The 122,998-nt window shown below is 35.8% G+C and overlaps 4 protein-coding genes, 3 long non-coding RNA genes and 1 pseudogene across 9 annotated transcripts; 1 reads left to right on the forward strand and 7 right to left on the reverse strand.

The window, feature by feature from the left end:
• Positions 1-9,627: 9,627 nt before the first annotated feature.
• Positions 9,628-18,162, reverse strand: LOC132634126 (uncharacterized). Its single transcript, XR_009580045.1, has 3 exons — positions 17,911-18,162; positions 17,591-17,806; positions 9,628-9,935 (listed from the first exon to the last, which is right to left on the reverse strand). It is a non-coding gene; the product is annotated as an uncharacterized LOC132634126 (long non-coding RNA).
• Positions 18,163-27,121: 8,959 nt separating this feature from the next.
• LOC132631293 (probable O-methyltransferase 3) lies at positions 27,122-28,877 on the reverse strand. Its single transcript, XM_060346885.1, has 2 exons — positions 28,110-28,877; positions 27,122-27,962 (listed from the first exon to the last, which is right to left on the reverse strand). Exons 1-2 carry the CDS (start codon positions 28,875-28,877, stop codon positions 27,654-27,656), a joined length of 1,077 nt encoding a protein of 358 aa, XP_060202868.1. The 3' UTR covers positions 27,122-27,653.
• A 10,388-nt stretch (positions 28,878-39,265) lies between these two features.
• LOC132632310 (uncharacterized) lies at positions 39,266-43,354 on the reverse strand. 2 transcript variants are annotated; one of them, XR_009579304.1, is made up of 3 exons: positions 41,872-43,354; positions 40,948-40,998; positions 39,266-39,555 (listed from the first exon to the last, which is right to left on the reverse strand). It is a non-coding gene; the product is annotated as an uncharacterized LOC132632310 (long non-coding RNA). The 2 variants fall into 2 exon arrangements; XR_009579303.1 differs by having other exon boundaries at positions 39,266-40,998.
• Positions 43,355-44,457: 1,103 nt separating this feature from the next.
• On the reverse strand, positions 44,458-47,479 carry LOC132632311 (uncharacterized). 2 transcript variants are annotated; one of them, XR_009579306.1, is made up of 3 exons: positions 47,064-47,479; positions 46,140-46,190; positions 44,458-44,747 (listed from the first exon to the last, which is right to left on the reverse strand). It is a non-coding gene; the product is annotated as an uncharacterized LOC132632311 (long non-coding RNA). The 2 variants fall into 2 exon arrangements; XR_009579305.1 differs by having other exon boundaries at positions 44,458-46,190.
• A 17,874-nt stretch (positions 47,480-65,353) lies between these two features.
• Positions 65,354-66,727, reverse strand: LOC132634127 (trans-resveratrol di-O-methyltransferase-like). The gene is made up of 2 exons (XM_060350429.1): positions 65,924-66,727; positions 65,354-65,828 (listed from the first exon to the last, which is right to left on the reverse strand). The coding sequence occupies exons 1-2, from the start codon at positions 66,701-66,703 to the stop codon at positions 65,517-65,519; spliced, it is 1,092 nt and encodes a 363-aa protein (XP_060206412.1). The 5' UTR covers positions 66,704-66,727; the 3' UTR covers positions 65,354-65,516.
• A 7,302-nt stretch (positions 66,728-74,029) lies between these two features.
• LOC132631294 (probable O-methyltransferase 3) lies at positions 74,030-75,580 on the reverse strand (annotated as a pseudogene).
• Positions 75,581-85,165: 9,585 nt separating this feature from the next.
• Positions 85,166-86,581, forward strand: LOC132631295 (uncharacterized). Its single transcript, XM_060346887.1, has 3 exons — positions 85,166-85,332; positions 85,720-86,350; positions 86,435-86,581. Exons 1-3 carry the CDS (start codon positions 85,166-85,168, stop codon positions 86,579-86,581), a joined length of 945 nt encoding a protein of 314 aa, XP_060202870.1.
• Positions 86,582-104,213: 17,632 nt separating this feature from the next.
• Positions 104,214-105,917, reverse strand: LOC132631296 (probable O-methyltransferase 3). Its single transcript, XM_060346888.1, has 2 exons — positions 105,150-105,917; positions 104,214-105,002 (listed from the first exon to the last, which is right to left on the reverse strand). The coding sequence occupies exons 1-2, from the start codon at positions 105,915-105,917 to the stop codon at positions 104,694-104,696; spliced, it is 1,077 nt and encodes a 358-aa protein (XP_060202871.1). The 3' UTR covers positions 104,214-104,693.
• Positions 105,918-122,998: the final 17,081 nt, after the last annotated feature.

Below are 122,998 nucleotides of genomic sequence, written 5' to 3' on the forward strand. Positions count from 1 at the left end.
TGACGTAAGGTCGGTGGCCTCCGATTGTATTGTGGATCAATCATCATCGTTTATCCCACCTTGAAGGAACAAGGGTCATAAGGTGAGATTACCAACAATGAAGGAAATTAAGAAATTGTAAAGTAAGCTCAATCACCTCATAATAATGTAAAGCTCATGTACATGGAAATCTGTATGAATAAAAATCATCTCATAATAACATGAAATCCGTATGCCTTGGAGCTTGGATAAATAAATTCCTCATGATCATCATTATGGTTATCATAAAAAAATTATTCATCTTTACCATCATGAAAAATTTAAGAGTCATGAATCTCTAACATTCTTGGAAATGAAAATTTTTATGGAATTCGTGCATGGTTTGGTAGGAAAAGAATCATGCCTTTAGAAGCTCAATAACATCATAAGGATCACGAAATTCGTGGACTTCTAGCATTTGTGGAACCAATGATATTATGGGTATGACACAAAGGTTTATAACGAAAGGATCATGCCTTTAGAAAGAAAGAGACTAGCCTTAACATACCTGGAAGACAATTTCTCGACTTCCAACTTACTTCCTGTCTTGCAATTCACTTAAGATCATTCATAGCCTCGTAATCTACATATACAACCATTCATACTATTGTTAGGATCATCATCATACGCTCGTCTTAAGCCCTTAATTAAAATCCTTTTAGATTCTGTTGAAATTCGGGCAACATCTCCCCTGTTTATATGCCTAGCCCGAAATTCCAATTCAGCAACCAACAACATCAACAACAATATCTTCAACATTCTACAAGATAAATATATGTATTTTCATCCAAAATTCTCTTCAAACCTCAATCCATAAGCCAACACATCAACACAACAAACTATAACTTTTATTCTTGTAAATATTCCTTAATCAATGTTGACAAAGAAAGAAATTCAATGATTCATACCTTGTATTTACTAAAGTAACAAGACCTTCAATATTTACTTGTTCCCAAGCTACTCCAACACAAAAATGAAATTATAATCGCGTCTACACGTTGTCTGGACTTCGATCAGTATTCCGTAGCTTGAAGTTTGCTCAAGATCCTCACTTCTATGAGAGATTTAAGAGCCCTTTTGTTGCTGAATTTTCTGGAACATTTTGGAGAATTTATGATGAAGAAAAATGGGATTTTAACCCCTTTTATAGTGGCTAATTCGGCAGTACTGTAGCGGTACTGTAGCAGCACTGTTTCTGCTTTGTCAGCTCAGTTTGTAACGCCCATAATTCTCTACTCCGATGTCCTATCAACGAGCGGCTTGTTGCCTTAGAAACTAGACTCGACGAATTTATTTTAGGCTTTTGAAACACCTTAAAACTCCTAATATGTTAGGAGATATGCCCCTCCAAAGTTGACTAAAAAAATCTACCCAACATTTCTCAAATTTTCGTCAAACTTATTTTCTTCAATTTGCTTGATCTCGGAATCTTCCGAAACTCTCCATACATGATATTTATCATTTATTATACACGATAATGGCCATGTTCTTGTGTTTCAAATTAGTCTTTCCCGATTACGACTTACGAGATCCTAATTCATCCTTTACTTCATTGTTACATACTTCCCATGGCTTGTACCTTCCAAAACATCATGGGACGTCTCCGATACTCCATTACTACGATGATGTACGTGGCATGCTCATGCTCTAAAAGTGAGGGGTGTAACAATCTCACTCCTCTAAGGTCTAAGTGTTGGCACTTCACTTTTTGCAATAAACAACAACATGATGATAGGGTATATACTAAAATTGATTAAAATTGATTGGGATTTTGGGAATGCATACCGGATTCAGCATATTGGGCATATTGAAGCTGATTTTTCAAATCCAGGTGTATTAGAACACTCCCCCCTATCTTCATCCAGTACAAACCTCAAGCTAATTTACACCCAAAACCTTTCAAGTTGTACATGACTGTTATGAACCATCCAGATTTCAAAGATATCTTTACATGTTCACGGAGGCAAGCTTATAGGGGCACCTATATGTTTCAGCTTAATCGGAAATTGAAATGCCTCAAGGAGAATCTAAGGGGCCTTCACTCCTGTATGGCTTCCTATACTCAGAGGCTCCAACAGGCTAGGCAAAAACTGGAAATTACTCAAGGCTAACTATTAACCTAGCCCCTAAAATCAAGCTCTTATTGAGGAGGAACAAAAACTGATACTAGAGATACATAAGTGGAGTAGTGTTGAGGAACAAACTTTAAGGCAGAAATCAAAGGCAAGATGGATTTCATGTGAAGATGCCAACTCAAAACATTTTCATGCTCAATGCAAAATCAGAGCTAGCAGGAACAACATTACTTCTATCTATGACTGTGCTGAAAATAAAATTACTAACCCTTTGCTTGTTGAACAGGAATTTATCTCTTTTTTCACCAACTTAATGGGCTCAGCAGCTGCAAAAATGCCTTGTGCTAACTCTGAAGTTATTAAGAAGGGTCCATGCCTATCCTATGAACAGAAATGCAATCTTGTACAGCCTGTCACTGACCAGGAGATACTCAATGCTATAAAGAACATGCCACATGACAAGGCCCCAGGGGTAGATAGGTACCCTATTGGATTTTTCACTCAAAAATTGGGAAACTGTCAAAGAAGATGTGCTCAAAGCAGTTAAAGAATTTTTCCTAACTGGTAAGCTGCTTAGGTCTGTTAGCTGCACTGCTGTCGTACCACGATATATAAAATCATTACCAAAGTCCTTACCAATAGAATTAAGAGTGTCATTAGCACTATTGTTAGTCCATCCCAGTCAGCCTTTATTGAGGGTGGAAGTATTATAGACAACATTCTGTTTAGCCATGTATTGTTCAAATGGTATACAGGGAAAGGCTTATCCCTTAGGTGTGTCATGAAAGTAGACTTGAGAAAGGCCTATGATTCCATTAAATGGTGCTTTCTCAAAAGTATGCTTGTTGATCTTGGTTTTCCTTTTAGATTCATCCAATGGGTCATGGAGTGTATCACCTCAGTCTGTTATTCTTTAGTATTGAATCGGGGTCTTACTAAACCTTTCCAGGGCAGAAGAGAGATCAGGCTGGGTGACCCTATATCCCCCTACTTCTTTGTTATTGCAATGAAGTACTTACAAAGAGAACTCAATATAGCAGCCATAGATAAACAATTCAAATTCCATCCCAGATGTAAAAAGCTAGGAATGATGCACATATGCTTTGCTGATAACCTGTTAATATTATGTAAAGCTGACATTTATTCTATTAAGCTGCTCCAAGAAGCTTTTCACAGGTTCTCACTTGCCTCTGGTTTTCAAGCTAATACTGACAAAAGTTCTATTTATATGTCTGGGGTAAATGATTCTCTTAAACTGGAAATTCTGAATACCTTGGGGTTCTGTGAGGGACATCTGCCCTTCAATTATCTTGGTGTCCCCCTATCCTCAAAGAAATTAACTATTGCTGAATGCTTGCCTCTTGTGGAGAAAATTACTGATAAAATCAAATGTTGGTCAGCAAAATTACTCTCTCATGCTGGTAGACTGCAATTGATTAAGTCTGTGGTGTTTGGCATTCAAATTTAATGGGCACAAATTTTTCTTCTACCTAAAAGTGTAATGAAACCGATCAATAACATTTGGAGATCCTTCTTGTAGACTGGGGATGCAATCATCTCTAAGAGAACTATGGTTTCCTAGGAAAAGAATTGCTCACCAAGAGCAGTGGGTGGACAAAATGTAATGAATCTGGAAAACTGGAATAGAGCTGCCATTGTTAAGCAGCTATGGACAATCTTTGAAAAGAAGGACTGCTTTTTGGTTAAATGTGTCACACCCCAATCCTGATAGGGCATGATGGGCACCCGACCCTGACTTAGAGCCGAGCGAACCCACTGGTTCTCGTTATACTCATAATCTCACAGGACTCTTAAGTCATGAAATGAGATGCATAATGGAAGCTTTTCAAAAACATTCTTTTCTTCTTTCTCAAATCAAGTAAAATATGTAATCATATGAAATCTGTAAAATAATGCATAATGATACATCGGCTTAAATAGCCGCTTATAAGACTGGCATGCTATATACGTGACTCTGTCTGCAAAGTCTCTAACATAAATCATTATACCATAACATAGATACTCCGACTCGGCAACACTCCGGAAAGAAATGGAGCTCGCCAATCCAGCTGGAACATCTTCTAGCCATGACCTCTACTCATCTGTATACACCTGTGTGGCATGAAACGCAGCGTCCACCAGAAGGGACGTCAGTACGAGTAATGTACTGAGTATGTAATGCATGAATAGCAACATAATATAGATATGAAAAGTAACAAGCAGTAAGAGAGATAACTTGTACATCTGAGTGCCTCATAAGGCGGATGTCATGCATGCTTAGCCTTTAAAAAAACATTTCAATACATATACATAGAACCATGCCCGGCCATTAAGGCGCGGTGTCATATATATAATATCATGCCCGGCCATTAAGGCTCGGTGTTATCATTATTAGCCTGTGTCCAGGCCTCCCGCGTCTGGGGCAATATCATAACATGCCCATTGCAGTGGTGTGCACATCTACGTGCCATGCCCGGCCGACTATAGCGTGGCGCGGTGTGAGAAAATACATACATATATATAAAACATGCATGAGAGCCAAATAAAAGCTATGAGTACATCGGAGTGACGTAAGGTCGGTAATCTCCAATTATATTATGGAATAATCATCGTCGCTTTGTCTCACCTTGAAGGAACAATTATTATAAGGTGAGACCAACAACAATGAATAAAATTAAGAATGGTCAAAAGATAGCTCAATATTCTCATATCTTCATTGAAATCATAAACTTGGAACCTTTGAACATAAAATCGTTCTCATCATAGTCATCATAATAATGTAAAGCTCATGTACATGAAAATCTCTATGAATAAAATCATCTCATAAAAGCATTGATCTCATAACTTGAGACTTTTAGCCATAAAATCACCATCATCATAATCATCATAGAAAATATCCTCATCTTTGACATCATCATTATCATCGTAAAAACATGTCCATCGGTGTTATCATAAGAGCTCACAGAATCATAAATCTCTGGTTTGGAAAATACGACATTTTGGGAAAACAGCTATGAATTATTAGGAAAGGAATTATGCCTTGGAGTCGTAAACATTTAACTTTTGAAAACAAGGAAGATATGGAAACATTTATGAAGCCATAGCATCGGAATCATGCCTTTAGATGCTCAATAATATTATAAGGATCACGAAATTCGTGGACTTCTAGCATTTGCGGAACCAATGATATTATGAGTACGACACAAAGGTTTATAGCGAAAAGATCATGCCTTTAGAAAGAAGGGGACTAGCCTTAACATACCTGGAAGATAATTTCTCGACTTCCAACTTACTTCCTGTCTTGCAATTCGCTTAAGATTATTCGTAGCCTCGTAATCTACACATACAACCATTCATACCATTGTTAGGCTCGTCATCATGCTCGTCTCAAAACTTTAATTAAAATCCTTTTAGATTCTGTCGAAATTCGGGCAGCATCTCCCCTGTTTATATGCCTAGCCCGAAATCATAATATCAACAACCAATCAACAACAACAATACCAACATCATCAATACCATTATCCATGCCAATATATCTCCTAAAACATCCCACACGATGTTTTCTAAATTTCTCAACTAACCAACTTGTGATACGACTATTTAATAGCTTTATTTCCGTAAAGAAGCCGAAATTAATACCAACAACATCAATAACAACATCCTCAACATCCTACAAGATAATTATATGTATTTTCACCCAAAATTCTCTTCATACTCAATCCATAAATCAACAACATCAACACAACAACTATAACTTCTATTCTTGTAAATATATCCCTTAATCAATGTTGACAAAGAAAGAAATTCAATGATTCATACCTTATTTTTATGAAGGTAGAAAAATCTTCGATATTTACTTGTTCCCAAGCTACTCCAACACAAAACGAAATTATAATCGCGTCTACGCGTTGCCCGGATCTCGATTGATATTCCGTAGCTTGAAATTCACTCAAAATCCTCACTTTTATGTGATATAAGAGGCCCTTTGGTGTGCTGAATTTTCTGGAAATTTTTGGAGGTTTTGGATGAAGAAAAATGGGATTTTAATCCCTTTTAGAGTGGCCAAAGTCGGCATCACTGTAGCAGTTCTGTAGCGGTACTGTAGCAGTGCTGTTTCTGCGTCGACAGTTCCGTTTGTAACGTCTATAATTCTCTACTCCGATGTCCTATCGACGAGCGGTTTGTTGCATTAGAAACTAGACTCGACGAACTTCATTTTAGGCTTTTGTAACGCCTTAAAACTCCTAATATACTAGGAGATATGCCCCTCCAAAGTTGAATAAAAATTTTGCCCAACATTTCTCAATTTTTCGTCGAACTTATTTTCTTCAATTTGCTTGACCTCGAAACCTTCCGAAACTCTCCATACATGATATTTATCATTTATTATACATGATAATGGCCAGGTTCTTGTGTTTCAAAATAGTCTTTCCCGATAACGACTTACGAGATCATAATCATCCTTTACTTAAACAATATACTTAATAATGCCTCGTTCCTCATACTCCAAAGTTATTTTACCTAGTCGTAACTCGACATACTTACATTCAAATTTAACTAGTGCTTCTCCGAGGTACGGGGTGTAACAAAATGGGTCCACATCTATTATATGAAGGGTTGTACAGTGGAGACTTGCACTATTCCAAGTTCAGCTACTAGGGTTATCAGGAAAATATTATAAGCCAAAAAATTTATATTGCAGACACCAACTCTTCAGGGAGATATCTATGGCAGATTTCATGCAGTAGTGATTCAAGCAAGATTCTCCATCAAGAAGACGTATATCTCAATGATTCCACAGCATATTCATGTCCCATGGAAAAGAATTGTTATGTATCATAGTGTTCATCCAAGACATAGGTTTATACTTTGGTTAGCAGTGTTGAAGAGGCTGCCTATTGTTGAAAGATTGCTGAAGTTTGGCATTCATGTTGATCCAATATGTGTATTCTGTGGCAGTGCTGATGAAACTTTTATCCACCTGTTCTTTGATTGCAGCATTGTCAAAGCTTTATGGGAAAGACTACTTGTTTGGCTTGGTTTTCATCGAACGATAGGGACATGGCAGAAGGTGTTGCATTGGATCTCAAAATGGGCAAAAAGAAAGTCTGGGCAAGGTGCTATACTGTGATGCACCTTTGGCATGTATGTAACCATGATATGGAGAGAAAGAAATTAGCTGAGGTTTCAACATAACCACTTTAATGCTGATAGACTTTGTAGAGAACTTGCTACACACGTTCACATGGAAAAAATGGCAGAAATAGATGCTTCAGCTGAATTCAGTCCCTGAGGTTTACTGTTGCTGCTTAGTTCTTACTAGATAGAACCTGAGTTTTATTATGCTTTCTATTTGCTTTGTAATGTACTAATAATGTGTAGTGACTCCTATGAGTTTGAGTCCTAGGCTGTTTTTTTTCTTATGAAATAGGGAGTCTGGCCCTGTTTGATTCTGTAATGATCAATATTGGTATAAATAAAATTTGTTTATTTACCGAAAAACAAATCCTCCCCAACTTTGATAAGAAAAATCTCTAGCTTTTGCAAATGTTGGATCCATTAATATTATTACTTATTTCTTTTTACTTTATATTTTAGGCTGTCTACATCACACTCATTGGAATGTGGTCCTTCCTAGAACCCTGCTAACGCTAGATGCTTTATACATCGGGCTGCCCTTTTATTTTTTTTGTATTTTCTTTTATATCTATATATAAATATATCTTAGTGAGATAAGTTACAGAGTCAATATTTTTTTTTGACAATAGATGCCCAATAAATTGATAGTAAGTACAGAAACATTAAACATTAAGCAAAGGCAACAGTACTGTTGTTCCAATATTTTTAAATTTAGTCTATAAGACGGTGGACGAGTCAATGGAATTGGTGGTCTAAAACCAAACCTTAATAAAAGATCTCAAGTATAATAAAAAAACTAGCTTCCGTATGCGTTGCACGTGCATCACACATGTATTTCGTGCGTCACATGTGCATCCCGTGCGTCACACGTACATCCCGTGTCAATTAGTAAAAACTTTTTAAAAATCTTATGCATATATATTGTTAAAACATGTGTGTAATGTATACAACAAAATTAAAAGAAAATTCGTGCAAGTTCAAAATGATGTAAGATGTTCCTATTACAACAACTTGATAATTAAAATTAAAGTCATTGGACATCATTTAAACATATAAATATAGAATAATTATAAACAAGAGTAGTTTGGTTTATATATTAGACAGACTCATGCATCAACCCAAAGAGTTTATCATGGCTTTGATCACAAGGATGATGGTAACTATTGTCTTTTTCTTGTCACTTTCTTTGGGGGAGAAAGGGCATGAAATACATGCTAACGTGACAGTAGCAAAAGATGGCAATGGAGACTTCAAAAGAATCATGATGGCTGCCATCTTGGCAGCCCCAAACAACAATATCGGGAGATATTACATTAAAGTAAAGGCAAAAGTCATAGATAACCCTCTAAACTTTGTCACATTTTCTTCTGGGGTACCTAAACCGAGGATTGTACCTATTGGGTACCTAAATCAGTCCAAATTCAATCCCATTGGGTACCTTTTGCCTACGTGGCGCAGCAATTGAGTCCACTTTTTGTTTGGCGCGTGGACAACCCTTTTTTTCCTTAATTTTTTTTTCTTGGTTAAAATTTTACCTCTTTTAAATAAAATTTAATAGATAAATAAATAAAAAACCAACCCACCTGCTGCTCCCCTCCCCCCCGGCCGTCTGTCCCCTGACCTCATCCCACCTCTTCCCTTTCGTCCAAAATGTTCTCCACTGTATGTTCTTCTCTTCTTCTTCTTCTTCCTTTTTTTTCTCTTTTTCTTCTTCATTATAACACTTAATTTCTTTTAATTATTTATATAAAATTAATTTGTGAATTGGATGTTATTTCTTACCACCATTTTCTTTGTCCTTTTTAGATCTGAAAAGTAGCATTACCATCTTATTCACCGAAAAAAATGGGAATTCACCATTACTATGATTCTTTTTTTTATCTCACCTTTCATTGGTCAACTTATATTTAGCAAGAACTTTAAAGGTTGGTAGGTCTTGTAAAGACATTGATTAGACCTAAATAAGAGAAGAAAAGGGGAATAAATAATTGGTGGGGTGGGGGAGCGGCGGCCGGTTTCGTTTGCAGTTGGGGGGGGGGGGGAGGGGGGGGGGGGGGAGGAGATGAAAATTAGCGGGGGGTGGGGCGAAGGAGATGAAAATTGGCGTGGGGGTGGGGGTTGTATAATTTATTTTTTAATTATTATGATGGACCCCCACCGCCACGTGTCATGTTTTCATTTGACAAAGTTGCCATGTCATGGAGAGTGTAATACACTCTCCTAATTTTGCTGATTATTGTGAAAAAGGTACCCAATGGGATCGAATTTGGACTGGTTTAGGTAGCCAATATGTCACGACCCGACTAGGGGCCGTGACGAGTACCCGATACTTGTACCGAGCACCCCTTATCTATCGTTTTACCTTTACTTCTCAGCGGGCCGTAGGAACTGTGCCATATATTTTTTTTTAACATTAACATTAGCAGCATCATTATGAACATAGACTAGTAAACTTCGTTATCACTTTATACAACAACATTAAAATGCCAACACACCATATATCTAACTGTACTTGACTGACTGGGCATATCTGTCTACGAGCCTCTAGACATAGTACACTTATACATAGAAAAGGCCGGGTACTGCCGTGCCCGAATATACATACACAAAATAGTACCGCGGAAGTGAGGCTCCGGAACAACTGGAGCACTGTAGAGTACCGCTGGTAGAGCTCCTAAGGATCAAGTCCACCTGTCTGCTGACCTGCGCGGCATGAAACGCAGCGTCCACAAGAAGGGACGTCAGTACGAATAGTGTACCGAGTATGTAAGGCATGGAAGACAATGCAAGCAATAACATAGAGTGCGATTAATAATATCATGGAGTCACAGGACATATAACGAGGCAAGAAAGTAACCTGTACATAGGAAGGCCCCTTTTTGGGCGGCTGTCATGCATGGCTTGTCTTTCCCTTTTAAAAACGTTTCCCCTCCATGAACGTAGAAAATAGAACTTATATTATGTCGTATCTTGTCGTATCGTGTCCTATCGTGCCCTATCGTATCCTATCGTGGCATATCGGGCCGTATCCTATCGTGGCATATCAGGTCGTATCCTATCGTGTCTTATCATAGCATAGCTTATCATATCATAGCATAGCTTGTCGTAGCGTATCATATCATGGCATAGCGTATCATAGCGTATCATATCATAGCTTAGCTTTCCGGTGAAAATCTTTTCTTGTTCATATATATATAAAAATAGAACATGTCATATTGCCGAGGCGTCGGCAGCCGATCCATTTAGCCATAAATACACATCCCGCGTCCGGGCATCCCGCGTCCGGGACGATATCATGTCATGTAATGCCAACTGATCATGTGGATATGCGTGTATAACGCTCTGCCCTTATTCCCATCTTCCCCGTATACATATGCATACATCATGTACATATATCAGCGTCTATAGCGCTCTGAATCTTTTATCATATACATATACTGGTATCATGTACGTATATCAGCGACTATAGCGCCCTGGATCTTTTATCATATACATATACGTGTATCATGTACATATTTTATAAACATATACGTATTTCCATTAGAATGGTACAGTACTTATCGTTTGATAATCGGAACGAGGATCAAAAGTTTCCTTTGGATTCTACTCCAAAATAAGTCAAACGGAGCAATAGGGAAAATCCGGGAACAATGGGCCCACCTCGGGTCAAATGAGGCGGCGTACCAAATTTACGTACATTATATTTCATGACGTCACTTGTGAGGGTTTTAAGGTAGTCGGGTCATATTTATGCCAGTTCTAGATGTTTAGGAAGTTTCTCCAATATTTTACACAATTTCTAATTCAATTCTACTGAATGAAAAAGGGGAAACTTTAAGTGCGGATTCCGGGAAATAGAGTTGTCCCCGAGGCTCGTACCCAACTTATTACGTTTAAGACATGCCATAGAAGGAAGGGTGAAGCCTTACATACCTTTTCCGCTTCATACACGTCTCCAAAATCAAGTTTCAAGTTCGCCAAAATCTACAATTTGGTCACAATTACCAAATGTTAATTGTAAGGCTTTAAGATTTCAATCTTAACCAATACTTGTCTACAAAAATTTGGGCAGCATGTCCCCTATAAGTACACCATCCCCAAAATTCAACTTAGCCAATTTTTTATCAACAACAATCCGGGAATTCAACCCGGCCAAACTATCAACACAATGACAACAACCATGACTACAAAACACAATATAACACAACTAGCCTTCTTTCCAACATAATGCAATAGTTTTCATTCCAACTTCACATTTCCAAACCAATCTCAATGCTTTTACATTCATTACTAATCAAGATCATTACAATATAATTCGGAAGCATTTCATATCATTTCTACCAAATATTCACAAGATATACAAACTTTCCACCAAAACCATAATCCATCCAAAACTTCAAATCTTCAATCTACATATTCATAACATATTTTCATCTTCCAATTTCATCAACCATAATCATAATTTGCACCTTAATAATTTCATTTTCATAATTACATAAATCTACCATAAAATCACAAAACTTCTCATAACCACTTAACAACCAATCTTTCATGCCAATATGGACTATTATCCTTCCAAATTCACCAACTAACATAATAATTTCCTATAACTATTCCCAATAATTTTCCATGCCAACTTGAACCATTTTCTTCCATTTCCAATATAAATTTCACCATAACCACAACTAGAATACAACATAAAATTCAACTCATATTATTTATACAACAATATACATATATGTCCACTTACATATATGCACACCCACTTTGTAAACTTCCATATTTCCATAAATTCTACTCATTTCTACATACTACAACATAAACCAACCTTCATAACATAATAAAAAGGGATTAATTCTTACCTTTTTCTACAATCTTCTTCAGCTTCTGTTGTGGGCACCTTATAACTGAACTTATCAACAATACGTATATATTCAATCCATTGTTTTTTACTATACTTACAGTAACTTACCTTGATGATAACTAGTTTTCCATTCTGTATATACAAATTCTGATACATAACCTCAATGAAATATTAATCTCTGTAATTTCCAGTAGCATTATTTGTCTTCTCTTGTCGACACCACTCTCTTGCTGAAATAAAATATCAGTATATAAGGGATACCATTTCCTATGTTTTGGCTCTATCGCACGATCTCTTAAGATGAAAGATGGTCATTTTTCCTAAATGCCCGGTAGCCTCCTGTTTATTGGCGTGGCGCGCTACACACCATAAACAAGACTCTACTAGACACGGCTCGTAGACACTTCCTAGGACGAACTGCTCTGATACCACTTTTGTCACGACCCAGCTAGGGACCGTGACGCGTACCCGGGGCTAGCCACCGAGCACCATTCGCTCTAATACTCATCTTACTCATTTAATGCTCTTTTACCAATTTTATACACGAATTGTAGGAAAATTATATTTTATATAGAAACATAAATACTTATACCACTTTTGCCTCTTGGCCACCAAAATAATATATACATAATAATAACATCTTGTGAGACCATCTGACCCACACTGCGTATCTACGAGCCTCTACTGACATACTAAACATATAGATGGAACAAGACTCCGTCGTGCCCAAAATATGCATATATACCAAAAGAAGAATCATAAGCACCTCCGAACAATGGAGTGCTCTCAATCAGCTGACAGCTACTAAGAATCTGGATCAAGCTCACCTCCCTGTCTACCTGTGGGCATGAACACAGCGTCCGAAGAAAACGGACGTCAGTACGAATATTGTACTGAGTATGAGAGGCATAAACAATAACAATATATCAATGAAATAGGAAGGCATCAATGAAATAAGGAAGCATCAAGAAAGAGCAATCTATACTGGCTGTCAAATATAAATGAAATAATGCATGCTGACTTACTCATAATCATTATCATGTCATGTATGTATGTATACATATATAAGCTGCCCGCCCATGTAGGTACGGTGTGATAATGTATAAGCTGCCCGTCCATGTAGGAGCGGTGTAATAATCATAGCCTGCGTCCAGGCCTCCCGCGTCCGGGGTATAAGCTGCCCACTATAGTGGTGTGCACATCTACGTGCCTGCCCGGCCGACTATAGCGTGGCGCGGTGTGAGAAAATACATACATACATATATATATATATATATATATATATATATATATAAAACATGCATAAGAGCCCAATCAAAAGCCATAACTATATCGGAGTGACGTAAGGTCGGTGGCTTCCGACGTCATTATAGAACATTCATTGACATTCTGCCTCACCTTGAAGGAATTAGCATATAAGGTGAGTGTAAGCAATAATTAGCATCATTAACATCATATGATCATCACAACATGATTATTGGGATTTCTATACTTTACTCCTTACTATGTGAGGCTAGTCCTTTCTTTCTATGGCATGAATCTTATAGCTTGACTCTCTTTTTATCCATGAGTTTCCTTAAGTTCCGGAAAATATGAGTCTATGTCCATAATTAGCCACACAAGGTAAGGAGTAAAGTATAGAAATCCCAATAATCATGTTGTGATGATCATATGATGTTAATGATGCTAATTATTGCTTACACTCACCTTATATGCTAATTCCTTCAAGGTGAGGCAGAATGTCAATGAATGTTCTATAATGACGTCGGAAGCCACCGACCTTACGTCACTCCGATATAGTTATGGCTTTTGATTGGGCTCTTATGCATGTTTATATATATATATATATATATATATATATATATATATATATATGTATGTATTTTCTCACACCGCGCCGCGCTATAGTCGGTCGGGCAGGCACGTAGATGTGCACACCACTATAGTGGGCAGCTTATACCCCGGACGCGGGAGGCCTGGACGCAGGCTATGATTATTACACCGCTCCTACATGGACGGGCAGCTTATACATTATCACACCGTACCTACATGGGCGGGCAGCTTATATATGTATACATACATACATGACATGATAATGATTATGAGTAAGTCAGCATGCATTATTTCATTTATATTTGACAGCCAGTATAGATTGCTCTTTCTTGATGCTTCCTTATTTCATTGATGCCTTCCTATTTCATTGATATATTGTTATTGTTTATGCCTCTCATACTCAGTACAATATTCGTACTGACGTCCGTTTTCTTCGGACGCTGTGTTCATGCCCACAGGTAGACAGGGAGGTGAGCTTGATCCAGATTCTTAGTAGCTGTCAGCTGATTGAGAGCACTCCATTGTTCGGAGGTGCTTATGATTCTTCTTTTGGTATATATGCATATTTTGGGCACGACGGAGTCTTGTTCCATCTATATGTTTAGTATGTCAGTAGAGGCTCGTAGATACGCAGTGTGGGTCAGATGGTCTCACAAGATGTTATTATTATGTATATATTATTTTGGTGGCCAAGAGGCAAAAGTGGTATAAGTATTTATGTTTCTATATAAAATATAATTTTCCTACAATTCGTGTATAAAATTGGTAAAAGAGCATTAAATGAGTAAGATGAGTATTAGAGCGAATGGTGCTCGGTGGCTAGCCCCGGGTACGCGTCACGGTCCCTAGCTGGGTCGTGACACAATAGATACAACCCTCGGTTTAGGTACCTCAGAGGAAAATGTGGCAAAATTTAGGGGGCTATCTATAGCAGAATATGATGAGTACGTAGTTATCGAGAATACAAAGTAAATATAACCCTAATTAGTGATGAGTTAGGGAAGACCATCATAGTCAAAAACAAGAATTACGATGACGGATCTGAATCCTAAGATACTGCAATAATATGTAAGTCGTCTACTCTACGCTGAACTACTTATATTACGAATACTATCTTGTCCAAGAATAAACTGTAAAATTCATAGATATAATATAGTATGTATTTTGTTTTAATGTTTAAGCGGTGAATGCCAAAGATTTCATGGCACAAAGGTCTAACCATCAAAAATTTCAGTGATAGCTAGCTAGAGAAGGGAAATAAGGCAGTTGCGCTAAAGGTTAATGAGGATCATTGTAACTTTTATCAATACTGGTTTGAGGGCGGCTATCATGACACGCTAAGCACACACTTTGGTTAACCAGATTTTAAAAAGTCAGTGCCGATCAAGTCAACCAGATTTTAAAAAGTCAATCCTCGTATTTAATTCAAGTCTTAATCCCGTTGGGTTAACTGAGTAACATAAAAAGGGCTGATCAACTCATTCCAACAAAACATTCAGTGTGATAGTTTAGCTTCTTTATTTCTTTTATTCACCTTTTCCTGTGCTTAAAGTTTAAGTACGATATAGATTCTTGTTTACATGTCTTATTATCATTTGAAAAGTGCGAAGAATTTTATTTAATCTGTTTTATCACTTTGAAGAGTGAGCAATTTTACACCAGATTTGTAGCATAAAGCAACTGGAGGGAAGATCTGTTTACAAAACATAGGATCAGATGATAGCTCAAACCTATTGATGACATATCTGAACACAATTCATGCCATTTGGAGCTGGACTGGGAATTAACCCCAACAACAACAGCAAAAACTGACACTATCCTACAATTGATGCTTCTAAATTGTAAGTCGTATATATGTCAATAAAATCTCGCACAATTTTATTATAATAGACATTAAGCTTATATACTGGTGACACAAAATCTTATATCGAGTCAGAGTAAAACTTGGCATGTTTCTCGAATAATTCTCTAGTCTGTCAACACTCTACATTAGCAACCAGAAGTGAGTCAATTGGCAATGAGCAAAATAAATATAAGCAAACAACAACTCGCTCTTATCATTTAACTGGTAAAGGAATGCCCGTGCGTTTCCCAACATAAAAAAATTTGTATGTCTAAATTGCAATTAAATTTTCTAGAATTTGATCCACACAAAAAACTTTTCTTTAAAAAGAAACACTAATTTAGGGTATTTAGCATATAGTAATTGCTAATGAATCACATTATACCCAAAAAAAATTTGGTTACTCTGAAATTATTTTTGGTTAAGTGGTACATTTGCTTACTTTTCTCAGAAAATAATGAAAGCGCAAATAACTTAAAATCCAGTGTTTGATTTAATAAAATAACGATCTCAAAATTCCAGAAATTTTGACATTGTTTTCTGTATATAAGATGCTTTGGTAAAATCTAATTTATAAACAAAATGTTTATCACTTTCATATTTATCATGGCACTACACTTTTTCAACTACTATCTTTTAAATCTAACTTTTTCTCAAATATCACATTTTTATGTCCAAACACTATTATTCTCCTCCAAGAACTTTTTGTTTGTTTGTTTTCTTCGCATGTTTTTCAGCCTGTGTATAAACCAGCTTAAATGAATACCAAAAAAGTAGCCTTTAACTTGTTCTCTTCATCTTTGCATTGTTTGAGATTTTCTTTAATAGAATCAAGGTGTGGCATTTTAACAACTCAACTCTATGTTCTGCCTCAGTTTTTTTTATTTTTTATTTTTTTATTTATCTTTTTGATAAATATTATGCCTCAGGTTTTCTCTCATCTAACAACTTTTTAAAGTGAGGCGCTATCAGCGCAAAGACCTTGATTAGCATGGCATAAGAGGGATGATGGTAGTCATTTTCTTTCTATCGTCACTTTCTTCGGGGGAGAAAGGACGCCATGAAATACAGGCCAATGAACAGTAGCAAAAGATGGAAATGGAGACTTCAAAACTATCATGGCTGACATTTTGGCAGCCCCAACAACGGAGAGATATTACATAAAAGTAAATGAAGGAGAATATGATGGGCACGTAGTTATCGAGAGTAACGAAGTAACTATAACCCTAATTGGTGATGGGACAGAGAAGACCATCATATCCGGAAACAAGAGTTAAGGCGATAGATACCGTACCTGAGATACTGCTACTGTTTGTAAGTCATCTGCTTTACACTAAACTACTCATATTACAAATACAAGCTGGTCCTAAAATAAACCGTAAACTTCCTAGATCTGATATCTGCATTTGTTTTAATGTCAAGAGGTGAATGCCAAAGGTTTCATGGCACAAGGTCTAACCATCAGAAATTCAGCAGTGCCAGATAACGGACAGGCAATTGTGTTATTAGTTAATGAGGATAGATGTAGCTTCTATCAATACCGATTTCAACGGTACCGAGACACGCTAAACACAAACATTAATGGTCGTCAGTTTTATAGGCATTGCGAAATTCTTAGAACGATTGATTTCATATTTGGGGACGCAACAGCTATCTTTCAAAACTGCAACATCACCTTACAAAAGCCGTTTGACACGCAGTACGACACAATACTGGCACAAGGTAGGACAAATTAAAAGAGACAGAAAGAACAGGTATAGTCCTGCAAAATTATACTGTACAAGCTTGAAGCGAGAGAAGAGAAGATCCAAAACTTACCTGGGAAGGCCATGGCGTAATTTCGCGCGGACAGTCGTCATGCAAACCTTCCTTGGTGATCTTATTGATCCTAAAAGCTGGGTCCAATTTGAAGATCATCGAATCATCAGACCATTCTGTCTAGAATTTAGAAACAGTGGGCCAGCCGCCAGGATCTACTACATCAGGGAGAGTTAAGTGGGCAAAGGTGACTGACGACTCCAGAATAGCATCGACCTATATTAGACATTTTATCCAGGGACATAGATGGATTCCTTCATCAATTCCCTACTTTTGTTCCAATACAGTAATGAAATTGTCTATTTAAATAAAGATACTACCAAGATCGCAGTTGCTTTGCCTCTTGTTCCGTTTCCAATTAGCTGTCCAAGTAAAGCGCCACAGTACAACAATATTTGTACGAACAAAGAAAACAGTTTCTATAAGTTTCACCTAAATGGCAGTAATAATTTTTATTGAAAGCAAATAAAGCACAAAAATCAGCAAGAGCCACCAAAAGGCCGCAAACAATCAAATTATTGTTCTAACGTTATTCCAATCTCAATCTAAAATCTCCTTCAAAAAGGAGAAAAAAGAAAAAGAAACAAATGGGACACACACACACCTAATGGTCACGGATAGCCAAGTTAACAAGAAGTTTCCACCAACCTTTTTGATTTTGCCATAACAACATATCAAGTTGTGAAATTGATGTCTATTACCTATATATTTTTTTTTTTTAAAAATGACGTATATTATAAAAATTTGTTATCAATCCTGTTACAAGTATTAAGTACAACCAGGGACGGATCCACACCATTGGGTGTGGGTTCGCGGGAATCCACAACTTTTATCCGAACCTTGTATTTATAATGTGAAACTGTTATATCCCGTATTTTTGAACGTCAGATTATTTGCTGAGATGGGACCCACACATCGAGATTTTTTTTGGGACATCTGAAAATTCATATGAATCACATATGAGAAGTTAAACACAACTCAAGAAGGACCCTTGGGACAAATCAAAGTGGAAGTCCTCCAAACGAATATTTTAAGAAAACGTTTTCGGGTGATCTGACTTCAAGGGGCAAAAACGGTATTATAAGTTTGGAATTTGGAAAAGTACCAAGAACTAGAAGTTGTAGATAATTGAATTAGCTTTCCAACCATAGGTCGTGGGTCCCCAGGTGACGTCGGTACAAGGAGATATGGACGTTTTAAGGTCGAAAGATCAGTGGGCTAGGCCCAACTCGGGACCAACCGGGTTGGCCCAAAAAAATCAAAAAATAATAATAAGGCCCAAATTTGTGAGGGATGGCCGGCCAACATGGCCCAAGCCCATGATTTTATTAATTATCCATGTGATAATTAATATAAAGGATCAATTAATGAGTCATATCTCATTAGAAACTTCAAGAACACTTGAGAAAAAGGAAAGAAGGAGAAATCTCCAAGGCCATTTCGGCCAAGTGCAAAAATTGACAAGAAAATTGACAAAAATTTCTTCAAAAATTATTTTCTACCAATTAAAGGATTCCTAGCAAGGTGGAGTGGTCTTTGGAGCAAGAAAAATTCATATTCTAGCAAGTTGCAAGACTTAGCTAAGTGAAAGATCAAGGAAGAAGGTAAGAACTTATTCTTTACATGTTATGGATATTTTTGCATGTTGTAGTGTGCAAAAGTGAGTGAAATTCATGAATAGCAAGAATATAGTTGTGTGGCGGTGAGTTGTATATCACATGTATAGCCGTGTATATTTGGTGAATCATGAATGCATGGTGAGCAAGTTTTATTTAGTATGTTGGTTGTTGTGTTGTGGATTTTATATTGCAAACAAAAGCCTAATGAGCTTAGTGAAGTATTAGTAGTTGGAGGCTTGTCTTGGAAGATTATGTAAATTGAATATTATGTTCTTACATGTATGGAAGATAATGATATTAGTATGGTGTTGTTGGAATATATATTATAAGGTTGTTATTGTTTTCATTGGAGTTGGAAGGTTTTGAAAGAAGTAGTAAGTTGATTAAGTTGTTATAATGTATCTTGGATTGAATATGGAAATTGTTAGTGTGGTTGAGTTATGTTAATAGTTTGGCCGGGTTTGAATTCCCGGGTTGTTGTTGATTGAAAACTTGCTAGGTAAATGTTGAGGATGGTGTATTTACAGAGGAAATGCTGCCGAAATTTCGGTAGCCAAGTGTTTCCTTAAGATTCTAACTCTAAGTACCCTAATGAAAGTTTGGGTAAATGTGACCAAATCGCAGATTTTGGCGGATTTGCAGCTTGAATTCGGAATAGCAAAAGAAGCGGAAAGAGGTATGTAAGGCATCACCCTTCTTTCTATGGCATGTCTTAGTTGAAATAAGTTGGGTACGAGCCTCGGGGACAACTCGGTTCCCCGGAATCCGCACCTAAAGTTTTCCACTTTTTGTTCAATAGAATTGAACTAGAAAGTGTGCCAATTGTTGGAAAAACCTCCTACACCCTTAGAACTTGTATAAATGGGACCCGATTACCCTAAGACCCTCACAAGTAACGCTATGACACGTAACATATGTAAATCGTATACGCTACCTCATCCGGCCCGAGGTGGGCCCGCTACTCTCGGATTTTTCCTTACAGTCTTGCTTGACTTACTTGAAGTGAATCCAAAGGGAACCTTTGATCCCGATTTCGATACCAAATGATAAATACTATGACTCCTCTAACGAGGGCACTTCCATGACGATAATGATAACAATGATGTTAGATAAGAGAATATGCCTATGATACGTACTACCGGAACGACTCTATGACTAAGATGACTAAGCTAAGTATCTTATGTAAACATGAAAATGATAAACTAATTTTCGAATCTTATTTATATTTCCTAGCTATGACTTTATTTTCTAAAAGATTTCAAAGTCTATGAACTGTCATCTATGATGCCCCGATTTCATTCTACGTTTACTTTAATATTATTCCCCGTTGGTAGTCTCACCTTAAAATACTCGTTCCTTCAAGGTGAGACAAAGCGATCACGAGTATTCTATAATATAATTGGAGGTCACCGACCTTACGTCACTCCGATGACTACATGATTCTTCTTTGGGCTTTCCTGCGTGCCTATGAGACATATGTATATAGGATACGTAAATGCATATAAGACATGTAAATGTATGTAAGACATGTGTATATATTTTTAAAACATGCACATGACGAAAGAGCTAGAGCGCTATAGACGCTGATACATGCACATGATACACGTATATGTATATAATAAAAGCACCAGAGCGCTATAGACGCTGATGTACCTACATGACACACGTATATGTATATGATAAAAGCACCAGAGCGCTATAGACGCTGATGTACCTACATGACACACGTATATGTATATGATAAAAGAGCTAGAGAGCTATAGACGTTGATATATGTACATGATATATGCATATGTATACGGGGGAAATGGAGGTAAGGGCAGAGCGTTATGAACGCATATCCACCTGATCAGTTGGCATTACATGATATGATATCGTCCCGGACGCGGGATGTGTATATTTATGGTTAAATGGATCGGCTGCCGACGCCTCGGCAATATGAGATGTCCTATTTTATATGTATATGTATATGAACAAGGAAAGATTCTTAAAGGAAAGCTAAGTACGCATAGCACCTGCCAAGGGTATATATATATACAGGTTATGTTTTTACCTCAGGACATGTGCTATTATCCTCTTATGTCGTTATTTCCGTTTTATACTTTCCGTACGCTACTATTCATGCCTTACATACTCGGTACACTATTCGTACTGACGTCCCTTCTTGTGGACGCTGCGTTTCATGCCGCGCAGGTCAGCAGACAGGCGGATTTGATCCTTAGAAGCCTTACCAGCAGTGTTGACAGCGCTCCAGTTGTTCCGGAGCCCCACTTTCGTGGTACTATTTTGTGTATGTATTTTCGGGCACGACAGTACTCGACCCTTTCTATGTATAAGTGTACTATGTCTAGAGGCTCGTAGACAGATATGTACAGTCAGTTAAGTATAGTAGGTATATGGTGTTTTGGCATGCTAATGTTGATGTATAAGTGATAACGAAGTTTATTAGTCTATGTTCAGAATGACGCCGCTAATGTTAATGTTCAAAAAAAAAATGGCTCTGTTCACATGGCTTGCTAAGAGGTAAAGGTAAAACGATAGACAAGGGGTGCTCGGTACAAGTATCGGGTACTCGTCACGGCCCCTAGACGGGTCGTGACAGAAACCTTTCAAATATATAAGAAATTTGAGCTGAGAACTCAGAAACAATAGACACCGTTAGCTGGGAACTCACAAGCTTCAAATCCTGGATCTGCCTCTGAGTACAACTTCATTGCTACTATAAATTTCCCGTCCATGCTGTAGCAATTTATCAAGTTAATTAACAACTTGATGACTTGCTACCTCAAACCTATTTGCTGGCCAACTTTGCAACCTACACCACTTGCTCGCGCAGTCTTTATCTATTATATTGCCAGCTTATAATCTCATCTAGAGATAAAATGCTTAAATTTTTAACTAACCGGGGACTTGTATTATTATAGGAGTAATAGCTAGCAAGATGGGTGTAAAAGATGAGGAACAAGAGACTCAACCCGCTCAACCCGTCTAAGGTTTGATGTGTTTGGGCTAAATTGACGTTGAAGATGGGCTGATTTGGGCTAGCCCAAGTTAACCCATCACAAACCATGATCAGCCCAAATCTGACCCATCAACTGCTCTCCATTCAGAAGTGTAATAGCTACAAAATTAAATGTGATTATCTTTTTTTTATTGTTTAATTTTTTCCCCCTGAGAGTCTAAGCTTATTTTCGACTCGCCCATATCCGACTTGACGCGCCTGTTTGTCGCTCCTAGTTATGTACATTTAACGGAAAAGGGCCAAATATACCCCTGTACTATGAGAAAAGGGCCAAATATACCCCTCGTTATACTTTGGGGCCAAATATACCACTATCGTTATGCTTTAAGGCCAAATATACCCCTCATCTGTTAAAGTTTTTCAAGGTGGACATCCGATCCTACGTGGCTGGCACACATTTGATGAGATGGATGCCATGTGGCATGCCGCCTCAAAACCCCTAAATTATTTTACCCTTCCCATCTATTTATTCTTCCGCAACTAAAATTTCCTTCCCCTCCACCACCATTGTCACCATCACCGCCACCACCACCATTTCTACATCTGATGAGGGTTTGCACATGATCAGGGTCTATTTGTCCATTTTTGTTTTCTCTTCTAAAAAAACTCCCATATAATCATTCCATATCTCTCTTCTATTTATGTCATCGGAAAACGATGTCGGCAGTCGGAAAAACTTAATAGGTATTAAACAATTGAACTTGGACCTTCCATTAAACAATTAGTTCTCCCCATGAGCATCTCTCCAATTTAATTCAATTGCTAAAAGCAGCCGCCAAACCCTTCTTCCTTTATTCATTTTGATATGGGTTTCTATTTTAAGAGTAAAATTTGATGCTTTTTTAAATTTCTATGGACATGACTGGTTGAATCTGAAGTCAGTTTTTGATTTTCGTTGAGTTTTTAAAGTTTGAAATTCAATGTTACTTTGTTGCGTGTTGTCTTTCTGTAGGAATATAAATGAAGCCATTGGTAGGAGAGTAGATAACGGGCCAAATGGAGAGTTTGGTTGTGGTGGCGGTAATGGCGGTGGAGGAGAATTTTTTTTTTTTTAGTGGTGAAAGAATAAATAGAGGGAAGGAGTAAAATGTGTTAGGGGTTTTGAGGTGGCATGCCACGTGACATGCCTTCTCATCAAATGTATGGCACCCACGTAGGATCGGATGTCCACTTTGGACAATTTTAACGGATGAGGGGTATATTTGACCTTCATATATAACGAGGGGTATATTTGACCCTTTTCTTATAGTACAGGGGTACATTTAACCCTTTTCCGTACATTTAATTACTTCAGATAACATTTAATTTTTTTAATTTACTTTACTAATAATACGGTTAAAATAATTTCGAATAAAATTTATGTATTGGATAACTTATGAGGAAATATTTAAGCCGAATCCCCTCAGCTTTAAAGTATTTGAATTTGATAAGGCTTTTGCAGAGTGGTTAATCCCCTCGAACTTTCATTTACAATCTTTTACTGCCTATCTTCTAACTATGCAACGATGATCGTTCATACATCTCCTTACATCACTAGAAACATAGGTTTTTCCCAGTTGCAAATTTATACAATAAAATATATTTTTCCATCGCATTTCCATCGAACCAGCTAACTGAAAAAATGCATAGTGTGAAAAACAGGTTCCTATTGAAACGCTTGAAAAACTTCTTAATTTTTCCGTCTGAAAACATTACTACTTAGGTTGTTCCTCCGACATTAAGTGTTAAATAACCCCTGAACATTTTTCAGCGGAAAAATTAGGAATTTTTTAGTTGTGTTATATCTATATGACATAAATCTTCCATAAATTTCCCCTGGTCTGAAAGGCAAAAAAATTTCCCTTCTGGGCATCAACTAGCTTCATCAATTTTGGACTGTTAGGTTTCTCGATTCAGCACTTCAGCAAAGCACTCTATCGAATTTGCTTCAACCGGAATCTCCCTCGTCGCCGCCATCTCGCTTCATCAGACTCTGTCTCAGGTAGGGTTTCGGCATCTTCTCACAGGTTTTATTAATCTCTGAAATTTTGGGTCGAAATGCATTTTGTTCTTTGTATTCAATAAGTTTTGCATTACCGAATAATTCAAGGCACCCTTCTGTGACAGTGTGTGCGCGCATGAGGAACTGTTCTCTGAGTGTATTTCTTCGGAGAATTTAAAAATCGAGTTAAATCTCTGTCTGAATTTTTAACATATTTCGATGGATTTATATCTGAATTGTTAGGTTCCACTCGTTTCTCTTTCTAGTTGTTTCCTACTTGAAATAAAGTGTTTTAATAGATTACTCAAATTCTGTTTTAGCTATGTAATGTTGGCAATGATGGTTGTTGTTTTGCTTTTGTGTTCTGAAGATGAACGGGAAAGCAGGCGAAGAGTACTGCCGCAAAGGTTGAGAATACAAACAAATCTTTTGTAGTATTCTAAGGTAAACTACTTTTTCCTATTTCTTGTAACCTATCAAGCTTTTGACATTCATAACAAAAGCAGTTTTTGAATTTTCATTTTTAGTTAAACCACGTTTTGAGTGTGAGGTGCCATTGCCCATTGCTTTGTACCGGCTTTACCATTTTTTCTTAAGTTCAAGAATTTGAGATATATATTGTGAAATTCCATTCAAAGATAGTGTATTGTTATCTTAACCATTAATCCATATGGATGATAAAATATAAGCAGTGGTTTAAGCTTCTAGTTCCTTTTCGAATAGTGTATTGTTATCTTAACCATTAATCCATATGGATGATAAAATATAAGCAGTGGTTTAAGCTTCTAGTTCCTTTTCGATTTTTTAAGTAAGTTCGTGGATCCTTTTGAATGTTTAAGCTTCAAACTACTGCACCAAAGAGCTGCTATATGTGACTTCCTGGAGGTATTCTTACACCTGGTGAAAGCCTGATTTCCACTGGTATTTAACTTTCCTTACTTCTATTTCAATTTATTTTATATCCTATTTGTTTTGAGTGAAAAAAGCTAGTATTTGTTTTTACATCTTTCATTTGTTTCTACGGAAAAGGTCCAAAAATACCCCTAACGTATGGAAAATGGCTCACAAATACCCTCCATCCATCTATTGGTCCAAAAATACCCCTCCATCCACCTATTTAGTCCAAAAATACCCCCAACCTATTTTTTTGGCTCAAGAATACCCCTCAAACTAACACCCTAATTTTGATGGTATTTTTTCAATTTTAAAATGCCACGTGGCTTGTTTTGATTGGAGACATATATTATTATTATTATTATTATTATTTTGCATTTCGTGAATTAATCAACGAAATATATTTTTTTTTCTTTTTTTTTTTGCATTTCGTGAATAAAAAAACGAAATAGGAAATTATAATTTTTTTTTTTTGCATTTCGTGTATTAAAAAACGAAATAGGATATTTTTTTTTTAATTTCGTTCATATAAAAACGAAATTGGAAAATATATATATATATATATATATATATATATATATATATATATATATATGTATTCCTATTTCGTTTTTATATAAACGAAATGAAAATAAAATTATTTTCCTATTTTTTTATATAAACGAAATACAAAAATACAAAAAAAATTATTTTTATATTTAGTTTTTTAATAAACGAAATACAAAAAAAAATTACTATTTCGTAGATATACCAACGAAATGCAAAATAAAATAAATAAATATATATATATATATATATTTTTTTTTTTTTTCCAATTTCGTTTTTATATGAACGAAATTAAAAAAAAAATTATCCTATTTCGTTTTTTAATACACGAAATGCAAAAAAAAAAAATATATAATTTCCTATTTCGGTTTTTTATTCATGAAATGCAAAAAAAAAAACAAAAAAAAACAAAAAAACATATTTCATTGATTAATTCACGAAAAAAAATAATATATGTCTCCAATCAAAACAAGCCACGTGGCATTTTAAAATTGAAAAAATACCATCAAAATTTTGGTGTTAGTTTGAGGGGTATTCTTGAGCCAAAAAAATAGGTTGGGGGTATTTTTGGACTAAATAGGTGGATAGAGGGGTATTTTTGGACCAATAGATGGATGAAGGGTATTTATGAGTCATTTCTCATACGTTAGGGGTATTTTTGGACCTTTTCCGTTGTTTCTATTATGTATCTGGTTGACAGTAGGGGTGGGCATAAAAAATTGAAAAACTGGACCGAGTCAAATATAGAAACGTAATAAAAAGGATTTGAAATGCCAAAAAAGAAATGAAAAAGAATACATGAAAATAAAAGAATATTAACAATATTTACAAATTCCGTGGTTTCAGTTCTTCGGTTCTTTGATCAGTTTTCAGTTTTTATTCTTAAAGAGAGTTTGGTTTTCGATTTTAAAGTCTCAGTATTTCGGTTATATTAAAGTACCGAAATACCGAACTATTTTAAACAGTCTCAACTAGTGCTTACAGCTGCTAGTTTAGCTATCTGGTTGCCTCTAATTGTAAGCAAACATTTGTATATGTGAATATGAGGAAGTGTTTTAGCTCTTAAACTCACAAGAAGGTATTGTACAGCTTATTACCTCTCCTCTTTTTAGTGTTAGAATACTAGTAGGTCAAACACTTTTAAGAACTATAAGAAGCTGTAGCCGGGGAATTGATCAATCATGACAGCAAAAGTTTGTGGGAAATTACGTTTGAGACTTTAGACCACAATTTAGTCATATCACATTACCCGTCATCAGATTCACATGAAGCTAAGTAAAACATTATCTTCAAGGAATTTTGTTTGCTGGAAATTATCTTTAAAGAATTGAAATACAAAAACCAAGATTACGCTGAATCCTAAAAATTATATTTACTATGAGCAGTTCCACATCCACTTCTGCAGGTTCATATTTGCTTGATATTGTTCATTAGAAAATTGGCCAGCAAATTAGTATGCAAGATCAAACAAGACTTGTTAAAAGTTGTCCTATATTTAGTATTTACTAGCTGGATAAAAATTTGAAAAGGAAAATATATTGCACGATCATCTATAATCGACGGATATTTTCCACTGCTAAATGACAGCCTTGGATCCGTAGCTAAATTCATAGCTATGGCGATATTTTCCACTGATTGAAAGCCATCGCTAATCTCCTTTTGCGTGAGATGTTAAAATAATGATTAAAATTCTAAAGTAAGTATATATCAGAACTTTGAAAATCACTAGGAAATATTGATTAAATAACTGACTTGTTTCGAAGAAGTCATCTTATTTGGAGTAATGAAATATAACACACAAGAGGTTCTTCTATTAACACATATAGCGTAATGAAGAATAATATTTCCAATATAATAACACAAAAAACGGGAACGAGGAACATTCACTAGAGTACTGTCTTTATTATCATTAGCGGCATATGATCTTATTGTTGACTTCCAAATTCCAAAATATATGCATCACTCATTGGCTGTATTATTTAATTTGGCCAATTATGTAGATTAAGGGTAAACCTCAATAATAGATCTTAATCCCAGTATAGGAATAATGTTGTAGTCACTAAAACCAGCACCAGAGAAGAGTTTTGCCCAATCTTGCTGACTTCTTTCCTTCCCGGGAGTGAGAGCCATCATGGCCATGTCATAGAAAAGTTGAGTTTCATATGACTTGTCGTCTCCTTTCTGGTTATCCAATATTACCATGTCAATGATGATGACCTTTCCTCCATTATTCTCCTTATTTGGAATTGCTTCTTTACATTTCTTCAATATTTGGATACACTCTTCGTCGCCCCAGTCATGTAATATCCACTGCTTGTCATTAGTCATGAAACATAAACCATTAAAACATACACCTTTATTTTTATAGTGAAAAACACATAGTACAATGACCATATATATATACATGAGATCAATCTCTGAATAAAAAAAGGGTGTAAGTATTGATTACAAAGTTACCTTTAGTAGAATTGCATCGGCAGAAGGAATGGACTTAAACATGTCTCCTCCCACATAGCTCGGGTTCTTGTTCGCATCACATCCTTGAATTACCTGCGGCAGATCGAAGACAATGCAATTTATTTCAGGAAGTGCATTGGCAATAGCTTTAGCCACGGTTCCAGTGCCGCCTCCGACGTCCACCACTGATCTCAATCCTTTAAAAATTCCCTTACAATTTTCAATCACCACACTCATGATCAATCGGGAATCATTAGCCATGGCTTCATTAAAAAGATGGTTAATTTTTGGTTCCTTCTCGGCATATTCAAAGAGGGGCTTGCCGTGAGCAGTCGCAAATGGAGTATTAGAGTCCCCATTGTGGAGCCACTGGCTGAGATAGTGAAACGGATCCATTGAAATTGGATCTAGTGCTATTTGCACAAAGGGGACTAAGCTCAAAGGCTCGTCGTTAAGGAGGAGACATGAAGTCGGAGTAAGTAAATAACCCTCGTCTTCTTGAGTAAAGAAGCCTGCATGGATTAGAATACGCATGAGACGATAAACACAATCCTGGGTTTTAGCGTTATTGTTGATGGGGAGGGCATCCACCAAGTGAGAGAGGGTCATTGGTTGGCCGTGAGTGTGGATTATATCGGGAATTCCAAGTTGAATTGCACATTTGAGAGATAAGGAGTTGATGAAGTTGTATGTGTGGTTCCATATGTGTGCCTGAGCAGCTAGCACTTCTCTACTTTTTTCTCCAATATCATTATGCAATGCCGCCATATTTAATTTGTGATATTTTGTTTGGGATGCTTTGGATTGAGCCAATGGTTGAGATGTAAATATTAATAAGAAGAATGTGAATAACCCATCGTAAGTGAGTCTATATTTATAAGAAGAATGAGAAGTAGACTGTTTGACATTGAAGAAGTAAACAGGACAACGATGATAGCCACTGCTCCACTATGTTGAGTGTCCCACGTCGGTTCTGGGATGAGAATTTGGTCTTTCTATATAGTTTTAGGTAACTATAAGTCAATTTTTGGGATTAAGTTAGACACTATATCTTTATCATACTATGCTGATGGATGACAATTAGAAAATCGAAAACTGAAAAGCATAACTAAAATTTGATAAAATTGAACCAAACAGATCGGTCAGTACCCATAATTTACATCCGTTTTCTTGCTATCATTCATACGCATTTCTAATAAAATTTTCAGTCAGAAATTTTTATGAATTCTAAATAAGTAATATCTAATCTCCTAATTAACTTTAAATGGATTAAGAAGAACAGTACGGTACATAATAATTTTGCAAGCTACATGTCGGTAATAAATAAAACGACATATCCCCTATATAGAACCCACAATATAATTCATTTGGAATATCGCAGATGGCCCTATACTCACCACAAAAAGATACGGTAGTTGAAACTACTAACAACTTTAGATCTTAGTAAGGCTGTCATCCTTGAAACGGGCATATGAAACATACATTAGGTCTTGAAAAGTTGTCACATGTTTACTGATTTTATTCGTTATTGATGATCTCACCTTACGTTACTTGTTCCTTCGAGGTGAGATATAGCGATGATGATTTGTCCATAACATAAATTGGAGGTTACCGACCTTATGCCACTCCGATAGAGTTGTAGCTTTTAATTGGGCTCTCATACATGCTTAAGTTTATGTATGATTACACCGTGCCTTCATGGCCGGCAGATACCACTACGGTGGGCGGCTTATGGATAATGATGATAACACCGTGCCTTTATGGCCGGGCAGACACCACTAGTGGGAGGCGTGGGATGATTACCTCGGACGCGGGCTAATACATGTGTGTGTGTGTGTGTATATATATATATATATATATATATATATATATATATATATATATATATATCTATGATGTTTTAAGAGTAAAGGTTAGCATGCATGGTTTCCGCCTTAAGAGGCAGTTTGATATACAGGTTATCTCTTTATCTTATGTTTCTTTCTTTTTATTATGTTATTATTCATGCCTTACATACTCAGTACATTGTTCGTACTGACGTCATTTCTTTTGTGGACGTTGCGTTCATGCCCACAGGTAGACAGGGAGACGATCCATACCCTTAGGAGTTTTGTCAGCGGAGGTATAGGAGCACTCCACTACTTCGGAGTTGCAGCCTATTGGTATACTTCTTTTGTGTGTATATTTGGGGCATGGTGGGGTCCTGTCCTGTCTTTATGATTTTCAGTACTCCGGATAGAGGCTCGTAGACATATGTGGATAGTTAGAAGTTTCATGGTCACCCTAATGTATATTTTGTATATAATTTTTGCAGCCTTGTAGGTAGGGGTGTTCATGGTTCGGTTTGGGTCGGTTATTGATTAAAACCATAACCAAACCAATTTAGTCGGTTTTTAAAGGTCTAAAATCATAACCAAACCAAATAAAATAATAACCACCGGTTTGGTTATTGTCGGTTTGATTCGGTTTGGTTGAATTTTTCGGTTTATGACTAGCAGCCATGAGACTTATCAGTAAAACATTAAAAAGTTGAAAAAGACATGTCTTTTTTTTTTGTTCAAACGATAACTTTTATTTATCGTTTAAGGTGGAACATACATCATAGAAATATTTTCACTATTAGTGATAGTGTCATACTCAACTTACCCAAAGTTGCTAAACTATTACATATAGAGCTAAAAACTAAATAAGTAGTGGCTGCACCATTTTTGTTATCTTAATACACATACTTGGAAATAAAGTAGAGCATAGGAGCTTTTAGTTGTTGTTACAAACATACATATTAATTAAACATAAAGACTACCTAAAATTAAAATGAAAATATATGAAATAAAAAAGCTGTGTAATGATCCCAAACTTTGGGGCAATACTTGCATTTTGTCCTCAATTCTCCCATTTTATTAAAAACACCTTGTATAATGATCCCAAACATCAGATGTTTTTCTATCATTATCCCCAGGGCTAGGGTCTCGATTACAAAGAGTTGTTCTTTTCTGCCTTTTAGAAGGATTACCCACGGAAGAAGTATTAGGGCATTACCATGTGCTTGAGTTGCAGCAAATGCTGATGTTACTGAAGTATCTTTTATAGGAACCTCCAAATCTACAACCGCTATCCTTTTCATATGAAAAATATTAAAAGTTTAGGATCCATTCAGACAAGAAAAAAGAAAGGTATAAATTCGGGAAAAAAATAAGAGACAACCTAAAATCAAATGACTGACAAAGAAAGGATAAAAATTTAAGTTAAAGACATTAGACTCTAACGTGAGCTTCTGTTAGTAGGTTTACACTTAACACTTAAAGAGTTAAAAGACTTAAAGACATGGGCTTGGACATATTCTTAAAAACATGGGCCTTAAACAATCATGTGAAATAAGTAGATCAAAAATCAAATTAATGATTAAAAGGTATAAAATATTTATAGTTATTTATGAAAAAATAATATTATACATATAAATAATTATAAAATTTATGTATATAATTTACCGGTTTGATTCGGTTATTTATTCGGTTATTTTTTAATATAACCATAACCAAACCAAATATTATCGGTTTTTAAAATTTAAAACCAAATCAAACCAAACCAAACCAAATGTCGGTTTTTTTATTCGGTTTGGTTAAATTTTCGGTTTGGTTTTGGCTTTAACCAAAACCGTGAACAACCCTACTTGTAGGCTTGTGCGTATATGTAAATGTATATGAGGTAAAGTTTATGGTTATTGCGTAATGGGTTCACTTTGAGAATTTACATTCATTCATGTGGTGTTAGTTGAGAGCTAGACATGTGGTCTATCGAGATAGATGGGAACAAGTATGCTAGGTGGTGCTCGGTAGGCTAGCTTCGGGTACCCGTCATAGCCCTCCGTTGGCTCGTGACATAAAGCCTCCGCCATATTACTGCTACAACAATTGACAGAAATGTAGTATGCCATAATCAGTTCACCCTGACTATTCCTTACAATTCCACCAATGCCTGCCCTACCACTCTCATGTAAGTAACTACCATCTGTATTAATCTTGATGCTTCCAGGTTGAGGAAAGATCCAGGTAATTTGCTTCACCATTTGCACTGGCCTGAGTTTCTCTACTCTAAGACAGAAAGTAGGTCAGTGGTTGATATCTTGCAAATTCTGAAAGTACCTGGTCAAAACAGCTTTGATATGACCAAAAGCTTGATAAAACATCCTGCTGTAAAGGAAGTGTCACTACAAGAAAGTATAGAAATCGCAATAACTTTTTTACATTTGGCAACAACTTAGTTTTATTGTTGGCAAATGATTTTTTTGTTGCCAAAGAATTTAATTTTGTTGCCATAGTATTGAGAGACTGTGTTGAAAACCAAAGTATTTCATGTATTTTTCAATTTTGCTCATATTCAAGAATGGTTCTAGAATAGCAACAAAATCACTTTGTGAATTTTGATAACATTCTTAAGCCTGTGATTGGCTTTTTTGGTCCTTGCTCATCTAATGTTCCAGAAGATTGTATTAATCATGAAAATTAGATAGAATTCTTTTTTGTTTCCTTTGCTTTAACAACATTGGTGTTGTCTTCTTTCTTTTTCTTGCTTCCCTTCTTGTTCCTGCTTTTTTGTTGTTAGCAGGAGAGAATTCAATAGTATCCTCCATATTTTGTTGTTGTTATAGCTGTTCTTCAGGCATAACCACGACTACTCTATTTGGAGATGTAACGTCGAAATGAATGTTGGCATCTTTCTTACTTTTGTTGCTAGTTTCTTGCGTCTGTGCTATAGCACTATTCAGATCAACAAACAGATCCAATCCTGGCATGTTCTTGATCACAGAGCGAAGACTATCAGACTTCTCCATAGTATTGTCCATATGTGTTTGTAAATCCATGCTCTGGTTGATACTGTCCTTTTTATTAACTGGTACCTGATGTTTATCATTAGAAGAACTATATGTATTACTATTGCTGATGTTGATTGAGTCATCGTCCTGCTTATCGTCTTGTTGAACTAAGTCATTTTGATCCACTTCTTTTCTATTACCTTCATTCAGTTCCCTGTCTTTGTCATCATTTGGATTAATGGGAGTACTGGAACTAGCATCATCCTTATCATTATTTGGATTTATGGGATCAGTTGTAGTAGCATCGTGATTTTTTTTTTAAGGAGCAAGTGTCTAAAGGTTTCGGGATCAACTGAATAGAAGAATTAAGTCTGTCGAAACTTTGCGAAAAGTTGGCAGATTTTTGGATAGGATTTTTCGTCCAACTTGAGAGAGGCATATCTCCTAGAATATGAGGAGTTATGGAATCCATGACCTGTGTAAATTCAAGTTCAGTGAGTCTTCTTTCCAATGAATCTAAAAAATCACGAATTCTGAGAAGTATTGGATAGAAGTACGGGCCGTTATTTGAAGTGCGTCCTGCACTTTTTGCCCGTACTGCACCATTTTTTTTTAGAAAGTTGGAATTTGACCCTCCTAAGTACGGGTTGAAAGGACGGCCTGTTCTTTGAAGTACAGTCTGCACTTTTTGCCCGTACTTTGCCCGAAAATTCCAAAACTTTTAAGTCGGTGGACATTTTTGTTTGGGCCTATAAAATGATTTTCCCACGACTTGGGGTCATATTTCTTCATCAAAACAAAACCCTAGTGACCTTCTAATCTCTCTCAAACATCCAAAAACACCCATAAACATCTCAAATCAAATCAAGAAGAGATCAAGTCATAAAATCCTTAACTAATCCCTAGAAAGTGATTGTTCTTGGCTCTACTTGGAGTTGTGGAGAGTTTGGTCTTGAAACAAGTTGTTTAAGTTGAAGTTCTTCAAATATAAGGTATGTTCTTCATCTTGTTTCCTATGTTGAGTTGATTTGAGGGTTTAGCAAGCCTTAAAGATGAAGAGAATCATGGTAGAAAGGTTATCATTATTTGCTATGGATTGAATTTGTAAGGAAGTTTTGGATGGATTTGAGTTTAGTTTGAATATAATCTCTTGGCTATGGAATTGTTGATGTTGTTAATGAAGTCTGGGAGCTGTTTTGGAACTTGATGGAAGTAAGTGATATAGGAGAAATGCTGTCCAAATTCCGTTAGCTCACCAAATAGTTAAGCGTTTCGACGACTTAACCTTAGTGTGAATTATCTTGAATGTAGATTTGCAAGCTCGGGAGAATAGACGTTGAGTGTTTAAGTAAGATAACAAGGTATGTTAAGGCTGTCCCTTTCTTTCTTAAGGCATGATCCCATTGTTGTGAACTTACACATGATATTCATAATGTCCCTATTCCAAAACAAATACTAGAAGCTCATGGTTCTTGAGATTCTTGTGATATTATTGACATTTGTCTCATGATTATTGATTTTTATCATATGGTTATTGATTTTATTCATTGATGTTGATCTCATCTTATGGTTATTGTTCCTTCAAGGTGAGATATGATTATGATGATAGTTCCATAATGATAATCGGAGGTTTACCGCCCTTATGTCACTCCGATAGAGTTATAGCTTTTATTTGGTCTCTCATGCATGCTTTATATATATGTATGTATTTTCTCACACCGAGCCGCGCTATAGTCGGTTGGGTACGACACCTATCGTGCACACCACTGCAGTTGGGTACGGATAACATCGAGCCTATTATGGCCGGGTACGGATGACACCGAGCCTATATGGCCAGGTACGGTATTATGATATATGTACATGTATGAAAATGTTTTTTTTTAAAATGCAAGCATGCATGATATCCGCCTTAAGTGGCAATCATAAGCACAGGTTATCTCTCTTATCTCTTGTCATTTTCATATCTAGGTTATGTTGTTTTCCATGTCTTACATACTCAGTACCTTATTCGTACTGATGTCGTTTTGTTTATGGACGCTGCGTTCATGCCCGCAGGTAGACAGGGAGACAGTACAGATCCTTAGGCAGCCATCTCATTGTTGGTACATGAGCACTCCATTTGTCCGGAGTTGCAGCTCATTTTGGTATGGTTTGTTTGTGTACATATGAGTATGGCGGGGTCCTGTCCCGTCCTCACTATCTTATGCATTCTATGCAGAGGCTCGTAAACAGATGTGTATAGTTAGATGTCTCATGACCTCTTCAGTCTATATCTTGTTATATCCTTGATGGCCTTGTCGGCTTATATGTGGGCACAGTCGATGATGTACATTTATGAGTTAGTTTCATGGCCCACTCATATATGATTATGAGATGTATATTTTGAGGTACTTGATAGGCTAGCTCCGGATGCCCGACATGGCCCTCCGGTTAAGTCGTGACAAAATATACCCGCGCTTCGCGCGGTCTTATAAAGGATAAGTAAATTTGTAGAATAATCATTGAGCTAATAATGGATTCATATACTGTACCCTCTTTTTTATGAGAAAGAAAACACTTAAAGAAGGTATATCAAAGCTTATTTTAAGTTTTATCTGATTAAGGAGGCTTAAGATTAATAGGTAACTAAAATTAATAATTACACAAAAGAATATAATTATTATCAGTTGTAAATTAGGAAGGAAAAAATATATATAAATGAAATACAAACGTTTCAATTAGCAACAAAAATCATTAGACCGACCACCTTCTCTTGCTTTGGCAAGACAAATTTTAAAACATTGGTGTTGTGTGAAATCTTTACGCATTATCTTGTTATTTAAAGCATGCTTCTATAAGATATACATTTAATTTAGTAAAGAAACCAAAACTAATTTCACTTAAGTCCTAAAACTAAAAAATAATTACCATCTATTCTACGATATTATGTCCTTCTTCCTTGTATAACGATTAGAATTCATACTCTTCTAAATTATTAGTAGATTTGAATCCTCTAAAATAGTTGGCGATGTGAGTTTTCAATCATCCATAACACAAAATTCTTAAATAATCAAAATTATTAACTGGATGTTAAAAATGTTTGTTAATTTTCTCAAAAGCTCTAATTGCATCACCCTCATGATAGCCATTTTATGATAATAACAATTTGCGTATCCAATCATAATATTCATCAAACTTATCATTTAAGAAGAATCATCAATCCAAAAAAATTCAACTGGGGTTACAACATGATTTGAATTAAGTAGTGATAGCTTATCTTAACAACATCGGTAATCTGATGTGATTGAATATGAACCGTAAACACATGAAAGTAAACAAACTGTTCAACCAAGAATAATATATATAACCGTGAAATAGCTAAAAAACAATTACATACATTTATCGAGCAGTGACAATTACATACTACAGAGTGGGGGCCATGTTAGTTTACAACATAGTGCCTGTTTGGATTGACTTATTTTAGGTGTTTTTAAGTCAAAAAAGCTTTTAAACATTTTTGTGGTATTTGGGTAAGACAAAAAAGTGTTTTTAAGCACCTTGTTTTAAGCCAAAAATCATAAGTTAGAATTCCTAACTTATGACTTTTGGTTTATAAGTCATAAGCCAATCCAAACAGGCTCATAGTAACAAAAAGACAGAGCCTCGGACACGCAGCTAGATGGGGTGACGAACTTAGAACTCATGCCGAGCCAACCCTTTAAATTTCTGATCTTTTTATTAATTTATCTCTCGTGCTTAACTCAATCCCAAATGTGTCACGACCCCACTAGGGGCCATGACGGGTACCCGGAGCTAACCACCGGGCACCACTCATTCTATTACTCGTCATACTCATTAAGCGTACATTCATTAATTCTATACCCAAATCATAGAAGAACCATTTTTCATTTTGAAACATAATTACCTTTATATACATAAGCCCTTCGGCTTTCAAAATAATAATAATATATATGCAATAGCAACCTCGTGAGACCATACTACCCACATCTACGTATCTACGAGCCTCTACTGGAATGCTAGACATATGAACGGGACAAGCCCCGTCGTGCCCAAAACATACGTATACATATATACCAAAAGAACAATCATAAGCACCTCCGGACAATGGAGTGCTTTCACATCCGCTGCTAGCTCCTATGAGTCTAGATCAGGAGCACCTTCCTGTCTACCTGTGGGCATGAACACATCGTACAAAGAAAACGGACGTCAGTACGAGTAATGTATCGAGTATGTAAGGCATGAACGATACTACAATAAGGGATACAAGTATGAATAACAGTAGAATGGAAATATAGAGCATATCGTAAGGTAAAAGAGTAACATGTACATATGAGTGCCTCTTAGGGCGGATGCCATGCATGCTTAGCTTTCCTTTGAAAAACATTTCTTTTTCATATATATAGAAAATTAAGCATATCATATTGCCGAGGCGTCGGCTCCAATCCATTTAACCACATATGTCCCGCGTCCGGGCATCCCGTGTTCGGGATGATATTAACCGATGTGGGATTTGCCTAAACCAATGTGGGATTTGCCTAAACCAATGTGGGATTCGCCTAAGGCAAGCCTTACACTCACCTCCCTTTGGGACTTAGCGTTCTTGCTGAGGTTTTCCCCACCACTGGGTTTGCCCCACCATTGGGTTTGCCCCACCACCGGGTTTGATACCAACTGATCAGGTGGCTATGCGTCTATAGCGCCTCACCTTTCCCCATATCCCCTATATACATATACATATACATATACATATACATATACATATCATATACATATATAATATACGTAGCATGCATGAGAGCCCAAGTAAAAGCTACACCTCTATCGAAGTGACGTAAGGTCGGTGACCTCCGATTATATTATGGAATAATCATGATCGTCATGTCTCACCTTGAAGGAACGATTATTGTAAGGAGAGACTAACAATGAAGATTAGCATTAAGAGAATATAAAATAAGATCATAAATCTCATAAAGCGTCAATTCATATACTTTGGAATCTTTAAAAATAGCCATCATTCACGAATAAAACTGAGAAATCCAGAAATAGCTCAACATCCTTATATCGTCATTGAAATCACAACCTGGAACCTTTAAACATGAAATCGTTCTTATAATAGTCATCCCAGAGAATATTCTCATCTTTGGCGTCATTGTCATCATGATAAAAACATGTCTGTTGTGTAGTCATAAAAGCTTGATTACAAAATCATAAACCTTTGTTTTGGAAAATACGGACATTTCGAAAAACATTTGGGGTTATCAGGAAGGGAATCATGCCTTGGAATCTTAGACTTTTAACTTTCGATAACAGGGAAAATATGGACACATTTATGAAATCATCACCTAGGGATCATGCCTTTGAAAGAAAGGGACGAGCCTTAACATACCTTTCTCGTTTAATTAGTCTATCGTTCGCTTTTTCCCCTTCAATGTCACGTTTCTACCTTCAAGAGAGAATTCATATTGACATTAGCTAACAATTATAGGAACGGATTTACTAACGCTAAAGAAAATTGGGCAGAATTTCCTTTGTTCAAACTAATTTTCCCATGTTCTATATCGGCTCCCAACGTTCATATCAACATTCACAATATTGCAACCAACAATCATCATTTATCTACATTTGCCACAATTCACCACTTCCTTTCAATTTCTCCGCAATTATGGCTATAGCTCATTATCGCGTTTTCTCATATACAATACTCATTCCATGTTCTATAGATCATTCATAACATGCATACAATCTCAACATACCAATATTCGTAATTCAATCCAACTATTGTTCAACAATGACACTATTCACTCCTTTATGACCCATTTTCTATACTCTTCTACAATCTAAGTGTTTCAACTTATCAATACTTCAAACATCATGAAAATACCATGAAACTTACCTTATATAGCGTAGAAACAAGCCTTGAGTTGAAATACTCTTCTAGCACCAAAACCCCATTTCACCTCTTTTGGAATTTTCTTGGCTTGGATGACTTTAATGGGTTTCACACTCTTGATTCTTATTGGTTTGATGAAGTTGATCATCAATTTCTCTTGATTTCTTGGGAGTGAAGTGTGGAGAGGATTCTAGAGGTTTCTATGTCTAAAATGGTGAAAATAATGAGTTAGGGTCGAATTTGATATATATATAGTGGTCCAGAAAATTCTGGACCGACACAACATGCGACACACTTTGCGGGACGCAAAGCATGCTTTGCTAGATGCATGTTGTGTCGCTGTCACGACCCAACTCCGTAGGCCGCGACTAGTGTCCGTGCTGGACACCCAAACGTACCCAATAACCCAAACTAGCATATCAGCAGAATATTTTTAAATGAAAAAAAAATCAATTGGCGTTAGTAATTATCATAAATGAACCGACATAGTACATGGAAGCCGATAAGGCTGTCACAGATCATATCATCCAAAACATATACAGAACCCACACAAGTATGTCTACAGACCTCTACAGAACATAACAGAATCATAAGACGGGACAGGGCCCCGTCGTACCCCTGAATAATGTACATATATACGATAGCAGAAGACTGTACCAAAATATGGGCTCCGGATAAAGGAGCGCTCCAAAATAGCAGAATAAAGTCCTAAGCGGGCGGATCAGCAAACCTGTCGTTTGTACCTGCGCGGCATGAAAACGCAGCCCCCGAAGGAAGGGGGTCAGTACGAAATATGTACTGAGTATGTAAAGCACGGAACGTAGTAAACAAAGTCATAATCGAAGCAGAAGATACAGAAAATGAACTGAATATCCAGATTAGCAAAATGCTGATCATATAGCATAAATAATATTCGCTGGAAACATATGTCGTACCTGGTCCCATTATGGAACAAGATCATAACCGAAACAGAGCTTACAGAGAAGTGAGTGTAACATCCGAAGTATCAAATGCATATTTTCGAAACATGAGGAGTGTGTACAGAAACATATACCATATCATATCCGACCCCTTCCAAGGGACTCGGCAAACAGAACGTGGCCACCCCCCGACGCTGGTGCCACCACACATAAGGAGCAGAATAGGGGATAACCCCGTAACATAACATATCATATCAGATGGCCATATCAGATCATATCATATCATATCAGAGTGTGTACATGGCACAGCATACTCCACAACCCATGTACATGTATACCTGCCCCCTCACATCGAGGCACGGCGAACAATGCAGAGGAATACGCTTGACAACATATCCTGGCCCGGGCTCAGTGTGGGAAACATTGGGGCATCCACGAATGGAGTAGTGAGAAACTAATGCAAATTAAAATATAGCACATTTACGGAGACTCAGTAGCATAATTCAGATGACAAACCATATGACAGAAGCGGAGCAGTAATCATAGTGTATGCATTTCGGATATCCCAATAGCATATGTCAAAATAAGCTTTTTGTAATCATTTTCATGTTTCAAAATACATTATGGGGCTTATCAAAATAATTCAAACGAATGTCATATATTTCCAGAGACTCAATAAGACCTATCGGATGACAAATCGAAATAATGAAATCGGACAGAATCATAGTGAGTGTATTTCGGATGTCATAATGGATTACAGAAGCATAATCTTTCTAAGTTCGTTTCCAAGTTCCGAAACAGTTTTACAAGACTTAATGGAATATTTAAAACAAGTTTTATTTAGTAATTACAAGCGTAGTTAAAAACATTTCTTTAAAAAAAAAACGCTCGAAGACAAGTCATAACCACTAAAAGGGTAAAATCGGAAATAGTGGGCCCACCTCGGGACAAACGAAGCGGTGGGCTCAAATTACGTATTTTAAGCTTATAAAGTCACCTACGGAGATTCTGGGGACATTCCATAATTTTCTAAACAATTTGCGGAAGTTTGCACAATTCTTTCAATAAAGCATACTTATAGGGTTCAATTCCATTGAATGAAAAAGGGGTATTTTCAAATGCGGATTCCGATGAGCAGAATACTTTCCGAGGCTCGAATCCGATCCTAGTACACCTAGGACATGCCAAAAGAATAATCGGGATAGCTTTACATACCTTGTATGCTCTTTACGCCTTTCCAAATTCAATTCCCGTTTCGCCCAAAATCTGCAATTGGTCACATTTACCAATTCTCAATTTCCAATCTTTAAGTATTCAATCTTTATTCATAATTGCCTACAGAAATTTGGGCAGCATCTCCCCTATACATATAGCATCCCCGAGAATTTAACTCGGTCAAAACAATCAACAACAACCCAACAACAACATAAACAACAACAACAATCACTGTAAACACAATATAACTTAACTAGCTATCTTCCCAACATAATGTCATAACCTTCATTTCAACTTCAATTTCCAAACTAACCTCAATGGTTTCACATTCATCATCTAGATCATCACAATATAATTTGGAAATATTTCATATCATTTCTACGAAATATTCACAAGATATACAAAATATACAAACTTTCCACCCAAACATAATTCACCCAAAACTTCAAATCTTCAACCTACATATTCATAACATATTTCCATCTTCCAATTTCATCAACCATAATCATAATTTACACCTTAACAATTCCATTTTCATAATTACATAAATCTACCATAAAATCACAAAACTTCCCATAACAACTTAACAACCAACCTTTCATGCTAATATGGACTTACATCCCTCCAAATCCACCAACCAACATAGCCATTCACATTTAAAACTTCATTTCCATATTTACATAAAATTACATTAAAATCACATAAGTTCCTATAATCATTTTCCAACAATTTTTCATGCCATCTTAAACCATTTTTCCTCCACATTATACAAGTGAACTACATTTATTTTCATCCAAAATTCTCTTCAAATCTCATTCCATAATTCACAATGCCAACGGACGAATTTATATCGCTATTTTCCCGTTCTAATCCGTTAAAACTTTAAATAAACTTGTTAGCAATGAAAAGGAACCTTATTCATACCTTAAGAATTCAGCCACCACGTTATCACCCTCCTCCTTGGTTGATTTTTAGCTCAAATTGAAGACAACGCAGCGTACAACACTTTTCCCTTCATGGGCTTCGGGATTCGGGGCTCGGATTTTGGTCAAAATTAGTTTTTCTTCTCTCCAAAGCTCCTCTCTCTCTCTTTCCAGAATTTTCTGGTTGTTACAGGTCTTAAAATGAGGAGGAAGGCCGAAATTTTCACTTATAAAAACTTGGGTAATGGGCCTAACCCGGTTGGGCTCGGATTGGGCCTAGCCCACTAACCTTTCTGCATTAAAACGTCCATATCTCCTTGTCCCGACGTCACCTGGGAACCCACGACCTATGGTTGGAAAGATAATTCAATTATCTACAACTTTTATTTCTTGGTATTTTTCCAAATTCCAAACTTATAATACCGTTTTTGCCCCCCAAAGTCAGGTCACCCGAAAACGTTTTCTTAAAAATATTCGTTTGGAGGACTTCCACTTTGATTTGGCCCAAGGGTCCTTCTTGAGTTGTGTTTAACTTCACATATGTGATTCATATAATTTGTCACATGTCCCAAAAAAAATCTTGACGTGTGGGCCCCACCTCAACTTATAATTAATCCGACGTTCAAAAATACGGGATGTAACATCCTCCCCCCCTTTAGAACATTCGTCCTCGAATGTTCAACTAGCCTTATGGGGTATTATAATACGTCGGAGAGGTCTCTTTCTTTCCTTCAAAATTTCCCAAACGTTACTATTACTGTCCCCCTTTTACGTACTCGCCCCTTTTTTTTTTTTTTCTATTTCCGAACATCGTTGTGCTGGAACGTCCCGGCCTTAGCTGGCGACGGAACTAGTGTCAGTTTACTTATAATATCTGTACCATGTCTTTCGCTTTGTCTCTCAAATTCTGTTCGGTTAATGTCTTTCATACCTCACGACACTGGCTGCTGAGGTCCACCTGTCGGTCGGTACAATCATGAATGGGGTGTCATGTGTACAAATACACATTTACTACCATTTTGCTTACAAAACAATTCTCAAACGCTTATTCAAACTTACTCTCATTCCCAAGCTGCATTGCGCTATCTTCTTCCTCACCAGCTTATCTTGTCTTAGTCTACCCGACTTCTTGAGTGTTTCTAATCACTCCGCATATCCTAATTTCCTTTAAGTTACCTCAAATTTCCCATTCGTCCCTTATTCCTATACTTGTGAAAATTTTAGTTTACTTCCCAGGGGGTCACCCATCCCAGAATTGCTCTGGCCCTAGCACGCTTAACCTTACAACTTTAATGCATTTAGGCACGTTAAGGCCGTTATAATTACACCAATTGCCCTGCACGTCCTTTGTCACGTAATTTAAGACAAGTCGGGGTCTTGACAGCTTTTCAAAACGTTCTCGTAGCGGGTCCCACCCCGACCTAGCGAGAATTCTTTTACTTTTCTGACTATATAGTTACCGTGTTGCCCCCTGTACGTCTTCAATATTTACCTCCATGTATATATATATATATATATATATATATATATATATATATATATTATATTTGAGTCGTGAGCGAACCACTCAATTCCCGACTGCTTGTCATACACTTTGTATTCTTTCAATTAGAGGAAACTTGATCGTTGGACATTTTTGCCCTTCCACATATTTTTGCCCTTCACATGGGCTGTGCCAAAGCAAAATGGGGTTGGAACATATTTCTGGTTCATTTAAATAAATTGCGAACTTGCTACTCGTATATGCTTTCTCGAGATAAAATTTTCCAAACAAGGATAATGCTTCTTACAAATGACATGGAGGGTATCTCTTAAACTTTTAATCCAACATAATAGATTTACCCTATCGGTATCGACCTTCAAGACATGTTAAGAATTTATGTCTCATTTTCCTCTTCGTATTCCTAGAAAAGTTTGGGCAGAGGTTCCTCTGCATTTCTTACTATCCCAAAACCTGTACACAGGAAATACCAACCATGCCTCACAGGGCCAACACATATACGTATATACATATCATATCATATCGCATCATAGCTACACGGGGCTAACAATTTCAAATAAGAGTACAAAGATGCCGAGGCTTACCTCACATGCCCAACTCAAATGGCACCTGCTACACTTTCCTGTTTATTTTTCTTTTTAATCTTCAGCTTGTGTTTCAATCGTACTTCAAATACCTTACCCAGCATACGTCTTTCATACCATTACTTACCTGTGTACTGTGCAGCTTCCAATATCATCAGTCGCTGTCTTACGTCGATACCGTCCTCCAGCTGAAATCAAGGGTTAATAAAAAAAGGAATTCATTTCCTACAGCTGGCTCTATCGCACGATCTAAGATTCAAAGAAAGGTAACACCCTAAATGCCCTGTAGCCTCCTGTTTATAGATGTGGTGCACAACACACCGATAAACAAGACTCTACTAGACACGGTCTGTAGACATTCCGAGGACGAACTGCTCTGATACCACTTTTGTCACGACCCAACTCCGTAGGCCGCGACTAGTGTCCGTGCTGGACACCCAAACGTACCCAATAACCCAAACTAGCATATCAGCAGAATATTTTTAAATGAAAAAAAAATCAATTGGCGTTAGTAATTATCATAAATGAACCGACATAGTACATGGAAGCCGATAAGGCTGTCACAGATCATATCATCCAAAACATATACAGAACCCACACAAGTATGTCTACAGACCTCTACAGAACATAACAGAATCATAAGACGGGACAGGGCCCCGTCGTACCCCTGAATAATGTACATATATACGATAGCAGAAGACTGTACCAAAATATGGGCTCCGGATAAAGGAGCGCTCCAAAATAGCAGAATAAAGTCCTAAGCGGGCGGATCAGCAAACCTGTCGTTTGTACCTGCGCGGCATGAAAACGCAGCCCCCGAAGGAAGGGGGTCAGTACGAAATATGTACTGAGTATGTAAAGCACGGAACGTAGTAAACAAAGTCATAATCGAAGCAGAAGATACAGAAAATGAACTGAATATCCAGATTAGCAAAATGCTGATCATATAGCATAAATAATATTCGCTGGAAACATATGTCGTACCTGGTCCCATTATGGAACAAGATCATAACCGAAACAGAGCTTACAGAGAAGTGAGTGTAACATCCGAAGTATCAAATGCATATTTTCGAAACATGAGGAGTGTGTACAGAAACATATACCATATCATATCCGACCCCTTCCAAGGGACTCGGCAAACAGAACGTGGCCACCCCCCGACGCTGGTGCCACCACACATAAGGAGCAGAATAGGGGATAACCCCGTAACATAACATATCATATCAGATGGCCATATCAGATCATATCATATCATATCAGAGTGTGTACATGGCACAGCATACTCCACAACCCATGTACATGTATACCTGCCCCCTCACATCGAGGCACGGCGAACAATGCAGAGGAATACGCTTGACAACATATCCTGGCCCGGGCTCAGTGTGGGAAACATTGGGGCATCCACGAATGGAGTAGTGAGAAACTAATGCAAATTAAAATATAGCACATTTACGGAGACTCAGTAGCATAATTCAGATGACAAACCATATGACAGAAGCGGAGCAGTAATCATAGTGTATGCATTTCGGATATCCCAATAGCATATGTCAAAATAAGCTTTTTGTAATCATTTTCATGTTTCAAAATACATTATGGGGCTTATCAAAATAATTCAAACGAATGTCATATATTTCCAGAGACTCAATAAGACCTATCGGATGACAAATCGAAATAATGAAATCGGACAGAATCATAGTGAGTGTATTTCGGATGTCATAATGGATTACAGAAGCATAATCTTTCTAAGTTCGTTTCCAAGTTCCGAAACAGTTTTACAAGACTTAATGGAATATTTAAAACAAGTTTTATTTAGTAATTACAAGCGTAGTTAAAAACATTTCTTTAAAAAAAAAACGCTCGAAGACAAGTCATAACCACTAAAAGGGTAAAATCGGAAATAGTGGGCCCACCTCGGGACAAACGAAGCGGTGGGCTCAAATTACGTATTTTAAGCTTATAAAGTCACCTACGGAGATTCTGGGGACATTCCATAATTTTCTAAACAATTTGCGGAAGTTTGCACAATTCTTTCAATAAAGCATACTTATAGGGTTCAATTCCATTGAATGAAAAAGGGGTATTTTCAAATGCGGATTCCGATGAGCAGAATACTTTCCGAGGCTCGAATCCGATCCTAGTACACCTAGGACATGCCAAAAGAATAATCGGGATAGCTTTACATACCTTGTATGCTCTTTACGCCTTTCCAAATTCAATTCCCGTTTCGCCCAAAATCTGCAATTGGTCACATTTACCAATTCTCAATTTCCAATCTTTAAGTATTCAATCTTTATTCATAATTGCCTACAGAAATTTGGGCAGCATCTCCCCTATACATATAGCATCCCCGAGAATTTAACTCGGTCAAAACAATCAACAACAACCCAACAACAACATAAACAACAACAACAATCACTGTAAACACAATATAACTTAACTAGCTATCTTCCCAACATAATGTCATAACCTTCATTTCAACTTCAATTTCCAAACTAACCTCAATGGTTTCACATTCATCATCTAGATCATCACAATATAATTTGGAAATATTTCATATCATTTCTACGAAATATTCACAAGATATACAAAATATACAAACTTTCCACCCAAACATAATTCACCCAAAACTTCAAATCTTCAACCTACATATTCATAACATATTTCCATCTTCCAATTTCATCAACCATAATCATAATTTACACCTTAACAATTCCATTTTCATAATTACATAAATCTACCATAAAATCACAAAACTTCCCATAACAACTTAACAACCAACCTTTCATGCTAATATGGACTTACATCCCTCCAAATCCACCAACCAACATAGCCATTCACATTTAAAACTTCATTTCCATATTTACATAAAATTACATTAAAATCACATAAGTTCCTATAATCATTTTCCAACAATTTTTCATGCCATCTTAAACCATTTTTCCTCCACATTATACAAGTGAACTACATTTATTTTCATCCAAAATTCTCTTCAAATCTCATTCCATAATTCACAATGCCAACGGACGAATTTATATCGCTATTTTCCCGTTCTAATCCGTTAAAACTTTAAATAAACTTGTTAGCAATGAAAAGGAACCTTATTCATACCTTAAGAATTCAGCCACCACGTTATCACCCTCCTCCTTGGTTGATTTTTAGCTCAAATTGAAGACAACGCAGCGTACAACACTTTTCCCTTCATGGGCTTCGGGATTCGGGGCTCGGATTTTGGTCAAAATTAGTTTTTCTTCTCTCCAAAGCTCCTCTCTCTCTCTTTCCAGAATTTTCTGGTTGTTACAGGTCTTAAAATGAGGAGGAAGGCCGAAATTTTCACTTATAAAAACTTGGGTAATGGGCCTAACCCGGTTGGGCTCGGATTGGGCCTAGCCCACTAACCTTTCTGCATTAAAACGTCCATATCTCCTTGTCCCGACGTCACCTGGGAACCCACGACCTATGGTTGGAAAGATAATTCAATTATCTACAACTTTTATTTCTTGGTATTTTTCCAAATTCCAAACTTATAATACCGTTTTTGCCCCCCAAAGTCAGGTCACCCGAAAACGTTTTCTTAAAAGTATTCGTTTGGAGGACTTCCACTTTGATTTGGCCCAAGGGTCCTTCTTGAGTTGTGTTTAACTTCACATATGTGATTCATATAATTTGTCACATGTCCCAAAAAAAATCTTGACGTGTGGGCCCCACCTCAACTTATAATTAATCCGACGTTCAAAAATACGGGATGTAACAGTCGCAAACCATGCAGGACCACAAAATTTCACTGGCACACTTTGCGGTGCAACTGCATGGCCGCATGTCGTGTTTGCTGGCCGCATGTTGCGCCGCAAAGTGCGCCAGAATGTGATATTTTGCCCAAACGGTCTGTGGTAGAATGGCCATAACTTTTGAGACCGCTATGCTGTGAGGGCCCACGACCTATGGTTGGAAAGCTATTTCAATGATCTACAACTTTCATTCTTAGTGTTTTTCCAAATTCCAAACTTATAATGGCGTTTTGGCCCCTCCAAATCAGATCATCCGAAATTGTTTCCTTAAATCGCCCTTTTGGGATGGATTATGCCCATATTTGGCTTATGGATCCTTCTCGAAACTTACTTAACACTTCATTACCAATATAAGAGACATTATAACTCTTCTCCAAAATGTCATTAAGCCATCATTAATTCGATACTCGTAATTCTTGCCCAACACACAACATATACCTTGCTTTCCCTAACAACTTTCGTCTCCTACCTCAAATGTCTTTGAAATCTCATTTAGAATCGTTAAATATTATTTCTTACTTATCAAAACATCGTATGCATCATGCCTTTCGTCAGTTAATTCACTGTGCATGAACGAAAAAATTTCCGAGGTGTAACAAAATGCCTCCAAATATCAGCAGCTTCTCACGCAGTTTTAACTCTTTTTGGGTATTTGTTAGCTTTCAACAACTTTAGAAAACCTAAAATGACGATACACTAACATGAAGGAATGAAGGCTCACAATTTTCAATCCATGAAAATCGACTTCTGCAATAGAAAATTACAAAAAATATGTGTAAATGAGCAATAGTTTCGAGCAATATTTTTCAATAAGAAAGTATATAAACAAAAAAGACGTATAAATGAGCCGAAAAATTATTTTAAAAAAATCTATGAAAAATGTTCTCAAACTTACCCCAAAAACATACACAAAGCCATTAGAGTAAGTAGGAGAATGGCCTCATCTCTCAGAAGGAGGAAGTATGATTGTATGAACACCCATCATTCTTGGATATAACCACACTGCTTTCTTCTTATGTAATGATACTTCACCATCTAAAGAATCAGCCACGTAGGAGAAATTTTTGTTATTGTGCTTGCACTGAAGCTTGAGAGAGAAAAAAGTAGGTAATAATATGTTAAGGGAAGATAAATTCATTGCAGAATGAATTTTACAAATCCTCAGTGAACTCAGCAGCAAAGCATGACGTGCAATCACGTATTGAGAATGGACAATGAAATTGATAACAACCGCATGCATGCCCAACATATATGCTGGAAGATTACTAATAAGCCCATTGATAAAATGAAAAAGGGTAGATGACAGCGTATTATGGATAATCTCACCTTAAAATCCTCAATATTTTCCATCGGAGATGTTCTCATCTTGACGCATTTTTCGAGTATCTTTTCGCCGATATCAATCCTCCTCTTAACACTAAGCGTGGGGTAAGATACTGCTGCCGAAATTTTCTGCTTCAACTTTTTGTGTCGAGTGGCTGGTGTCCCTCCGTTTAATACATATTGTCACTACTATTCAGACATATAGGAGACCCTAGATAATTTTGTTATTATCCTTGTGCCAACCATGAATAACAGAACCAACTCAGCATTGACCTCCTACAAGTATACTGCTTAAAAGGATATAATTGATCGATGGATTTAATTACCACATAATATCTTTGTCTAACAATCAAATGATTCACACTAATTCCTTATCCTTCGAACAGGGAAAACTGAAACCACTCCGTAACAATTTGTTTCGAGACACATTTGAGTAATACATGCTATAAAAAAAACAGAGGAAAAGTGAAAAAAGAGTATATTTGGAAATAGTTTTTGCAATTGAATGGCGATCATCAGTTGCACATTGCTTTAATCAATGTTAATATCAATGTAATCCACTCTCGCACAAATTGACATGCACCTATAAATGTTGATGAATATGAAGAGAATGTACCATAGAAAATGGTGGCAAGCGGCGGTCAATGACGGAGGAGATTACTGTGCCAGCGAGCGTAATGGTGAAAATAGCACGGTGATATTACGGCAAAGTGGTTGTGAAGGAAAGATGAAAACTTCCAGGAAGTAAAAACTTATTTAGATTGGAAAGAAACTTGCATAAGTCTACTTTGAGATTCAAAGATGAATACATCACAGAAGCCGAGGCCTTTTAACTGTGGGGGCAGCGTTTCATGAATAGTGTCGTTTCAGTCTCAGCATTTTGAGCCTCATTATGTAGAATCACATCTTCCTTGAGAGGTTAATATTCAACTTCCATTTCAGAAACTTAAAAGCAGGAACAAAAACATATTGTTTGAATAAACTAATAGCATGCCACAATGGTATGGTACACAACAGGTGAAAACAATGGCCATGGTCAGGTAACGAAAAACATAGAAGAAGAACTGAAGGATTTAATGTTGACCGAGTGAAAAGCGAAAAAGCGTCGGAGATTGACGTGGAATGAAAACTGAGGGAAGAGAAAAGGGCTAAATCCTAATTAAGGGGATGAAACGGAAACACTGGTTGGGGAAGAGAAGAATTAGGAAGCGACCATTGAACCGGATAAAGGGATAGGGTTTAAGACGTGACTCTTCCGTTTTCTTTGTAGAGATAAACCACCGGTCCTTTTTAAAAAAAAAAAAAAAATTAGGCTGAAAATCAGGAACAGGTGCAAAAAAACTGTGGAAAAAGATAAATGCAATTTCTGGTTTTTTAGAGCGCCATGTAGACGGCTTATGTCCTGCTTTTATATATTTATATTATACTAGTTTCTCGACACGTGCGTTGCACGTGTGTATGTCAAGTAATCTAGGAAATTTTGAGTATTGACATTCACATCTGTAGTTTTCTTATAAACATGCATAAAGAACTTAGCCAATGTCTTTCCAATAGCAATTGCATACACAATGTAATTAAGCCACAACCCTTCCATCATTCTTAAGTTACTTTGATATTTGGATCAAACGGGGTATTGATTTTTTATCTTTAAGCGACTATATTTATTTAGCACATTTTGAATATAATGAGATTGACTAAATATATGTTTATGTGACTAATTTTATTTCGCACTTTTAATTTTGATACCTAATATGGTATCAACATTTCCAAAATCCTTTATTCAAATGTGGAAGATAGGAGCCTCTTTGTTTCTGTCATTCCCTCCATCTTGTTGTCTACAATCAACAAATCCATAAAATTACATAAAATAATCACAAATCTAATAAGAATTCATTGTCTACCATCAACAAATCCATAAAATAACACAAAATAATCACATATCTTATAAGAATTTTATGAGAGTTGAAGAAATATAAATTTTGAATAAAGTATATATCTCAGTTCTTCAAATTATGTTAGATACTAAGTCTAATATTGACTTTCAATCATGATCAAACACCCAGGCATTTAGACAATTTCAAGTGACTTTTCATAAAACTCATAGATTAACTTTACTCACTACAATCGCCAAATTAAAGCATTGGGATGTTGTAACACACATTTCTGTTAAAAAAGACTCTACTTTTATACTCCCGCCGTTTACTTTTACTTGTCCATTATTTCATAAATAAATTTTCACTTTTACTTGTCCACTTTCGCATATCAAGAGCAAAATAGTTTATTTTTCCTATTTTGCCCTTAGCATTAATTACTCATTCCAAATTATTTTTCAAATCCAATGCAATTATACATCAATTAATATGAGTATCATGGTAAAAATATGCACTTCATTTATTATATCTTAAGAAGTGTGTAAAGTCCATAGTGGACAAGTAAAAATGAACGGAGGGAGTAGAGTGTATTTATTCTTTAATTCATAAAAAATGATAACAAAACATAAGCAGCATTTTTTATGATCTTAAAATGGTACACGTTACAAATAAAGTATTTCATATTATCTCATACCTTGAAAGTCAAGTCAACATTCTCTTTATACAACATATAGTTATATCATTTAAGACGTATTTTATTAATCGTGAAATAACTAATTGGTTAGGAACATATCAAAGGAGGTTATTCTGAGATACAACATGCATTTAAAATCATCAATTGTGTCATCCAAACATTTATGACAATGAACTTTAAACAGAATTACAAAGGGTAAAAATTTATCAATAAATAGTAAATAAAGTTAAGAAAATAGAACCTGATTTCCATTATTTTCTTCTCCATTCATTGTTTTGATGTTGTGTCTTTGGCCATCTCCCTAATCAAAGAAAGATGAAAAAACTTTCAACAACATAATCAGTGTAATCCCACGAGATGAAAAAACTTTCATTTTTCAAATTTATTCAGGCCTGTGTCTCCTTGGGAAGCGATGTGTTTGCCTTTGGCATAATGTAAAACTTGGAAAACCTTTTACCAACATGAACCACGTCTCTTTCTATTGAAATTGCAAGGCTTCATCTATGTAACAATACATGCACCAAAAACTTTTGAAGGGACTGTTCCTTTCTTGCCTCTTGAGTCTACAAACGGATGACAAAATCTTAATCCATAGTCAATTCATATTAATCTCGGCCCAATTTCTTTTTTATAGACGACGTGCTTCTCCAATCAGTTTGCACGTGTAATCTTCAAATTTGTGATCCTTGTCTATGTACAATCGCAGAAAAGCAAGCACATGAAACATACACCAAAAATTTTAACGAAGACCTGTACAATTTTTTTCTCTTTCTTGAGCCTACAAACGATAAAGATGGACACAATCTTACTGCATAGTTAGTTCACTATTAATCTCGGTCCAATTACTTTTTTATAGACGACATACTTCTCCAACAAGTTTGCGCGCGAAATCTCCAAATATGTGCTCCTTGTCTCTTCCCAATCGCATCAAAGAAAGCACGGGAACATACACTCAAACTATTAACGAAGACTTGTACAACTTTTTTCTCTTTCTTGAGCCTACAAAACAATAAAGATGGACAAAATCTTACTCCATAGTCAGTTCACTATTAATCTCGACCCAATTTCTTTTTTATGGGTGACGTGCTTCTTTAAGTGAAATCTTCAAATTTGGGCTCCTTGTCTATGCAAAATCGCATCAAAGAAAGCACGGGAACATACACCCAAATCATTAACGAAGACTTATACAACTTTTTTCTCTTTCTTGAGCCTAAAAAATGATAAAGATGGACAAAATCTTACTCCATAATTAATTCACTATTAATCTCGGCCAAATTTCTTTTTTATAGAGGACGTGCTTCTACAACCAGTTTGCGCCCGAAATTTCCGAATTTGTGCTTCTCGTCTATGCCCAATCACATCAGAAAAAGCATGGGAAAATACACCCAAAATATTAACGAAGACTTGTACAGCTCTTTTTGGCATAGGCTTTGGCTCTCTTACAATAATGGGAAAAGTTAATCTCTTATTTAATTTGCAAGCTTTGGTTCACAATTGCTGTTAGTTTTCTTTTCGTTGTTCTAATCCATATATGTGCCAAAGAGATTAACGTCAATATTATATAGCATACTGTTCGAAGGGTTGCGTCTGATTGTCTGTTAGGAGTACGACGCTTGGCTGGGATTTTTGCAGGTGCAATTTATTTTCGTACGGTAATTAGGTTTTTAAACTAAGAAGGGTATTAAAGTAATTTAACTTTTTAAGTTAGGGGTTCATGCTTTTAATATAGTATAGATATAGATAGATAAATATAAATATAAATAGATAAGAAGAATGTGAATAACCCATCTTAAGTGAGCCTATATTTATAAGAAGAATGAGAAGTAGAGTGCTTGAGATTGAAGAAGTAAACAAGACAACGATGATAGACACTGCTCCACTATGTTTGAGTGTCCCACGTCGGTTCTGGGATGAGAATTTGGTCTTTCTATATAGTTTTAGGTAATGATAAGTCAATTTTTGTGATTAAGTTGGACATAATATCTTTATCATACTATGCTGATGGATGACAATTAGAAAATCGAAAACTGAAAAGCATAACTAAAATTTGATATAATTGAACCAAACAGACCGGTCAATACCCATAATTTACATCCGTTTTCTTGCTATCATTCATATGCATTTCTAATAAAATTTTCAGTCAGAAATTTTTATGAATTCTAAATAAGTAATATCTAATCTCCCAATTAACTTTAAATGAATTAAGAAGAACAGTACGGTACAATAATAATTTTGCAAGCTACATGTAGGTAATAAATAAGGGAAAAGGACATAAAGGGCCATCCGGCCCAAACTATTCCCACCGGATGGCCCATGTTTCTACAAACTCAAAGTGTAGCCAACGCGACCTTTTGTGGCAGCTAAAGTCGCCACTAAAGTCCGCGGCAAAAAAAAAAAGAAAAAACAAAAGAGGACTATTTGTGGCGAATTTAGTTGCCACTAAAGATCATTTTTTTCTTCCGTAAAAGCCACTAAAGATCAACTATGTATAGAAAATGTATCATACGTATAAAAAAGTATCATTGTTGTATAGAATATGTATCCCTACCGTATATCTATAAAAAATGTATCATAGGTTCGTATCATTGTTGTGTAACTTGTGTATAATAAATGTATCATCAACGTATACTCACTAATCATACATATTGTTGACACCCAATTTCGTCCCTCCTTTATTCCAATTTATTTCCTCGGGCTTCTAAATTTATTGGCGAGCTAAACGTTTTTCACTATTAATATCGTTATTTTCATTTTTTCACTATTACTAGCATCACTTTATCACAAATTCTAAAAGAGTTCGTTGTCACTTTATTTTCGTTAAATTAATTATACTTTATCAAGTCTTTTATTTTCTACATATTAATCATTAATTATCATAGTATATATATTGTACTAGTTACTAAATTAGAAGCCCAAAAATAATTAAAATAGAGGAGGAAGGACCAATATTTTTCAACCAAATTAATGGCCCAAAATACAAACACAATATCCATTAATTCCACCAGCCCATATTTTTTCTACCCAACCAGCCCATTACCTAAGCTACCCGACCAGCCCACACCCGAAAGCCCTTTCAGCCCAACAACAGACCAGCCCAACAACAGTCCAGCCCATACCCGTCATCGACCTGACCCGACCCGGCTATTCTAATCAGTTGAAACAAAAAGAAACATAATCCCTAATGGTAGCCGCACCCCTCTCGTCTCTCTCTCTAACCCCTCTCATTTTCTTTCCTCTTCTAAACAAGAACAAACGTCCACAGCCATGGCAGGTTTAAAGCTGGCCATTTTCGTGCAAACTCCCTCTCTTCAACCACTCTCTTCCATTTTCAGCAAGAACCAAAGCATCTTTAGCCTTGAACAGCCTTGTCGAACCATTTTCATACAAAATAAAATTGTCTTAATGTCTGCTCACCTGCGTTGTTCTGTGGTTGAAATGAAGGGTTTCCCATTCTCGCCTTCAAACGAAACAGATCCTCAAAACCAGAGTGGTCGAACCATTGTTGGAAAATTTGAAGCAAATCACGTGAAGGCATCTCTAACGTTCGGATTTGAACAGAGTTGTTTGACCAAGACAATCAAAAGTCCCGCCCAATTTCGAATCCAAAAAACCCTAAACATTTTACTATAAATGTTCGTTCCATTACCCATTTGAAAGCAGTTCGGTGGAGCCGCTGAAACCCCTCTAAAATATCTACATTTTTCAACCACTGTATCTTGAAACATTCATTTGAAGTACCAAGTGGGTTACTGTTTTTCAATTCGGCTATTACTTTAAAATCGAGGGTAGATCGGAGACCTCGACGCCCCGTTCACTGCACCTACAAAAGGTCGGTGAATCTTAAGCTTTAGCTTTCCTCTGTTTTTTTTTCTTTCACTGGCATATGTGTAATGAATTTGTCCGTTTGGAACGAAAGCGTGAATTAGAGTTCTCTAATGTAAAATCATACCTTCAGAGCATGTTAATGTTGTACATCTGATGTTTGTGTTGATATTTTGACATCTGCTGCGTCGATGTATTTTGTGAAGAGACGTCGAGCATTTCCCTTGTCGATACTTATGTCGTGTTATGAAATTTAAGCAAGGATTACTCTGTTTATTTTAGATATGATGAAATGATTATACAACATGTCGATATTGATTACTCTGTGAACGCGTTCTGTGTTTAGTCCTATTGGTAATTATGTATTAGATCTTATTCTATGTTCAGTTTGTTAGTATGTTTATGTGAAAATAGACAGGTCTTAGACCCTAATATTGGGTATATCCGAGTGTTTGTTTGTGAAAGTTCATGCAATAAATCATGTCAAGGCTGATTCTGGGGTTTTGGAATATGAAATGTCATTTGATAATATTTTAGCTTTCAGCTATTTTAGGAATTATGCCTTGTGAAACTATTCTTAAGTAAATATCTTGTTATTCTAGCTAAACGAATAATTTTCTGTGTTTTAGTATGATGTGTTGGCAACATGGTTAAGGCTCCCATCCACCTTATATATATATATATATATATATATATATATTAACTCATTTTATTTTGGTTCGAGTAGTTACATATGCTAAAACAAATGGTACTGCTACTTTGCCCTCCTGTTGCGTTAGGAGACTCTTTATGCCTATCTTGAGATTAAATTACTCCTGCTAGGTCTAAAAATGGTTTAAAACCTTCTTCTGTGAACTATGTGTTTGTTTAAGTTGCATAGCTTTTCTGGTCTATGACAAATGTAGAATCAACCTTCTCCCATACTGTAAATCTCTTTGCTTTCTGATAAACCTTTTCTTTTAATCTGTATTAGCATGATGGGAATCTGTAGTTTGTCTATTACATGAATGTGAAACTCATGTATACATTATGATGTACACATGAGAGTATACCTTATATATATACTGTGGGTTCATTTTGTGAATTGGACATAAGTATGATGTGCTTCGGGCCTGCCCATTAACGTTCACCAGAATAATTTCTGAAATCTTAAAGTTGCACTAGAATACTTAAAGGTACATCAGAGTAGTTTTAGCGAGAACAACTTGACATTATGTGACGTAGTGTAAATATTCAAGGGATCAGCTTAGATTCTCCTACTACCTTATACGCTGGCATGCATTCGTCCCTGTGCTATATAAATATCATGCCCTCTTATGTGTTGAAGCTGAAAATTAAATACTGTGTGATTCTTTTAATCTGTGTCGCTTGCGTTACTTCATTTCCATATCGCTTTGAATCTCTTAGCCGTATCTGACCTCTGTTTATGTTTTTATTGAGTCGAGGGTCTCTCGGAAACAGCCATCCTACCTTGGTAGGAGTAAGGTCTGCGTACACTCTACCCTCCCCAGACCCCACGTTGTGGGATTTCACTGGGTTGTTGTTGTTGTTGTTGTTGTATATATTATTCCAAATCAGATTTCCCCTCTAATTATTTGTCTCTTTATCTTTTTTTTACATGTACACTCCGGAGCAAAATGGAGTCTTTCTTAAAAGACTCTCACTGTTGCATAAGTTTCTTGCCATCGCTAGACATGGAATCTGAGTCTTCTTTTAGTCAGATCCCTCGCTCCCTTGAAATGCATCAGAGCAGAAATAAAATAAAGCGAGGGAGGAATCAAGAATCCGCGTCCTCTGTCCACCCTTTTCCCTCTCTAGAAAAGAAAGAGTGGGCTGTTGCATTTTTAGATTAGTTAACTGTTTGTTTGTGTTTACTAACTTGTGATTGTTTACTCAATTTGTTTAAGTTTATCGACATTAGAACACCTATTTATCAAGTTATTTGGCATAGAGGATCATCACTTCTAGATTCGATTTATCACATGAACATAGTATCTAGCTATAAGAACTTTGAATCTATGGTTAAATTAGAGTAGGAATATACATAGCTTCATTTCTGTTGTCCTAAACTTCAGAAAGATTTTGTATTTCTCTAATCTTAGCTTAACTCGTGGGGATACTTTATCCAAATGCTTTTTCATGAAAAAAATCGAATTTGCAAAGAGTCTAAATAATTCCTTTAAATTCAGATTTTTTATTTGATGGGGTAAGTCAACCATTAAAGTCGTCACTTAAGTCTAAACCCGTTTTCTTATCAACTTTAAGTCCAAACCTTTGTATGTAAGTGCCGCTATCTAGTCTATAACAAATTCAGTTTTTTTTCTTGCTTCGGGAAATGGACGTGTCACGACCCAGCCCCGTGGGCCGCGACTGGCACCCTACCTGGGTACCCAGATCGAATCGCACATTCATTATCAAATCCAAACTTATTTCAGAATTTTACGAAATCATATCGAACGTAATTTATATCAAAAATATGTCTTAAGCGGTCGCACCAAATCAAAATGCCATATCAAATACAAACTGAGCGGCAGAATAGACATCGCCGGTCAAAGGTGCAAACATAAGCATAAGGGCCATTTGGGGCCATCATAACAAGCAGACCGCTTTAAGACCAGAAAACGAAATCAAACCAACATATACAGGACCCTCACCCCACATATATGACTACAGGCCTCTACGAACTCAAAACAAAGACATATGGCGAGACAGGGCCCCGCCGTACCCAAATAGTCAAATGTACAGAATATATACAAAGCAAAAGGAGTCTGTACCAAAAGTGGACTCCGGATCAAAGAGGGGTACTCCGGAATAGCAAAGAGTGAAGCCTACTGTGGAGGATCACCAATGTCTGCACCTGCGGGCATAAAACGCAGCCCCCGAAGAAAGGGGGTCAGTACGAAATATGTACTGAGTATGTAAAGCACGGAGTACAGAAATATGGATCAAAACTGAAAGCAAATCAGACAACAAAGTGGAATACAAATCGGTATGTCAAAATCCGTATCAAAATCATATGCGTATATATAATGCAAACGAAATCATGCAAACGCTTAGGAACGTGGTCGCCACTCCGACGCTGGCGCCACACACAGCATAACACCAGAAGGTTTCAAATCTCCGTACATCCCCGAACACAAACATAATCATAGGTGAGCGTATCGCATCACGAGCCATATCACAGCATAACTCCAAACGGAACCCGGCCCTATGGCGAAGCCTCGGGAACCGTAACACAGCATACGGCCGAATTATTATAAGGCGCACGAATCAAAACCGGCCCGGGAACCGGTGAACGAAGTCATAATAAGGCACGAGCGGAGTCGTGAGCAAACAAATGCAAATCATACTTCAAAATAGTCTTTCAAAGCAGAGTAATCCCATAAGACATTTCATAATACAAAGTAATCGAATACTTAGTCGATATAAGGTTTCATTTCACAAAACGTTTCCAAAATAGTACGTATAGCTCAAAACGTAACTTAGCGCATCGTAATATTCAAAACATATCCCGTAGGAGGAAGTTCCAAAATCGAAAGTAGCATGTCAACCTTTATTCACAAAGATAGCCCAATAAGACAGTTACGGCGTTTCGGGCTAGCGGGCCCACCTCGAGTCAAATTGAGGTGGCGAACATATTTTCCGAACATTTATAGGCCAAAGGGTCATACATAATCATTTCTAGGTTACCCGACCACATTTCGATAGGTTCCGGACGAGTGATGGCATTCTAGCCAAAATAGAGCCCTTAGGCTTCAATTGAATTGAATGAATAGTAACTTTTCTGTGGATCGGGTTTCGAGGAGCAGAAATGCTCCGGAAGTTCTCATATTCGCCTATCATACTAAGATATGCCAAACGAAGGAGTGGGAAGCTTTACATACCTCACAGATGTCGTATGCTCTCCCAAAAGTCCAGTCCCGTTTCGTCTGAAATCTGCAAATGGTCAAGGTTACCAATTGAGATTCTTAGGCTTAAAAATGCCTTTAACTTCATTTTTGCCTACCAAAATTTCGGCAGCATTTCCCCTATAAATCTAACATCTCCGAGGCTTAGCTCGGCTCAGAATACATCAACAACAACAACCCAAACATCATTCAACAATATAACCATATTCAAACTTCAAAAGCCTACCTTACTACACAAGTTGGAAATCTTCCATTCAAACTTCAAAATTCCAAATCTATTTCCATATTATTGTATTCATTCACTCATTCAAGATTATGCCATCACATTCAAAATACATTCCAAGCCATACACGAAATTGCCCAAAATCCATTACTTTCCATAATTCTTCAAAACAACGAAAATTCACGACGAACATTCTAACTTGCGTCGTTTCATTCCGAATTCATTATTATCAACTATAACTCATATTTAAAGTCTTTAGCACTCTAAATATACAATGATATACACAATTATACCAAAGGTATACACTTTCCGATAATATCCGAAATCATTTTCCAACGCCAATTTAATTCATCAATCAATCATTTACGACACAAGGATCACAACAACACATTATACCAACTAAACAAGATCAATTCACCTCACTTTCTTCTCCCTATGGCTCACGGCCAACACACAATATACACACACACCCACGACTTTCTATATACACCAAAGTTACGGGATTCTCGTCTATTCTCAATCCTTAACACATTCATATCAATTCTATAACATTAAAGGGGCAAAATTCTTACCTTTTCTTAAAAACCCGACTTGTCGCAAACGAGGTTCTTGTGCCAAACTAATTATACCCCGTTGAAGAGGGCCTTGAGTACTTCACAACTATGTAGAAATTAGGATTTTTGGATCAACAACAAAGCTTGGGAATTTTTTTTCTCTCCTTTCATTAGGTTCGGCCGAATGCCCCTTTTGGTGGTGTTCTTGAATTTTTCTTTGATGATCTTGATAATTGCTAAGTATTCTTGATATATATCCATAGTATTGGTCATGTGCACATCACATGACTTAAAAAAAAATGGGCTTGGACCTTGCTAGGGCCGGCCACCCTACTCTTTGGGCCTCAATTTTTGTATTCAATTTTTTTTTTGGCCCAATTCATTAAAAGTTCCGTTTTTGTAATTCCCGAAACTAATTTCCGAAATTCCAAATTTATTCTCGGCCTTCCCCGAGGTCTTAACATTAATAATTCCATAACCAACATAGTCATATTCACTAAAATCAAATTATGTCCTTATAACACACAAGTCGTAATTATTTCTCGATTTCCAATTTTTTACGAAAACACGGGACATAACAGGACGTTATTATTTTACTTACAACTTAAGCCCCCTTTTATGAAAATTATTACATTTTCTACGAGTCTTATTTTGAATAAGCATTACTATATTTTCATTTAAAGTCTTAACAACATTTACCAATCTTATTTTAAAATAGCATTCAAAGTCTTCTTATATGCAAATTATTATATTTCTGTGAACCTTATTTTTAACCACATTATTATATATATATTTTTAAAACCCTAGCTACATTTCCTAACCGTTTTTCTTAAAATTTAAACACTATGTTCACATTTTTAGCCTTAATTAATTAACTTTAAGTCCGGTCGGTTAACCATTATTAATGGATCTTAAAGGGTGCCTAATACCTTCCCTTTAAGTTAGTTGAACCCTTACCAAGAATTTTGGTTTCGTAGACTTAAAACAGAGTTAACTTTAGAAAATGACTTTAATAAACTTTAGGTGTCCTAATTCACCGTAAATAATTAGGTGGCGACTCCTGACTTTAATTAACCCCGGAATTATCGGGATGTTATAAACTATTTTGACTTAGGTTAAAATAGGGTATAACACATATATTATACATTGATTATACACTAATGATTCACATATTATACATATTACATACATAAGTATAGAAAATGTATCATTATTGTATAATTTATGTATAAACTGTATCATTCTTGTATAGAAAATGTATCATACGTCTAGACAATGTATCATACATGTACAATATATAAATTGTATCATTCTTGTATAGAAAGTGTATCATATGCATAAAAAATATGTCATACATATACGTATAGAAACCATATCATTGTTGTATAGAATATGCATCACTACTGTATGTGTATAGAAAATGTATCATACGTCTAGAAACTGTATCATTATTGTATAACATGTGTCTAATAAATGTATAATTCACGTATAATTTATGTAAAATAAATGTATAATAAACGTATAATTTATGTTTAATAAATGTATAATTAATGTATACTTACTAATTTTATTAGTGTATAGTTGATATATTTTAGTTTGTTAGGTTTTCTTCGATGATGATTAATTTAGTATAAAATATGTATAATTGTTGTATAGAATATGTATCCCTACTGTGTATGTATAGAAAATGTATCATAAGTATTATTATATATGTTTTGAGATATTTCTTGGAGGCTCAATCAACGTATAAATATACACATATTATACATGTTTTGGAATATTTTTTTAAAGTTTAATCACTGTATAAGTATACACATATTACACATGTTTTGAAACATTTGTTGAAGGCTCAATATGAATTTTAACCTTTAGTAGAGACTTTTTTAATTGCCACTAAAAAAAAATGATCTTTGTCGCCACAAATAGTCCTTTTTTTTGCAGCGGACTTTTAGGGCGACTAATGTCGCCACAGAAAGTCTGTATTTTTTTTTTTAAAGGCGTTTGGGTTGCTGAGCCGGCCAGCTCACGGTATTAGGCCCAAATGTGAGCCAAATGTGGGATTACTTTGGCCTGTTGGCCCTTGGATATCTTTTTCCCAATAATTAAAATGACATTTCACCTAATATAATTCATTTGGAATATCCTCATATGGCCCTATACTCACCACAAAAAGATACGGTGGTTGAAACTAATAACAACTTTAGATCTTAGTAGGGTTGTCATCGTTGAAACGGGCATATGAGACATACGTTAGGTGTTGAAAAGTTAGTTTTGGTATTTTAGTTGTGGGCAATTTGCACGATTGCCCAGTGGTCTTTAATTTTTGTTCCTCAAATGGGTGATCTTTAATTTTTTTTCTTCGCCAAAACTCCCTTGGTTTCGAATTTGAAAACCCGATCAGTCAAAAATTTTTTTTAAAAAAATCACAAGGTAGAGTTTCGTAGTAAAGTTAGGCCTATTCGGGCCAAAGTTAGGCCTTCATGTAGAGTTTGAAACTCTACCTTAAGGTAGAAGTTTGCATTAAGGCAATTTTTTTGTTTTTGTTTTTTACTCAGTTGCAATTTTGCAAAATTCTGCCATGGCCTAACTTTGGCCCGAATAGGCTTAACTTTTCTATGAAACTCTACCTTGTGATTCTTTTTTTTTTTTTTACACTGAGCCGGGGTTCGAATCCCAAATTTCATGGTATTAGGCGAAAGACAAAAATTAAAGACCACTAATTTGATAGGCTAAAATTAAAGACCAGTGCATTTGAAGGGCAATCCGCACAAAAAAAAAAAGTTAATTGTTAGACTAAATTTCTCAAATGATCTCTCAACTGATTGGAATTATCTGATAAAGTCATTGATGTAATTTTTCATATCAATAAAGTTATTCAACTGATGCTATGTTTCCTATAAAATAATGTTGGTATAACCACATTTTTCACGGCAAAATCCGACTTGCGGGCCCCACAGTGTAATTTTTTGACCCAATAGCAGGACCCACTCGTACAACCCAATACTAAAACAGAGAAAATGGGTCAGTTATAAAGAAGGGAAAATGTGACTTTTAACTTTTTGATTTGGACCAGTTATATCTCTCGTTAAAAAAGTAATGCATATATTTGCATTATTTGTGTAATAGCAGGGGTATATATGCACCACTTTTTTAACGAGTGGTATATTTGTTCTAAATCACGAAGTTGAGGAGTATATTTGCACCTTTATAGGGATCATTTTTCTTAATTCCCCCAAAAAATACTCTATCGGGAGCTTATTACACCGGACTGCTCTTTTTTATTTTTATTTTATAATCAAATGGAAAGAATGCTACTGGATTGTTATTTGTAGCTTTGACAACCCCTTCAGCAAATCTTTCTGGTTTAAAAACATGAACATTTTCTCCCGTACTTTAAGATCATATTGAATTGATAATGGCGATCCATAAATTCAGCTGCATTTTAGGTGGTAAAGTTAGCTTCGCTGGTTGAACTTTCTTGTCAACTTTCCTTTTGTTGAATGACATTGGAGATTACAATCTTAAAGACTCATCAAGAATCATGTTCATCTACATTAATGGAACAGAAGAAGTAAAACTTTCTAGTACCCAGGAGCGGCTCAGCATAATTGGAGGTCTAAAGCGAAAATTTAATTAGAGACCTAATACCTAAACAAAATTTATACTCCGTATATCTAACTTTTTTTAGATGCAAAATTTGTACTACTCAATAATTTTTTGATTTTTTCGAATATTTTTTTTTCAATTGTTAATTTTAAGTAAGATTTTATCAATTTCAATATGGAAAAACATCCTTCCACTGAAGCAATCATTACAGGAACCGTTAACATAATTCTATTAGTAAGGTTGACAAATTTTAGATAAAAATAACAGAGTTAAGACAAAAAAAAAATGATTCAATAAGTTGATAACTTGGTATGCCCCATTTTAATATGCTTGTTGCAATGCTTGAAAATCTAAAAAGGAACAAAAAAGAATTACAGTTCACTTCACTCAACACTGCTCGACTGTTGACTATTTGACTCTTTTTTTGATAGAGTATTACTCTAAATTAGAGATTTGAAGAAAGAGAATACAAAAAGGAGTTAAAAAAGAATAAAATAAGGTTAGCGGACAGAATGTAAGAAGGCAAAACAATACTTTTTTGATCTCTTTTATTTAAAAAAGGTTAAAGAGAATAAAATAATATAAATTTATAAAAATATTATGCTTTTTATTATAAATAATCAATTTTCTTTAAGAAAAATTTTACACAACTTATTCGTGGTAAAATTTGGGACCCCCAAAAATTGGGAGCCTAAGGCAATTGCCTTACTTGCCTAGCCATTGAGCCGGCCACGCTAGTACTTATTCATCGGTTTATATATGTATGGGATATATTATATAGGGTGTATTTGTTTTTTTTGTTTTTTTTTGTTTTTGTGGTAACACATGAATATCACCACACCAACAAAAACATATTCATTACGCCCAAAGAGCACCTCATTTATCATGCCTCCCTTTACAGGTAGAGCAAGAATATGGGCCTAGAAATAGAAAGCCTGGCATTCTCCAAATATGTTTTGGGTTGTTTCAAATGCATCATCATCACATAAACAGCATGTAGTGCCATCACAAGCAATCCCCATTCTGCATAGTCTCCCTTTAGTCAGCAATTTTCCTTGCACTGCTAATTACCACACTAGGAATTTGTGCTTTGGCTTTAGAATTGAGTTCCATATCAGGGTTGCCCCTTCCATGACATGCCTGTCCACCAGAGTCACTAGATACTTGAAGTCGGAATGTATTCTCCATTCCTATGTAGTGTTTAATAACCAGAGAATGACTTTAATTTTTTTCTGGATTTACTTTTTTATTTTTATTTTTTATGTGTGGCCCAATTGATGGCCCTAACTAATATTTAATAAGAATGAATCTCGTTCGTTAGATCGGTTACTTGACGGACGTATCGAGCTAAGTCACAACTCTCCATAAATTGGTCCTCCCTCACCCATTAAGGTTAGCACACATTAACTACACGATTTCCAGTAAGGAAATATCAAAATTTAAGAAAAATTGATATGAAAATATTAATTATTCTAACCATTGTTGAGGTCCGATTATAGTTAATTTAATAAAGATCACTATAATATCAAAATAGAACATATGTCATCCAAGTAAAAACTTAAGGAAAAAATGGAGAGGACCCAAATATGTCATTACATCCGGAGTAAGGAAATAAAACACAACAGGTACCTTTATTAGTTATTGCTAACATACATAAATGAAGAATTACATTTCTTGTAACGTATGAAAACGGGAAGCAATGAACATTCACTAGATTAATCTTTGGTCAAATCTTCTATTATTTGAACCTCTAGTGACAGGACTATATATTTTAATTAAGGATAAACCTCAATAATGGATCTCAATCCCAGTATAGGAATAATGTTGTAGTCACTAAAACCAGCATTAGAGAAGAGCTTTGCCCAATCTTGTTGACTTCTTTCCTTCCCGTTAGTGAGAGTCATCATGGTCATGTCAAAGAAAAGTTGAGTTTCATATGACTTGTCATCTCCTTTCTGTAGATTATGATCCATCAGTACCATGTCAATGATAATCACCTTTCCTCCATTCTCCTTATCTTGAATTGCTTCTTTACATTTCTTCAATATTTGGATACACTCTTCGTCGTTCCAGTCATGTAATATCCACTACTTGTCATTCATCAAACATAAACTATTAATACAAGCACAATTTATTATATAGTAAAAAGTTCAGTAACTATGCATAAAATTACAAATTTTACCTTTAGTAAAATTGCACCGGCAGAAGGAATGGACTTAAACATGTTTCCTCCCACATAGCTCAAGTTCTTGCTCCCTTCAAGTCCTTCAATTACATGCGGCAGATCTAAAACAATGCAATTTATTTGTGGAAATGCGTCGGCAATAGCTTTAGCTACGGTTCCGGTGCTGCCTCCAACGTCCACCAGTGATTTCAATCCTTCAAAAACTCTCTTACCATTTTTAATCAACACGCTCATGACCAACAGGGCATCACTAGCCATAGCTTCGTTAAATAAATGGTTAAGCCTGGATTGATGCCCTGCATATTCAAAAAGCGCCTTGCCATGAGCGGTTGCAAATGGAGTACTAGAGTCGTCACCATTCTTGAACCATTTGCTGAGTGAGTGCCATGGTTCCATCATAGTTGGATCTAGGTCCATCTGTACAAAGGAGACTAAACTCAAAGGCTCATCTTTAAGGAGGAGACGTGAATTCGGAGTAAGTAAATAACCCTCTTCTTCTTGTTCTTCGTTGCTCTTGGTTTGAATAAAGAAACCCATATGGATTAGAACACGCATGAGACGGTAAACACAATTCTGGCTTTTAGCGTTGTTGTTGATGGGGAGGGCATCCACCAAGTGAGAGAGGGTCATGGCTCGGCCATGAGCGTGAATGATATCTGGTATTCCAAGTTGAACTGCACATTTGAGTGACATGGAGTTGATGAAGTTGAATGTATGGTTCCATATATGTGCCTGAGCAGCGAGTACTTCTCTAGTTTTGTCTTGTGGTAATGCCATATTTGTGAGATTTTCTTTTAGATGCTTAGGGTTGTGATAATGGTTGAAGTATATATATATATATATATATATATATATATATATATATATATAGAAGAAGAAGAATGAGAGGACCCATCATAATTAAGTGATATACTAATAGCAGTGCCTACTTCATCGTAGTATAGCCTACCGACCCGATCAACTGGACTTGCGTATAATTATAAAGTTCTCCATTAAGTTTAGAATCTGGCTCCTCTCCAGTAGCCAATCCCTCCAGTTTGTCTAGTAGGTTATTAAATTCACTGCATGTGTCCTCTTAAAAAATTTATCGTCAAGATTTATTTGATTAACCCAACTACTTTAACCATGATTATAAGTTCTCTCTGTTGCCTTTTTCACTGCCAAACAAGAACCCCTCTCCATCCTCCCAAATCTCTCAAAGAAGAGAAAACAAAAGCAATAATGTTGGAGGCACATACAGTTATGAAATTTTACTGATTGAAGAAAAAAACAGAAAAATGGCACTATACTTTTCACAAAAAATTATGTGTTGGAACTTCACGTGGTGATGTTGTCATCACATCTCTGCTTCTCCCATGGGAAAATTGATTCTACGTCTTCTTTGAAACTAAAAAATAGTGTTGCTTCTCTCCCATTTCGGACTAAACACAGAAAAAGGTACCATTAGTTGGTTGCTCAAAAATTGTAGATTAATGCGATTTGCACCAATAGTTCTCCGTAGTTATATCTCAATCGAAGTGCTATTCAAACAAATTTTCAATCTATTTTCTGAATCGAAGAACCTTAAGAAAATAAATCAAACTCAGTAGAAAGATATGGTATACTACTATTTAGAAATAAGCTTGAATTCAGCAACCATTGTTGATTAGCAGCTTCAACAATTAATATCACCAAAACACTCGAAATCTTCATCTTAGCATAGGAACCCGCTTGTTTTGATTTGGTAGGTGCTAGATTTTCTTACAGATTTGGGATGAAGGGGAATACCTTGTTGTTTGAGAGGAAAGAGAGAATTTTACCTGGGTTAAAATGGTTTGGTTAACCAAAATAAATCTGGACCATAAATATTTCAAGAGGACACATGTAATAAATCCACTAGCCAACTGGAGGAACTGGAGGGTTTGGCTACTGGAGGGGAGCAAATCCGTAAGTTTATATGTTTTAGTATGAATTAAACAAATAACTGAACCTATATATTATCTTAATGCATGCAATATCTTTATCTAAGAAATTCTCCCCGTGGTACATGATAATTATCACCTTTTTACTAATCTATCAACAATACATTCATGTATATATATTTTCAAATTTAGCCAAATTTTAATAATTGAAAATATAATTACTCTTAAAAACTTCAACTTAAAATACGAAAGTCAATATGAAACCTAAATGATGATATATTCCATTTATTTTTAAAATTTCGATAAAATACAATCTCAAAGGCAGGAAAGACATACGATCTTATGATATTAGATTGTAAACATGAAATAACAAAGAGATTAAGACCTCATTTGTTTGCATTAAATTTTAATCACTCAGATCTTGATCATTAATAATTGGCGGGCTTTTATGATTGTATTTGTCAACTCTTCTCCAGGCTTTTATGAGTTTGGTTTGATCAATTCTTGGTCAAATATTGAAGATGACTCTTTTACAAATAAGAAGGCAAGATCTAAAATTATATGAAAAAAAGTGTTGAATTAAATTTGGTAAAAGAATAATTTAAGTATATGATCGCCAATGAAAACAAAGGTAGGTGAATAATATTTTAAAGGAGATTGGGGAAGTTTTTTGTTCCTATAAAATTTGAAATTGAATAATTTTGTCATCCAGTGGTATAAATATATATTACTGTTGTCGTTAGGAAATATTTCCTTGATCTTATGGTGCTCCAACCTTGGCAACGATTTTAAGTCATAATCAGAAGTTGAGGAGTAAATTTGGAGCTATTTTCTCGAACAATTTGGATATATACGTCTCATCCACCTATTATACGTTGGAGTTCCTAATTGCAAGAGCAAAAACGATATAATTTGCTAACAACACAGATAACATATAATAATTGAATAATTTCAAATAGTACATAAGTAAATTCGGACTTTTTTCCTTTTTTAAAAATCTTGACTCCTTTTTTATACTCGGTCCTTTCATTTCCTTCTTTCTCAATCCTCACATTCCCTTGGGCATTTGAAAGAAAGACTTCAAAGTTGTCAACTGGATATTTCGGTGAAAATGTGTACTCATAAATAGTGATATAAGTTTCTATAAATGGATATTATTACTTCCTCCGTCTCATATTAGTCGTTCACATTACTATAAATATTTGTCCCAAAATACTTGTTCACTTACAAAATCAAGATAGAATTAATTAAGTTTTTTCTACTTTGTCCTTAACATTAATTGTTTTTTTAAGTAACCAATATTGATTAGAGTGCAATTAATTGGAAAGAGACAAGGGTAGTGTAGTAAAAATATACTTTTATTTATGAGTTCTTAAATGACGTGTAAAAGGAAAAGTGGACAAGTAATATAAGACGGAGGGAGTATAATTTAACTTTCTACTCTACAGCTCCCTAAAATAAAGTATGTAGCTCACATAGGATTTTGGGTCGCATTTATTTTACAACCAAAGCTAATACTGTAGAATAGTTAGGAACGTTTGGAGGTGCGCAGTATTAAACTGAATCCATATTTCAAAAAACAGCTTTCTTTAACTTTTCAAATGCATTTTTTAATAATTTAGTGAACCTCAGTGTATAATGCTTACCTGCATGGGGTGTTTGCACCGAATTTATGTAAAATTACTATAGATAAGTGATTTAAAAAATTAAAATTGCATATCAATTAACTATGGTTAAGTGATAATAGTTTGTGCAAATACATATCATTAATCCATTCATTTGATGTAAACACCAAGTGCGGATAAATTCTTACTGTTATCCATCGAAAACTTGAATCTCGATATATTTTTTACAGCGACAATATGTGCTTGAAATTGAAACATTATTTTGCCATTTTAACTAACAGCATTATAATATAGGTTAATTACTTCAACAAGTTGCGTATAACACGTGCCACACGTGAATTCACCTACTATCACTGAATATCAATGGTACGGTTCGGGCAGTTATTTTATAAAATCTATGTCATACTAATTTTTCTTTATTTTGTATAACTAAAATTAGACTTTTCGAAACCGTCCCATCATCTCGATTTTTCTTTGGTATCGGTAAGGTTCGGTTAATAGTCTGTATTTTATAAAAAAAACGTCATATAAAAGTCCCAAGTAGAAGTTGTACATGATACCATGCATACTTGTATAACACTTTGACAAAAACTCTCTAGACATTTTATTGTTTAAAAAGTAAAGAATCAAGAAAAGATGAATCACAATAAAAATAGAGATTCATCTCACTATTTTATATTAGTGTAAGATAATATTAAATAAAGACAAAAAATTTAGATCACACGAGCTGAAAGTAATCAATCAAGATGAGACACAAGAACTAAATCTAATAAGATTGGGTATCCAATAAAAAAATTTAAATCATACGAGAGGAAGATATCTAATACCTTGTAGCTTGCTACTCAAGATCGTTGGAATACCTTGTAATTAATTAATTCAGTGGTTACCACTCGAGGCGCTAGAACTAATTAGTTTCAATAGGGGTAATATAACATGTTTCGGAGTTGGGACTTTAGTGTTAATTACCTGTTGGCGACTTGTAGTCATTTCCATCACCCCGGGCACAAGACGAAAAATTTAATATTTTATTAATTTTAAACTTAATATATAAAATGTATATTTTATTAATTTTAAACTTAATATATAAAATGTATTTACACAATTAATGTATTCAGTACGCTTCGGTAAATAAAAAACCTACTCAATTTTTTGTTAGGGTTAGAAATTTATATAAAAACCATCGGTTTTATTAAAAAAATTCTAATAATCGGTTCGGTTCGTTTCGATCGGTTAAGTCGGTTTTTACAAAACCATTAACACCCCTGCTATTACTTATCCTTTACAATTTATTTCATTGCATGTCGTGGATTTTGATTAAATTGCCAAATAATCAAGAATACGTTGTACAATCTGCAAATTAGTTTTTCATTATAGTTTCGATTCATTGCTTACATATTCGGACAATAGCATTACCGTTTGTACCTTTGGATTATCATTAATTTTGAGAAAATTATTTTTAACAACATTCATGTGAATATAAACACATTTGAGTTTTTTTTTTTTTTTCCGAAAATCAGAACGTATTTCTAAAAACAATTAAAGTTTCCAACTTAGAAACTTTTCTAACCCTAAGAAGCTTTTTTGTACAAAAAGCAAACTAAAACCAAATCAGGCTGCCATCACAGAAAAGAATCCATCAATCATATCTAGGTAGCAGGTGTTCGAATAAGCTTATAAGCTGGTGGTCATATTAATTTAAATGCAATTTTTGTCTCATTTATGTATTTTATAAATACTAAAAGTGTCTATAAGCTAAAATCAGCCAAAGATGAAAAATTGGTCAGTCCTTTTCATTATATATAAGGACTTGAGACTTGACCAAGTATTCTTTCTATTCCATCCCTGATATCTTTTCTAAGTCTCAAAACACTCTTCCGGATTCCTAACTCCCTCACTCCATTTTCATTGTTCGTTCTTCTCTTTGAACATATACATTTTAATCTATATAATTTTGTAAATAACTTTGACATATTAGTAATTTTATGGCAGAATACCTAAAGGCCTCTCTAAACTTGACGCGTTTTAGATTTCTTTCAAACATACTTGGTCCACCACCACCCCCGGTACTAGGATTTTTTTCCATAATCGTTACCACTTAAAAGGAAAAAGGGAAAGCGAGGAAAAATTAAATGGTACGTAGTTGTATTTTTAATGGAGGAATAGAGAAGATTTATGGAAGAATCGGAGATAAGGAAATAGCCATTGGAATGGCTAAATATAAAAGGAAATGGTATTTAGATATTTTGACATATCAGATTAACATGACGTGGAACATCATTTGAAATCACTTGGATTTAAAAAAAAGCCAAGTAGAAGGGGGTATTAGGACCAGTTATTGTTTTAGGGGGTAACGATTATAAAGAAGGCTAAGTACAGAGGGGTAATTTGGATTTAAGATCAGGTATAGTTTAAGGAGAATTTGAATAAAATGTGCCAAATTTAGAGGGGTCTCTAGATATTTGTTTATCAGTATTTTTATGAAACACATCAAGTATTTATTATCAATTTTAACAATTCTACCCAAACACATAATTATTTGCTTATATATAAAATCATTTTTGGTACCAAAAATATTTTTCCAGTACTTAATTCTTATCAGTTATTTTCAACAAGCTAACCAAAGGGATTCTTATTAATCCCTACATTTATACAACAACAACAACAATATATATCCACTGTAATACAACAAGTGGGATCAATCCCTATATTTAAGTTGAAACAAATATTTTTCTAGATAATTAACAGTAGAGTAGAAAACGTCTAGATGGTCCTCATTGGCTTCTAAAACTTCAAAATTGTGAATTATCATTCAAACTTTCAAGACCAAACAAAAAAACCATTCAAACTTTGACATCGTTGATCACTTAACTACTTATCTCTAAAAAAAAAAAAATGAATCCAAATTTATGACTATCGTCTTTCTATTGCTTATAAGCATGTGCCTTTAGAAATATGGGCTCTGGAAAGGTAATTCTGTAATTGGCTGAAGATAATTTTCAAAAATGTTATAGATATGATCTTTTATCATATAAATCGATTAATTATAAAAATAAAAGTGACTCCTTTATTTCTAGTTCTTACTGTAGGTCCCACAGAAAATTTTGTGTTGCTTCATAATTTTGCCTTTTGATAATTTTGTGTTTACTGCACCTATCACTGATCTCCTGCATCAAACATCACACAGAAATCCCTAAAACTTGCATTGCATATTCGAGTGACATTGAGGTGTTCTTGAATATGTACATTGTTCGTTCCCATAATTGTTTGACTTTATTTAGTGTTATCTTTCTAATTCAAAGTAATTAAGGAAAAAATAAACCAGAACAATACGTTAGTTGCAACAAAATAAATTTTCGAGCCCACAAATTTCACTGCTTGTCAATAAGAATTTTAATCCCCTCATTGTTGCTAAAGGTTTTGAATTAATTCCTCTCAGCATGGAATGGAGAACTTTAAGTTACAGAACTTCGGTAAACACAAAAAATTGAGCAAATTGCACTCAGTGGTGGACCCAAAATTTAAAGGTCCTGGGTGCTCACTTTAAAATCAACAAAAAGTATATTTCTTAGAGTAGGATTCGAACTTGGCTCCTCCATGGTTTAGCATAAAGCCTGCAACCTCTTAATCAGAGTACCAAGATCTTTTATTGTTTCTTGGGTGCTATTTATTATTTTACACCATAATTTCAATATTTTCTATATGTCTACATAGAGTATCCGTCACGGTTAAGGGTGCCCGAGCACAAAAAATCATTAGGTGGGTCCGCCCCTGATCGCACTTGACAGAAGCCGAAGCGCGCGAAAGCCAAGTGACAACGGTGCGAGGGCTTGCCATCTTCCCAGCTCTTTAAGCTAGAGTAGAAGTGCTTTTCTATTTATACTCAATAACTTTCTGTCCTTCTTCCTATGTGTGACAAAATGCCCTTCATTTCCCATTCATTAGACAACCCAAAGTTCATGGGATCAATCCATTCACACACACAAAAAAATTCCTTGCATGGTTATCTCTAGTAACAATTTGAAATGTTTTCTAAAAATAATTGCTCGGCTATATATTCAGATAGATTTTTCAAAAGAACAGTTCCTTTTAAAGATTCACTTGTTGCAGAAAACTTCGCTTGAGTTGCGAAGTTAAAGTGCCTGTTCGGAGTTTTAAATATTTTCATTAAAGTAGTGGGGTGTGGGCCGGGGGGGGGGGGGGTTGCTAATGTTTTTACTCTGTCCTGTTAAGTGTATATCATGATTGAGTTAAGGTTTGGTTTGTGATATCACAATTGGATTTTACTATGTATGCCTAAAATAATTGAAAACTATTTTTTTTTATCGATCGAGTCGGTCGATTTTTTGTCAAATTTTCGGTAGTTTATTTATAAAAAAGACCCGTCTAAGTCCATCCGTTAGTTTCACAAAAAAAATGAGCTTGAACAGTATAAATAAATAAAAAACGAAAGTCTTACACTAAGCACCAATGATCTGGTGGTAGACTAGTATCCTACCACAGTAAAGACGGGGGTTTGATCCACAGATAGAGCATTTTTATAATTGTGTAATTAAAAAAGCGACTTCTAGATACTAGATTTAAGGATAAACCTCAATAATAGATCTTAATCCCAATATAGGAATAATCTTATTGCCACTAAAATTAGCATCAGAGAAGAGTTTCGCCCAATCTTGTTGATTTCTTTCTTTTCCAGAAACATGAACCATCATGAGCACGTCTTAGAAAAGTTGAGTTTCATATAACTTAGGGTCTCCTTTCTGTAGATCCATCAGTACTATGTCAATGATTATTACCTTTCCTCCATTCTCCTTACATGGAATTGCTTCTTTACATTTCTTCAATATTTTGATACACTCTTCATCGCTCCAATAATGTAATATCCACCGTGTGCCATTCATGAAGCATAAAACCGTAATACAAGTACGTTCATTGTTATTGAAAGACATTCAGTAACTATATGATGTCCGGCCTAAAATGCATATAGCTAGTCATTATGTGTCTCATATTTTAGTACTTTTATCTTTTGAATATTAATTCTAGTGATTGTGCTTATGTTGGTGTAATTTGATGATTAGGTGAGTTTGAGATATTTGGAGCCAAACCGGAGTCAAATGAGCAAGGAAACCATCAAAAATGAGTCGGCGCGGTGACCACCCATCACCGTGGGATCACATTTGACACTTAGCCATAATTTTGAGAAGTTTCGATTTGTGTCTTGGGCTGAAATCACGTCGTTGGCGCATCAAAAACACCTGTAGAAGTTACGCGGCACGCCACCCAATGCATTGTGTCAGGTGGGTCGGTGGAGATAAAGAAGGTGCGGCACCAATTATGCGTCGCATCGACCATGGCGCCCAAGTCGTCAGTTTTCCTGATTTCTATAGGAATTGGATTTAAAAGTCCAGACCTTTTTGTACGCTATAAATACATCCTAAACACGATTTTTAGGCATCTTTGACTTATTTTAGGAGCAGAGGAGAGGCTAGGAGCTTACATCAACAAGAGTTTTCTTCTTTGCTTCTTTAATATTATAGTTTCTTAGCTACACTTACAATAATATTAGAGTTTCAATTATTACACTTACAACCAATCGAGGATCACTAGCCATGACTTCGTTAAATAAATGGTTAAGCTTTGGTTCCTTCTCTGCATATATTCCAATAAGGGCATGCCATGAGCAGTCACAAAAGCAGTAGAGTCCCCATTTTGGAACCATTTGCTTAGATATTGCCATGGATCCATCATAATTGGATCTAGTTGCAATTGCGGAAAAGGAATCATGCTCATAGGCTCATCTTTGAGGAGGAGACGTGAGGTCGGAGTAAGTAAATAACCCTCTTCTTTTTCTTCATTAACCTTGGCTTGAATAAAGAAACCTGCATGGATTAGAATATGCATGAGACGGTAAATATAATCCTGGGTTTTGGCGTTATTGTTTATGGGGAGGGCATCCACCAAGTGAGAGAGGGTCATTGGTTTGCCATGAGTGTGGATGATGTCTAGAATTCCAAGTTAATTGCACATTTGAGAGGCATTGAGTTGATGAAATTGAATGTATGGTTCCATATGTGTGCCTGAGAAGCCAGTAGTTCTCTAGCTTCGTCTCCAATGTTATTATACAATGCCATTGTGAGAGATTATCTTTGAGATGCTTAAGGTTGTGATACTGGTCAAGGTCTATGTATTTATAAGAAGAATGAGAATAGCCGTCGTAACTAAATTAGGTATATATTTATCCATAAGATGATAATACAGGGTGTATATATTAAGGGAATTTTAGTAGCACAGTTGGTTGAATACCTAAACTTCACCTTGTTGGTGAGGGTTCAATTCCCCATCATGTAATCCTCTCTACTAATTCTCATTCTCCTATCCCCAAATTTTTAAAAAAGTGTATATATATTTTGATGCTTCATGTACAGCCTGTCGACAGGGGCGGATCTACGTGGGTGGGAGGGTGTTCACCCGAACACCCTTGGCAAAAAATTACAGTGTATATATAGGGTAGATTTTCTGTGTTTATGTACATATATTAACTTTTGAACACCCTAAACAAATGCAAAAGGTTAGCTCAAGAGGTCTAATGTTACACCCCGCACTTTCAGAGAATGAGCATGACATGTACATCACCGTAGCAACGAAGTATCGGAGATGTCCCATGATGTTTTGGAAGATACAGGCCATGGGAAGTATGTAACAACGAAATAAAAAGACGAATTACGATCTCGTAAGTCGTAATCGGAAAAGAGTGTTTTGAAACACGAGAACATGGCCATTATTAGTATAATAAGTGATAAATATCATGTATGGAGAGTTTCGGAATATTTTGAGATCGAGCAAATTGAAGAAAATAAGTTCGACGAAAATTTGAGAAATGCTGGAAGGATTTTTAGTCAACTTTGGAGGGGTATATCTCCATGTATATTTGGAGTTTTAAGGTGTTTTAAAATCCTAAAATGAAGTTCGTCGAGTCTAGATTATACTGCAACAAACCGCTTGTTGATAGGACATCGGCGTAGAGAATTATAGACGTTACAAACTGAACTGTCGCGCAGAAACAGGACGCTACAGTACCTCTACAGTACTACAGTACTGTAGCTACAGTACCGACCCAACTTATTATAAAAGGGGTCAAAACCCCATTTTTCATCATCCAAAATGTTCTGGAAATTCCAGAAAATTCAGCCAACTAAAAGGGCTCTTAAATCTCACATAAAAGTGAGAATTTTGGGCAAATTTCAAGGTCTTGGAGTACCAATCGAAGTCCGGGCAACGCATAGTCATAAATATAATTTCATTTTGGAGTTGGAGGAGCATGGGAACAAGTAAATGTTGAAGATTTTGCTACTTTCATAAAAATAAGGTATGAATCTTCAAATCTCTCTCTTTATCAAGTTTGATTAAGGAATAATTGCAAGAATAGAGTTGTATGGTGGTGTTTTGATGTTGTTGAATTATGGATTGAGGTTTGAAGAAAATTTTGGATAAAATATGTATATAATCATCTTGTAGGATGTTGAGGATGTTGTTATTGATGTGTTAGTATTAATTTCAATTTCCTTACGAAAGTAAAGGTTATTAAATAATCGTATCACAAGTGGGTTGGTTGAGAAATTTGGAAAATAGCGTGTGGGTTGTTTTATGGCATATGTTGGTGTTGAAAATGATATTACGACTATTGGTATTGTTGTTGATGTTGTTGGTTATTGAATTGGAATTTCGGGCGAGGCATATAAACAGGGGAAATGCTGATGCTGCCCGAATTTCGACAGAACCTTAAAAGGATTTTAATTAAAGTTTCGAGTCGAGCGTATGATGATGATTCTAATGATATTATGAATGGTTATATATGTAAATTACGAGGTTACGAATAATTCTTAAGAGAGGTGCAAGACGGGAAGTAAGTTAGAAGTCGAGAATTTTCTTCCAGGTATGTTAAGGCTCGCCCTTTTCTTTCAAAGGCATGATCTTTAGGTTATGATTTTATAAATGTTTCCGTATTTTTCCTTGTCACCCAACGTTAAATGTCCCGGATTCCAAAGCATAATTTCCTTCTTGATATTCCATAATTGTTTCCAAGGTGCCCTATTTTCCAAAACCAAGGTTGTGATTATGTGAGTTCTTATGATAACGACGAAGGATATATTTTTCAATGACAACGATGATGTCAAAATTGAGAATATCATTATGATGACTATGATGAGAATGACTCCATGCTTAAAGGTTTTAAGTTTATGATTCCAACGACGACATAAGAATGTTGAGTTATTTACTGATTTCTCAATTCATTCATGGATGATGACTAATTTCTTTTAAGATCCCAAAAATACATGACTTGATGCCTTATGAGATTTATGATCCTATTCTATGTTTTCTCTTAATTCTATTCTTCATCGATAGTCTCACCTTAAAATAATTGTTCCTTCAAGGTGAGACAAAGCGACGATGAGTATTCCATAATATAATCGGAGGCTACCGACCTTACGTCACTCCCATACAGTTGTGGCTTTTGATTGGGCTCTTATGCATGCTTTATATATATATATATATATGTATGTATGTATTTTCTCACACCGCTCCGCGCTATAGTCGGCCGGGCAGGCACGTAGATGTGCACACCACTGCAGTGGGCATGTTATGATATTGCCCCGGACGCGGGAGGCCTGGACGCAGGCTAATGATGATAACACCGAGCCTTAATGGTCGGGCATGTTACTATTTATATATCACACCGCGCCTTAATGGCCGGGCATGTTACTATGTATATGTATAAAAATGTTTTTTTTAAGGTTAAGCATGCATGACATCCGCCCTACGAGGCATCCAGATGTATAGGCTATCTCTCTTATTCCTTGTTATTTTTCATATCTATATTATGTTGTTACTCATGCCTTACATACTCAGTACATTATTCGTACTGACGCCCCTTCTTGTGGGCGCTGCGTTTCATGCCGCGCAGGTGCATACAGATGAGTAGAAGACATTGCTAGAAGATGTTCCAGCGGGATTGGCGAGCTCCATTTCTTTCCGGAGTGTTGCCGAGTCAGAGTATCCATGTCATGGTATAATGATTTATGTTAGAGACTTTGCAGACAGAGTCACGTATTTAGCCTGCCAGTCTTGTATGTGGCTATATAAGCCGATGTATTCATTATGCATCACTCTACAGATTTATATGATTACAAATTTTATTTGATTCGAGAAAGATAAAAAGAATGTTTTTGTTAAAAGCCTTCCCTATGAATTTCAGTTCATGACTTAAGGATTATGAGTACAATGAGATCCAGCGGGTTCGCTCGGCTCTAAGTAAGGGTCGGGTGCCTGTCACACCCTATCGGGATTGGGGTGTGACATCTAGGGTGTTCAAAATTGTCTCTAGCGTCCTAGGTTCGATTCTCATCGACAACATTATTTTTGATATTTAGCTTTTTTGTTTTTTTCGAACCCCCTGAGTGAAAATCCTAGATCCGTCACTGTCTGTCGACATAGGCTTGTCCTGCTTCATTCTTGACTTGTGTGCCATTTCACAAAGTTTTCTTGCTGACGGAAGTGTGCCTTCAGAAATATGGGCTCTTGAAGCCCATACATATACTTAATGAGGAAATGTACCCGCGCTTCGTGCGGCTGTACAAATGAATTGAAATACTGATAAATAAGTAATCTTATGATTTTATTAAAAAGAAAAAGGGGGGGGGGGGGGGGGGTCAATCTTTATACATTTATTTATCAAATAAGCGGTGGCCAAAAGAAAAAGAGAAACATATTATAGTAAAATTACGGTCTCTGAGATAGCCCTTAGAGCTAAAATTCCCAATGGTCATCCTCAAAATTGATTAGAATATAATTCTTCTTGTATTTTGATGCTATAGTATTTCGATATAAAAAATATTGAGAGTACAAGTTTATTATTAAAGTACAGGGGTTATTCACTTTTACTTTACCATTTATATTGAAAGAAAAGAGAAGATTCCAACTAACAATATTGGCTTCTAGTTTACATAATTTTATTTTTCAGAATCCAGTACATTAATTTAGAAATTTTACAACGGTTAGTTTATTTTTATTTTTGTTATCTATATGGTTACATTTATATTTATTTAGACAAATATATCTAGAATTAATAATTTTTCTTTCTCTGCACATTTAATAGTTCGGTTTATGTCCTTAATTAGAGATTGAAATAATAATTTTTCAAAAGTTTTCTCCATTGTTAAATCTAAAGAATTGTCAAATTGTAGTCTTCAAAATTTTCAATTTACCTTTTTTTCTTTGAGAAATTTTACAAAGGCTAGTTTATTTTGTTATCTATATTACATGTATATTTATTTAGATAAATATATCCTGAATAAATAATTTTTCTTTCTCTGCACATTTAATAGATGTTTGGTTTATGTTAAGAGAGTCAAATAATGCTTTTCCAAAACTTTTCCCATGCTGATCAATATATGGAGTTGTGCTTCAATCTGATGTGCTTACATAGTTTGCAAATAATTGTGTACATCATTATAGGGTGGATTATTAAAAAAAAGGGAAAAAGAACCTGGAGGAAAAGTCGCGCCATTGCCGGAAGCCTCTGTTAGTTTTTACACGGACGCAAATATTTGTTTTCACATTTTACATTGTTGAACATCTGGATTTGTGGTTGATTTATTATTGCAGAGACTGTAGGGGTTCTTTTCTTCAGTAAATGAGGAATACGAAATGTTGCAATGGTCTCTCGTAGAGATGCGAATGTTTCGTTTATTAATGGAGCCGAAAAGACACGATTTTTTGGAATCTTAAATTAAAATAAATAAAGCAAAAAAATAAGAAGAAAAGGCCAAAAACATGAGGAAAAAGATAAATATATTTTCTGAACTAAGAGGCTGTCACATCACCAGGCTTATGTCTCTGCTTTATATATGTATAGACTAGTGAATTTAATCGCGCTTCACGCGGCCATAAAAGTATCGAAATAATGTTGAGTAGTCCATGCTTTAATTTTGGTAAAAATAATTATTCTTTAATAATCGGCGATATTCATAATTCTAGTACGAAAAATTACAGAAAACTAATAACTCATTCATAGAAAATCGGGACGAAAACCTTAAATAAAATTTTGTCAAAGATTATAATCAAAGAATAGTACTTTTTATAAATGGATTGAAGCCTCGCCAACCTCTAAGCTTGGAGTAGCACCAGTAGCAACACTGGAAGCACTAAAGACTGGATATGAAAGTAGATGATGCATTTTTCTGGTAACTTTCCAATATCTTTTTGTTATTTTTTTAGAATATATATTTCACCTTTTGCTATTTCATTTTACTTAAGGTTTACATCAGATTTTTATGCAATTTTTCCTATCATGCTGCATTATCATAGTGTTCATAATATATTTGAAGTATATGAAACATTTAGCAGAATAGGGATCATATTTAAAGTCTTGTAAAACCCATGCCCTTTTCACAATTTAGGAAAGTCTAGAATTTAATATATAGACAATTACCACTTTAACTTTAGGAGTTGTTGCTTTAATATAGATCTATAATTAAATGGGACTCATTCCCTAAAGACAATACATTCTCATAGAATTTCTGGCATACTTGCTAACATCAAGGCACCAATAAATTAAGCATAGTTATACACAAACTTGTCCAAGAGAAAGGGGAAGAGGGAAAGAAACCTCCTTGACTAAATTCATGTATGAAAATATTATTAGGATTAATACTAACATCGATCTCTTACTGGATCGTTGGATGACTTAATTCTACTCTAGCATCAAAATTTGAGTAGATTTCTCCAAATGATAATCAACTTAACGACAAAAACTTTATTAATAGGAGATAGATTAACATAAAAAAAAAAAAAAAAACCTACGTTTTCCTGTCATTAGCTATAGTACTAACACACAAGAAGAAAAAACACAATCAAAGGTGAAAGTCGCAAAACAACGAAGATATAACAGAGAGGCAAAGGATTTTGCATAATCGAGAATTCGAGATAATACTCGAAACATTTAGGATCAAATTGCTAAATTCTTTCTTAAGTTCTACTCCACTGATATCTTCCTCACACTTTGAAAGGGATAAGTATTAGGAATGAGAGATTGATCCCACTATCCACATCCTAAAAACAAATTCAAAATCAGGAAGGGAACTATTATAATAAAGAATCAACAAAAATGCTAAAGAGAGAAAGGAGAAAGTGAAGGAAAAAACCCTTTAGAGTAAAAAAAATTTAGAAAAATTCTGAAAGGATCAATATCTGCAATAAGGATTTCATTTTCAATTATATATTCAACGAATGCAAGTATATATATAGTAGAATTATGAGATTCTAACATAAAGCAAAGATCACAATCCTAGCTCGGAAAGCTTCTTAATAAAAACTTTATAAACGTTGCGTCAAGTGAAGAATATAAAAAAAAACGATTCTAAGATGAAAATTAAACCAACTCATAGATTGTGAATATGTGAACATCAAAATTTCATTTTCTGGCAGTTCTTACGTCTTTCATTGAATACCCACAACATAAGAAAAATTCAAAACAAAATTGTAACACACTCTAGCTAAGTCATCCCAAAGGAGATGAATTGCTAAGAAACTTGGTAATAGGGGTATCTACTTGGAATCCTTAACTGGTGCTATAAAAGTAGTCACAAAGTCATTAGGCTTCTATATACCATAAATAGATTCTCTAGCTCTTCCAATACATGTTGGACCTCCAACGTGAACAATAAAATCCTATGGCCAAATCAAATAAGAAAAAGTATAAGTTAAGATCCCAAGTCATCTAAAATCAACAAAGGGAATGGATAAGAAAAAAAATCTTGATGACTGACATTATCATAATACCCTCTCGAAGCAAGCTCTATGAAATCACGGCAAGTTATTGGATACATCTACTCTAATTGTAAGAATATCATTTTTTCCCTCGTTACCCAGAAAAGCAAAATGCAAAATAACTAAAATAAAAATCAAAAGAATATATACCTAAAGTTTAAATGAACCAATGGAGTTTCTAGAGTGACCGTTACAAGCCCTTGTTCTGTCTTTAGCCACATCTCTGTAGGCCCTCTCCAATCAAGCTTTATGAAAAGACAACAAATTCATGGCACATGCTGATAATGTATCACATTTTAAAGTACGAATTTTAATTTTTTTCCTCATCACCCAAAATCAACTATATGAAAACAAAAACAAATTCTAATAGAAGAATATAGTACCTCAAGTATAAATAAACCGTCAAAAATTTTCAAGAATGACCTTTGTTGGCCCTCATTCTGCACTCGTCCACATCTCCACAACAAAACTATAAATAATTAGAATACAAACGGAAATAGTGAACTATTCAACCCGATAATAACACATAGCTGAAGCGTTTCACCAAAATGATTTAAGAAATCTAAAAAGACCGGTTTGAAAGAAGAAAGCACAAGTGTGTGAGATTAGCTTTGCTCACAATTGTTGAGGAGAGAACCGGGACGTCATCATAGAGAGCAATTGTTAAAACTTGGAAGAGAAGTTCAACGCGAAAACGATTCAACTAAGTAGACAAATTTGAAAATCCAATCCAAACATCCTGTAGCTTTGCTTACAATTGTTGAGGAGAAAAAGGATGTTTGATGGTAGAGAGCAATTGTTAGAACCTCAAAAAAGAGTGCACGAAAATTAGCCAGTAAGCGATTCAATTAAGCAAATTAAATAGACAAATTTGAACAGCAAAATTGCAATAAGAAGGCTAAACTATTTGTCACACCCCTTTTTCCGCCCCGCGCGATAAAAGCACAAGTTTTATTATTAAAGGGTTTTTCCATTTGAAGTGACGATTTTGAAAAGGGATAATTTATTTCCAGAGTCGCCACTTGGAATTGAGTTTTGGTGTTTCAAGTCACCTTATTGAATCCCTAATCAAAAGGAAATGATTTTTTATTTTTGGTCCGCAAAAACAAAGATCGGGTAAGGAATTCTGTTGACCGGGAGAAGGTATTTGGCATTGTCCCAGTCCCTTGGTTCTAGCACGGTCGCCTTTATCGACTTATACTTAAACTAATTCTGGATAAATTATGTCCTGAGCCTTGATTTGCTCATACTTTTATTTGTTGAACTTTTATTAGTCTTAACCCGGATGCGTAAACGCATTCCGGATCTTGACATACACCGGCTTAGAAGCATAACCGCTTTCTTCGCTCGTATGTATCGCACCTAAATTGTCTCTGTCTACAAGTCTTGATTTGAATTAATGAAAATTAATTATTAGAACAATTTGACCAAGTTGTGTAACCGCATCCTTGGGTTTCTTTTAAGCGTCTCAAAATAAGATGCGTAACCGCATTCTTAATCGAAACGAAATTTAATAATTAAGGGAAATCGGCCAAGGTGCGTAACCGCATCCTTGGAATTATTTTAAGAGCCCTTTTGTTGCTGAATTTTCTGGAACATTTTGGAGAATTTATGATGAAGAAAAATGGGATTTTAACCCCTTTTATAGTGGCTAAGTCGGCAGTACTGTAGCGGTACTGTAGCAGCCCTGTTTCTGCTTTGTCAGCTCAGTTTGTAACGCCCATAATTCTCTACTCCGATGTCCTATCAACGAGCGGCTTGTTGCCTTAGAAACTAGACTCGACGACTTTATTTTAGGCTTTTGAAACACCTTAAAACTCCTAATATACTAGGAGATATGCCCCTCCAAAGTTGACTAAAAAAAATCTACCCAACATTTCTCAAATTTTCGTTAAACTTATTTTCTTCAATTTGCTTGATCTCGGAATCTTCCGAAACTCTCCATACATGATATTTATCATTTATTATACACGATAATGGCCATGTTCTTGTGTTTCAAAATAGTCTTTCCCGATTACGACTTACGAGATCCTAATTCATCCTTTACTTCATTGTTACATACTTCCCATGGCTTGTACCTTCCAAAACATCATGGGACGTCTCCGATACTCCATTACTACGGTGATGTACGTGGCATGCTCATGCTCTAAAAGTGCGGGGTGTAACAATCTCACTCCTCTAAGGTCTAAGTGTTGGCACTTCACTTTTTGCAATACACAACAACATGATGATAGGGTATATACTAAAATTGATTAAAATTGATTGGGCTTTTGGGAATGCATACCGGATTCAGCATATTGGGCATATTGAAGCTGATTTTTCAAATCCAGGTGTATTAGAACACCCCCCCCCCCCTATCTTCATCCAGTACAAACCTCAAGCTAATTTACACCCAAAACCTTTCAAGTTGTACATGACTGTTATGAACCATCCAGATTTCAAAGATATCTTTACATGTTCACGGAGGCAAGCTTATAGGGGCACCTATATGTTTCAGCTTAATCGGAAATTGAAATGCCTCAAGGAGAATCTAAGGGGCCTTCACTCCTATATGGCTTCCTATACTCAGAGGCTCCAACAGGCTAGGCAAAAACTGGAAATTACTCAAGGCTAACTATTAAACTAGCCCCTAAAATCAAGCTCTTATTGAGGAGGAACAAAAACTGATACTAGAGATACATAAGTGGAGTAGTGTTGAGGAACAAACTTTAAGGCAGAAATCAAAGGCAAGATGGATTTCATGTGAAGATGCCAACTCAAAACATTTTCATGCTCAATGCAAAATCAGAGCTAGCAGGAACAACATTACTTCTATCTATGACTGTGCTGAAAATAAAATTACTAACCCTTTGCTTGTTGAACAGGAATTTATCTATTTTTTCACCAACTTAATGGGCTCAGCAGCTGCAAAAATGACTTGGGCTAACTCTGAAGTTATTAAGAAGGGTCCATGCCTATCCTATGAACAGAAATGCAATCTTGTACAGCCTGTCACTGACCAGGAGATACTCAATGCTGTAAAGAACATGCCACATGACAAGGCCCCAGGGGTAGATAGGTACCCTATTGGATTTTTCACTCAAAAATTGGGAAACTGTCAAAGAAGATGTGCTCAAAGAAGTTAAATAATTTTTCCTAACTGGTAAGCTGCTTAGGCCTGTTAGCTGCACTGCTGTCGTACCACAATATATAAAATCATTACCAAAGTCCTTACCAATAGAATTAAGAGTGTCATTAGCACTATTGTTAGTCCATCCCAGTCAGCCTTTATTGAGGGTGGAAGTATTATAGACAACATTCTGTTTAGCCATGTATTGTTCAAATGGTATACAAGGAAAGGCTTATCCCTTAGGTGTGTCATGAAAGTAGACTTGAGAAAGGCCTATGATTCCATTAAATAGTGCTTTCTCAAAAGTATGCTTGTTGATCTTGGTTTTCCTTTTAGATTCATCCAATGGGTCATGGAGTGTATCACCTCAGTCTGTTATTCTTTAGTATTGAATCGGGGTCTTACTAAACCTTTCCAGGGCAGAAGAGAGATCAGGCTGGGTGACCCTATATCCCCCTACTTCTTTGTTATTGCAATGAAGTACTTGCAAAGAGAACTCAATATAGCAGCCATAGATAAACAATTCAAATTCCATCCCAGATGTAAAAAGCTAGGAATGATGCACATATGCTTTGCTGATGACCTGTTAATATTATGTAAAGCTGACGTTTATTCTATTAAGCTGCTCCAAGAAGCTTTTCACAGGTTCTCATTTGCCTCTGGTTTTCAAGCTAATACTGACAAAAGTTCTATTTATATGTCTGGGGTAAATGATTCTCTTAAACTGGAAATTCTGAATACCTTGGGGTTCTGTGAGGGACATCTGCCCTTCAAGTATCTTGGTGTCCCCTTATCCTCAAAGAAATTAACTATTGCTGAATGCTTGCCTCTTGTGGAGAAAATTACTGATAAAATCAAATGCTGGTCAGCAAAATTACTCTCTCATGCTGGTAGACTGCAATTGATTAAGTCTGTGGTGTTTGGCATTCAAATTTATTGGGCACAAATTTTTCTTCTACCTAAAAGTGTAATGAAACCGATCAATAACATTTGGAGATCCTTCTTGTGGACTGGGGATGCAATCATCTCTAAGAGAACTCTGGTTTCCTAGGAAAAGAATTGCTCACCAAGAGCAGTGGGTGGACAAAATGTAATGAATCTGGAAAACTGGAATAGAGCTGCCATTGTTAAGCAGCTATGGACAATCTTTGAAAAGAAGGACTGCTTTTTGGTTAAATGTGTCACACCCCAATCCTGATAGGGCATGATGGGCACCCGACCCTGACTTAGAGCCGAGCGAACCCACTGGTTCTCGTTATACTCATAATCTCACAGGACTCTTAAGTCATGAAATGAGATGCATAATGGAAGCTTTTCAAAAACATTCTTTTCGTCTTTCTCAAATCAAGTAAAATCTGTAATCATATGAAATCTGTAAAATAATGCATAATGATACATCGGCTTAAATAGCCGCTTATAAGACTGGCATGCTATATACGTGACTCTGTCTGCAAAATCTCTAACATAAATCATTATACCATAACATAGATACTCCGACTCGGCAACACTCCGGAAAGAAATGGAGCTCGCCAATCCAGCTGGAACATCTTCTAGCCATGACCTCTACTCATCTGTATACACCTGCGTGGCATGAAACGCAGCGTCCACCAGAAGGGACGTCAGTACGAGTAATGTACTGAGTATGTAAGGCATGAATAGCAACATAATATAGATATGAAAAGTAACAAGCAGTAAGAGAGATAACTTGTACATCTGAGTGCCTCATAAGGCGGATGTCATGCATGCTTAGCCTTTTAAAAAAACATTTCAATACATATACATAGAACCATGCCCGGCCATTAAGGCGCGGTGTCATATATATAATATCATGCCCGGCCATTAAGGCTCGGTGTTATCATCATTAGCCTGTGTCCAGGCCTCCCTCGTCCGGGGCAATATCATAACATGCCCATTGCAGTGGTGTGCACATCTACGTGCCATGCCCGGCCGACTATAGCGTGGCGCGGTGTGAGAAAATACATACATATATATAAAACATGCATGAGAGCCAAATAAAAGCTATGAGTACATCGGAGTGACGTAAGGTCGGTAATCTCCGATTATATTATGGAATAATCATCGTCGCTTTGTCTCACCTTGAAGGAACAATTATTATAAGGTGAGACCAACAACAATGAATAAAATTAAGAATGGTCAAAAGATAGCTCAATATTCTCATATCGTCATTGAAATCATAAATTTGGAACCTTTGAACATAAAATCGTTCTCATCATAGTCATCATAATAATGTAAAGCTCATGTACATGAAAATCTCTATTAATAAAATCATCTCATAAAAGCATTGATCTCATAACTTGAGACTTTTAGCCATAAAATCATCATCATCATAATCATCATAGAAAATATCCTCATCTTTGACATCATCATTATCATCGTAAAAACATGTCCATCGGTGTTATCATAAGAGCTCACAGAATCATAAATCTCTGGTTTGGAAAATACGACATTTTGGGAAAACAACTATGAATTATTAGGAAAGGAATTATGCCTTGGAGTCGTAAACATTTAACTTTTGAAAACAAGGAAGATATGGAAACATTTATGAAGCCATATCATCGAAATCATGCCTTTAGAAGCTCAATAACATTATAAGGATCACGAAATTCGTGGACTTCTAGCATTTGCGGAACCAATGATATTATGAGTACGACACAAAGGTTTATAGCGAAAGGATCATGCCTTTAGAAAGAAGGGGACTAGCCTTAACATACCTGGAAGATAATTTCTCGACTTCCAACTTACTTCCTGTCTTGCAATTCGCTTAAGATTATTCGTAGCCTCGTAATCTACACATACAACCATTCATACCATTGTTAGGCTAGTCATCATGCTCGTCTCAAAACTTTAATTAAAATCCTTTTAGATTCTGTCAAAATTCGGGCAGCATCTCCCCTGTTTATATGCCTAGCCCGAAATCATAATATCAACAACCAATCAACAACAACAATACCAACATCATCAATACCATTATCCATGCCAATATATCTCCTAAAACATCCCACACGATGTTTTCTAAATTTCTCAACTAACCAACTTGTGATACGACTATTTAATAACTTTATTTCCGTAAAGAAGCCGAAATTAATACCAACAACATCAATAACAACATCCTCAACATCCTACAAGATAATTATATGTATTTTCACCCAAAATTCTCTTCATACTCAATCCATAAATCAACAACATCAACACAACAACTATAACCTCTATTCTTGTAAATATATCCCTTAATCAATGTTGACAAAGAAAGAAATTCAATGATTCATACCTTATTTTTATGAAGGTAGAAAAATCTTCGATATTTACTTGTTCCCAAGCTACTCCAACACAAAACGAAATTATAATCGCGTCTACGCGTTGCCCGGACCTCGATTGATATTCCGTAAATCCTCACTTTTATGTGATATAAGAGGCGCTTTGGTGTGCTGAGTTTTCTGGAAATTTTTGGAGGTTTTGGATGAAGAAAAAGGGGATTTTAATCCCTTTTATAGTGGCCAAAGTCGGCATCACTGTAGCAGTGCTGTAGCGGTACTGTAGCAGTGCTGTTTCTGCGTCGACAGTTCCGTTTGTAACGTCTATAATTCTCTACTCCGATGTCCTATCGACGAGCAGTTTGTTGCATTAGAAACTAGACTCGACGAACTTCATTTTAGGCTTTTGTAACGCCTTAAAACTCCTAATATACTAGGAGATATGCCCCTCCAAAGTTGACTAAAAATTTTGCCCAACATTTCTCAATTTTTCGTCGAACTTATTTTCTTCAATTTGCTTGACCTCGAAACCTTCCGAAACTCTCCATACATGATATTTATCATTTATTATACATGATAATGGCCAGGTTCTTGTGTTTCAAAATAGTCTTTCCCGATTACGACTTACGAGATCATAATCATCCTTTACTTAAACAATATACTTAATAATGCCTCATTCCTCATACTCCAAAGTTATTTTACCTAGTCGTAACTCGACATACTTACATTCAAATTTAACCAGTGCTTCTCCGAGGTACGGGGTGCAACAAAATGGGTCCACATCTATTATATGAAGGGTTGTACAGTGGAGACTTGCACTATTCCAAGTTCAGCTAGTAGGGTTATCAGGAAAATATTAGAAGCCAAAAATTTTATATTGCAGACACCAACTCTTCAGGGAGATATCTATGGCAGATTTCATGCAGTAGTGATTCAAGCAAGATTCTCCATCAAGAAGACGTATATCTCAATGATTCCACAGCATACTCATGTCCCATGGAAAAGAATTGTTATGTATCATAGTGTTCATCCAAGACATAGGTTTATACTTTGGTTAGCAGTGTTGAAGAGGCTGCCTATTGTTGAAAGATTGCTGAAGTTTGGCATTCATGTTGATCCAATATGTGTATTCTGTGGCAGTGCTGATGAAACTTTTATCCACCTGTTCTTTGATTGCAGCATTGTTAAAGCTTTATGGGAAAGACTACTTGTTTGGCTTGGTTTTCATCGAACGATAGGGACATGTCAGAAGGTGTTGCATTGGATCTCAAAATGGGCAAAAAGAAAGTCTGGGCAAGGTGCTATACTGTGATGCACCTTTGGCATGTATGTAACCATGATATGGAGAGAAAGAAATTAGCTGAGGTTTCAACACAACCACTTTAATGCTGATAGACTTTGTAGAGAACTTGCTACACACGTTCACATGGAAAAAATGGCAGAAATAGATGCTTCAGCTGAATTCAGTCCCTTGAGGTTTACTGCTGCTGCTTAGTTCTTACTAGATAGAACCTGAGTTTTATTATGCTTTCTATTTGCTTTGTAATGTACTAATAATGTGTAGTGACTCCTATGAGTTTGAGTCCTAGGCTGTTTTTTTTCTTATGAAATAGGGAGTCTGGCCCTGTTTGATTCTGTAATGATCACTTTTGGTATAAATAAAATTTGTTTATTTACCGAAAAAAAAAAGCCTCCCCAACTTTGATAAGAAAAATCTCTAGCTTTTGCAAATGTTGGATCCATTAATATTATTACTTATTTCTTTTTACTTTATATTTTAGGCTGTCTACATCACACTCATTGGGATGTGGTCCTTCCCAGAACCCTGCTAACGCTAGATGCTTTATACATCGGGCTGCCCTTTTATTTTTTTTGTATTTTCTTTTATATCTATATATAAATATATCTTAGTGAGATAAGTTACAGAGTCAATATTTTTTTTTGACAATAGATGCCCAATAAATTGATAGTGAGTACAGAAACATTAAACATTAAGCAAAGGCAACAGTACTGTTGTTCCAATATTTTTAAATTTAGTCTATAAGACGGTGGACGAGTCAATGGAATTGGTGGTCTAAAACCAAACCTTAATAAAAGATCTCAAGTATAATAAAAAAACTAGCTTGCGTGTGCGTTGCACGTGCATCACACATGTATTTCGTGCGTCACATGTGCATCCCGTGCGTCACACGTGCATCCCGTGTCAATTAGTAAAAACTTTTTAAAAATCTTATGTATATATATTGTTAAAACATGTGTGTAAGGTATACAACAAAATTAAAAGAAAATTCGTGCAAGTTCAAAATGATGTAAGATGTTCCTATTACAACAACTTGATAATTAAAATTAAAGTCATTGGACATCATTTAAACATATAAATATAGAATAATTATAAACAAGAGTAGTTTGGTTTATATATTAGACAGACTCATGCATCAACCCAAAGAGTTTATCATGGCTTTGATCACAAGGATGATGGTAACTATTGTCTTTTTCTTGTCACTTTCTTTGGGGGAGAAAGGGCATGAAATACATGCTAACGTGACAGTAGCAAAAGATGGCAATGGAGACTTCAAAAGAATCATGATGGCTGCCATCTTGGCAGCCCCAAACAACAATATCGGGAGATATTACATTAAAGTAAAGGCAAAAGTCATAGATAACCCTCTAAACTTTGTCACATTTTCTTCTGGGGTATCTAAACCGAGGATTGTACCTATTGGGTACCTAAACCAGTCCAAATTCAATCCCATTGGGTACCTTTTGCCTACGTGGCGCAGCAATTGAGTCCACTTTTTGTTTGGCGCGTGGACAACCCTTTTTTCCTTAATTTTTTTTTTCTTGGTTAAAATTTTACCTCTTTTAAATAAAATTTAATAGATAAATAAATAAAAAACCAACCCACCTGCTGCTCCCCTCCCCCCCGGCTGTCTGTCCCCTGACCTCATCCCACCTCTTCCCTTTCGCCCAAAATGTTCTCCACTGTATGTTCTCCTCCTCTTCTTCTTCTTCCTTTTTTTTTTTTCTCTTTTTCTTCTTCATTATAACACTTAATTTCTTTTAATTATTTATATAAAATTAATTTGTGAATTGGATGTTATTTCTTACCACCATTTTCTTTGTCCTTTTTAGATCTGAAAAGTAGCATTACCATCTTATTCACCGAAAAAAATGGGAATTCACCATTACTATGATTCTTTTTTTTATTTCACCTTTCATTGGTCAACTTATATTTAGCAAGAACTTTAAAGGTTGGTAGGTCTTGTAAAGACATTGATTAGACCTAAATAAGAGAAGAAAAGGGGAATAAATAATTGGTGGGGTGGGGGAGCGGCGACCGGTTTCTTTTGCAGTTGGGGGGGGGGGGGGGGGGAGGAGATGAAAATTAGCGGGGGGTGGGGCGAAGGAGATGAAAATTGGCGTGGGGGTGGGGGTTGTATAATTTATTTTTTAATTATTATGATGGACCCCACCGCCACGTGTCATGTTTTCATTTGACAAAGTTGCCATGTCATGGAGAGTGTAATACACTCTCCTAATTTTGCTGATTATTGTGAAAAAGGTACCCAATGGGATCGAATTTGGACTGGTTTAGGTAGCCAATAGATACAACCCTCGGTTTAGGTACCTCAGAGGAAAATGTGGCAAAGTTTAGGGGGCTATCTATAGCAGAATATGATGAGTACGTAGTTATCGAGAATACAAAGTAAATATAACCCTAATTAGTGATGAGTTAGGGAAGACCATCATAGTCAAAAACAAGAATTACGATGACGGATCTGAATCCTAAGATACTGCAATAATATGTAAGTCGTCTACTCTACGCTGAACTACTTATATTACGAATACTATCTTGTCCTAGAATAAACTGTAAAATTCATAGATATAATATAGTATGTATTTTGTTTTAATGTTTAAGCGGTGAATGCCAAAGATTTCATGGCACAAAGGTCTAACCATCAAAAATTTCAGTGATGCTAGCTAGAGAAGGGAAATAAGGCAGTTGCGCTAAAGGTTAATGAGGATCATTGTAACTTTTATCAATACTGGTTTGAGGGCGGCTATCATGACACGCTAAGCACACACTTTGGTTAACCAGATTTTAAAAAGCCAGTGCCGATCAAGTCAACCAGATTTTAAAAAGTCAATCCTCGTATTTAATTCAAGTCTTAATCCCGTTGGGTTAACTGAGTAAGATAAAAAGGGCTGATCAACTCATTCCAACAAAACATTCAGTGTGATAGTTTAGCTTCTTTATTTCTTTTATTCACCTTTTCCTGTGCTCAAAGTTTAAGTACGATATAGATTCTTGTTTACATGTCTTATTATCATTTGAAAAGTGCGAAGAATTTTATTTAATCTGTTTTATCACTTTGAAGAGTGAGCAATTTTACACCAGATTTGTAGCATAAAGCAACTGGAGGGAAGATCTGTTTATAAAACATAGGATCAAATGATAGCTCAAACCTATTGATGACATATCTGAACACAATTCATGCCATTTGGAGCTGGACTGGGAATTAACCCCAACAACAATAGCAAAAACTGACACTATCCTACAATTGATGCTTCTAAATTGTAAGTCGTATATATGTCAATATAATCTCGCACAATCTTATTATAATAGACATTAAGCTTATATACTGGTGACACAAAATCTTATATCGAGTCAGAGTAAAACTTGGCATGTTTCTCGAATAATTCTCTAGTCTGTCAACACTCTACATTAGCAACCAGAAGTGAGTCAATTGGCAATGAGCAAAATATATATAAGCAAACAACAACTCGCTCTTATCATTTAACTGGTAAAGGAATGCCCGTGCGTTTCCCAACATAAAAAAATTTGTATGTCTAAATTGCAATTAAATTTTCTAGAATTTGATCCACACAAAAAACTTTTCTTAAAAAAGAATAATTTAGGGTATTTAGCATATAGTAATTGCTAATGAATCACATTATACCCAAAAAACATTTTGGTTACTCTGAAATTATTTTTGGTTAAGTGGTACATTTGCTTACTTTTCTCAGAAAATAATGAAAGCGCAAATAACTTAAAATCCAGTGTTTGATTTAATAAAATAACGATCTCAAAATTCCAGAAATCTTGACATTGTTTTCTGTATATAAGATGCTTTGGTAAAATCTAATTTATAAACAAAATGTTTATCACTTTCATCTTTATCATGGCGCTACACTTTTTCAACTACTATCTTTTAAATCTAACTTTTTCTCAAATATCACATTTTTATGTCCAAACACTATTATCTCCTCCAAGAACTTTTTGTTTGTTTGTTTTCTTTACATGTTTTTCAGCCTGTGTATAAACCAGCTTAAATGAATACCAAAAAAGTAGCCTTTAACTTGTTCTCCTCATCTTTGCATTGTTTGAGATTTTCTTTAATAGAATCAAGGTGTGGCATTTTAACACCTCAACTCTATGCTCTGCCTCAGTTTTTTTTTTTTTTATTTATCTTTTTGATAAATTTTATGCCTCAGATTTTCTCTCATCTAACAACTTTTTAAAGTGAGGCGCTATCAGCGCAAAGACCTTGATTAGCATGGCTTTGATAAGAGGGATGATGGTAGTCATTTTCTTTCCATTGTCACTTTCTTCGGGGGAGAAAGGGCGCCATGAAATACAGGCCAATGTAACAGTAGCAAAAGATGGAAATGGAGACTTCAAAACTATCATGGCTGACATTTTGGCAGCCCCAACAACGGAGAGATATTACATAAAAGTAAATGAAGGACAATACGATGGGCACGTAGTTATCGAGAGTAACAAAGTAACTATAACCCTAATTGGTGATGGGATAGAGAAGACCATCATATCCGGAAACAAGAGTTAAGGCGATAGATACCGTACCTGAGATACTGCTACTGTTTGTAAGTCATCTACTCTACACTAAACTACTTATATTACAAATACAAGCTGGTCCTAAAATAAACCGTAAACTTCCTAGATCTGATATCTGCATTTGTTTTAATGTCAAGGGGTGAATGCCAAAGGTTTCATGGCACAAGGTCTAACCATCATAAATTCAGCAGTGCCAGAGAACGGACAGGCAATTGTGTTATTAGTTAATGAGGATAGATGTAGCTTCTATCAATACCGATTTCAACGGTACCGAGACACGCTAAACACAAACATTAATGGTCGTCAGTTTTATAGGCATTGCGAAATTCTTAGAACGATTGATTTCATATTTGGGGACGCAACAGCTATCTTTCAAAACTGCAACATCACCTTACAAAAGCCGTTTGACACGCAGTACGACACAATAATGGCACAAGGTAGGACAAATTAAAAGAGACAGAAACAACAGGTATAGTCCAGCAAAATTATACTATACAAGCTTGAAGCGACAGAAGAAAAGATCCAAAACTTACCTGGGAAGGCCATGGCGTAATTTCGCGCGGACAGTCGTCATGCAAACCTTCCTTGGTGATCTTATTGATCCTAAAAGCTGGGTCCAATTTGAAGATCATCTAATCATCAGACCATTCTATCTAGAATTTAGAAACAGTGGGCCAGCCGCCAGGATCTACTACATCAGGGAGAGTTAAGTGGGCAAAGGTGACTGACGACTCCAGAATAGCATCGACCTATATTAGACATTTTATCCAGGGACATAGATGGATTCCTTCATCAATTCCCTACTTTTGTTCCAATACAGTAATGGAATTGTCTATTTAAATAAAGATACTACCAAGATCGCAGTTGCTTTGCCTCTTGTCCCGTTTCCAATTAGCTGTCCAAGTAAAGCGCCACAACAATATTTGTACGAACAAAGAAAACAGTTTCTATAAGTTTCACCTAAATGGCAGTAATAATTTTTATTGAAAGCAAATAAAGCACAAAAATCAGCAAGAGCCACCAAAAGGCCACAAACAATCAAATTATTGTTCTAACGTTATTCCAATCTCAATCTAAAATCTCCTTCAAAAAGGAGAAAAAAGAAAAAGAAACAAATGGGACACACCTAATGGTCATGGATAGCCAAGTTAAGAAGAAGTTTCCACCGACCTTTTTGATTTTGCCGTAACAACTTATCAAGTTGTGAAATTGATGTCTATTACATATATATTTAAAAAAAAAAATGACGTATATTATAAAAACTTGTTATCAATCCTGTTACAAGTATTAAGTACAACCAGGGGCGGATCCACACCATTGGGTGTGGGTTCGCGGGAACCCACAACTTTTATCCGAACGTTGTATTTATAATGTGAAACCTTTCAAATATATAAGAAATTTGAGCTGAGAACCCAATAACAATAGACACCTTTAGCTGGGAACCACAAGCTTCAAATCCTGGATCCGCCTCTGAGTACAACTTCATTGCTACTATAAATTTCCCGTCCATGCTGTAGCAATTTATCAAGTTAATTAACAACTTGATGACTTGCTACCTCAAACCTATTTGCTAGCCAACTTTGCAACCTACACCACTTGCTCGCGCAGTCTTTATCTATTATATTGCCGGCTTATAATCTCATCTAGAGATAAAATGCTTAAATTTTTAACTAACCGGGGACTTGTATTATTATAGGAGTAATAGCTAGCAAGATGGGTGTAAAAGATGAGGAACAAGAGACTCAACCCGCTCAACCCGTCTAAGGTTTGATGTGTTTGGGCTAAATTGATGTTGAAGATGGGCTGACTTGGGCTAGCCCAAGTTAACCCATCACAAACCATGATCAGCCCAAATCTGACCCATCAACTGCTCTCCATTCAGAAGTGTAATAGCTACAAAATTAAACGTGATTATCTTTTTTTAATTGTTTAATTTTTTTTCCCCTGAGAGTCTAAGCTTATTTTTGACTCGCCCATATTCGAGTTGACGCGCCTGTTTGTCGCTCCTAGTTATGTACATTTAACGGAAAAGGGCCAAATATACCCCTATACTATGAGAAAAGGGTCAAATATACCCCTCGTTGTACTTTGGGGCCAAATATACTACTATCGTTATGCTTTAAGGCCAACTATACTGTCACACCCCGACTTTACTAGGGTGTGATGGGCACCCGACCCCATATTCGGAGCCGAGCGAACCCGCTGACTCTTATTACATATATAACCTTTTGAACCCCTAAATCAAGTACACATAATAAAATTTACTGAAATATTCTTTTTGTTGCTTTCAAATCAATAAAATCTGTAGCTGAGTAAAACTTGTATCATAATACAAACTGACTCCCGAAACCCACGACTCTGTCTGCAAAGTCTCTAACTTCGAACAAAGTGTCATAGTACATATACTCTGACTCGGCAGCACTCTAGGACGGAGCCTACTAACTCCGCTGGAACATCTGCTATGCTAACTTCGCATCATCTGGGTGTACCCCCGAAGAAGAGGGGTCAGTACGAGCAATGTACTGAGTATGTAAGGCAGGAATAGTAACATAGTAAGAAATGTGTGTATGAACAATAACTGCATGGAAACATAGAACATGTCATAGGATAAAAGAGTAACTTGTACATATGAGTGCCCTTGGGGGCGAATGCCATGCATACTTAGCGCTGCGGAACGTGCAGCCCGATCCATACGCGCATATACTATATCATATTGCTGCGGAACGTGCAGCCCGATCCATATGTGCATATATTACTCTACTTTCTTGGAAAACTTTTCTTTTCATATATATAGAAAATAAAATACATCATATTGCCGAGGCGTCGGCTCCGATCCATTTAACCATATATCCCGCGTCCGGGCATCCCGCGTCCGGGACGATATCATGTATCATACTCCAACTGATCAGGTGGCTGTGCGTCTATAGCGCCTTCCCTCTTTCCCAACTTTCCCATATACATATACTTATACTTATAACATATAAACAACATGCATGAGAGCCCAAAGAAAAACTACAACTCTATCGGAGTGACGTAAGGTCGATAACCTCCGATTATATTATGGAATCATCATGGTCGTCACGTCTCACCTTGAAGGAACAATTATATAAGATGAGGCTAATAGCAAATAACATAGGATAAGATCATAAATTTCATAAGACGTTGAATCATATGCTTTAAAGTTTTTGAAAGAAAATAGAATTGTTATCAAGGAGTAAAGTTGAGAATAAAAAAATAACTCAATATTCTCATATTCGTATCGAACCCATAACTTAGGATTTTCCAACGTGGAACCATTCTTAACATACTCATCATAGACGTTTTCTCATATCTGGCATTATCATTGTCATTATAAGAATCATATTCGTCGTTCTAATCATAAAAGCTTTCAACTTCTTAAAACTTGGTTTTTGGAAAAATATGGGTATTTTGGAAAACAGTTTGTAAACTATTAGGGAAAGACTTATACCTTAGTGTTATAGGCTTATAACTTTTGAAGATAAGGAAACTATGGAAACATTCGTAAACTTGCGACATAGAGATCATGCCAAAGAAGAAAAGGGTCGAGCCTTAACATACCTGCGCCGCGCCTTACTATGCTTACTTGTCCAACTCTGCTATCGCTAGTCTACATTCAAGAAGATTGACACCATAGTTAGGTTCATTATCATATGCCTCTCTTAATCCTTCAAATACATTTACTTGTTATCTGCCGAAATTTCGGCAGCATCTCCTCTGTAAATACACCATCCCCGAGAATCTAACTCGGCCAATTTTTAATCAACAGCAATCCGAGAATTCAACCCGGCCAAATTATCAACAACAATACCAACAATCATTCCAATAATATCAACATCACAACACTTTTATTCATAACAATATGTTCCATAAACATCCCACACGATGTTTTTCAACATACAACAACAATATGCACTTCCTTTCGTCCCAATCGAGGAGTATAATCTCGTCAACAAACTAACAATATTATATACCATCTTTACATATACAAATCAGTCCATACACACGGCCACAACATGTTCAAACAACCCATAAACACAATAGCTTCAACACAACACTTTATGACCCTTCTCCATAACTATTTTCGTTTTTAAAGCTTGCTAGACCTTAAAATAAACTCAACACAAGATATGGGATGAATAAAATACCTTATACTTGAAGAAACTCAACCACATAAATTTTCTTCAACGCCACACTTGAGTAGAAGGAAGAACAATCACCTTTCACGGACTAGTTTGGCGAAATCTTGTTAAATTCTTGATTTTTCAAACTATAATATTTGGGAGAAGTTTGAGAGAATTCTAGAAATTTTAGGATGATAATCTTGCTGAAAAATGGGATTTATGGGGTATTTATAGCACCCCTAAGTCGGTTTCACCGACCTCCCCACGTGGGGCCCGCGGTTCTCTTTATTATTTTTTTGGTAGTTTAAGGTCTCTCTCTTAAAATGGCCATAACTTTTGATACCGACATCGTGTGAGGGTCCAAGACCTACCGTTGGAAATATAATTCAATTATCTACAACTTTTATTTCTGGGGTTTTTCTCAAATTCCAAACGTATAATGCCGTTTTTGCCCCTCCAAGTCAGGTCATCCGGAAATGTTTTCTTAAATCGTCCTTTTGGAGGGCTTACACTCATTTTTGGCTTATGGTTCCTTCTTAGGACTCGCTCAACTTCACATGTACTACCCATATATCTCTTTATATGTCTTTAATAAAATATCGATGGGTGGGCCCCACCTTGACTTATGGTTACGAGGGCTATCCTCGAGTGATCACGTTAACCGATTTACTTCCTACGCTCTCCAAATGCCATATATATATATATATATATATACATTCTCATACTCAGATAATAAAATCTTTATCCCTGATCCTTGTGTGAAATTCCTGTTTTGCCCCTAGCCTTCCGCATTATTTCCATGAACCATTTTGCGAATTCCTCTTTTTACCCTTAACCTTTCCCGATATTTCCATACTACTAATATTCATAACCAACTTCTACATTAAAAAAATTTTGGGAGATGGTCATTCCCTTAGCTTTGCCACGACTACCTTGAAATATCCGAACGTATAAAATACGGGATATAACATATACCCCTCATCTGTTAAAGTTGTCCAAGGTGGACATCCGATCCTACGTGGCTGACACACATTTGATGAGATAGATGCCACGTGACATGCCGCCTCAAAACCCCTAAATTATTTTACCCTTCCCCTCTATTTGTTCTTCCACAACTAAAATTTCCTTTCCCTCCACCACCATTGTCACCATCACCGCCACCACCACCATTTCTACATCTGATGAGGGTTTGCACATGATCAGGGTCTATTTGTCCATTTTTGTTTTCTCTTCTAAAAAAAACTCCCATATAATCATTCCATATCTCTCTTCTATTTATGTCATCGGAAAACGATGTCGGCAGTCGGAAAAACTTAATAGGTATTAAACAATTGAACTTGGACCTTCCATTAAACAATTAGTTCTCCCCATGAGCATCTCTCCAATTTAATTCAATTGCTAAAAGCAGCCGCCAAACCCTTCTTCCTTTATTCATTTTGATATGGGTTTCTATTTTAAGAGTAAAATTTGATGCTTTTTTAAATTTCTATGGACATGACAGGTTGAATCTGAAGTAAGTTTTTGATTTTCGTTGAGTTTTTAAAGTTTGAAATTCAATGTTACTTTGTTGCGTGTTGTCTTTCTGTAGGAATATAAATGAAGCCATTGGTAGGAGAGTAGATAACGGGACAAATGGAGAGTTGGTTGTGGTGGCGGTGATGGTGGTAATGGCGGTGGAGGGTTTTTTAGTGGTGAAAGAATAAATAGAGGGGAGGGGTAAAATGTGTTAGGGGTTTTGAGGTGGCATGCCACGTGACATGCCTTCTCATCAAATGTATGACATCCACGTAGGATTGAATGTCCACTTTGGACAACTTTAATGAATGAGGGTATATTTAACCTGCAAATATAACGAGGGGTATATTTGGCCCTTTTCTTGTAGTACAGGGGTACATTTAACCCTTTTCCATACATTTAATTACTTCAGATAACATTTAATTTTTTTAATTTATGTATTGGATAACTTATGAGGAAATATTTAAGCTGAATCCCCTCAGCTTTAAAGTATTTGAATTTGATAAGGCTTTTGCAGAGTGGTTAATCCCCTCGAACTTTCATTTACAATCTTTTACTGCCGATCTTCTAACTATGCAACGATGATCGTTCATACATCTCCTTACATCACCAGAAACATAGGTTTTTCCTAGTTGGAAATTTGTGCTATAATACATGTTTTTCCATCGCATTTTCATCGAACCAGCTAACTGGAAAAATGCATAGTGTGAAAAATAGGTTCCTGTTGAAACGCTTGGAAAACTTCTTAATTTTTCCGTCTGAAAACATTACTACTTAGGTTGTTCCTCCGACATTAAGTGTTAAATAACCCCTGAACATTTTTCAGTGGAAAAATTAGGAATTTTTTAGTTGTGTTATATCTATATGACATAAATCTTCCATAAATTTCCCCTGGTCTGAAAGGCAAAAAAATTTCCCTTCTGGGCATCAACTAGCTTCATCAATTTTGGACTGTTAGGTTTCTCGATTCAGCACTTCAGCAAAGCACTCTATCGAATTTGCTTCAACCGGAATCTCCCTCGTCGCCGCCATCTCGCTTCATCAGACTCTGTCTCAGGTAGGGTTTCGGCATCTTCTCACAGGTTTTATTAATCTCTGAAATTTTGGGTCGAAATGCATTTTGTTCTTTGTATTCAATAAGTTTTGCATTACCGAATAATTCAAGGCACCCTTCTGTGACAGTGTGTGCGCGCATGAGGAACTGTTCTCTGAGTGTATTTCTTCGGAGAATTTAAAAATCGAGTTAAATCTCTGTCTGAATTTTTAACATATTTCGATGGATTTATATCTGAATTGTTAGGTTCCACTCGTTTCTCTTTCTAGTTGTTTCCTACTTGAAATAAAGTGTTTTAATAGATTACTCAAATTCTGTTTTAGCTATGTAATGTTGGCAATGATGGTTGTTGTTTTGCTTTTGTGTTCTGAAGATGAACGGGAAAGCAGGCGAAGAGTACTGCCGCAAAGGTTGAGAATACAAACAAATCTTTTGTAGTATTCTAAGGTAAACTACTTTTTCCTATTTCTTGTAACCTATCAAGCTTTTGACATTCATAACAAAAGCAGTTTTTGAATTTTCATTTTTAGTTAAACCACGGTTTGAGTGTGAGGTGCCATTGCCCATTGCTTTGTACCGGCTTTACCATTTTTTCTTAAGTTCAAGAATTTGAGATATATATTGTGAAATTCCATTCAAAGATAGTGTATTGTTATCTTAACCATTAATCCATATGGATGATAAAATATAAGCAGTGGTTTAAGCTTCTAGTTCCTTTTCGAATAGTGTATTGTTATCTTAACCATTAATCCATATGGATGATAAAATATAAGCAGTGGTTTAAGCTTCTAGTTCCTTTTCGATTTTTTAAGTAAGTTCGTGGATCCTTTTGAATGTTTAAGCTTCAAACTACTGCACCAAAGAGCTGCTATATGTGACTTCCTGGAGGTATTCTTACACCTGGTGAAAGCCTGATTTCCACTGGTATTTAACTTTCCTTACTTCTATTTCAATTTATTTTATATCCTATTTGTTTTGAGTGAAAAAAGCTAGTATTTGTTTTTACATCTTTCATTTGTTTCTACGGAAAAGGTCCAAAAATACCCCTAACGTATGGAAAATGGCTCACAAATACCCTCCATCCATCTATTGGTCCAAAAATACCCCTCCATCCATCTATTGGTCCAAAAATACCCCTCCATCCACCTATTTAGTCCAAAAATACCCCAACCTATTTTTTTGGCTCAAGAATACCCCTCAAACTAACACCCTAATTTTGATGGTATTTTTTCAATTTTAAAATGCCACGTGGCTTGTTTTGATTGGAGACATATATTATTATTAGTTTTTTTTGCATTTCGTGAATTAATCAACGAAATATGTTTTTTTTTTGTTTTTGTTTTTTGCATTTCGTGAATAAAAAAACGAAATAGGAAATTATAATTTTTTTTTTTTGCATTTCGTGTATTAAAAAACGAAATAGGATAATTTTTTTTTTAATTTCGTTCATATAAAAACGAAATTGGAATATATATATATATATATATATATATATATATATATATATATATATATATATATATATATATGTATTCCTATTTCGTTTTTATATAAACGAAATGAAAATAAAATTATTTTCCTATTTTTTTTATATAAACGAAATACAAAAATACAAAAAAAAAAATTTTCATATTTAGTTTTTTAATAAACGAAATACAAAAAAAAAATTAATATTTCGTAGATATACCAACGAAATGCAAAAAAAATAAAAATAAAATATATATATATTTTTTTTTTTTTTTCCAATTTCGTTTTTATATGAACGAAATTAATTTTTTTTTATCCTATTTCGTTTTTTAATACACGAAATGCAAAAAAAAAAATATAATTTCCTATTTCGTTTTTTTATTCACGAAATGCAAAAAAAAAAAACAAAAAAAAACAAAAAAACATATTTCGTTGATTAATTCACGAAAAAAAATAATAATATATGTCTCCAATCAAAACAAGCCACACGTGGCATTTTAAAATTGAAAAAATACCATCAAAATTAGGGTGTTGGTTTGAGGGGTATTCTTGAGCCAAAAAAATAGGTTGGGAGTATTTTTGGACTAAATAAGTGGATGGAGGGGTATTTTTGGACCAATAGATGGATGGAGGGTATTTATGAGCCATTTCTCATACGTTAGGGGTATTTTTGGACCTTTTCCGTTGTTTCTATTATGTATCTGGTTGACAGTAGGGGTGGGCATAAAAAATTGAAAAACTGGACCGAGTCAAATATAGAACCGTAATAAAAAGGATTTCAAATGCCAAAAAAGAAATGAAAAAGAATACATGAAAATAAAAGAATATTAACAATATTTACAAATTCCGTGGTTTCAGTTCTTCGGTTCTTTGATCAGTTTTCAGTTTTTATTCTTAAAGAGAGTTTGGTTTTCGATTTTAAAGTCTCGGTATTTCGGTTAAATTAAAGTACCGAAATACCGAACTATTTTAAACAGTCTCAACTACTGCTTACAGCTGCTAGTTTAGCAATCTGGTTGCCTCTAATTGTAAGCAAACATTTGTATATGTGAATATGAGGAAGTGTTTTAGCTCTTAAACTCACAAGAAGGTATTGTACAGCTTATTACCTCTCCTCTTTTTAGTGTTAGAATACTAGTAGGTCAAACACTTTTAAGAACTATAAGAAGCTGTAGCCGGGGAATTGATCAATCATGACAGCAAAAGTTTGTGGGAAATTACGTTTGAGACTTTAGACCACAATTTAGTCATATCACATTACCCGTCATCAGATTCACATGAAGCTACGTAAAACATTATCTTCAAGGAATTTTGTTTGCTGGAAATTATCTTTAAAGAATTGAAATACAAAAACTAAGATTACGCTGAATCCTAAAAATTATATTTACTATGAGCAGTTCCACATCCACTTCTGCAGGTTCATATTTGCTTGATATTGTTCATTAGAAAATTGGCCAGCAAATTAGTATGCAAGATCAAACAAGACTTGTCCTATATTTAGTATTTACTAGCTGGATAAAAATTTGAAAAGGAAAATATATTGCACGATCATCTATAATCGACGGATATTTTCCACTGCTAAATGACAGCCTTGGATCCGTAGCTAAATTCATAGCTATGGCGATATTTTCCACTGATTGAAAGCCATCGCTAATCTCCTTTTGCGTGAGATGTTAAAATAATGATTAAAATTCTAAAGTAAGTATATATCAGAACTTTGAAAATCACTAGGAAATATTGATTAAATAACTGACTTGTTTCGAAGAAGTCATCTTATTTGGAGTAATGAAATATAACACACAAGAGGTTCTTCTATTAACACATATAGCGTAATGAAGAATAATATTTCCAATATAATAACACAAAAAACGGGAACGAGGAACATTCACTAGAGTACTGTCTTTATTATCATTAGCGGCATATGATCTTATTGTTGACTTCCAAATTCCAAAATATATGCATCACTCATTGGCTGTATTATTTAATTTGGCCAATTATGTAGATTAAGGGTAAACCTCAATAATAGATCTTAATCCCAGTATAGGAATAATGTTGTAGTCACTAAAACCAGCACCAGAGAAGAGTTTTGCCCAATCTTGCTGACTTCTTTCCTTCCCAGGAGTGAGAGCCATCATGGCCATGTCATAGAAAAGTTGAGTTTCATATGACTTGTCGTCTCCTTTCTGGTTATCCAATATTACCATGTCAATGATGATGACCTTTCCTCCATTATTCTCCTTATTTGGAATTGCTTCTTTACATTTCTTCAATATTTGGATACACTCTTCGTCGCCCCAGTCATGTAATATCCACTGCTTGTCATTAGTCATCAAACATAAACCATTAAAACATACACCTTTATTTTTATAGTGAAAAACACATAGTACAATGACCATATATATATACATGAGATCAATCTCTGAATAAAAGAAGGGTGTAAGTATTGATTACAAAGTTACCTTTAGTAGAATTGCATCGGCAGAAGGAATGGACTTAAACATGTCTCCTCCCACATAGCTCGGGTTCTTGTTCGCATCACATCCTTGAATTACCTGCGGCAGATCGAAGACAATGCAATTTATTTCAGGAAGTGCATTGGCAATAGCTTTAGCCACGGTTCCAGTGCCGCCTCCGACGTCCACCACTGATCTCAATCCTTTAAAAATTCCCTTACAATTTTCAATCACCACACTCATGATCAATCGGGAATCATTAGCCATGGCTTCATTAAAAAGATGGTTAATTTTTGGTTCCTTCTCGGCATATTCAAAGAGGGGCTTGCCGTGAGCAGTCGCAAATGGAGTATTAGAGTCCCCATTGTGGAGCCACTGGCTGAGATAGTGAAACGGATCCATTGAAATTGGATCTAGTGCTATTTGCACAAAGGGGACTAAGCTCAAAGGCTCGTCGTTAAGGAGGAGACATGAAGTCGGAGTAAGTAAATAACCCTCGTCTTCTTGAGTAAAGAAGCCTGCATGGATTAGAATACGCATGAGACGATAAACACAATCCTGGGTTTTAGCGTTATTGTTGATGGGGAGGGCATCCACCAAGTGAGAGAGGGTCATTGGTTGGCCGTGAGTGTGGATTATATCGGGAATTCCAAGTTGAATTGCACATTTGAGAGATAAGGAGTTGATGAAGTTGTATGTGTGGTTCCATATGTGTGCCTGAGCAGCTAGCACTTCTCTACTTTTTTCTCCAATATCATTATGCAATGCCGCCATATTTAATTTGTGATATTTTGTTTGGGATGCTTTGGATTGAGCCAATGGTTGAGATGTAAATATTAATAAGAAGAATGTGAATAACCCATCGTAAGTGAGTCTATATTTATAAGAAGAATGAGAAGTAGACTGTTTGACATTGAAGAAGTAAACAGGACAACGATGATAGCCACTGCTCCACTATGTTGAGTGTCCCACGTCGGTTCTGGGATGAGAATTTGGTCTTTCTATATAGTTTTAGGTAACTATAAGTCAATTTTTGGGATTAAGTTAGACACTATATCTTTATCATACTATGCTGATGGATGACAATTAGAAAATCGAAAACTGAAAAGCATAACTAAAATTTGATAAAATTGAACCAAACAGATCGGTCAGTACCCATAATTTACATCCGTTTTCTTGCTATCATTCATACGCATTTCTAATAAAATGTCCAGTCAGAAATTTTTATGAATTCTAAATAAGTAATATCTAATCTCCTAATTAACTTTAAATGGATTAAGAAGAACAGTACGGTACATAATAATTTTGCAAGCTACATGTCGGTAATAAATAAAACGACATATCCCCTATATAGAACCCACAATATAATTCATTTGGAATATCGCAGATGGCCCTATACTCACCAAAAAAAGATACGGTAGTTGAAACTACTAACAACTTTAGATCTTAGTAAGGTTGTCATCCTTGAAACGGGCATATGAAACATACATTAGGTCTTGAAAAGTTGTCACATGTTTACTGATTTTATTCGTTATTGATGATCTCACCTTACGTTACTTGTTCCTTCGAGGTGAGATATAGCGATGATGATTTGTCCATAACATAAATTGGAGGTTACCGACCTTATGCTACTCCGATAGAGTTGTAGCTTTTAATTGGGCTCTCATGCATGCTTAAGTTTATGTATGATTACACCGTGCCTTCATGGCCGGCAGATACCACTACGGTGGGCGGCTTATGGATAATGATGATAACACCATGCCTTTATGGCCGGGCAGACACCACTAGTGGGAGGCGTGGGATGATTACCTCGGACGCGGGCTAATACATGTGTGTGTGTGTGTGTGTGTGTATATATATATATATATATATATATATATATATATATATATATATATATATCTATGATGTTTTAAGAGTAAAGGTTAGCATGCATGGTTTCCGCCTTAAGAGGCAGTTTGATATACAGGTTATCTCTTTATCTTATGTTTCTTTCTTTTTATTATGTTATTATTCATGCCTTACATACTCAGTACATTGTTCGTACTGACGTCCTTTCTTTTGTGGACGTTGCGTTCATGCCCACAGGTAGACAGGGAGACGATACCCTTAGGAGTTTTGTCAGCGGAGATACAGGAGCACTCCACTACTTCGGAGTTGCAGCCTATTGGTATACTTCTTTTGTGTGTATATTTGGGGCATGGTGGGGTCCTGTCCTGTCTTTATGATTTCCAGTACTCCGGATAGAGGCTCGTAGACATATGTGGATAGTTAGAAGTTTCATGGTCACCCTAATGTATATTTTGTATATAATTTTTGTAGCCTTGTAGGCTTGTGCGTATATGTAAATGTATATGAGGTAAAGTTTATGGTTATTGCGTAATGGGTTCACTTTGAGAATTTACATTCATTCATGTGGTGTTAGTTGAGAGCTAGACATGTGGTCTATCGAGATAGATGGGAACAAGTATGCTAGGTGGTGCTCGGTAGGCTAGCTTCGGGTACCCGTCATAGCCCTCCGTTGGCTCGTGACATAAAGCCTCCGCCATATTACTGCTACAACAATTGACAGAAATATAGTATGCCATAATCAGTTCACCCTAACTATTCCTTACAATTCCACCAATGCCTGCCCTACCACTCTCATGTAAGTAACTACCATCTGTATTAATCTTGATGCTTCCAGGTTGAGGAAAGATCCAGGTAATTTGCTTCACCATTTGCACTAGCCTGAGTTTCTCTACTCTAAGACAGAAAGTAGGCCAGTGGTTGATATCTTGCAAATTCTGAAAGTACCTGGTCAAAACAGCTTTGATATGACCAAAAGCTTGATAAAACATCCTGCTGTAAAGGAAGTGTCACTACAAGAAAGTATAGAAATCGCAATAATTTTTTTTACATTTGGCAACAACTTAGTTTTATTGTTGGCAAATGATTTTTTTGTTGCCAAAGAATTTAATTTTGTTGCCATAGTATTGAGAGACTGTGTTGAAAACCAAAGTATTTCATGTATTTTTCAATTTTGCTCATATTCAAGAATGGTTCTAGAATAGCAACAAAATCACTTTGTGAATTTTGATAACATTCTTAAGCCTGTGATTGGCTTTTTTGGTCCTTGCTCATCTAATGTTCCAGAAGATTGTATTAATCATGAAAATTAGATAGAATTCTTTTTTGTTTCCTTTGCTTTAACAGCATTGGTGTTGTCTTCTTTCTTTTTCTTGCTTCCCTTCTTGTTCCTGCTTTTTTGTTGTTAGCAGGAGAGAATTCAATAGTATCCTCCATATTTTGTTGTTGTTGTAGCTGTTCTTCAGGCATAACCACGACTACTCTATTTGGAGATGTAACGTCGAAATGAATGCTGGCATCTTTCTTACTTTTGTTGCTAGTTTCTTGCGTCTGTGCTATAGCACTATTCAGATCAACAAACAGATCCAATCCTGGCATGTTCTTGATCACAGAGCGAAGACTATCAGACTTCTCCATAGTATTGTCCATATGTGTTTGTAAATCCATGCTCTAGTTGATACTGTCCTTTTTATTAACTGGTACCTGATGTTTATCATTAGAAGAACTATATGTATTACCATTGCTGATGTTGATTGAGTCATCGTCCTGCTTATCGTCTTGTTGAACTAAGTCATTTTGATCCACTTCTTTTCTATTACCTTCATTCAGTTCCCTGTCTTTGTCATCATTTGGATTAATGGGAGTACTGGAACTAGAATAATCCTTATCATTATTTGGATTTATGGGATCATTTGTAGTAGCATCGTGATTTGTTTTAAGGAGCAAGTGTCTAAAGGTTTCGGGATCAACTGAATAGAAGAATTAAGTCTGTCGAAACTTTGCGAAAAGTTGGCAGAATTTTGGATAGGATTTTTCGTCCAACTTGAGAGAGGCATATCTCCTAGAATATGAGGAGTTATGGAATCCATGACCTGTGTAAATTCAAGTTCAGTGAGTCTTCTTTCCAATGAAACTAAAAAATCACGAATTCTGAGAAGTATTGGATAGAAGTACGGGCCGTTCTTTGAAGTGCGTCCTGCACTTTTTGCCCGTACTGCACCATTTTTTTTTATAAAGTTGGAATTTGACCCTCCCAAGTACGGGTTGAAAGGACGGCCTGTTCTTTGAAGTACAGTCTGCACTTTTTGCCCGTACTTTGCCCGAAAATTCCAAAACTTTTAAGTCGGTGGACATTTTTGTTTGGGCCTATAAAATGATTTTCCCACGACTTGGGGTCATATTTCTTCATCAAAACAAAACCCTAGTGACCTTCTAATCTCTCTCAAACATCCAAAAACACCCATAAACATCTCAAATCAAATCAAGAAGAGATCAAGTCATAAAATCCTTAACTAATCCCTAGAAAGTGATTGTTCTTGGCTCTACTTGGAGTTGTGGAGAGTTTGGTCTTGAAACAAGTTGTTTAAGTTGAAGTTCTTCAAATATAAGGTATGTTCTTCATCTTGTTTCCTATGTTGAGTTGATTTGAGGGTTTAGCAAGCCTTAAAGATGAAGAGAATCATGGTAGAAAGGTTATCATTATTTGCTATGGATTGAATTTGTAAGGAAGTTTTGGATGGATTTGAGTTTAGTTTGAATATAATCTCTTGGCTATGGAATTGTTGATGTTGTTAATGAAGTCTGGGAGCTGTTTTGGAACTTGATGGAAGTAAGTGATATAGGAGAAATGCTGTCCAAATTCCGTTAGCTCACCAAATAGTTAAGCGTTTCGACGACTTAACCTTAGTGTGAATTATCTTGAATGTAGATTTGCAAGCTCAGGAGAATAGACGTTGAGTGTTTAAGTAAGATAACAAGGTATGTTAAGGCTGTCCCTTTCTTTCTTAAGGCATGATCCCATTGTTGTGAACTTACACATGATATTCATAATGTCCCTATTCCAAAAACAATACTAGAAGCTCATGGTTCTTGAGATTCTTGTGATATTATTGACATTTGTCTCATGATTATTGATTTTTATCATATGGTTATTGATTTTATTCATTGATGTTGATCTCATCTTATGGTTATTGTTCCTTCAAGGTGAGATATGATTATGATGATAGTTCCATAATGATAATCGGAGGTTTACCGCCCTTATGTCACTCCGATAGAGTTATAGCTTTTATTTGGTCTCTCATGCATGCTTTATATATATGTATGTATTTTCTCACACCGAGCCGCGCTATAGTCGGTTGGGTACGACACCTATCGTGCACACCACTGCAGTTGGGTACGGATAACATCGAGCCTATTATGGCCGGGTACGGATGACACCGAGCCTATATGGCTAGGTACGGTATTATGATATATGTACATGTATGAAAATGTTTTTTTTTTAAATGCAAGCATGCATGATATCCGCCTTAAGTGGCAATCATAAGCACAGGTTATCTCTCTTATCTCTTGTCATTTTCATATCTAGGTTATGTTGTTTTCCATGTCTTACATACTCAGTACCTTATTCGTACTGATGTCGTTTTGTTTATGGACGCTGCGTTCATGCCCGCAGGTAGACAGGGAGACAGTACAGATCCTTAGGCAGCCATCTCATTGTTGGTACATGAGCACTCCATTTGTCCGGAGTTGCAGCTCATTTTGGTATGGTTTGTTTGTGTACATATGAGTATGGCGGGGTCCTGTCCCGTCCTCACTATCTTATGCATTCTATGCAGAGGTTCGTAAACAGATGTGTATAGTTAGATGTCTCATGACCTCTTCAGTCTATATTTTGTTATATCCTTGATGGCCTTGTCGGCTTATATGTGGGCACAGTCGATGATGTACATTTATGAGTTAGTTTCATGGCCCACTCATATATGATTATGAGATGTATATTTTGAGGTACTTGATAGGCTAGCTCCGGATGCCCGACATGGCCCTCCGGTTAGGTCGTGACAAAATATACCCGCGCTTCGCGCGGTCTTATAAAGGATAAGTAAATTTATAGAATAATCATTGAGCTAATAATGGATTCATATACTGTACCCTCTTTTTTATGAGAAAGAAAACACTTAAAGAAGGTATATCAAAGCTTATTTTAAGTTTTATCTGATTAAGGAGGCTTAAGATTAATAGGTAACTAAAATTAATAATTACACAAAAGAATATAATTATCAGTTGTAAATTAGGAAGGAAAAAATATGTATAAATGAAATACAAACGTTTCAATTAGCAACAAAAATCATTAGACCGACCACTTTCTCTTGCTTTGGCAAGACAAATTTTAAAACATTGGTGTTGTGTGAAATCTTTACGCATTATCTTGTTATTTAAAGCATGCTTCTATAAGATATACATTTAATTTAGTAAAGAAACCAAAACTAATTTCACTTAAGTCCTAAAACTAAAAAATAATTACCATCTATTCTACGATATTATGTCCTTCTTCCTTGTATAACGATTAGAATTCATACTCTTCTAAATTATTAGTAGATTTGAATCCTCTAAAATAGTTGGCGATGTGAGTTTTCAATCATCCATAACACAAAATTCTTAAATAATCAAAATTATTAACTGGATGTTAAAAATGTTTGTTAATTTTCTCAAAAGCTCTAATTGCATCACCCTCATGATAGCCATTTTATGATAATAACAATTTGCGTATCCAATCATAATATTCATCAAACTTATCATTTAAGAAGAATCATCAATCCAAAAAAATTCAACTGGGGTTACAACATGATTTGAATTAAGTAGTGATAGCTTATCTTAACAACATCGGCAATCTGATGTGATTGAATATGAACCGTAAACACATGAAAGTAAACAAACTGTTCAACCAAGAATAATATATATAACCGTGAAATAGCTAAAAAACAATTACATACATTTATCGAGCAGTGACAATTACATACTACAGAGTGGGGGCCATGTTAGTTTACAACATAGTGCCTGTTTGGATTGACTTATTTTAGGTGTTTTTAAGTCAAAAAAGCTTTTAAACATTTTTGTGGTGTTTGGGTAAGACAAAAAAGTGTTTTTAAGCACCTTGTTTTAAGCCAAAAATTATAAGTTAGAATTCCTAACTTATGACTTTTGGTTTATAAGTCATAAGCCAATCCAAACAGGCTCATAGTAACAAAAAGACAGAGCCTCGGACACGCAGCTAGATGGGGTGACGAACTTAGAACTCATGCCGAGCCAACCCTTTAAATTTCTGATCTTTTTATTAATTTATCTCTCGTGCTTAACTCAATCCCAAATGTGTCACGACCCCACTAGGGGCCATGACGGGTACCCGGGGCTAACCACCGGGCACCACTCATTCTATTACTCGTCATACTCATTAAGCGTACATTCATTAATTCTATACCCAAATCATAGAAGAACCATTTTTCATTTTGAAACATAATTACCTTTATATACATAAGCCCTTCGGCTTTCAAAATAATAATAATATATATGCAATAGCAACCTCGTGAGACCATACTACCCACATCTACGTATCTACGAGCCTCTACTGGAATGCTAGACATATGAACGGGACAAGCCCCGTCGTGCCCAAAACATGCGTATACATATATACCAAAAGAACAATCATAAGCACCTCCGGACAATGGAGTGCTTTCACATCCGCTGCTAGCTCCTATGAGTCTGGATCAGGAGCACCTTCCTGTTTACCTGTGGGCATGAACACATCGTCCAAAGAAAACGGACGTCAGTACGAGTAATGTACCGAGTATGTAAGGCATGAACGATACTACAATAAGGGATACAAGTATGGATAACAGTAGAATGGAAATATAGAGCATATCGTAAGGTAAAAGAGTAACATGTACATATGAGTGCCTCTTAGGGCGGATGCCATGCATGCTTAGCTTTCCTTTGAAAAACATTTCTTTTTCATATATATAGAAAATTAAGCATATCATATTGCCGAGGCGTCGGCTCCAATCCATTTAACCACATATGTCCCGCGTCCGGGCATCCCGCGTTCGGGATGATATTAACCGATGTGGGATTTGCCTAAACCAATGTGGGATTTGCCTAAACCAATGTGGGATTCGCCTAAGGCAAGCCTTACACTCACCTCCCTTTGGGACTCAGCGTTCTTGCTGAGGTTTTCCCCACCACTGGGTTTGCCCCACCATTGGGTTTGCCCCACCACCGGATTTGATACCAACTGATCAGGTGGCTATGCGTCTATAGCGCCTCACCTTTCCCCATATCCCCTATATACATATACATATACATATCATATACATATATAATATATGTAGCATGCATGAGAGCCCAAGTAAAAGCTACACCTCTATCGAAGTGACGTAAGGTCGGTGACCTCCGATTATAATATGGAATAATCATGATCGTCATGTCTCACATTGAATGAACGATTATTGTAAGGAGAGACTAACAATGAAGATTAGCATTAAGAGAATATAAAATAAGATCATAAATCTCATAAAGCGTCAATTCATATACTTTGGAATCTTTAAAAATAGCCATCATTCACGAATAAAACTGAGAAATCCAGAAATAGCTCAACATCCTTATATCGTCATTGAAATCACAACCTGGAACCTTTAAACATGAAATTGTTCTTATAATAGTCATCCCAGAGAATATTCTCATCTTTGGCGTCATTGTCATCATGATAAAAACATGTCTGTTGTGTAGTCATAAAAGCTTGATTACAAAATCATAAACCTTTGTTTTGGAAAATACGGACATTTCGAAAAACATTTGGGGTTATCAGGAAGGGAATCATGCCTTGGAATCTTAGACTTTTAACTTTCGATAACAGGGAAAATATGGACACATTTATGAAATCATCACCTAGGGATCATGCCTTTGAAAGAAAGGGACGAGCCTTAACATACCTTTCTCGTTTAATTAGTCTATCGTTCGCTTGTTCCCCTTCAATGTCACGTTTCTACCTTCAAGAGAGAATTCATATTGACATTAGCTAACAATTATAGGAACAGATTTACTAACGCTAAAGAAAATTGGGCAGAATTTCCTTTGTTCAAACTACTTTTCCCATGTTCTATATCGGCTCCCAACGTTCATATCAACATTCACAATATTGCAACCAACAATCATCATTTATCTACATTTGCCACAATTCACCACTTCCTATCAATTTCTCTGCAATTATGGTTATAGCTCATTATCGCGTTTTCTCATATACAATACTCATTCCATGTTCTATAGATCATTCATAACATGCATACAATCTCAACATACCAATATTCGTAATTCAATCCAACTATTGTTCAACAATGACACTATTCACTCCTTTATGACCCATTTTCTATACTCTTCTACAATCTAAGTGTTTCAACTTATCAATACTTCAAACATCATGAAAATACCATGAAACTTACCTTATATAGCGTAGAAACAAGCCTTGAGTTGAAATACTCTTCTAGCACCAAAACCCCATTTCACCTCTTTTGGAATTTTCTTGGCTTGGATGACTTTAATGGGTTTCACACTCTTGATTCTTATTGGTTTGATGAAGTTGATCATCAATTTCTCTTGATTTCTTGGGAGTGAAGTGTGGAGAGGATTCTAGAGGTTTCTATGTCTAAAATGGTGAAAATAATGAGTTAGGGTCGAATTTGATATATATATATATAGTGGTCCAGAAAATTCTGGACCGACACAACATGCGGCACACTTTGCGGGACGCAAAGCATGCTTTGCTAGACGCATGTTGTGTCGCAAACCATGCAGGACCACAAAATTTCACTGGCACACTTTGCGGTGCAACTGCATGGCCGCATGTCGTGTTTGCTGGCCGCAAAGTGCGCCAGAATGTGATATTTTGCCCAAACGGTCTGTGGTAGAATGACCATAACTTTTGATACCGCTATGCTGTGAGGGCCCACGACCTATGGTTGGAAAGCTCTTTCAATTATCTACAACTTTCATTCTTAGTGTTTTTCCAAATTCCAAACTTATAATGGCGTTTTGGCCCCTCCAAATCAGATCATCCGAAATTGTTTCTTTAAATCGCCCTTTTGGGATGGATTATGCCCATATTTGGCTTATGGATCCTTCTCGAAACTTACTTAACACTTCATTACCAATATAAGAGACATTATAACTCTTCTCCAAAATGTCATTAAGCCATCATTAATTCGATACTCGTAATTCTTGCCCGACACACAACATATACCTTGCTTTCCCTAACAACTTTCGTCTCCTACCTCAAATGTCTTTGAAATCTCATTTAGAATCATTAAATATTATTTCTTACTTATCAAAACATCGTATGCATCATGCCTTTCGTCAGTTAATTCACTGTGCATGAACGAAAAATTTTCCGAGGTGTAACAAAATGCCTCCAAATATCAGCAGCTTCTCACGCAGTTTTAACTCTTTTTGGGTATTTGTTAGCTTTCAACAACTTTAGAAAACCTAAAATGACGATACACTAACATGAAGGAATGAAGGCTCACAATTTTCAATCCATGAAAATCGACTTCTGCAATAGAAAATTACAAAAAATATGTGTAAATGAGCAATAGTTTCGAGCAATATTTTTCAATAAGAAAGTATATAAACAAAAAAGACGTATAAATGAGCCGAAAAATTATTTTTAAAAAATCTATGAAAAATGTTCTCAAACTTACCCCAAAAACATACACAAAGCCATTAGAGTAAGTAGGAGAATGGCCTCATCTCTCAGAAGGAGGAAGTATGATTGAATGAACACCCATCATTCTTGGATATAACCACACTGCTTTCTTCTTATGTAATGATACTTCACCATCTAAAGAATCAGCCACGTAGGAGAAATTTTTATTATTGTGCTTGCACTGAAGCTTGAGAGAGAAAAAAATAGGTAATAATATGTTAAGGGAAGATAAATTCATTGCAGAATGAATTTTACAAATCCTCAGTGAACTCAGCAGCAAAGCATGACGTGCAATCACGTATTGAGAATGGACAATGAAATTGATAACAACCGCATGCATGCCCAACATATATGCTGGAAGATTACTAATAAGCCCATTGATAAAATGAAAAAGGGTAGATGACAGTGTATTATGGATAATCTCACCTTAAAATCCTCAATATTTTCCATCGGAGAGGTTCTCATCTTGACGCATTTTTCGAGTATCTTTTCGCCGATATCAATCCTCCTCTTAACACTAAGCGTGGGGTAAGATACTGCTGCTGAAATTTTCTGCTTCAACTTTTTGTGTCGAGTGGCTGGTGTCCCTCCGTTTAATACATATTGTCACTACTATTCAGACATATTGGAGACCCTAGATAATTTTGTTATTATCCTTGTGCCAACCATGAATAACAGAACCAACTCAGCATTGACCTCCTACAAGTATACTGCTTAAAAGGATATAATTGATCGATAGATTTAATTACCACATAATATCTTTGTCTAACAATCAAATGATTCACACTAATTCCTTATCCTTCGAACAGGGAAAACTGAAACCACTCCGTAACAATTTGTTTCGAGACACATTTGAGCAATACATGCTATAAAAAAAACAGAGGAAAAGTGAAAAAAGAGTATATTTGGAAATAGTTTTTGCAATTGAATGGCGATCATCAGTTGCACATTGCTTTAATCAATGTTAATATCAATGTAATCCACTCTCGCACAAATTGAAATGCACCTATAAATGTTGATGAATATGAAGAGAATGTACCATAGAAAATGGTGGCAAGCGGCGGTCAATGACGGAGGAGATTACTGTGCCAGCGAGCGTAATGGTGAAAATAGCACGGTGATATTACGGCAAAGTGGTTGTGAAGGAAAGATGAAAACTTCCAGGAAGTAAAAACTTATTTAGATTGGAAAGAAACTTGCATAAGTCTACTTTGAGATTCAAAGATGAATACATCACAGAAGCCGAGGCCTTTTAACTGTGGGGGCAGCGTTTCATGAATAGTGTCGTTTCAGTCTCAGCATTTTGAGCCTCATTATGTAGAATCACATCTTCCTTGAGAGGTTAATATTCAACTTCCATTTCAGAAACTTAAAAGCAGGAACAAAAACATATTGTTTGAATAAAATAATAGCATGCCACAATGGTATGGTACACAACAGGTGAAAACAATGGCCATGGTCAGGTAACGAAAAACATAGAAGAAGAACTGAAGGATTTAATGTTGACCGAGTGAAAAGCGAAAAAGCGTCGGAGATTGACGTGGAATGAAAACTGAGGGAAGAGAAAAGGGCTAAATCCTAATTAAGGGGATGAAACGGAAGCAATGGTTGGGGAAGAGAAGAATTAGGAAGCGACCATTGAACCGAATAAAGGGATAGGGTTTAAGACGTGACTCTTCCGTTTTCTTTGTAGAGATAAACCACCGGTCCTTTTTTAAAAAAAAAATTAGGCTGAAAATCAGGAACAGGTGCAAAAAAACTGTGGAAAAAGATAAATGCAATTTCTGGTTTTTTTAGAGCGCCACGTAGACGGCCTATGTCCTGCTTTTATATATTTATATTATACTAGCTTCTGGACATGTGCGTTGCACGTGTATGTCAAGTCATCTAGGAAATTTTGAGTATTGACATTCACATCTGTAGTTTTCTTATAAACATGCATAAAGAACTTAGCCAATGTCTTTCCAATAGCAATTGCATACACAATGTAATTAAGCCATAACCCTTCCATCATTCTTAAGTTACTTTGATATTTGGATCAAACGGGGTATTTTTTTTTTCATCTTTAAGCGACTATATTTATTTAGCACATTTTGAATATAATGACATTGACTAAATATATGTTTATGTGACTAATTTTATTTCGCACTTTTAATTTTGATACCTATTATGGTATCAACATTTCCAAAATCCTTTATTCAAATATGGAAGATAGGAGCCTCTTTGTTTCTGTCATTCCCTCCATCTTGTTGTCTACAATCAACTATGGGTGTCAAGTGGGCCGGGCCGGGCCATTTTAACGTGGGCCACAAGGGGCCGGGTCGAGGCCGGGCCGGGCCGTAAGTTAAGGGTCGGATTAGGGGCCGGGCTTGGAGAGGGAAAGGGTGTCCGGCCCAGCCCATCTCGGATAGGGGCTACACCTCGGGCTAACCGGGCCCGTTAGTGGGCCGGGCCAGGTTTTAGTTAGTGGCCGGGCCGGGTTTTAGTTAGTGGGCCGGACCGGGTTTTAGTTAGTGGGCCGAGCCAGATTTTAATTATTTTAAAAAAAAAATCTAATACTAAAATTTATTAAGTTTGATACTTTAAAATCTAGTTGTTGTCAACTTTATTTTAACCATCAAGTTCCTTAAATTATACTTTGGCCATATTTTCAATCTATAAATACCATTCATTCCTCTCCATATTATCTTACAATTCCCTACTCTCCTCTTTCTCTAAATTTCCTACTCATCTAAACGGGAACTAAATGGGAACAATGCACATGAGTTTTGATACTAAACCAAAGTTCTTAATTTAATTATCTCATCTGATCCTAAGTCCTAATGTCATGTGCAGATTGTCACACCTCCATCATCGGCGGAGACATCATCGTCTACTTGTATCTCAACTTCATTCTCATCTTCTATACCGTACGTTTCTTGTAATTCTATATCATGAGCACCCACACCTATGTCGCCTATTTCACTAGGTGGTGCTTGCGGAACACGAGTATAATTTCTAGCGCTAGTACTAACCCTACCACTACCACTACCAGATTTTTTCTTACCGCTACTACTACCACCGGGACATAAAGCTTTACCGATTCTTTTTAGTGGTTCCATTATGCAAATTAAAATAACGAAAATTAAAATTAAAATGCAAGAATTAAAGTACTAAATAAAAGTAAGAGATGGAACAAAGGTACCAAATTCTCGGAGATAACGAAATAACAACGTGATCGTAAATTGATGAATTGAATACTTGAAGCCTTCCACTTGATCTTGTTAATTGCAAGTTTGCAAAAACAATTAAAGTAGAATACTAAAATTATAGAAATTGCTGAAAATTAAGAGGGAAAGTGAGATAAAATGAGAGGATTGTAGTAAAAAATGATGAAATGTATGAGGTATTTATAGGTGAAAAATGGGTTAAACTGTAATTTTTTAAACTTAAAGGTCAAAAATAGTTTTAAGGGGTTGAGGGGTCCTTTTTTGGGCCAACGGTTGAATTGCCAATCTTTCTGTTGGCAACGGTCACTTGGCCACTTTGTTAATTCTTTGGGGCCTATCTGCCCATTATTAATTGAAAAAAAAAAAAACAAAGGAAGAGTTAACTAGTTTAAAAAAAAACAAAGGAAGAGCTAACTAGTTTTTCAAACGTTGGAAAAGGTCACTGCCCACTTTATTAATTCTGTGGGGCTCAGCTGACCAGTGACCGCTATTTTTTTTTTTTTTAAAAGGAGAGTTAATTAGTTTTCATTTAGTAGCAATTAAATATTAACGGATCCGACTCCTCTCCATTTTCATTGTCTTCATTTTCCCCAAGTTCTTACTTGAATAAGAGACACATTACATGAGTTAAAATTAATGGTTAAGTTTTAATTAAATAAAGTAAGATTCTAACTATGGTCTGAATAATTAATAAATATTTCATATATTTGCTTCCAAAATTTTAAGAATCGCACAATTATAGCTACAACTATTTTATTGGGATACAATGTTTTTAAAATACTTATTATTAGTAATAAATGTAGTACTTATCTTTTTTTTTATTTGAAGTGGGTCGGGCCGGGCCGGTGCCCCGGTGGGCCATCACCCGGGCTGCTGGTGGGTCGGGCTGGTGGGTTGTCCACCTTGTTCGGCCCAGCCCCCTAATAAAACCCACCTAGCCCAGCCCCTTACACCTTTTAGTGGGCTTGGCCGGGCCGGTGGTGGGCCGGGTTTACCGAGCCGGGTCCGGGCTGGCCCGACCCACTTGACACCCTTACAATCAGCAAACCATAAAATTACATAAAATAATCACAAATCTAATAAGAATTCATTGTCTACCATCAACAAATCCATAAAATAACACGAAATAATCACATATCTTATAAGAATTTTATGAGAGTTGAAGAAATATAAATGTCACGCCCGGAACCATGGCCTGGGCGAAACACGACACTCGGTGCCTTACTGCATGTGACCGAGCGAACCACATGGCTTGCTGAATCATCATGAGGCATAACATGAGCGGAATATAATGTGAATGCATGATGAGCCTTTATAAAACGTAATAAGTCATAATACTTAATAAAAATACTTGTTTAAGCATGAGTGCGGAAATAACATGAATGAGCCAAAATGGCTATACTACTCCGAATGTCTGACATAACATAACTGACTTGTCTAGTCTATGAAACCTCTATCATGATTTTGACTGGAAAACATACTTACTGGGACAAAGCCCCCAGCATACCTTAGATGCATAACTAATCATAAAACAAAAGTTGAGTAAACCCCGAATGAGATGGGGTTCACCAATAAGCTGATACGAATGCTGTCCTACTGAGCAGATGTGTCGTCCTGTATATCAGTACCTGCATCGTGAAATGCAGGCCCCCGGGCAATAAAAGGGGACGTCAGCACATTGAATGTACTGGTACGTAAAGCAACTGAATGAAATAACATGGGACATGAAATAACATGATAAGAACTGAAACTGAAAATCTGGACATGAACATGAATACATATATTTATATATAACATGGTAAAAATATCATAAGTAGGGAGAGCAATAACTTATAACCGATCCATGGTCTGGTGCTTGTGTCCCGCCAGTAGAACACTCAGTCCTTGCCAGGGAACATGAGGTTTAATAAAATATGAAAGGATCCAGTCATTATGAGAGATCGTCCGGGACATGGGTGGAGTGATCCTCATCCTACGGTGGCTACGTAGTTTCAGGCTATCTGAAGCCCTCCTCGATAATTAAAGCAACTCCCAAAAACATGAGCCGGTAAAATAAGTAGCACTTGCTACCCATAGTTTTCATGAATATAACTTGCTTGTACATGGATATCATGAATTATAGCTTGCTTGCATGAACTTGTAAAACATGTATAGTATTTTCTTGAAATAGCATAATATATCATAAACTAGCATGCATGAACCCATGGAATGAGATATATAGGTTTTTCATAGATTACGGATAGATTCTTAATAATCATAAAGAAATATTAAGAACTCAACGATGGAATTATAACAATTCATACATAATATAATCATGGACATGGACCCAGGGTTATCATGAGCATGGTATTGAAACCCTAGTTTTAGTAGAGAATCATAATTTATAGATTATGAGGCGTGGGGAAGAACAATGATGTTCCCACACGTAGATAGTAACTCTACATACTTTAGTCGCTCCAAAACTTGAATTAAAGACTTGAGCTTTGAAGAAGATTTCCAAAATCTTGAATTCTTGAACCTTGAGATGGGTTTTCTTGAAAACCCTAGTTTAGGAATGATGATTTTTGGTTTAGATTCTTAGAGTATATGTTGGAATTGAGTTGGAATAATTAGAGTAGGCTTACCTTGGTGTTCTTGATGATGGAGAAGGGTAGGGGGTCGGTCTAGGGCTTCAAGGAATGAAAAATAATGATGTGAACTGATACGGACGAATATATACTGTTCTGGAAAATTAAATTTTCCGCCCAGTTAAATACTGGCCGTATTTTGAAATACGGTCTGTATTTTGAAATACGGACTGCACTACGTCTCTTCAGTAAAATGGTCATAACTCTTTGCACAGATGTCCGTTTTACCCCCATAATATACCGTTGGAAAGGTATTTCAAAGGTCTACAACTTTCATCAAGAAAGTTTTCCCAAATTCCAAATAAGTTTTGAAATACGGGCTATATTTTGAAATACAGTCCGTATTTAACCATTTGACATCCAAATGCCAAATTCCAGAATGCTCAGAAATCCTTGGTACCAATTTACGACTTGAATTACGACCCGTATACTGAAATACGGTTACTGTTCATGGGCGTAAACCCCCATCTTACAACTGAACAGGGAAATTCCAATTTCCACATTCTTTATCTGATTTTCTAAGTCTAGGATCATGATCAAAGCTTAGATTAAAGGTACGGGATGTTACAATAAATTTTGAATAAAGTATATAGGCCAAGTACATATCTCAGTTCTTCAAATTATGTTAGATACTAAGTCAAATATTGACTTTCAATCATGATCAAACACCCAGACATTTAGACAATTTCAAGTGACTTTTCATAAAACTCATAGATTAACTTTACTCACTACAATCGCCAAATTAAAGCATTGGGATGTTGTAACACACATTTCTGTTAAAAAAGACTCTACTTTTATACTCCCTCAGTTTACTTTTACTTGTCCATTGTTCCATAAATATATTTTTACTTTTACTTATCCACTTTCGCATATCAAGAGCAAAATAATTTATTTTTCCTGTTTTGCCCTTAGCATTAATTACTCATTCTAAATTATTTTTCAAATCCAATGCAATTATACATCAATTAATATGAGTATCATGGTAAAAATATACACTTCATTTATTATATCTTAAGAAGTGTGTAATGTCCATAGTGGACAAGTAAAAATGAACGGAGGGAGCAGAGTATATTTATTCTTTAATTCATAAAAAATGATAACAAAACATAAGCAGCAATTTTTATGATCTTAAAATGGTACACGTTTAGATATGATGCTTACAAATAAAGTATTTCATATTATCTCATACCTTGAAAGTCAAGTCAACATGCTCTTTATACAACATATAGTTATATCATTTAAGACGTATTTTATTAATCGCGAAATAACTAATTGGTTAGGGACATATCAAAGCAAGCACATGAAACATACACCAAAAACTTTAACGAAGACCTGTACAATTTTTTTCTCTTTCTTGAGCCTACAAACGATAAAGATGGACAAAATCATACTGCATAGTTAGTTCACTATTAATCTCGGTCC

This window comes from Lycium barbarum, chromosome 3 (genome assembly GCF_019175385.1).
Source record: "Lycium barbarum isolate Lr01 chromosome 3, ASM1917538v2, whole genome shotgun sequence".
Lineage (NCBI taxonomy): Eukaryota > Viridiplantae > Streptophyta > Magnoliopsida > Solanales > Solanaceae > Lycium > Lycium barbarum.

Excerpts from the sequence above, each read along its gene's own strand:
- LOC132631293 (XM_060346885.1), bottom strand. The coding sequence starts at position 28,877 with ATGGCGGCATTGCATAATGATATTGGAGAAAAAAGTAGAGAAGTGCTA. Across the intron at positions 27,963-28,109 it reads CCGATGCAATTCTACTAAAG|TGGATATTACATGACTGGGG; the intron begins GTAACTTTGTAA and ends AATGACAAGCAG.
- LOC132634127 (XM_060350429.1), bottom strand. The coding sequence starts at position 66,703 with ATGGCATTACCACAAGACAAAACTAGAGAAGTACTCGCTGCTCAGGCA. Across the intron at positions 65,829-65,923 it reads CCGGTGCAATTTTACTAAAG|TGGATATTACATGACTGGAA; the intron begins GTAAAATTTGTA and ends AATGACAAGTAG.
- LOC132631295 (XM_060346887.1), top strand. The coding sequence starts at position 85,166 with ATGGGCTCAGCAGCTGCAAAAATGACTTGGGCTAACTCTGAAGTTATT. Across the intron at positions 85,333-85,719 it reads AAGGCCCCAGGGGTAGATAG|ATTCATCCAATGGGTCATGG; the intron begins GTACCCTATTGG and ends TTTTCCTTTTAG. Across the intron at positions 86,351-86,434 it reads TTTTTCTTCTACCTAAAAGT|GAAAAGAATTGCTCACCAAG; the intron begins GTAATGAAACCG and ends CTGGTTTCCTAG.
- LOC132631296 (XM_060346888.1), bottom strand. The coding sequence starts at position 105,917 with ATGGCGGCATTGCATAATGATATTGGAGAAAAAAGTAGAGAAGTGCTA. Across the intron at positions 105,003-105,149 it reads CCGATGCAATTCTACTAAAG|TGGATATTACATGACTGGGG; the intron begins GTAACTTTGTAA and ends AATGACAAGCAG.